At 37.6% G+C, this 144179-nt stretch overlaps 5 protein-coding genes across 10 annotated transcripts; 4 read left to right on the top strand and 1 right to left on the bottom strand.

Annotated features, from left to right (window-relative positions):
• Positions 1-11592: 11592 nt before the first annotated feature.
• Positions 11593-57103, top strand: LOC145778019 (receptor-type tyrosine-protein phosphatase F-like). 2 transcript variants are annotated; one of them, XM_082589405.1, is made up of 39 exons: positions 11593-11807; positions 14347-14471; positions 14945-15113; positions 29102-29284; positions 36048-36158; positions 39326-39451; positions 39675-39850; positions 40084-40250; positions 40390-40505; positions 40602-40748; positions 40888-41040; positions 41527-41675; positions 41917-42067; positions 42649-42948; positions 43240-43451; positions 43752-43808; positions 45031-45148; positions 45437-45551; positions 45628-45773; positions 46064-46355; positions 46547-46756; positions 46888-47006; positions 47087-47234; positions 47790-47910; positions 48030-48191; positions 49052-49260; positions 49728-49858; positions 50250-50347; positions 50634-50806; positions 51012-51138; positions 51256-51375; positions 51481-51635; positions 51802-51925; positions 52038-52199; positions 52408-52586; positions 53139-53265; positions 53370-53480; positions 53619-53876; positions 54384-57103. In XM_082589405.1, the coding sequence occupies exons 1-39, from the start codon at positions 11717-11719 to the stop codon at positions 54501-54503; spliced, it is 5958 nt and encodes a 1985-aa protein (XP_082445531.1). In that variant the 5' UTR covers positions 11593-11716; the 3' UTR covers positions 54504-57103. The 2 variants fall into 2 exon arrangements, with proteins under 2 accessions (XP_082445531.1, XP_082445532.1); XM_082589406.1 differs by lacking the exon at positions 43752-43808.
• A 912-nt stretch (positions 57104-58015) lies between these two features.
• On the bottom strand, positions 58016-77710 carry LOC145778682 (protein unc-93 homolog A-like). Of its 4 annotated transcripts, none has more exons than XM_082590230.1 (11): positions 77536-77710; positions 76834-76983; positions 64497-64678; positions 64078-64211; positions 63441-63571; positions 62770-62912; positions 62174-62384; positions 61949-62027; positions 61451-61605; positions 60679-60846; positions 58016-58262 (listed from the first exon to the last, which is right to left on the bottom strand). In XM_082590230.1, the coding sequence occupies exons 1-11, from the start codon at positions 77678-77680 to the stop codon at positions 58183-58185; spliced, it is 1578 nt and encodes a 525-aa protein (XP_082446356.1). In that variant the 5' UTR covers positions 77681-77710; the 3' UTR covers positions 58016-58182. The 4 variants fall into 4 exon arrangements, with proteins under 4 accessions (XP_082446356.1, XP_082446355.1, XP_082446354.1 ...); XM_082590229.1 differs by having other exon boundaries at positions 61949-62031; positions 62178-62384; positions 63387-63571; XM_082590228.1 differs by having other exon boundaries at positions 63387-63571.
• On the top strand, positions 67646-75222 carry LOC145778607 (uncharacterized). 2 transcript variants are annotated; one of them, XM_082590133.1, is made up of 3 exons: positions 67646-68014; positions 72452-72586; positions 72971-75222. In XM_082590133.1, exons 1-3 carry the CDS (start codon positions 67963-67965, stop codon positions 74008-74010), a joined length of 1227 nt encoding a protein of 408 aa, XP_082446259.1. In that variant the 5' UTR covers positions 67646-67962; the 3' UTR covers positions 74011-75222. The 2 variants fall into 2 exon arrangements, with proteins under 2 accessions (XP_082446259.1, XP_082446258.1); XM_082590132.1 differs by lacking the exon at positions 67646-68014 and adding an exon at positions 71505-71894.
• A 5886-nt stretch (positions 77711-83596) lies between the features above and the next one.
• On the top strand, positions 83597-92455 carry LOC145778990 (protein unc-93 homolog A-like). Its single transcript, XM_082590571.1, has 11 exons — positions 83597-83735; positions 84337-84486; positions 85214-85395; positions 87854-87987; positions 88105-88283; positions 88624-88787; positions 89007-89228; positions 90614-90696; positions 91232-91386; positions 91486-91653; positions 92181-92455. Exons 1-11 carry the CDS (start codon positions 83597-83599, stop codon positions 92258-92260), a joined length of 1656 nt encoding a protein of 551 aa, XP_082446697.1. The 3' UTR covers positions 92261-92455.
• Positions 92456-113186: 20731 nt separating this feature from the next.
• LOC145778219 (protein unc-93 homolog A-like) lies at positions 113187-127691 on the top strand. Its single transcript, XM_082589676.1, has 11 exons — positions 113187-113309; positions 114608-114757; positions 117022-117203; positions 117380-117498; positions 119733-119911; positions 120844-121022; positions 121616-121834; positions 122364-122446; positions 123015-123169; positions 124476-124643; positions 125384-127691. The coding sequence occupies exons 1-11, from the start codon at positions 113216-113218 to the stop codon at positions 125458-125460; spliced, it is 1605 nt and encodes a 534-aa protein (XP_082445802.1). The 5' UTR covers positions 113187-113215; the 3' UTR covers positions 125461-127691.
• Positions 127692-144179: the final 16488 nt, after the last annotated feature.

A 144179-nucleotide genomic window follows, 5' to 3' on the forward strand; every position in this document is an offset into this window, starting at 1 on the left:
TCATAATCACGCAACATTAGTCACAAATGCCAAGATTTAAACAACATGATGCGTTGTAGCCTCGCTGGTGCAAATGAAGCTAAACTATTACAAGATGTATAAAGTGATGGTTTAGCTTAATTTGCACCAGTGAGACTACAACGCATCATGTTATTTGACTAAATGCCCAGTGAACAGCCTCTATCAAATGCAGAGATTATTACAAAAACGTAATTTGTCTTAGATAAATCAACTGAGGTCTTTTGTAACCCCTGCATTTTTGATACATCCAGAGGTGGGCTCCCGCTACTTTTAAAGTAGCGCGCTACTGGCTACTGCTACTTGGACCAAAAAAGCACGTGCTACCGTGACCAATCGACGAAAGTAGCGCGCGCAACCGCTACGTTTGTCTGAAGTAACATTAGGAAGCACCTTTCAAGTAGTCTACTTTGAAACGCCAAAAATACCTTGGCATCATTCTTTTACAGCGCTATTTTAACGTTGTTCATGACCATACTAGTAGAGATGACCGGCTATGTCACATTTTGAAGCCTTAAAATACCGGGCCGACAGTTTCGTAACAGTTCAGCAGACAAAACACATTACTTTTGCCTTAAGAGTATGTAGACATAAATCGCAGGTTTGTAGACGTTGACTCAATGTAAGGAGTTGTAAATTGTGAGCTGAAATATTGCGCAGCTGGACACTTTGCTTGGTGGGAGTGAACCATGAAGTGAACTCATGCGCAGATAGTCACAGCATAGGCAAATCTAACAGCTAGAGTGAAAAGGAAAACAATATACAATATGTGCAGTTAGTTTTCATGTCGTGGGAAAATCTAGAAGACACCTTGAGCCAGGACATGCAAACCATCTCAGCTTATCTCCAGAACTGGCGACTGAAACTCAGCGAAACCAAAACTGTGGCGACAGCTTTCCACCTACACAATCGGGAAGCTGATCGTGAGCTACATGTCCACAACAACGGAAAACCTCTGTCCTTCTGCCCCGAGCCAAGGTATCTTAGGGTGACACTAGACAGATCACTCACATACCGCCACTATTTGGTGTCACTGCGCAAGAAACTGACATCCCGCGCTGCACTACTGGAGCGCCTGGCAGGCTCTAGCTGGGGGACGAGGGCTGACACTTTGCGAATTGCAGCCTTAGCCCTTGTCTACTCTTCTGCAGAGTACTGTGCACCTGTCTGGTGCCGCGGTGCTCACTGCCACAACATCGACACTGCCATAAACAGCGCCCTGCACACAATGACCGGATGCCTGCGTCCCACACCATTGGACAATCTCCCCATTCTCGCTGGCATCCAACCTGCTGAGCTTCGTCGCGAAGAAGCCACTCTGTCTCTCGGTCGACGGGCACTGGAGCCTAACCATCTTCTCCACCACAAGATCTCTGCCTTCCCAAACGGGCACCCCCGCCGACTGAAATTAAGACACCCATTCGTGCCAGCCGCTCGGCTTCCGATCAACGAAGCTGATGTACAAGACATCTCTGCGGCTACTTGGGCGGACCATAAATGGAATTCTGAATGGAGGTCAAGCACCACCAGACTCCATTCATTCATCCCCGACGCCGACACACGCCCCATCGGCCTGACACTACAGAGACCGGCATGGGTGCGCCTCAACAGTCTCCGTACGGGCGTCGGGCTTTTCCGCTCAACCATGCACCAATGGGGAATGGCTTCTTCCTCCTCCTGTGAATGTGGTGCCGAGGAACAGACCGCAGACCACATCATGAATGACTGTACCATCTTCAAGCCACCTAGCGGAGTGGAAGGTCTGCGCGTCATGGATGATGAAACAAAAGACTGGCTGCTCTCTAGCAGCCTTCCAGTGTAGTTTGGGAACATCGTGAATCTGGGGTGGTAAAAGGATAGACCCTCGGCCCCAGAAGCTCAGACGACGACGAGTTTTCATGTGATATTCTCAACCAACATAGCACAGAAAAGCAATGCATGGTACCGAAATTATGTAGGCCAGCTGATTGCTGAGCAAATCAAGCTTCTGATATGCAATGATTACAGGCCTAGTTGTATCTTCACTTCAGCATACTTCTTAATTGCTACTGTAGCCTACTTTAACTTTGTAGTCAGTTGACGAAAGGAAAGCAGGTTAACTTCATGCAAAACTAAACCAGATGAACCAATCGTTTTCTGTCAGTAAAATATTGTAACTCTTTGACCAATGTGTGAATCGTAATGCAAGTCTTGGCATGTAGGATAGTCTATACATGACCGCGAATCGGTCATGATCATTCTGTACTCTGTAGTTCACCTGTTCAAGTAGATGATGGACTTGTTGTTTCATTGCATTTTATAGGAATTAAGTGACAGAATGCCTAATAAATGCGTTGCGTTTGGTTGCAAATCAGGCTACCTTACTTCTGCTGGCAATATTTCTAAGTTTGCTTTTCCTTTGGATATATTGTAGTCAGTGTTGGGCGCGATAACTCATTTTTCAGTTAAGCGATAACGATAATCGATAAACGAAAAATGCCTAAAGCGATAACGATAAACGATAAATCAAAAAAAAGTTAAGCGATAACGATAAACGATAAATTATCGCCGATAATGTCCGATAACGATAATTTTTTTTTCTCGCTTAGCGCTGCCCCATCCCATGCAGCACGAACTGTTTTCATCAACATGACGAAAAATCGAACATAATATACTGTAAAGGGACAAAAATTTTTGTAAGTTATGCATGAATAGAATCGCAACAGCAGCAGTAGGTAGCCTATCAATCTTCGGTGTCCGACGTTTTCTTCGTAAACAGTTCTTCGTAAAGCAATTCTTCGTAAGCAATTTTTCGTAAAACAATTCTTCGTAAACTTAATTCTTTGTAAAACAATTCTTCCCAAAGCATTTATTCGTGCATGCAATGGAGATTTGATGTATACGAAGAAATGCTTTACGAAAAATTCTTTTACGGATTTCATTTCACCAACAACTGTTTACGAACAATTGTTTTACGAAGAATTGCTTACGAAGAATTGCTTTACGAAGAATTGTTTACGAAGAATTCGCCTATAACCCAATCTTCAACCTCTTGATCCAGAATCAAACCACTGAGGTAACCGCCGTGCTTATAATTATACCTTCAGGCTTCAGATACCAGTTGGATGCTTTTATCAATTGGGTTACACTGCCGCTTACATGCAGTAGGCAAAATAATTAAATCAAATGAAACTACCATAAAAAATTTCAAACTTTGTATTTTGCTTTCTGCTTAAAGGGCTGTTTATAGCAAAGTCAGCAATAATTGAAAAAATTTCAAAAAACGCAAAATGCTTGAAAATTTATCAGTAATCTTAAGCGTTATTGGTAGTAAAAATGTGCATACTGTGAAATCCATCAAGCTTGTCAAATTAGTCGTGTTTGTTCAAGAACAATAACATAATTTACTGATAATTTCAGATAAATTTTTCTGTTTTCTTTGTGAACACCATCAAGCAATGGCAGAACGCTGAGTTGTTGAAATAAGAATTACAATATAGGCACTGTATTATTAGTGGGAATAAAAATATTTGATTGAGCGTTGGCTATGTCGCATAGGTAAATCATCGTCGTATTCAGGCTTACGCCCGGTGGTTGAAGATTTAGATTAAGTGGACGGGAAGGCAAGGAAGCCAATCTTCATGTCCACCTTCAGGCATGCCTTTAAGTGTCCTGCCCTTTCGATTGCCGTTCCAGCGCTCTCACCACACGGCTATGCAGCATAAGTAAATGAGAAAGGTTATACTGTATTTAGCATAATTTTACCACGCAACTCGATACGCAACTGTATGCTCATGAGCGGTATCGAACCGGCGCCCTTTCGATTGCCGTTCCAGCGCTGTCACCACTCGTCTATGCAGCATAGGTAAATGAGAAAGGTTATACTGTATTTAGCATAATTTTACCACGCAACTCGATGCGCCTATTGTCATGCAAAAACTACTACAAGATGCAAAAAGTGTGATGTCGGTCTGCATGTCAAATGCTTCAAGCAATATCATATTCTGCAATGACTTGTTTCAGTGATGGTGGCGCGAAAGACCATGTTTCCGATGTAAAAGCGGCCTCGTATTGCGACACTTTCATAAACCACTTGCCAATTTTTTTCGCTTCGCTTCAAAGGAATCTGTACCGCCTGTGCGCTTACATCTTAATTGTAAAATTCACTCGCGATTGCCGATTGCAGCAAAACAACAAGAGACTTGTTGCATGCATTTCATTGCATTGCAATTTGCAACTCTAAAAATTATTGTGTTGTCAGGGCCGTCGCTGCAGGGGGCGTGCCCTTCCCATGACAATGACCTGTGCACACACACTTCAGGCACTGAAGAAGAACTGGTTTTAATTTTAGTTTCATTAACTAGGTGGCTAGTAAAAATATTACTTTTCATTGTCTTTCCACTTGTGTGTTGATCCGAAATAAAATTTATCGGCGATTAATTATCGGCGATAATCAAATATTGCCTTTGGCGATAACGATAAACGATAACTGAAAAAATAATTAAGCGATAACGATAAACGATAAAAATTTATCGCCGATAATTATCGCCGTAATGAGTGTAGTGTTGGTAATGAGTGTAGATAATGCCCATCACTGAGTGTAGTGTTGCTGCCGCAATGAATAAAATTTGTGAACCGATCTAACTGGGAGCCTACAAAAAAGTATGTTTTGTGTATGAAACATTTTAAAGAGAAGTTTATAAGTTATGGTAAAAGAAATAACCTCAAGTGCCATCTAAATCCAATCCGACAGTTCACTCAATTGAAGCATCAAAACTCCCATCAGGCTCAGCATTACCAACTCCAGCAGCACCTTCACGAAAAGCATCCAAAATTCGTATAACACAACCTGATGAACTGGTAGACTTTTCGCAGAAAGACAGAATATCAGATTTTAGTTACATAGGTAACTGAGGCACACTGCCCAGATGGTTTCTAGTACTGTCGGGAAGAAAACTTTTTGATTTTTTACAACATTATTTCTGACAAGTTGTCTGGCTTTCCCAAGGTTGCTGAAGCTGTTTAAGTGGATGGAAATTTGCATGTGCAAAAAGATTTGTTGAAAAGGGATATTCATTTTGGAAAGAGGATCTAGCTGCAAGTGATCCATGCATTTCATGCTTTGAAAAGTTTCAGGAAGATGTGGATGAAGTTGCCATTGAAATGTTTGACGCAACATTATCTTCTAATAGTGCAGAAGTTGGCTTTACAATAGCAGGTTATACATTGCAAAAAAACTTGTTAAACGCTCCAAATGTGCAATGTGCAAAAGTTTACTTACAGTTGATTCTGCAGCTAAAGCTTCTTTGTACTTTCAGCTTTTGTCAAGGGGTGGCTTCAATGTGCCTTCTCAGCGACTTGCTGATTTTGTTTGTAGTGCTTTTGCTGTTTTAGGTGTTGTTGAAGAAAAGGTACGCAAATGTGGATTGCCTTGGCGAAAGGCTATGCAGTAGCCTATGTTTAAAAAAAGTATCTTTTCTCCGGTGTAAAGTTTACATGTGACACACCTGTGGACTGGGGCAACCACTTTGCATCGAAAATTATTGTAAATATTTATTATAATAAATACCAAAAGATTATAAATGAGTCAAAAAGAAAGGATGACATTGTAGCATTTAAGCAAAGGCAAAAGTAGTTTAAGACTCTACTGTAGTTATGGGATGTCTTTTTTCCCTCACCTTGATCAGTTGATCACTATCGTCTTTCTAGTCCCCCCACTTCATTGAATGACACATTAAGTTATATCATTATTTTCGCACGTCCTTACACTATTTCTGTTGTAAAAAAAAATTCTGTGCTGTTTGTTATTGTTTATTATGAGGTGTTTGTTCACTTAAAAATTATTAATTTGCACCATTCATTATGTAGTTTGGTAATAGGCCTACAATATGTTTAAATGTAAGGTCAGGCACCTGTTAAATGCATTAAAAACGCCTAACAAGTCTGAAAAATATCTGCTTTGTTGTAGCCTACCCCATGCCAGTAAGAGCAGTTTCTTTGTTAGCTAATTAAGTATTTTTCTATCGGCCCGTTGTAAAAAGGCCTTTAGCCTATATGTGACATAGCCGGCCATATTCTATTAGGTGGCCATGCGTTGTTACAGCAAACACGTTCTAACTAAGTGAAACTTATATTTATGCATCTCGTCTTAAAACACGAGCATTTAGAAATGCGAGTCGCTGAGTCTTTCCGCTTAAGACTTCAGCACGTAAGCAGAGAAAGGTCTCTATACACCGCAGCACTGGAAGGAATGGGGAGTTGCATTTAAGGAAGAGACGTTCTAAATCGGCACTAGAAAGGCTCAGGAGCTTGCTTCTGTCTGAAAAAGGCTTCCACAATTGACTTGTCTTTCGTACTGACGTTTGATGCGACAATACCTACACCAAAAATTCATCGTCGTAGTCGTGACTGGTGTTAGATTAGAAATGGGCTATTTAGAATAGTGGGTTTGAATCCTAAACTATTTGAATAATTCGAATCCAAAAATCGAATTCAGCAGACAGTAGCCTATCTCATTTATTGTTATTCACGTCACATTTGCGTTATTTAGCCTATCACTGCTGGAGTGAACTAGTTCAGTGGCCGAATGGTTTCGCCTTCGGCTCTGATACTGGAAGATCTGATTCCAGTTCAGTTCGGGATTAACCATTTCGGGTCAAACCGGAGACTTTAAAAACGGTACCGATTGTGTTCTTTTTTGCATGACGCAGTGATAAACGGTCGGGTATTTATGTGATGACATCGTAAACCTGATAAAGAATTAAAAGTGAGACCTGTCGCTAAAAGACCTTAAATGTTGTAAAGTGACAATATCTACGTAACGTCAAAATCAGATAGAAAACATTACAGCCGACCCGATACGACGATATGTTTGTATGTCCGCCCCGATAGCTCAGTGGTTACGCGCCGGGCTCAAGATCACACGGCGCTGGTTCGACTCTCGGGGTGTGCGTTTGAGCAACGCATTTCAGGACTGCTCTCCATTCAGCGGCACCTAGTGAATGGAATAATTTCTCGGCAACAAGACTTCAACAATCGGAAACTTCACTCTGCCAATCTCGGTAACCGGCCCTGCGTCAAGTGCCTCTACAAGTATGCAAACAAGTACCAGGAATAACCTATCAAGGCTTTGTCAGTCCGAGGATAAAGATTCAAAACCAAACCAACCAACCAAAACCAAACCAAACAATCTTAGCGAAACAACTTTTGCAACTGAGAAAAATTACAAGCTTTTGTTATTAGAAAAAGTTTGCGTGGCAACACCAGTTCTCAAACACAAGTCAATCGGAACGATATTTTAAGTCAAATCACTCAAGCGTATACTGTTTTATTTATTGGGATTCTAGCTGAACTGAAGATAGGCAAGTTGCATTGCATTAACAATTTTTGCTCAAGTTCAGGCTCTCAAGCCAATGTTTTTGCAGCAGACATTGTAAAAGACAGACAGTTTACCTGAGATCTTTATTAAATAATTAAATATGGTAATAAGAAAACAAGTGGTATGTCTGATAATAAAAATTATTTAGAAAATATCTTCCTTTCTTGCTGTGACGGTACCGTGCCGTTTTGCAACTGCTCAAAATCTTACAGTATTAATATAATAATATCGTGTTTTTATTTGCACCCATTGCTATAACATACAGTACACTGCGATCACAGATGCGATACAACAGACGACAGGAAGCAGCGAAGTGACATATAGTCTTTGGGTCAGCTGCTCCCCTTATTTTGACTTCCCATTAAGTGTCTTTGCCGAGACACAGCCGCGTTCTCTGGAGCAGTGTCGAACCCACATCCTTTCGAACGTCGTGCGGATGTTTTCACCACTCGGCTACAGAGCCGACATTATTACAAAATGAGCTATTTATTAGCTATTATTGCAAAGCTACATTTTAAATTAGTCTAGATTTGATATCCATTTTTCATTTTAATTGTGAGCTGTTTATCACTGTTGAGTAATTTTAAACATTGAATGCCTTTTTTCAAATGGCTAGTTAAAATCACTGTTGTTTTGTTTTAGAAAACCTGCCAAATGTTAAAATTAGAACAGTTAGCTAAATGCATTTATGCATCATCTTAAAAGTTGTTTTCTATTTTGCTACATATATACTATTGTGGTATTACGCTGTGCTGCAGCTGAATATATCAGTATCGTAAATTGTTTATGGTTTAGGCTTGAGAGTAATAGAAAGAAGGTCAGAGTTATGCTAGCTAGCATATGTGCCATTTGATGTCTACTCCAAAAATGTCACATTTATCCTACTTTAGGCTTGAAGAAATTTTCAGATTCCTAAAATTTAGGCCTATACATGCTTACAACTTTAGTATGTACGTTTAGCTTTGACTATTTACAGTTTCAAGTATTCTTTTTTGTCCAATTGTAGCATTGCAGTTAAGATTAATTTAAATACATTCATGCTTACCCTATCCAAAGTAGTGTATACACCACACTGAATAATAAACCACACATAATTGTATACATATTTGAAAAATGTCTCAAAACTAGTGTGAAGGACAACTAAAGTGTTCAGAAGGATAGTTTCTGGAATAGGTAGCATTTTAGACATTAAAACAAGCAGTTATAAAGGATTTAAAAAGTTTCAACTTTCAAGCACATAAAGCTATTTGCATTCAATCCCCTGGAGCTGATTGCATGTGTAGTTATACTGTAGATCATATGTTGTCATGAGGGATACTCATAAATTGTCTTTGAGACTAATATAATTATTCTTTATGTTGTATCTAATGTAGGCAGTACTAAACAGTTTTATATTTTCTACTGTCCCAGGTTAGGCTAAAATCACACTTGTCACCTTATTATGAAAACATGACTATGACATAAGCTACATGGTGTAGGTCCTCAATTTTATGTTGCTCCTGTTTCTTGCAAAGAAATTAGGCTTGGGTAAACAGCACAGTGAAAGGGGTCGAGAAAAATCTGGGGTGGTGAAAGAAGAGATAAACTAAGGGTCATAGAAACTCAAATAAACATCTTCGAAATGAAAAACTACATAAGTTGTTTCCATAGTTGTTGCAATGTATATTGCCATTTGCAGATTAGACTCACCATTCACTTCAAGCTGTGTTTCCACATGTCTGAGCTTGATTGTGTGTTCTGTTGAAAAGCCCGATCAGCATTAATTCACAAAATAAATCTACACTCTTACAGCAGCAGACGTAAATCATTTTTCTCAAATTGTAAACTTGCATAGCTTTGTACGTTGTTCCCAATGACATAAATGTAGTATGTACTATTGATGCAAGCGCTTACCAGGTATATGCTATGAATTCCATAACATATGGCAGTACTTACATCATTACAAGCTGGTTGTGCACTTAAATGTTTTACTTCAAAGTTTTTTAGCAAATTGTGTGCATGTAAAAATATGAAGTTTTTTTCTGCTATGAAAATTCATTGTGTATATAATGTTTTTTTTTTCGATATCAAGAGTTCATATATTTTCTTATTTGCTTTTTTTATTTGGATAGTTTTTTTGATAGACTAACCTGACAATCTGAAGTTTTATTTTACAAATTCAAACTTTACGGATTAATGAAAAAACTTTTTTGTTTTTGTTCACTTCATGTATTATATAGCCTATTGCATTTTTATATTCATTTGTGATTACTTAAAGCAATATTTTTCCTTAAAATGTTCTTACAGGTGTTTTGTGAGAACTAGAGCAAGGATAACTTGGCCTGAATGACAAAAAATGACTTTCAAGTTTGAAAAAAATGGTCGTATTGTCCGTAATTAAATTTTCCTGAACCTTTTTTTTGAGTTTTTGGTGTAACTTAAGATGAACAAAATGTAAAAATACGAATTATAGGCAAATGATAAGTGATCAAACTAGCAATAAAAATGGTTACCGATATCTAACAATAGTGAAGGTTTGCGCATTCTTGTTACAACGGGATTTTTGTTTAAGAATTATTTATGTCCTGTATGTCCAAATATGTTGTAGTATTTCCACAGAAAATGCATTGTTTTTTTTTCGTTTTGAATGGACAACAATTTTTTTTTGTCGGCTAGTTAATTTGGAAAGAAGGCTGATGAGTGTTCAGAACAAACTACTGCATTTTGAAGTATTTTGTCTTGTTTTAACACAAGATAGGTTGTTTTGATCTCATTTCATTTCGCATTAGTTTTTTGTAAATATATTGTCTTTGACTGAAAAAGGTCATTTACAATGCCTTAAATCTCAACTATTTGATAGCAATCATGTGTAGGTCTGTCTGATGTTCTCACTTTAACTTTGGATATTTATTGCACCATGGTCTTTAATGGTGGAATTTCGTAGCAATTTTCATTTAAAAATGTAAATTAAAAAAGAAAAGCTGTAAAATAAAGTTTTTCCCATCAGTACAAAAGAAACATGTTGACCAACAGTGTTATTGTCAATTAAAAAAAAACTTCCATTGTTTGCCTTAAAATGAAAGAATGGTTTCATGGTGATAAATAGACTTTTTATTGACCCTAAAATTAAGAATTTGAAACCTACTTGTTACGTTTAAAGCTTCTACTCTACCTATGCTCCTACCAAACACTACGGATAGCTTGCTCAGAAAAACTTACCTGCACTGATGACAGTGCTTCCACAACTTAATGTTTAATTTCCTCACAAGCAAGTAAAATTGGCTAAAAATTTCCTTACAATTTCCTTGCACAGAAATTAAATTTCCTTACAAATTTCCATACAAAATATAGTCGTATAAGCACTAGTACAGTAGCCTACTGTTTGCCAGTATGTGCTGAAAGTCATACTTGGACTTAATTGTCCATGCAGTGCATGTGCTCTCCATTCTGCATCAACGTTTTCCAATTTAGCCACTTCACTTAAAAATGGCAACTTTTCATAAACAGCAGACAATGAAGCTACTTCCAGATTAAATGCAACAGTTGAAGATAAGCATGAAAGAAAACGAAACTCGTTTACACTAGCAAATCTTGTTAAAATTTGCTTCACTGCTATAATTTTGTACCTACATACTGTACGTACACTTTGTCTAATAAAACGAAAGTTTGTGCATTTGTGACATATACGAGCAATGGATCACTGCTTCGCACGTATGCCAATTTCAGAAAATCTCCACACAAATCCCTGATGAATGATTTTACTTCGTCTTCTAGGTTATGTACTATTATAGCAAACTATTATTGAATGTATGGTATACTTCTCTTCTATAAAATAAATCAAAATAGGCTTTGAGTTATATTAAACATTCAAAATGCAAGATTTCCTTACAAATTTCCTTACTTTTCGCATTTCCTCACAAATTTCCTTACAGAACACAACACCCTCCAAATTTCCTCGAAATAAGCAAATTTCCTCACTTGTGGAAACACTGACTGATGATGAAGGTTAACTTCGTGGCGAACCATTTTCATCACTATTTTTGTTTTGTTGAACTCTGAACAAAAAAAGGAGACAGGAGAGTGACGCCTTTTTTCTAACATTGTCTCAAACCTGGGCAAGAGCTCGCGGGCATCAATGTCAGCTCAGAGCAGTGTTTTTATCGTCGGCGGTTATAAAGCAAGGATAACAAGAAAGGACGGATAAAATAACATCTTGTTTTACAGGTTGTTAACACAATACTATTGCTAATTGCGTTTTTAGTTACATTGTATTCATGAGTGCAGTTAGTTCGTACTGAGTTAAACAGTCAGTCGAATTTGCTTCAAAACAAACGAATAAGTTGACAGCAACTTACAAAAATAATGCGGCTGTGGTTACTTGTCGCTGTTTTTCTGACAACCGCTGCAGTTGCAAATGCTCGAAGACATCGAAGTATGAGGCAATCCAGAGAAGGTTAGTTTGTTTTTCAACCATGTTTGCAGTGTTTTAAGCTTACAATAAATGAACTTGTCGTTTGATGCTTCGTTATCGTGACGGATGTCTTGAGTGAATTTGCATCACCATACTTTTTAAAATATGAAGTTGAAGCTCAACACCGACATCATAACAACAACTTTTTGTGCTCGTTTCAACGTTTATGTTTTCCTCGTACCTTTAATGAATTTACAGAACAGTGTGAAGAGTGTTGTTGCTAACAATTGCTTGTCTCTGCATTGATGCAGGATGACACCGTAGATTGGCGTAGTACTTACTCTCGAACAGCGTGTGAAGATTGAAATAATTGTAACTAAACCATTGTTCGAAAATGCTACTGATTGGTGACCTTGTATAATGATCCTAAAGATGTTATTTGTTGGAAAGGAACGCTTTAACTAAGCGAACATCAATGCATCAATTTACTTGTCGAAGCTGCTTAGGCCACGCTTTTACTTAGCCATCAAATCAACCTCTTTTACAGTGATCCAATATCTGTAGACGCTGAATCAAAGTAAAAAATGGCTGAATTGTTAGCTGGGTAAATGTAATGGCTAAAAGTAGCAAAGTCTGCTAATGAGCAACTGAACCCACCGAGTAAGTTCAATGATAGCTAATTTGTTTTTAGCACCACTTTTGCAAAGGTTTGAGCCGTCAAACGCAGAGAGGGCTGATTGTGAGTTATATTCGTATGAGCAAGAGGCTGCTACTATCATACAATGTTGTTTCCCAAAGGCATGTTTGTCAGATCTATTTTCTACGTTGCACTAGCATTGACTGCGTACAGGAATGGTTCATGTGATATTATTTTAATCGTTGATTTACGGTTTTACAATGGTTGCATATTTTACATTCCTGCGATATTGTTTTCACACAAGCTTTCCGAATGCATAACGTTTGCACGACTGTGTTGACTGCATTTTCATATGTTATATTTTTATTTTTGTTTTCTATTAAATATTTCTATTAAAACTATTTTGTTTTCATTAAATATTTTCTACTTATCTTTCTAAAAACTTTATAGCTTTGTTTTTTTGTCTCATTCAAAACAAATCAGAGTCTTCTAAAAATCAAATCACAATTTGTCCAAATTTGAATTAAAAATCATGAAGCCCCCTGCTAAGAGATTTTAATGTTGACCGGTTTTACTCATTGCTGATCAGTTAAACTAAGCGTCCCATTAATTTATTTGGAGCTTAACGTCATAACGTTTTGTTTCACTTTCCAGTGTGTTTGGAATTTGTTGAAACAATGGAGTGGCGTGATTTGGTGATTTAACCGCCAGATTCGTGCATTGTTTCGAACGCTTTGGAAATGAGTAATGCGATTTGTCAAAGCGGATTTCTGGTTGAATGGCTTAAAATTGTGATAGAACTGGAATACGCAATGACCAGAACAAAACTATGTGGGTTTCATAGAAGGCAGTAAACACAGTGTCAAGTCAAAGCAAATTTCACAAAAATAATTTCTATAAAAAAGCTAATTTTAGGTCATTTTTTGACGACAATAACTTTGATAACGAGGTGTGCGCTGTATCGGTATGCGTCTGCTTCTTCCCCAAACAGCAAATCAAATCAGTGTAAAAACGGCTGATTTGCTGTCTGGGTCTGATTCTGTTTTGCGATTTTTTAAAGTATGATTAAAACGGAGTTTTTGTTTGACATTTCGATCGATGTATCTCGCACCATCGATTAAAAGTTTCTCAAGTGCTTGATGCCACCTGAGTTACGCCTCAGTTTCCAAATCTTTGCATTATTGATGTGTGATGCTGGCATCGTTCTTCCAGTAAAAGCTTCAAGTTGGCTGCAAAAGCGGCACAAGTGTGCGTTTTTTATTTCCTCTTGTTTACGCATTTTAAGAAGAAGTGGAACAAGCAATTTGACCGGTTTGCCATCATTGGTTATGCTGCATCTTTTGTACCAATTGCACGTTCTGCTTATGCACATACTTTCCCAATCGATGTTATCACGGGAAAACGACGTTATTTTATCGTTGCATCTTTGTGTACTCTAATGATTTCAGTTTACTTCAAGAAAGTCAATAATTAAAGCATGCTCGTGCTAAATGTATTTTGGATAGCTTTTCTCATCGAACCGTTCAACATAAATTCTTTAGATTTGCGTTACTTTTACACTCTTTTCTAAATACGGTGTTATGTAAGAAGCCTTCGCTTAACAGTTTTCGACCTTTTTTGCAGCACGACCAGCGCAAAGACTTCATGTGGCGTGAATGTTTTTTGTTCAAAATTTCTATTTAACCACATTTTAAAACTTCATTACAAATTTTATCCGTTCAAGTAAAACGACATCTAGGTTAAAAATCATTCTCAGCATTGCAAACCAGTATATCCAAAAAGTTACGCTGACAGATGTCGTTTGGGAGTTATTGTTGCCTGTGATTCAATTACGACTGAAACTTTCTTCAGTGATTGATAGATGCGCTCATCCGGGTGTGTATTGATTTTTGAAGCTACGAGATTGACTGCGGTTCGAATCAAATTCTTTTTTGTTCCACGCAGTTGCTCCTGTGATAGTAAACGGGCCAAAATCACAAACTGGATTAGTCAGGGGCACTATCGCTTTGGTCTGCAACGCAACTGGCAATCCGAGACCTCGCATAGAATGGAAGCGAGGAGAAGACAGGGTAACATTTTATCAACCTTTTTAAACTTCCTGTTACTTTACGCTTGGTTGAATGTGAAACTTACATGTAATGCTTTTGGTTATCCAATAATAGCATAGCTGTGTAATATTTGCATTCTATTCTTGTTTTTATACAGTGCTCGTTGATTTTGAACTCTCATACTGTTGCAATTGCATTAAATATCAGACCACCCGTCAGTTAACTACTGCCTGGTGAATTTAATAGAGACACAAGGCCTTCCATGTCTGGGATAACTTATAAAGGGGGGCAGGCCTTAATAAGTAACCTGTCGTCTACGCTTTTCCGCACTCACAGGCTGCCGCTCCACTCTCCGTCGAACCCCTACCTAAAGAAAGTTTCGATTTTGTTAAGTTATATTTTATAGCGAAGTAACGAAAGCTTGTCTTGGAGACAACGTTCAACTTGTCTTCATACACTTGAACTGTTTTCAAAATGTTAACTTTTTGCTTCAGATTTCTCGTCATCGCTTCGGAGTGAACACCCTTGAGTACAACGGTGGTATTGTGTCGGTGCTGTGGATATCGAGCGCTCGCAAGAAAAAAGACGCCACTCTGTTCACTTGCGAAGCATCCAACCAAGCTGGGAATGTCCAAGCCTCCGCTAAAGTCTCGTTGACTGATGGTATGTTGTGAAGGCAACTTTTTTCATCGTTGTTTTATTGAAAAGGGCTCAAGTGCACTCACTTTTCGACTGTTAATTTGCATCAATATTTTGCTACACGATACTGCTTAAAAATGATGCGAAGGCAAAAAAATAACCACCCCAGCTTCAATTGCATTCTATAGCGATTTTGTTCATTGATGTTCGTCACAATCTTGAAAAAAAAGTTAAGTTCGATTTCAGAGAGTTCTTTCTTAATGATGTCTGTCGATTTGAGCAGGAAAATTTTCGTGATAGTTCATACCCAGCTGACAAAATTTGTCCTTTTTGTACAGTAAAATAAATTACGTTGAATCAATGTAAAAAGAGCTAATTTTGCCAGGTGAGCAACTGAGCATTGAACTTGCTTTCTGTTGTTCGAAACGAATCGTGCTTGTTGGGATTAATCAATCACTCGTTGTGGCGCTTCAATACGCCAAGACAGACACCGTGAAATTTATCAGTTTTTAGACCGCATCCCAGGTCTGGGAATTGCTCAAATCTTTGTTCTGTCTCATCGTTTCGAGCTAAGGAGTATCTTGGTTGATAATTTGTGAGTTTTATAATTTGACATGAGGAAGACAAGAGATTGTTCGAGTCTGCTTGTTTGATTGTCACTTTTTGTTGTTGATTTGTTGGTCTTGAGTGTTATTTTAACATCACTGAAGACCATATTTTTACCTTGTTGTGAACACCCACTATGAAAACTTGTCTACATTTTGCTCCTCTTTGACGTTGAATAGACACAAATGAAAAATGATTGGAAAGTTTGAGCAGTTGCTACAACCCATACAGCAAACCAGTCGCTTTTTTACATTGATTCAATCAATTTAAAACCAACTGATTTGCTGTCTGGGAAGTTTAATTTAATTGTTTCTTGAGACCACAGATTCGAAAGACTCCTGGGATGAAGGACTGTTAACAACCAGCAAAAATCAGTACCTTTTGCATTGCTTCAACATCTGCATGCGTTGAATCAATCTCAACGTAACTAATTTTGTTTGCTGGGATAACTCACTCCCAGGGAGGGCGTGTCGCCAATCAATCTTAATTAACAGTTATTCCACGCCATATTTGCGTCTTTATTATCATTGATAGCTGCTGATTATCGCTTTTCGCAATGGAACGGGATTGCAGTTGCGGCGTTAAAATGACCAAATGCTGCCAGCGCGATAACTTCCAGCACGGCTGCAACAGCCAAATGACACAAGATTACATGGCGGACGACTACTAAGTATAGTCTTGAAATCAATCCGCCGAGTTACTTGCCTGCATGTGACGTAGGTGACATGTCCCAGCAACATGCCCGGCCATTTATCGTTTTTAAAGTACATATGCTGAAGATGAAGAAGTGTGATAAATTGCACGGATACGAACTTGTGAGTCTTACGAGGTTTAAAGATAATTACCTCATTTGGGATTGCGTTGCGGTAGCCAATGCCAGATCGCTGTTTTGTTTAACCGATCATTGGCTGTCTTTCCGTTCAGAAAAGAAATGTTTTGTATGATGCAACTCGTTTTCGCGTTTTTGAAAGCTTTGTTATGACCAAATATCTCAACAAGTTTGAAAATTTTGTACTTTTTTACAAAATCAATGTAACATATGACAACGGAAAAGTTACGTAAGATTGACCAGAACTTTGTGGGTTGTTCCAACGTTTCTTCTATTTTTGATTTGGTTGTTTTGAGGTGAATTTAGCTTTTGTAACGGGTCAAGTATGCTTTAGAGATAATTCCTTTAACCCACTGGAATACAAGTGTTCGCTTCCGTTTAAATGACAAACAATTGACAAGATCGACATGAAGATGGTTGTGTCATGCTCACTGCTCTTTTCCATTCAAATTTCATCAAATCTGCTAAATAGCTTGTTTTGATCAGTGACGTATTCGTCGTTAAGTAATCTTTTTGTGTTTCATGGCGTAAGTCATTCAAGTCACACTCCCTGAGCGTTGCTTATGACAGCATCACATGCTGTATTTTATCATAATAGTTCTTTTAGAAATGTCAATTGTTTAAGAAAATATGGAAATTAGCGGCTTATCAGACCACATGGAACCTAATTTAAAAGTTAGATCATCATTTCTTCGCCGCTGCGCAGTGAACTACTTGATTGCCTGATGTTATCTCTTGTTTAAACTTGAGGCGAGACTTTTCGGACTTGACAAAGACAGCAGCACATAGATCTCGTTTTTTTTGCAAAATATTTCTGTTCGTAAAATCAAGCATCGTCTTTTACCTTTGATTTTGTTGTTTTATAGAATGCAAAGTTTTATTTGCTGACAAAGCGGTTTTTAGAGATATTTTTTACCTTATTTTGTGTATTTGCTTGTCACAAAAGATGACTTTTACCTGGTAATCTTTTAAAATTTTTATAAGCCAAACGCCTGTGACTAATCGCTATCCGTGATGTTTTGAGTGAGGCTATTTTCCCCTAAACTTTTGTAAAAAAAATTGTTGCGAAACTTGACCGTATCAATAATTTATTTCCAATGCCCTGCGACGTGCCTCAGAAACTCGTTTCATGCAAATTTGTAAATGCTTTAATTGCACTTTTAGGTCATGTGCCACATACTTTGCGGTTGAATCGCACTTTGTAGTGCAGAGACTTTGCAGACACGACCAAAGGGTCTTGAGAAGCATCATATCGTGTAAATACAATATATGTTGCGTCTATTTCATGTCTGACAATGCTAGAATCATAGAAAAATGAACAACTTCAGTGAAGTAACCCGAGGTTCGATCGGTTAATGGCAATTTGCTGTTACAGCCGATATACTTGCTTCAAAGCGACATCCACCTTGCTATTATCAGATTAAGGTTGCGCCTTCACTGACTTTAGTGATAGTCATTCATAATGCATGTCTTTTGGATAAGTTTTTCTACCTTTTTCCCTATTTATTACTTTAACTGTTGCACTTTAGTTACTAAACGTGATATCACAGTCATCTGTAGTTTACTAGCAAGTTAGTAACAACATGATTTATTCAGCATGTCGCACACCTTTGGTAACGCTTTATTTCTTACTCTGAAATGACGTTAAATCGACGTAAGTCGGCAATATCCTTTTTACACAATACAGTTATAACGGTTGAAGGATGGCAGTTTTACGATACGTGAAATTACATTGCATTAAACAACTCCGGAATATCGTTTACCATACTTCTTTTTTATGGTTGAACGGCTTGTCGCATTAGCGTGGAAAAGGTGATGCTGTTCAGTATCTGGAACCATCCGTTGTTCAACTGTGTTTGTTTTAGTTTCATAGCCATTTTTTTCACCATCAAAAACTAATTGAAATTTTTAACATTCCATAGCGTCGCTACTTATCCAACCATAAGAAACTTGCTTTCCGTGAGAAGGTATGAAAGAAATGTGAATTTACTAGATGTTTTCATTATTTTATTCTTTTGTACGCGCGCTCGTTATTTGGAAGAATTCCTCAAACTTTTGTGAACCTATGTCATCGAAAATGGGGACAAAGTTATGTCCTGGTGACCTCAACACCAACGTAAGCTTCTAGGCTTGAATTAATTTATTGAACCTTGTTGTTTTTTTTAATTTTTTTCTATGTCAACTTTACTTAGGAGTTAGCCGACTTATTTTATGGTGTTTTTTGTAGTCCGAAAGAGAGAGCCTTGTCTAATTTGTCATTGCAACTATCCTCTTTCAACGGTTTAACTGTTCGATGTATTGTCAGTGACGGTTTTAGACGAGTGGTGACTGAGAATGATTCATTTATCTCAAAGTTTGTTTTCTACCTCCGGAGCGTGGGCCGTACCTGGCTTAACAGCTTTAATTAAACGAATTTAAGCTTGTTGGCGAAAGTGTCACGCTGGCCAATTGCTTCATCTTTTTAACGTTAAAACGATGCAAAAGGGTAAGCAAGTCGGGATTTGGAAGCGATCTGTCACGACCGAGTGACAAAACTTGTCAGATATATGTGTATTTTTGCAATTCGGTTGTTGTGAAACGAATGCTGTGTTTTACTATTGGATTAGTTCTAAACTTTTTGCAAACATCAAGTTGTAAAGCAATTGCAAGAGAATGTCCTGTTCACAAAAGCTGTATTTAAGTCCGGTTTACAGTCTGCTCAGTCTGTAATTTCTTTGTGCAGTCAGGTTATAAAATCGGTAAAGTTGTTCTGCAGTGATGCAATGTTGACAAGTATTGTAAAAATACATTTGACGAAAAGTTCCATTCTTGACGAACATGCCAAAGAATTCAATTCATCATATTAATAATGGGACCATCGAATTGATCAGTTGAATAAGAATCATCGTGAGCTGTAGTTGGATCAACTATTGTTTAACTATTTTGCTACCATATTTTGACAAAAAAAGACATGCTTAATCGTGTTGCAAAATATTATGTAAAACTTGTATTTGGCGTCTGTGCGATATAACTTTGATGTTTTCTTGATGAAGATAATCAGTAAGCAATCACTTACTCACTTCTGTTGGCCGCTTCTTTGCAGAAATGCTGCATTGAGGTTAAGCAGAGAGTGCCTGTAAGCACCTTAAATGCAGGCGCCATGTCATGTAATCAAGGACTGTCGTCTGTGCAAGCCACCCTAGGAAAAGGCCTGGTTTCCATTGACGAAGACATCGGGCAATGGCTAATAGAGGGATGCCCTATTATTTAACGATAACACGAGAGAAGAACTTAAATGTAGCTGTTATTTTAACTTTTATGCTGTTTCAACTTTTCATCAACGAAACAACGAAAGTTGTGACAGCTTAGCTGTCGTAACCAAATGATGAATAGAATTAATTGTTTTTGTATAAACTGCGATGTATGAAAATTAGACTCAATATCGTTCATTACCTGATGAATTAATAGTGACCGAATTCGCTTGTGCATTTCTTGTTATGATTATTGTGAATTTAGATCACCATTGGTTGTAGTTTTCTCCGCATGTTCAATTTCAAAATCTGTAGCGATGCCATGAAGACTCGTACCAAGTTTGTGATGTCTTTTTGGGCGGACTAAATCTTGTCTTGGATTTGAAGGCTGCAAATTGCTGTTTAATTGTGAGAATGTGATCCACTTGTGTGTATGTGTTGTTTGATCATTGCGCGGTTGTTCAAATGTTTAATACCACACCTCGTTTATACAGGGCACCCACTTAAACCTTCTGTTATCTCTGCTACAAGCGCTTTGTACATTTAAGCCTATTGGCGCCATTCCTAGATTAGTATAGTTTAAGAGCTTCTTGATTGTACTTGGAATATGTTGACCCTCATAGATTAACCCACCCCTGGAACTTTTGCATGTATTTAAACTGTAGTTGAGTTGCAGCATTGTCCAGCCACAGATTCCACTGAAAACGCCGTTTTTATTACAAATCAGACATTCTTGGAGTCTGCTTGACCCGCAAAGGTGGAACGCCAGTTTTTTGATCACATTAAGCCAGCGATATGCATTATGCAACTAGTGGGCAGAGTTGCGAGTTACAAGGTAGACATGAGTCACATGTATTCGTGGAAGGAATTCATTATCATACGCACGCTTAAGTCGCTGTAAGTGTTTTAAAATTTCTTACAGGTTTTGTGGTTTCCGAAATTATTATTAAAGTGATAGATTTGTTCTTTTTTTGGGCGTTTGTCCTGCTTAGGTGATCCCAATCTTGAATTTCAATTGACATATTGTATAGCACGATGGTTAGTATTATGATCATAATATTAGTTTAGGTATAATGCCACTGTCCTTGATCATGGTGAAGGTGTTCAACCAAAGATGCTTTGCTTGTCCTGTTGGTTGCTTACCGCCCAACTCTGATGATCTTTTTGGCCAGGGTGGTATCATTGTCTGCTCCGTCGCAAACGATTCACGCACTTTCAGGAGAATTGCGTCTGATCGCGTACTGCCGTCAAAGATCTTTATTGTTGATTTGACCATGTACGGTGTGGCCAAACCAGGGTAGCTTAACTCTAAACCTCCGAACATAACCCGGTGTATCGCATCCTTCTTCTCTCAAGCCATTGTTTACTGTATCATACCAATCCTATCATCTTCGGTCTTCTTGATTTCTATCCTCCAACATCCAACATCATGCTATTCTCAAAATCACAAGCGCCGTTTTTGACAGGTATTGGCTTTGCACGTAGTTAATGGCAGTATTCAGAGTTCAGACTGCTTGTCTCTGGAGACAAAGTTAATTGAAATCTGTTCAATATGCCCATTGTTGTGTCTGATTCTGAATGAGCCATTTTTGTTTTTGTCTTTCTTTCTTAGAGGTGTTGTTGTTTTGTCGTACATGCAGGTCACTGCCAGTTGCACTTAATTTTTTTTATTGTTGTGAAATTCATTCCCTTTAAGCAGAAATATCAAACTTGTTGAAGTTACACTAATAGCAGGTCCTTCATTTCGCACTTTAGTTGCTGAAAATGGCGTCGTTTTTTACTCTTTTTAATGCGATTCCAAATTTTTAATTTGATTGCCATGTTTAACCCTATGACGTCTGGCAACTTATCTCGATCAATAGTTGGACACTAAATGAATCGATCTCTCGAGACATTTAAAGACTGCAAAATATATTTTGCTGCACATTTGGGTATGCATGCGATTGACCTTCATAGTTATTCATTCGGTTTTTTGTTTTCATTATGTAAACGAGCCGCCCCATCTCTGCAATGTAGAATCATAATATGTCTTTGTGGATAGTGTTTATTGCTTCATGTAAACCACAGATACGAACCGTTTGCGGTCATTTTAACGCAACAGCGAAGTTCAAACGAGCTGGCGAATTGTCAGGAGAAATAAACTGGACTCCTATACTACTTTCACTAGCTCACTTCGTTACTTCATATGGCACGGCACCGCACTAATGATCAGATCACCCAGAATTTTCTCAACGTTTCACTCATTTTGTAAAAAGCAGTAAAAGTTCCTTTGGGAGTTGGTAATATATTAATGTAAGCGTTTTCCAAACCTGCCAAACTCTGAACTTGCAGCGCACTGAATCTTTTATTGTTTGTCTTACCACAATCCTATTGGGAACCTTGTTTGCTTCTACATTGTAAATATGAAACCGATTTGAAGATCGCAGTCGTGTACTTTCGTGTACTTTCCTTCCAATCATTTCCCGCTGGGAAGATGAATAGTTTTCTATCTGCAAGAAACTTCCACTCATTCAATTTCCGTTGTTGTTCATTTCAACGTGGTGGGACGTACAGACGACGTAAAGCTGAATCGTTTACTGAGTGGTACTTAGGATGCTGTGCTAATTCAGTTTTTAACAAAAGCTTCTCTACTTGTTTTGAATGGTGGGTTAAACTTGGCGTAATGCTACTCTGGGAAAGGTTGCGACCGCCGAAGTTTTCACTGCATAGAATATGCAGCAGAGAATACACAATTACACAAGCTGCGCTGACAAAAGCTGCTGAGCAAGCTTTCTTTTTTTTTTAATAATGGTAATGCATACCATGAATTGACTTGTTTCCAGCTATAGATCAAGTTCAAACAATGTTGATAACCTATTTTGCTCTTGGTATGCACGATTATTGTAGTAGTAAATATTTTTCTATCTAAGAAAAGCCATTTAACAAGATTAAACTTTTGATTAGATGACTTATCCGAAACTTAATATGACCGATTCGGTAGCATTGTGTAAGAACAGCGTGAATCACAACCATTTTGCTCCATTTTCAAGCAAAAAAAGAGACAACGTCCCAGCGATTGTTGTTTTTTCTCCTTAGTCGAAATGCCCGTTGATATGTCAATGCTACATAAATATCTATTTGATGTGGCAACACTTCAAAGCGGTCCACGACTAAGTATTAGGTTACAGTTTAGCAGCTAACAATTTCTGGACCGATTTATTCTGACGCTCTCTCAAACTCGTCTGCGTTGGACAGACGCGCAGCTTGTTGGGTTGTTCTTGGTATTGCTCTATCGGGGAACAATCACTTCCTCTATTTCAATCGTGTTTTAAACGTGTTCCTGTATTGTGACTACACTGTTACTTCTGTCGGTCGGTCATCCGTCGCTTTCCCCATCTTTCAATATCTTAATTATATTGAAGGTTGAATGTTTGTTGTTAAAAAAATTAGAAGAATTGGTTTATATTTTTGTTTTTAATAGCATAGCTTAAAATTCCAGATTCCAAATTTGTAGCGTTTTACCGTGGCAAGTCAGTATGGCGAATCAGCGTTCACATATATATAAGCAAAGCATGGCATCGTGTGACCATGTTCAAATGCAGTTGGTCGAGTTTGTGTAATTGTTTCTTTTGTGTAATTGTTCCATTCATACGTTTTTATTGAAGAAGCGTTTTATGAGCTGCATTATGTTTTTTTCGGCTGGTTGTCTATGCTTCTTATAAAATAAATGTGCTTATTTTTTTAAAAATTATTGTCTTTGTTTAATTAATTGACTATAGTATAGGCTGTAGTGGGCGTTGTGCATTTTTATCATATCACAAATTTGCTCATTAATATTGGAATGTTAAATCGACTTAGAATCAGCGAAACCTGCAAGTGGTCAATATATGTCGATCCAGTAGCCAATTTTGTAATGCATTGTCTCCACTCGTTGACTCATACACTTATTCCCAGATAGCAAAATCTGTAAATTTTACATTAATTCAACGTTTGTAGACGTTTGCATCGTCTGCAGAGGTTGAATCCATGTAAAAAATGACAGATTTTGCTGTTGGGGTTATATATTGTCCATCTTGTCCAACTTTTTCTGTTTGATTGATCGCTGTGTCAAGTCGTTTGTCTTTTATTGCTACTCCGCGATCAGAGTTTCCCAGATGATTGACAACATTGCTTAGCAATTCCAATAAGTCAAATATCGCAAGAAACATTTCTTGGTTTTTTAACTTTTTTTTAAATGTGTTTAAAGCGAATACGAAACGTATTTGAAATGTAAATAGTGTATTGAAGAATGGTCTAAGCAGGTGTACCCATGAAAGGTGTTCCAGTTTACATTAGGGTAGTTTTGTTTTTGTTTTAATGTTTAATGAGGTTGAATCAATACAAGAAGTGGCTTTTGCGAAACGAAAAAGGTGTTTCCACACCTGTGTTTGCCGTAAACATTTCAGATTGATTTATGCTTGCACTAGACTTGTAATAAGCGCCGAGGATATCTGGCTCGTTTGGCAAACACGTCATTGAAACTTTTACTTTGTGTTCGTATTCCTGATCTCCGATCGGTTGTGGGACTGAGCACTGAGCAGGCGGTAGTGCGGTACACTGTTGTTGCATCTGTCCAGAGTAATGCTTAAATACGTACTTTAGCAAGACACTTCTCATGACATGCGCAAAAGTTGACACGACTCACTGTAATCTAAATCTTCACCACCTTGTACAAAAGTGGACTCAATTACGAAACTAATAAAGAATTCAATATTAATACATGCATATTTCATACGTAATGATCCATAGCTGTTGATTGAATGTTAAAAATAACTCATGAGAGATTGTGTATGCATCGCCATCTTCATCACTACAGTTACGTTACGTAGATATTGTAGCGACGCTGGCCAAGTGGTACATAAAATAAACTCATGTCAACTGCAACAGTTTGTTTTCAAGCAAGTAGCCATCGCATTCCATAGCATTGCTCTTTCAGTCTGATGTCGTTTTGTCTCTTGTCTAGCACTCTCAGTTAAGTTGAAGTGCAGTGTTTTCTATCCTAAGTCTTGTTGAGATTCCAATCAACATACGAAGCAAAACCTCTTGATATCACTGCGTCACGGAACAATACATATTTCAGAACTTGGCCATACTATTTACTGATGGAAATTTTAAATAAAATCGCCGTATGAAATTGTACAACATGAACAGGATTTTTTTTAAATGTGTTAGGATCTTACGTTTTCTGTTTGTTTGGGATTGATTTGAAATACACTAAACGACAGAATGTGCTATCTCGAATGATCGTTTTATTGTGTTGCTACTGTAGAGCCCAGACAGTAAATCAACCGCTTTTTACATTGATTCAACGTCTACAATATAAAAATGATTGATTTGCTATCTGGGAAGTCCTCCTACCACTGCAGAACTCAAGCCTCGGAACTCGGGAAGCACTTCTCTCATACTCCGTGACGTCGCGACTAAATTTAACTTATCAACTACTACTTCATTTTTATGATAACTTTGTTTGTACAGCAGTGATGACGTCACACCGCGAAGTGTTTGCGTCTGATTTCATGCCTGCTGGCTGCGCAACCCCTTGTACTGTAGTTTGCGATAACTCTACCGGTAAACTGTAGGTTCAGTGTGCTTTTTTCCACTGTTAGGGCAAGCTTTTTTTTTGCGAAATTAGTTGCTGTTAGCATTAGCCTCTGCATGGATTTGAAAGATCTGCTCTATTCCGGAGATTTGTCAGAAATGGCATTTTGTTTGGCGAAGCATACACAAATGCTACTTTAATCTCCGTAATCCGTTACCATAAACACCAATGCAGGTCGCCCTCGCCCATCTACTGCGGTTTCCACACTTGAAACGACTGATGTTCTCTTCACGCTGTAACTTTCTTTGTTTTTTTCGTCTTATTTTAGTTTCGATCTTCTCTCAAATTTCTATTTACTGCGATAAATCAAGCCTCGGGAGCAAGAAAGTTTTAGCTTTTTGAGCGGCTAATGTGATCAGCGTGTTTAACATTGCTGCTGGAACATTAGCGTCAAAACCAACTTCGCCACTCAAAATTGTTTTTCTTGATTAACGTTGCTTTGCAGTGAATCAATGGAAAATTAATCTTTTCTTCACGTAGGCTCAGCTCTGTATTTGAACGACACCAGCACGGAGTTATGTAAATTTTCGTGAGATAGTTACACCCAAGCATTTTGCCCTGATGAGTCAGGCATTAACTCTAATCTGTTTCACGTTTTTGCCTTTTTGCTGTCTAAACTAAAATGATCTGCAGTCAAATCCTACGCTCTCCAGTCGAAGGTGAACACTATGTCAAATTGTTATTTTATGGTTGGCAATAGTGGAAAAGCCATTGCCGTTATATTACTGGTATTTCGAATTCCTGCAGTCGTGCCTAACCCTCTTCTTTTGTCGATATCTTTTCAAATTTGTTGGTAATAATCAAATTCAGACTCTTACAATCTTTAGCAACTCAGTTATAATGACATATGTTAGGTAGGCTACGTTTTTCAGTTGCATGTCATCACAAATTTAATGTGATTGGTACGGCGTGAAGTCTTTTTAGCGCTTTGAAACAACAGAATAGGTTACGCAACGCAAAAAGATGTTTTTCTTATTCGAGATTGTAGTGGGGGTAGACGCTTGCAAAGTTGACTTTTTAACGTTCATTCTGGCCTTTCCACTTTTCTCTAGTCTATCCCCTGATGTTTCTGATTAAGCATGTCATTGTTTGTTGCAACAATCGTTTGTTGCAACATGGTCGCATATATTTCTGTAGTCCAGGTCAACAGGTGTACATTTGTACAATTGTTGTAGTGTGCGTTTTTTTTGTTTTTCTGAATTGCGGAATTATTTTTATAAATGTCGTAACTGTCTGTCAATGTGTACTATAGATTTATCAGTTCACATCTATCGTTGAAAACTATTAGAACGTTACCACGGCTTTTCCCAATCCGCTTTCTAACAGTTTTGTAAAAAACTCAAAAGCGAAGAAAACATGATAAGTTTTGTCATGGTGATTGTTGTCAGAGGATAATAATATTATTCGATGATGTTGCTGGTTGCTTCATCTCAATGGATATTTCATGTCGTTTCCACCGCAAAGACGAAAATTTCTTGACGCTATCAGTTTGAACGTTGATAAAATTGTTTGTTTTTCATTGTCCCACTTACGAGCTAATTTGTTTACGCTGATCGGTTGGGTTATCTCGTTGCTGTAGCGTTTGCGCATTTTCGCGGAGTTCACTCATTATTTGCAGCCGAGAGTCTAGTGAGGCTAAAGTGTGTTTGCTCTGTTCCTGTTAATACTTATAAATACATTAATTCCTGGTTGTATTATCCCCTTTTTTATCAGCATACCATGCTTTGTGTAGTGTGCTGATGTAGCTGGTATCTCTAGGCTTTGAACAAGTTTCAGTGCCTTTGTTTATGGCCATCATCACTATGACATTTTTTGTTTGGTCATGCTTCAGAATTATTTAGTGTTTTTTGAATGAGATTTTTCGAATATCTGGTGATTTATATGCTTCTACATTCTTTTCAAATTATTCCCAATAGAGATTATATTTGATCCTCTTGTTCCGTGTGCGCATAATGCGACCGGTCAAGTGGGCGTGAAATGATTGAAATGTAGACTAGAATGCCGCTATCTTGCCTTAGCATTTCCTCATATAATAAAATCATTTTGTGTCATTTTCTCAATGCGTTGGCGCAGGTGATAGCTCATTTAAAATGCCATAAAAAGGTAGTCGGGTCGGATTGATATTTTGTCACAGTACATCTTCATTGTATTAAGTTGGATTAAGATTTTCAGAAGTTTCATTCGGAGTGTTATACTTCACGCTTAAAATCACGCTCATGCGTGTGCTTTACAAGTGATCGTCATGATTTCCAGATGTTCGATTTGTGTACATTTTTGTCGCTTACATGCTGGCTGCTTCGAGTTAATTAGTCTTCATCAGACGGAGTCTGGAGCGATAGAAAATCGAAGTTGTTTTGTAGTACTTGGTCTTTGACTCGGCTGGAACGGTGTGCATGTAATGCAGTGTCTAGAACTCGAGATACTTATGAGTTTGTCGCACACGTCTTCATCTCATCTCTTCGCTGCTGTTATTAGGGGACTATTTTAGGATGTCATAGACCTTAATTCTATGGCATCGATCAAAATATTCACACGAGTGTGAGAATGTTTTTTTAGTTTTTAAAGCTGCTCTTTTTCATTGCTTCAGCGTCAGCATAAGTCGAATGAGCGCAAGGCATCTCAATTCGTTTAGATTTGTTACAATCAGCTTTTGAGGTCGGAGTCAGCTGAAGCAATGTTAATGGTAATTGAAACCTCATTTTACTTTCTTGGCAACAAGGCACGCGAGCCGCAAGATTTTGTTATCAAATGCTTTTCAAACTTCCAGTCACGATACCTCATCATGTATTACCTGCTGCTATTTTCTTGACATCTCACATGACCTTTTTCGATCAACCGAGAAGCGGTTATCAACAGCTTTCTCTGCATAGACCACCATGGAGAATGTGGTGTATTTTTAGGCAGAATAATACGCCAAATTCATGCCAAGTTTGTACTGTGTTAGTGATACGTGTCCCAATCAGTTTCATTCTCCCATGACCATCGTTCGCGTGATAACAACAAAGAAGATTGAAAAGCGTGTAATTATTTCTATTCAACCGTCCAAAGTATTGTCTTTTGTTTTATTTCATAAACTATACGTTTTGTAAACTTTATTGTGTCGAGCTTCGTTAATCTTCCTGGTTGTATTCCCTTAATGAGGAATAATCTCACGCTTCACACACTTCTGCACTCTGCAGTCTACAAATTTGTTATTCGTGCTCAAATCCACGTTATAGGACGTTTGACTAGCGCAATTTGTGGTAAACGGCCTCTGCACGCTTAATTGGGCTGCATCACTGGCATGCATTGCAATGGGAAGAAGGTGCGGGTGATGCCACTGAATTTTGCTAGCGCAGCCGAAGTCGTTCTGATGTTTTTGCGACATTTTTGCTTAACACGCTATGAGCTAGTTATTCAATTGCATTCAACACGGAATTTCAGTGAAGACGCTATCCCAATCTCGTTCAATGTTTTCATGGTAGACGTTAGTAAAACAGGCAGATTCATTTTTTCACTGGATAGGCTTGCATTATTGCATAAACATACTTGCGTAAAAAAAAAAAAATCGAATGAGTGCAGTTGAGACTTGAGTATTGCGTTTTTTGAGCCTGGATTAACCATATTTTGCTGTTAAGTTTACATTTGTCCAAGTCCTATTGTTCTTTTTGCACTACCCAATGTGTCAAACATCATTTTTTCGTCAAGATACATTTTCTTTATCAAGATATTACAAGGTATCCTTTTTCAGAAAACGAAAAACCGTCCGGCTATCCCCACATTGACATCCATCCCACTGTGAAGACGGTGGAACGGACGCGGCCAGTTTCCATGGAATGTGTCGTCAGTGGAACTCCCAAACCAAGAGTTCGGTGGTACAAGGACTTTCTTCCTCTTAATGTAAATGGGTCCAGAATCACTATGGAATCAACAGGTTCGTTTCTCGCCATCATACGTTTTTTACGTATGTTTTTTTACGTTTTAGTATAAGTTATTAGAAGAAGACGTTCTCCGGCAAAACGTGGCCAACTAACTTTCTTGCTTTTTTACGTTGATTTTAATTGACAACTTTTGCTGGCTCGGAAACAAATTCAGTGAGTGAGAATCCTAAGCGTCACACCAAACGTTTAAATGATTTAACAACGGTAACTTTGCTGGTTAGGACTTTGTTGCAAGGCATAGACTTACTTGTGCTTCAAGGTACAGCAATGACATCGTAATTATGAAAACATTTCAATTTAAAAATGACCTTCGCACCTTACAAAGCCAGTACACGTGCAGGATCTCATGAGTCGGTTTTGCATTTCTATTTTATTAATGTTTAATTTTTGCTTTTTTTTATGTCGTCATATTAACCGCGGCCGAACCTATGTGTTTTGTTTATCTCATGCCCAGTTACTGCCACACAGCAGATGCTTGGCAACTGCTGCTAAAATCTACATTTCACTTACCAGAAGCGCACGATTTCTGTTGCTTACCTAGCAGTTTATTACTCAGACCCAGCCAGAAAAAATTGTCCTTTTAGCACTGATTCAACGTGTGCAGACGTTATTTGTGCAATATCCTTTTCCATGGCCTGCAGACGTTAAATCGATGCAAAAACAACCAATTTTGGTAGCAGAGAATGCAGTGTTTTGCACTTTTTTCCTGTGTCTAGTCGATGTAAACCAACGTTGTAGTTGTGTGCTGCTACGAACTCGATGGGTTAATGCGCCGATGTCTCATCACATTGCAAGATTTCCAAATGTGGTCTTGCGAGTTCATATTGAGGTTGTGTTTGTTCACGCTATCTTCTTCGTTTTGCATTTTTGCAGTTCGTTGCCTCATTTTCGCTTACGTCTTATGATTTAATTTTGATTCTGCCAAAACACCTGGCATCATCTATTGCTCAATTTAAGTTTGCAATCGAAGATCTGCGTATCAGCTCGGTCAAGTGGGGTCGCTGCTACGGTCTGCTGAGTAAATTTTTCCTGATAAAAATTTTTTAAATTAAATTTACTGAACCTTGTGTTTGTGGAGTGTGTGGATTTCGCTTTATAGCAACAAAACGAGGAAGCATTTGTAAGCTATCGTACATTCTCGAAAGCTCGAAAAATAACTCTTTTTCCTATAATTTTATTTTTTTCAACAAAAACTTTACGTGGCGTATCTTTTCTTCAAGCATATCCAGGAATGTTAACTAAGGTAACCTGTCCTGACGCATCTATATCTTACACGACTTAAATATCGCATTTCAGACAAAAGTCGTGTTTCTGTCTGAAAATTTAAGAGCCGCCATGTTAATAAACTTCTTGTCAAAGACATGCTTTTAACACATCCAATATATCATTGATCATTCGTGTTTGAACATGTCATATCATTGTTTGTTATCAAAGTGGCGCGATGACAGCGAAACACGTTTTTCAGTGGAATAAAAAAATTGAAGAAATCTGAAGAAAAAATCAACAATATTTGACAGTTTTGTGATTTGATTTTGGAATTTCTTCTAAATTAAGAAATAAAAGTATTGATTTTTTTATTGTTATTCTAATTGCACTACCTTGTGTTAATTTAAGCAATGTCTAAAAATAGACCATATGCGTTTTACTTAAACATTGACTTGTGCAAATGACATACCGTACGGCAACAGTATCAAACTGCACTAAACTTTGTGCAGTAGTTTAACTTGTGAATGTTTATTTCTCTCGTTTGAACTGTTCACAATCGTGACGAGACTTCGCTGATCTGTTATCATGGTTGTGACAGCAGCAATTTTGAACGCTTGTCAATCTTCCACGAGAGAACAGTATGCGTCGTTATTCCTCAGTTGTTGGTTAATATTTTCCTGACTAAGTCCGTAAACAAGGGAGCCAATGCCAGTTGCCAATGCTTTCTCATTGTGTTTCAGCAAATGCACATTTATGATATCAAATCGACGTTAAGTCACATAAAAAGGAGATTAATAGTTGTGCAAATAATGCGCTAATTTTACTCAGTCAGAGAAACTTTCTGCAGCAACAAACGAACTCAATGAAAGAATACACAAGGGCCCGTTAACCGAATTTTGAGATTCAACCCAGCTGTCGTTTCTCCACGGTCTGCTTTCCAACTTGTATAAATCAGCGTGGATTTAATCTAATTTCACTGTTGCGTTTTTCAGATTTCCAGCTATTAATCGGTCGAAAACGCCACGATCGATATATATTTTTTTTACCTGCTATTGATTTCTTTGATATCTTTTTTTCTCTGAAACAATTTATCTTGGGATGATTGAACGCTGACTAATTTGATCGATTGCGCGCAATCTGTGACTGTGCTTGTCAGAAGTGCTCACTCACAAACTCTCACCACGAATGCCTTGAATACTTTTTTCAAAAATTAACTCACCTGTGTATAATTCTTGCAAAGTCGTTTTTTTGGTGGCATCTCAACTTGCCACTTTCAGTCGCTTGAATTTTGCCAATCATCTTGATGTGTTAATTTCACATGGGTATTACCATTTAAACGTTGAAACAATAAGAAATACGATTTTTTCAATGTTTGCATGAGTGACAACGTCTAACATGCTTTTCTCAGTGTCTTCGTGAATCTATTTTGCCAGATTTTCAGCCGTGATCAGCAACTATGTGATTATAAAAAATCACAGTCAGTTTTGTGAACGTGACAACTTACCATTTTTGCATCTACGCTGAAGAAAGTTTAGAATTTAGGTGACTGAATCCAAGCTTATATTTTTTAGTGAAATAACCCCAATCAGTATACCAAATAATTTAGAATCCAGTCTGAAATGAAGGTTTGAAAGTGAAACTAAGTCCATTTACAGGCAAACAAGTAATTGATGCAGTCTACAGTCGATAAGAGGATTGTTTACATACAGATCTTTTTGTCCAGTCGCCTTCTTTGCTTGGGAAACCGTCGGCTATCCATTCCAGCAAGCACGGGCAGCCATTCTTGTGTTTATTCAATGTTGTGGCTGATTGACTCATGTTTACATCTGTGACGGTTGTCGGTTTTAACTAGGTGAAATAACGCGGACAATACAGTTTGTGTTTCCATGGAAATTTTACCACTTTTCAGTTGAAACAAAACTGTGGTGACAGATCTTTGTTTTTACCCCAACGACTCACCCGCTTTGAACACTTGTAGTTGGGTCATCTCCTGTTGCGGTGTGACTGCGTTTAAGTTTATTTTCAATACACCTTAAGTGCCTAAAAAAGCCAGCATTTTCTCTTTAAAACCTTGCTGCTTACTGGTCCTTTTGTCTGCCACCAATATCTAGCAACACAGAAAGACTGCGAGACAAGCTGTGGCTTCAGTTTTACTCGTCTGTTTCCTCGATATATTCTCATCACCATCATGTTGCCTCAACTTGCTTGCAAATCAGTCCTTTTTTGCATTGACTCAACGTTTGCTACCGTTAAATTAAAGTTAAAATAGACTGATTTTTTTGTCTGGGTACCTGAATGCCTGAACTCTACGAGTGATGTGATGACACTGTTTTTCAACTGAAGCTCTGCTCAGAGTTGAGGAATCCAAGAAGTTGCTGATCCGTCAAGCAGTCAAAGAAATATCGCAGTAAATGATTCCTCTTCGTTAGTATTACACTCCCGACTAAGGAGTGGTGTTGGTAGAAACTGCCACAGATTGGTCATTAGTTTTGAAGATGATGAGATCATTTTTTATCTTTCTGGCCTACCTTTTACACACTTTGGCCAGTTATAACGTCGTAAAATGATTTTAAACTTTGTGGCGTTTCAGAAAATATTTACAAATCTCACAGCACGAGAATCTTTTTAATACTTTCTATTAATTTCTATGTTGTTGTTCACAAGAACTCATCTCTTAAATGGTCTTGCTTTTTGCGCTATTCTGAAACTTGGTTATTATTTTGATGTATCAGCTGTGGCCATCGCAAAAAGAACCACTACATCTTCATTTCGTTTTAATAGACTTGACAAAAATAATTTGCTAGTGATGCCCGATTTGTCACTGGACTGTACCAGAAAACACCGTGAAATATGGCCTGTAAATTTCTGTTATTCAATTAGGCGTTTAAACTGCTTAGGACGTGTCTTTGTTCATGAGTCCGTCAGACAAGCTCTTAGTTTTAGATCCTTTTTCTCGTTCTTTTCGTCGTTGCTTGTCGACAGAAAAATAGACCGAATTTCCTGATGTTCAAGACACGCCTTATATGGTAATATGAGTTATCGCCTGAAACGCGAGCTTTGCCGCATTATTATTGTATTTAGGTTTCCCGAAATTCTTTAGATTACAGTTTTAAAAGTGAAATTTCTTGAAAGATTCTTTAAGTTCATCGATGAAGTGAAATTTTATCAACTATTAGAAACTATCTCCATAATATCTCCGCCCTCTGTTTTTATTTTGTGAACTGTTGTTTTCACTTCAATAATAATTCACAGTTTCATCTGTAAAAGTGTGTAGTAAGATTCACTTTGCCCTTGGAATTGTTTGTTTTAATTATCAAAACTTAGGTTTCCCTGTGAGGTTAAACATGATGAAATCCTACTCCCTCATCTCTAAGAAAAACTTTACCAGTAAAAAAAAACTACTTTTTTATTTAGTTTCATTTTCAGTTACAACATGTCTTGTTATTTTTGGATGTAAAAGTTTAGAGCTAATGCAGTTTAATGTGATCCTTGTGCACGGTAATTGAATTTCAAGGTCTGGCACACGAATAAGTGGTGGGAGCCAACACACCCGTTTTGCTGTGAAATATAGAAACACTTGCTGCTTGCAAGATGTTTTAATTACTTGTAATTTGTTTTTCCCACGCTATTTGTTTCAAGCAGTGTTTGCCAAGAACAGAAGACAAACTTGATTTTATTCAATGTTTTATGACAAATAGTTTGTAGCCAAGTGTTCTGACATCTACTCCTGAACGATTACTTTTTGAAACTTTTACATTTTGAATTGTTTATCAGAAACTTAGAGGTTGTGACTTGAGAACCAGAATAAGAAGTCCACTCGAGAGAAAGTAATTGTTACGAGTGGCTATCAGCCAGTTTAATACTCAAGCGTTTCCTTTTTATGGCTTTGCAGCCATAAATCGCGTTTTTAAAAGCAATGTAATGAATTTAAATTGCTGGATTGATGAGTGCTTTCGAATGGCTTGCCTGGTTTTGGCTTGCCATGTCTGCCTCATGACTGTGGGGAGTCTCTCACTTCAATTGTGAACTCAGTCGCCTCACGTCAAAGCGATGTGAAAAAGCGCAACCTTTATAAACCGAAAAGTTTTGAAAGCGTTTTTCTCAGTTTCCAAATAAATCGATAGTAAATCACGTCAGTTTCACTCAAATTGAACTCGCAACAAGTAAAATCGAATGATTTGTCTGTTTCCAGTCAGCAAATCTTTGTTTTGGCGTTGATTCAACGCCTGCAGACTTTGAACCTATGTTGAAAAACATTAATTTGCTGGTTTGTTCAGTGTCACTCATAGAGCAATTAACAATTGTTTGCTTTCTGGAGGTTACGTCATTGTAAATGACTCATTTGGTGGCTTGTGATTGGTTGACAAAGGAGAGCTTATGGCATTTACTTTTTACGATTGAGTTATTACTTTGTATCTCTATTATTATCAGCCTTGTGCTGAGGCTAAACAAGCTTCAATTATTTGACTCAGCAGTTGTGTAAGCAATGTCGTAATTCGGATCGTAGCCAGCCTCAATATTTGATTACGTCAAGGAACTAACTGAAAAGAAATAGGCGTTTCTATGACAACGCAATAAATTAGCGAACTCTGTTCAGTAGTATCATCACATCATGGGAGTTGACGCCAGTGGGATAATATCGTCGGTTAAAGTAATGAAAAGATTTGTAGGATTCGTTTGTCATTCGTAAAACCTCCAATGACTTCAGACTCGTTGTCATTGTGGCTTGTCAGGAGTGATCAAATTATCTTTTTGAAAGCAGGGCCACGTGTTGGCGGATTGTGTCAGGGGTCTCGTAAACAGATTGCACCTTTTGTAACGCAAAATGATTCAAGTCAGTCCACGGAAGATGTTTTGTGCTCTTTCTCACGCTCATCGACTTCCAGAGCGCCAACATTGAGCAGGCAAACCAACATTTTAGATCACTCATGTTTTTCCAAACGAAAGCATACAGATGTTTTGACAATGTACACAAAATTGACCTTGCTAAATGCTAACACCCTTGTCAGACGAACAACCTGCGTGCCGCGTACTGTACATGTTTATTGTTAACCATTTTGTCAAATTTGCTGCTGTTAATAACTACAGTGCCTTTGCATGGGAATACTTTTTTTTGTTGTTGCAAAATCGGAACATTCAGTAACCAGACCTAATAAAATCGAAGCAGCTTTGTTATAGCAATTTATCTCTTACAGTTCATGTGAAAACAAAGTGTTTGAAGTCATTCAGCTTTTTAATTTTTAGCATTTACACCTTAGAGTCTTCGCCTGATAGCACAGCTTACTATTGATTGGAATAATTTATAAATCTATGATACAATGTATCGACAGGATATGTCAAATCGGCTGGACTGTCCTCAATGCCTCTGAAATACCGACAGGACGTTTTAATATTGTAATAAGAAATGACATCGGCGTCATTCTCAATTTAACCTTCCAAGCCCTTATCATTGATATGATCGAGTGTTATTATATTTTTATTTTTTTCGGCTCCTTGAACGGCTCTTCACGCCAAAACAGGTTTTGATTTTTGGAAATTTGTTTTCGACAGGGTCTCTTAACATTCTTAAAAGCAATGATTCTGACCAAGGCAAGTACCATTGTGCCGCTGAAAACCATTATGGAGTGATATTTTCCGAGGGAGTGCACATCTATGTCCGAGGTGAGTTTGATCTCTCGCCCACTTGACTTTCTTATACAATCTTTTGAAGCTGCCGCGAGTGTTTGCATTTAGACTTCTACCCAGCCAGATAGAAACTTGTCGTTTTACATCGTTTCAACGTCTAACGACGTTGAAGCGACGCAGCAAGCAACTTGTTCTGATTTGGCACTTTCTCGATCTCATTTTGAACTTGCTTTTGAGTTCCATGGTGTATCTGGATGCAACTAGCGGGATCGACGCATATTTTATCGGCTCAATATCATTAAGACATCAATGGGAAAAAGTACAAACATCTGACCGGGAGATTCAAACACCTACGCATCACGAACGTGGCCTCCGATTCTGCTTTCTTTGGATTAATTGTGATGGTTATCAAACTTCAATGTTTGTAAGACCGCATTGGCTGACCTGCAGTATAAGCAAGCAATGACACATGCTAAGCTATTTTAGGTTTCCAATCGTGAAGATTATTTCAGCCAATGTTTTAAGAATTGAATGCACCAATAATGGATGATTCACCGATTAAGCAAATCTGTTGATTTAGGCTAGTAATTTATATTGTGGACTACTTTTTTTCTTATGTACCAGCTGTAAGCCGCTGGTTAAAATCGCTGATTACTGACCACAAACGAACTTTGCGCAAACTGATTCTCCATTATTGGGATGGTTTGCTTTATCGGCCGCTTAAACAACCAGCTATTAGTGGATCCAACGCTAAAAAGTGGTTGCTTATTGTAATGTTGCAAAACCTTTGCTGCCTGGGTAGCTGAGTGCGAGAGTATTGGATTGTGAGTAGATATAGTTATATGACTAATTCTGTCCTTCTCTTGCTTGTAAGCAGTCAGGCCTCCACCAGAAGGTATGCTCCAAAGAGAATTTGAAGCCAATCGGCAGACAACGTTAATTTACGTAGAATCAACTTTGTTTAGATTTACGCATGTGCGTTATTTGCCGATTGGTGACAAACTCTGACGTTGTTCGTCGAAAAGCAAAGCAGCCAGTCTATTTGCTTTTTTATTTTTCTGTCTAAGATTGTATTGAAATTCCAACTTACTGTCACCATTGTGTATATCGGTGCGGAATTGATGCTGAGTTTAATGTTCAATTTTTATTTAATTTTTTATAAAACACAGAATGAAAGTTTTTCAATTGTCTGCGCCATTTCCTCGCTTCAATGAGTGTGCCATCATGCGAATAAATTAGTAATTTATTCAGGCAATGCTTGGTTAATTTTCTGACATACGTTGTTTGTGCATGATAATTCAAACACAAACGGCCTATTGCAGAGATTTGACTTGCTTCCGTTTTAAGGTTGAACTTGACGTTTCACACCTTTTGATGGATCATGGTCCTATGTTAGCTTAATGTTTATTCATATATATATACAGATATATATGACGACGAAAAGATTTAGTTGTTGTTCTGTACTTACTTTTTTTAGAATTTGAAAATGATTTAACAAAACCATCTTTTTTGTAACTAAGTGTACGGTTCCTGACCAGTTGCGCTGCAGACGAGCCCAAGGTCCTAGTCCAAACTTTTAGCATTATTCTGAATCATGCCTGTCTGAATATATAACTTGTATAGAATACGTAAGGTTGCTTGCCCATGTCTGCTACCCTACCCTAAAACTACCCTAAACTACTTTCCTAGTTTTTATATTCATCAGTTTTGATTTCATTCAGGGAGAAACTTTACCGTACTTAAAAATTCTCTCTCAATTATGACCATTTCAATATTTTTAGTTGCATTCAAATTCAATTTAAATTATTTGATCTTAAATATCATTTACTAACCTTTTTCCTAAAACATACGCTCATTTTCATGCAGTTAATTGTTTTTACCGGTTTGTTTAACATTACGAGCAAGTCTGAACTTTCTCCAAAAAAAAAAGATGTTTTAATTTTTCGGCTTATTGTGTCACATCGCCTCGTTAAATAGCCTAATGTGTTCTACAAGAATGTGTTTACTGCGCACTTTTTGCTTTTGGTGCTTTCTGCTTTTAAAGCCATGTTTTGTTATTCTCTCGGACGACAGATTAAAATTTTAATTGCGTTTAAGAACGAACAGCAGTGCACGACTGGAGCTATGTTTAATTATCATCATAGTCACTTCTAAGTTGCCTTTCTGTTTATTGTTTAACTTAGGTCAATTATTATATTTATTTTTGGCTTAATCCGAAGTTTATTGTAGGAGCATTCTAATCTACTTTAAATAGCTTCGATATTTTCAAATCAAACTTGAACCACCCAGTTGCCTGTGAGTTTTGTGTTCACCCAACAACGCGCTATCTTGATAATGTAGAAGGGCAGCACTTGTTAGTTTAGTTTGAACACAGTCTCTTTTGCTCATGTGGTTTGCCGATGTTTGTCGTCAGTAAAAATATTTCCAGATTTGAAACCTTCAACATCTGATTAAAATTCTACAGCCATTTCATAAAGTGTTTTTATTTTTCGAAAAAAGGTAATCGTTTTCCATCGAATCGACGTATCCTAACATCTAAACACATTTTTTGCGTGCAAGAATGTGTTGAAAGTTAAAAGGTCTCTTAATCTCCGTGATTAACTATACTAAACACGGCAAAAATAAAAGAAGTATACTACATGTATTTAGATCCTAAAAGCATAGGTTAAATTCGCAATTTTTCTGCCAACGATATTTCACCAAATTTGTTTGATGAAAATAAATTTATTTAATTTCCTAATTCTTAAATGTTAACTTTTTTGTTACGAGGTAGTGCTAAGGGTTAGCCTATCTAGGTACCGTAAATCTTTTCAAGGGGTTACACGCAACTTATCCGAATAAGAGCTTCTAGAAATGCGTTTTTATCAAAATGAAAAATTGGCATACAACTGCTTAGTTTTCATCGAACGTTCTTAAAAACTTACTGTATATTTTCAGTGGCACGTCGTGTTTTACATGATTTTTTATCATTTTTGATCTTGGCTGAAATTAACCGTGCGAAGTATTTAGTAGGGCTTTCGAAGCGATTTCTTTGTAGTTGCAAGGAATTTTTCGACTTGTTTCAAACAGCCCTTGCATGTGTGCCCGTTTTTAGGAATCAAACTACAGTTCAAAAAGGAAAATGAACTATGATGTGATGTCGTCAAGATTGTTGTTCAAAAATCGTGTACGGATTTTAAATCGATATCTCTTTATCTTTACAGTGCGTAGAGTGCGGGCGCGGTTTTCGATAGCCCCACATAAGAAATATGACGTTCAACAAAATGGGAATCTAAACATCACCTGCGTCGCTGTTGGCTCCCCTATGCCAGCCGTCAAGTGGCAAAAAGGTGAATTGTGTTTCATATTTGATGACATAACTTTGGTAAAGGATAGATCTCGTCGCAATTCTCAGACTATCAATTGTAGATATTTTCTGACAAGAATTCGAATCATAAAGCTAAAATCTGCTGGTGTGAAATTTGGTTTTAATAAATCACTACTGTATTTGAAGTTAAAGATAATTGTATTCAGTAATTGTGGGTGCTTACTGGCAACACTGCTCCTTTTCAGTGACGCCTGATGGTCCGGTGGACTTCTACCCCAAAGACTCGTCGAAGCGCGTGGTTGGTAGGCTGGTCTTGCCTCTGCGTGACGTGAAAGCGTCAGCGTCTTACGTCTGCGTGGCAAGTTCCATCTTGAACACGGTCACATTTACCACCGAAGTCCGAGTGAAAGCGTTGCCTAAGGTGAGCAATTTTCTAACTGTACACTGACAGTCTACTGTAGAAAGCAGGATATCAGACATGTGTCTCTTTTGTGAGGCTTTTATGCCACTCGTTGCAACTGATAACTTGGTCCCTTGAGAAAACTTTACATTCTACCGCCATAGTCAAGGCCTATTATACCAGAATGATCCTCCATAAAATGTTCTGACCAGCTGTCAACATTTCCACTTCTCATGGAACGTGTTCACTTTCAGCCTCCAATCAATTTGCGTCCGTCTGGTGCTGGGCATTCTTCAAGTTCCGTTGGGATGACATGGGAATCTGGCGATTCGGAACCGGTGAACAGCTACACAGTTTACTACAAGAGGAGAGATGACACCACGGCAGCTTATCGATCACTTGCTGATATTTCGTCTACCAGGTCAGTTTGACTGAATGTGCGAACCACATCAAATTTTCACATTTTTTTATGATTGCTCGCGAATATGAAATTGTGTGTTGAGTGAGCAGGCAACACGAATTGTACGTTTTAATGTTGTTTTGACGTCTTGCGTATGCAGCTTTACAGTCCCCGGATTAGAACCTTACGCTGAGTATGAATTGAAAGTATCTGCTGTCAACTCACAAGGTGAAGGAGTGAAGAGTGATCCTCTGTTTCTAGCGACTCAAGAAGCAGGTATGTGGCGTGTTGTTTCGTGTTATATACAATCAAGCAGGGACTACAAGGAAAAGTACGCACTTAATCACTTGTACCTGTTTTGTATGTTTCTAGTTCCTGGCAGTTCACCGATTGATATCATCGCTCATTTGTACGGCACCAACACCATCATGGTGATGTGGCGAGAACCTGAACTGCCTAACGGCGTCATTTCTCAATTTAAGTTGTACTATACCAGCGATCCAATCTTGCCCGTAACAGGTAAACTGTCACCAACATGTTTTCTCTTCTTTTAAAAATTGCACTTAACTGTGTTGAAATTGCTAGCATTGTGGCAGGTTGCGTAGCTGTAACGCTGTTACGACGCAGTTCCATTCTTGAAATTCAAATATAATTGCAGAGTGGAGAGTGCAACCGGTGGAGGGAACAAATTATCTTGTCTCGCTCACAAGTCTCACTCCATTCGTCACCTACAGCATCCGCATATCTGCCGTCAACTCAGCTGGCGAAGGACCGTTGTCAGAACCGGTGATGGTCAAAACGGAGCAAGGAGGTGACAACGGGTTTATCTCTTCCCAGACAACAAATCAACCGTTTTTGCATTGATTTCAACGTCAGCAGACGTTGAATCAATGTACAAAACGGTTGATTTGCTGTTTGGGTTATCATTTTTTTGTTAAAATATCTTTGTAAGCTTCCTTTGTTATTAGCTGCAGTGAGCACATGACATGAACATCTCAGACAGCAAAATACGGACGTTGGATCAATGTAAAAATGACGGACTTTGTTGTTTGTGGGATGCTCGTCAAGGACAACGCTCGAGCTTCGTTGACATTAACAATTATTTTCATATCAAAAATATTTTGAAAATAATTTAATTGCACGACCAATGGAGCTAATGGTACACGAGGGAGAAAGTCTGTGACAGGGATGACAAATAAAGAGGAGCGCACGACAAAAGATGTCCTCTTAACGTGCACCACTGTTCATAACTCAGGAAAGCGATTTTGTGATTGATGCAAACTATATTTCCTTTCAGTTCCTGCTCAGCCAAGGAACTTCCGTGGTGTCGCAAAATCGAGTAGTAGCATTCGGTTGTCATGGGAGCGACCGTATTGGGGTGAATCAAGCGATTACGAGATTTCAAGCTACATCATCAGCTACAACTGCAGCGTTGCAGTTTGCGGGGTGAGAATCCTTGAGCCTTTTGTTATTTTTTGTACCAAAGACAGGCAAGACACAACAATACCACAGGGTTGAGCATTGCAACAATATATTTTACATATTTACAAATAGTTTAACAGTCAAACGTTTTCGGCTTAACTTAAGCCCTCATCTGTTGTTATTTCCACAGAACAAAGACATTCTTTTTTTTATGAGAATGGTTTCATATCATGCTCATTTTACGATAATCAAACTTTTGCTGCAGAAGCCGACTCAGATCACCTTCTCGCCTGCTCAAGAATTCACTCTGAGCAATTTACACCCGAACATTGTCTATTACATCAAACTGGCCGGTCAGACAGTCTATGGCAAAGGAGTTTACACCCCAACAATTTCCGTCTCAACTCTCGGTGACGGTAAGTTTTCTAAAAGTAAAGTTATACTTTCACTTCTACCGAAACAATTGACTGAAAAAGGCATGGATTTTATAACAGAGTAAATTTTTGCGTTACAATTTCTTGAATGATTTATTTTGTGGTGGCTTTCTTGAATATATAATCACCGTATAATGCAACTAGTGTTAAGTATTGCGCGATCGATACGAGAAGGACTAGTTTGAAATTAAAATAGCTGTGAAAGCCGTTGGTAAAGTATAATTGCAATCTTTCCTGTTTGCTTTAAATATGATGTTGTTTTTGCATTATCCAACATGTATGCTTGCTCCATGTTCATGTTTATTTTTTTGTTTGCATCTTTCTATGTTCCATGTTATACCATTGTACCCTTCATCCTATCCCAAACCTGTCGGCACGTTTGTTTAATGTGTCTTCGCCTCAATGCATGGCTCGTTATGTACTTACCGTAATTTATGATTTCCTTTCCCGTTAATTAAAAACCCGCGCGGTCGATAAATGCATCGATCGTTTGTCCGAATTCACTCCATTTACTCGGCACCTAATGCCGCTGACTTCGCCCGACGCCTGTTCACCCCGAGCAGCCCCTTCCGCTCCCCCACAAGTCAAGTCAGCGATTGCCGCCGACGAGAGCTCCATCGTCGTTCGATGGAGTCCACCGCCCAAGGAAAACCAGAACGGAGCTTTGACCGGATTTACAACGCACTACAAGCCGAGCAATACCGACGAGCAACCTTCAGCCCACCTATCTTCTCCTGATGTAAACGTCACGACGATTCGAGGCTTGAAAGCGTTCACAGCATATGATGTTTGGGTGAGCGCTTCCACCCAAGTTGGAGAGGGACCGAGCAGCCCAGTTATTGTTGTTACCACTTCCGAATCAAGTAGGTATTGTGCGGATATGTTATTAACTATGCTGTTTGAATGATGACACGTTATACTTACATGGTAAAGTTATGCCCCAAAGGAAGTGTTTGCGGATAAGCGAAGCTTATTTGCTACTCTGGACGCATTGAAACAAATGCCTACATGCACGCTGTAAGCTTTGCATGCATATTATTACGATTACGTTCATGCAGCACGCCGTTGAATTTAAACGACCAACGACATATAAACCGCACGATGTTAAATTGCGTTATATATACGTTGCATCAACATGGAATCTTCCATCTTAGTTCCTGGAGGAGCCCCAAGACATGTGTCTTTGGTGCCAATAAACTCCACCGCCATCCAAGTCCGCTGGATGCCACTCCAAGATCATCTTCGCAACGGCAACATCCGGGGATATCAAATTGTCTACGCAATATCCGGTGTAACAACTGGCCGGACGAAGATTGCGAATGCGTTTGAAGGAGAGTTGGGAGAAATTCGTAATGACCAGTTGCTGGTGAGCTTTATGATAAAAAAGTTCTTTTTTGAGGAGATTTGTACTAAGTTAGATTCGATTTTGATCTAATATTCTTCCATAGAGTCTTCTAAAGTTAGTTGATACACCACAGATCGACACATTCTTGTGCGACGGAGTTGTACTGTACATTGAAGGGTCCCATCTTCTATTGATATTAGTTCATCTATATGGCCTACCAACACTCCGAAAATGTAGATAACATAGGAAAACAACTTTGCTTATTATCGAAACGTGTAACTGTAAGCAACTTTGAAATATGTTACTTGTCTGTACGTGTAGTGTCGTCGTAAGCCAAGGTTGACCAGAAAACGTGGAAAATGTGTGAAGAAGCTTGTGGTAAGACGCATCATGAGCGCTTTGTGACAAAACAGCTTGTTTTCAACTCATGTGTGTAAACATAATCAAACGATACTACCATCACGATGAACCCAGTTAAAAGCCCTGCTACTTTTCACAATAATGCAGCGTTTTGCAGCCTTCATCAGATTTGCACGCGCGATGTTTTTCAACTGAGAGGCGTTTGCTTACCACCAATGTCCACTTCAATCCTTACATTTTTTATGAAACGATTGAGAAAACATTTACAGATCGTGTGAAACGGCGAATCTTTCACTGCATTCGTGTGTATTTTGACCGGCTGCCTGTTTTAACAACTTTATCAGCTTAATTTTCAATTTTATTAAGTTGCTTCAACGACTTAATACGTCGATGCGACGTGAATTGTACAATTTTCATTTTTTTGGGTGTAACAGCATGTTGAGGTTCAATTTGACACAACAGGAAACCACATAACTTTTACATTGATTCAACGTTTCTGACTGGTCAACAGCAGATAATACGTCAGGAAGTTGACGCTTTGTTTTGTGCACGAGAAATGACCATCATCGAGCGACACTAGTTCGAGTCTCGACTTGCACGAGCATCTCTTTAACGAACCTAGTCAATGAACTGCACTGGCAGCAACACCATCCATGAGGAAAAACTTGATCAACCTCAAGGCTTTAACGTCTTTTTAACGCAACGTCACGCTATGCAAAACATCACCTTTCCAAGTTATTTTGTTAGTTTGAAGATAAACGATGCTTGCATCAATTCAACATAGTTAAAAGTTAATTTCCTGTTCGGGAACGTTGAATCAATGCATGAGATGGCCAGGATTTTCAGACTTGCCGTGAATTAACAATTAAATAACATTTATGATTAATTTCTTTGCAAGGTTTATGGACTGACGAAATATATTCCCAGACAGCAAAGTCCGTCATTTCTAAATTTTTACATACAGACGTTGAATGAATGTAAAAGTGACGGATTTTGCTGTCTGCTTTGAACGAGACACTCGGTATTAACATTTTTCTTTGCACTTTTGCATCTACATATATTTTTTAAATATTTGCTTACTAGTTGAACCACATCAAATCATTTCATTAATCGTATTATCGTGTTCTTTTGTTTTGATTGAGGTATTTTTGAAGACGTTATTCCTTAATTTCCGTTTTCTTATGCTGGTGCAGAATATTGTTATCGATTTGTGATTTTTAAATTTGACGTCATGTTTCAGTCATACTCGATCGGCGAATTGCGACCAAACACGCGGTATTCCGTGTCCGTGGCTGCTTTTACAGTCAAAGGAGCCGGAGATATGAGTTCTGTCCAGTACGTCACCACAAGAGGGGAAGGTACTACTCAACTGCAGTGTGTTTATGATTAAATTGTTTTTCTTAAAACATAGCATTGTCATGTTAATTAGTTTTCTTTTAAAAGCTTGATGAGGGGTACAGGTACAGCGGAAGACGTTTGCTATTTTGTTTTTGTTTTCATTGTGTTAAATGTTGTGTTGTTGCTCAGTCAGTTATGTCTGTTTATTCTCATGTTAAATCAACGTAAAACTAACTTTTGGCTTGATAAAAGTACAGTTTTTTATCGCTATCTAACAAAACACGTGTTAACATAAACTACCATTGCAGTGCCGAGTCGCCCAACCTTGTTAACAACGAAAACAAGCAGCGGACAACCTTTGATTACATGGAGTCCGCCTCAAAAAACAAATGGAGATCTTGTTGGATACAAGCTTAAGTATCGGTAAGTAATGTCATTTTAACGTGACTTTGCGTTGAAAACAAAACATCATTCATTGCCATTTTTGTTCCAATTCCAGATGCGACAACTGTCCAGATATGACGTCATCAACATGGCGAACGCGCCGTTTTGATCAGAACATTGTGCGCTTTGCACCAACTGTTGCCGACCATATCGTACCCGGCTGGTCGTACACGATGAAGTTATCAGCTTCTAACAGCGAAGGTGATGAGGTCTTTAATTTTGGGTCAGATGTATTCGCTTTGTTTTTCCTTATAAGCTTTAAACCCAGCCCGCAAATCAGTCCTTTTTTACCGACTGTAAATCAATGTGAAAAGAACAGTTTTTTTTTAACTGAACAGTCTAACTAGCCGGACTCCATTGGTGTAACAACGGTTATCAATTTGTTTTTCACTATTTTGCGAGAATATAAAAGCTGCCATTTAAGTATAATTTTTTCCCCGTGAAAGAGGTTTGGTGTAGACAACTTATTTTACATTTGCATTTCTTCACAGGGCCGAGCCCCGAATCATCAGTTCGCCTCTCCCTGCCCCCTTCCCCTCCTTCCGACGCCCCGATGGGCTTAAGCGGTCACAGCATCATGTCAGATCCGTCTCCTTCATCAGTCACAGGGGCTGACAAGGCTATCCAGTTAAGGTGGTCTCCTCTCCCCTGGTCTGCCAGCAATGGTCTCGTCACCGGCTACACACTTTATTACCGAGACTCGACTTTGGCTGATATCGAGTACGAGAACATATCAACCACTGTGCCTTCGTACTACTTCGCAAATGTCATGCTCGGAGAAAAGTAAGTTGGAAATGTGGCACGTTGTGGAAATCTTCTTTGATATTGATGTAACAAGCAGCGCTGTAATATTTTGTAACAAGTTGTAACGTGCTCAAGGCTCAGGCTATGCCTTCACTGGAAGATGTCAACTGAACGTTTAAAATCTTTCGCTTAACTTCTCTAGTTTCATATTTTTTTGATGTTTTGCTTAGGTACGAATTCCAAGTTGCGGCCCTTAACGCTGCCGGGGAGGGCCCGAGAAGCCCCGCTTTTATCATAACTGTCAGCGAAAGCAGCCAGCCAATCAACTCCAATATAACGGTCACCGATTTTAACGTTTTGGAATCTTCCTCCGACACAGTGTGGTTGGCGTGGATTCCTCCTAAAGATATTACCAATGCTCGCTATGGCATAAGCTACCAGTGAGTTTTCTGTTGTGAATGCGGTCTTTTGTAAAATTTCTGTTCCCTGAAAGTAAAGCAACATTTTTGGTATCTGTTATCTGAATTGTGAGTGAAATTTTGATGGATGAACGACAAATTTACTTGTTCAGATCGTCCAGCACGGATCAACCGCAGCAAGTTGAAGCGGAATATTCCTACATCGCGATCTCTGACTTAGGACCGGGTTTAACTTACAACTTCACCATCACAATCTATGCCACTTATGGAGGTATGACAACGCTTTCACTATTATTTCTCGTTATTATCAACAATTGTCGCTATTCTTTCATCCATTGTTCCATCCGACAGGTGCGACGATGCAATTGGGCTCCTCATGGATACTCGGTCATACAGCGCCAAATCTATTTTCCATCGGTCCGTTGGTGCAAAATGTGTCGGCCGACGGAACGGTGACAATGTTACTAACTCAAGCGGATGTTGTCAATAACGTGGAAAAGTAAGTTGATATTAAATATAGAAGTTGCATTAGTTACTTTTTGCTGTAAAAACAAGTGTAGCGTAGCGCTGCAAGAAACAGTTTTTTACCTTTGTGTCTAATGCGTATGAAAGATTGTGCCCAGCTGAGGTGGTAAGAGAGTCGAACTGATTCTCCAGAGGTGAGTTCGACGCCCACCCGTTGGCCGTTATATGTCATTATGGATCAGGTGTAACTCTCATAAGTTTATAAGTGGACACAAAGATCGTTTTTTTGTCTTCCCGTTCACTGAATCTAAAATCTCATCCGAACCATCTTCTAGAAACAACGTGACCTTACGACCAGAGAAATACTCTCGTCAAAACGAAACGTGTTATTATTGTGGAAACAACATTCTTGAATTCTTCCCTTTCACCTCTGTGTCTAATTTTGAACGTTACTCTTTATTTTTCTAACAAATTACAAATGCATTATGTTTTGACATATAATACTCATTTCATCTTGGTACATTTCTTGATACGTAACAATCTCATTGCCTCGTTTGAACCTCTTTCTGACACCAAAGTTTTCTTGCAGATATTCGCTGGTAGTTGTGCCTTGGAGCGAGGAAAATGCCAATCTTGATCCCGACAGCTACAGCCACCAAGCAGTCATAAGAAATTCCGAAACATTTCGTCGCAGAAGAAAGCGCAGACAGGTTACTGATGCATTTTAACGTCTTTTTTCTCTTTCTTTCTGAAAGAAACATGTTGCTATTCTGTGGTCTAGCACCGCTGTTTGATTTCCAGATTTATAATGTCAATATTTTATTCATAGGCATCTGCTCCTAAACCGTATATATCAGCGGAGTTCGAGTCGATATCCATGCACGAATGGTTCGAATTGGGCGACGGCCTCAACCATGGTGGTTTCATCAACCGATTGCTGGAACGTGGCCTCACGTACCGGGTCTTTTTACGAGCTATTCGAAAAACCCAGGTAGGAAGTTTCAAATTTAAATTTTTTTGACTTTCGAAAAACTACTAAAGAATTCATGCTGCATAAAAAGATACAAAATCTTAACCCGCATCCACGTTGCAAAATCAGTTTTTTTACATTGATTCCCCGTCAACATGCGTTGAATCGATGTAAAAAGGGTTGGGTTTGTGAACTGCGTATATTGATTACAGGCTTACGTCATCCTGACGTAACACACTCTTCGCTATTAAGTTTTTATTGATCGGAACTTTCCTTTTTTTAGATTGTGACGTTTTGTATAGCGTTGATGATCAGTAGCTCAACTTGGCAGAGTAGGAAAATTCCAGGATGCGCTTTGTCCTTTATTGTTTACAACCTTTATTCATGTTGTCAAAACATTATTAGCCACGAGTTTTCCGTGTAGCGCAGTAAAGTCGTTTTGAAACAGTCTTCTAAAATTTTGGTTTGGTAGCTCGAAGGGTGGTAGTGATGATGGAGGCTGAGCCCCATTTTCTATAATTTATCAAACATCTGAATGGGAAAATATTTTTCCTTGAAAGTAAAAGCGACTTGTAAAGAACTAACCATCCTAGCACTATTCATCGTTGGCCTATTTAACTCCGAATAGGTGTTCTTAAAAGTCTGAATTAGATTTGCGACATACATTCCGGTTATCATATTTTGTCTAGGTAGTGGAGAAAATTTTCTTTGTGCCAGCGAAACAAAGCCGTGAAACATTTTGATCTAAAGTAAAGAAACAAAAGCCTTGTGCGGTTAAAATCACTGTAATCGTTAGAACCTCACTATTTAAATGGCCTTAAAGATCCCATCTCATTGCTTGGCAGTAATCGCTTGTCGTTTAGTCTTTTTCTTTCTTGCAGGACCTCTCTTTCTCGTCTTCATCATTTTCCGAAGTCTTCCACATCCCAAAGATTGCAACTCCTCCATCTGTTATTCCGACTTCCCCATCTCCTGTTGAAACCCCTGACCAAGGAGAAGCTCTCGCTTCTGGGCAACTTTGGATCATCGGCCCCGTTGTCGGCTTCATCGTTATTGTCGTTATTGTGCTCGTCATTGTCTGTGCTAGAAGGTCAGTATTACTCTGTATAATATTTATAACAATCTCTTGTTGTACGTACTTTACTTACTTTAATTGTTTTGCTTTCTGCTGGACTCTTGATTGCAGTCCCAAAAAACGGTGAGTTTCACAGATTTGATTTAGTATTTTGACATTAAAATGATTTGATGAATTGCTGGTGTTCTTACAAAGTGCCGTAGGCTATCAGCCAGTACTTTAAACAGCTTGTGGTAAGAGAAGTTACTTGCACTGACTTTCATTTGTAAAACCCTGAGATTTTGTGAGATTTTCCGACAAGTGCTTTTACATCTTTTCCTCATAATGCATCAAAGTTTTGATTGTGTGCTTAACTCTCTATTCTCTGTGTTAAAGACTTTTATATACTGATAGAAGGCATCCTTCACTTCCACTTGATTCGACGTAAAATTGTGTTTTGAGTCACTTGATGATCACGAAATGATGACTTTTACATTTCACAGAAAACGAGTCAGTAAACCTGGTCTTGAAATCAAGTACAGCGCTCCAACCATTGTCAAGCACATGACCAACAAACAGCAAACTATAGAACACGATCCTGTGGAACTGCGAAGGCAAAACTGCAAGACACCAGGTACAAATCATTTCAGAATATGTTGCGTTTCAACCATAATTTTAACATTTAATTGTATATGTATACTGTATAGGCTTAATCTACGTTTTAAAGAAGTTAGTCGTATCTGATTGACGAAACGACTGACTAAGTACAGAGTATAACTTACAACATCTGGTAACAGTTTTTCTTATTTTGTACCGAAAACGTGAAATAATTTTATAATATTCAAAATAGTTTGATATTGTACAACGTTTGTGTTTGTATCAACTGTAATTTTTACACTAGTTATCGTACCTTTAATCAATATCATATTGCCGTTGTTTTGGTGAGTGAGTGAGTGACAACCATGCTTACTTAATACTTATGTTATGCTGCATTTTATTCTAATTGAGGTTGTGCTTACTTCAAGGAATGCTGAGTCATCCTCCCATCCCAGTCACTGAGATGGCAGCTCACTGCGAGAGACTGCGAGCAAACGACAACCTTCTGTTTTCTCAGGAGTATGACGTAAGTGTGTGCTCGGTCGAAGTTATTTGTAGTTGTGGCTTATTTTTTTTTCATCCGTTTGTTTGTGATGTGAAATGTTGCAAAATTGCGAAGAATGTTTTCAAGAAACTTCGTTACAATGTAAATTTTTTTTGAATTTGTTCTTGTTGACGATTTTAATCAGCTTAACACTAATAGTACTGGAGCCCGCTCCCTTGAAGTGCCTCAGCGATTCTGGCCTGAAAGGATTGTTTTAATTACAAACAAGTCTTTTTCTGGCATCGGTAATATTATCACCTTTTTCCAGTCCATCGACCCTGGGCAGCAGTTCATGTGGGTCCATTCAAGCGCTGAAGTCAACAAGCCAAAGAATCGTTACGCGAACGTGATCGCATACGACCATTCCAGACTGACACTTTCTCCTATAGAAGGCGTGCCGGGCTCGGATTACATCAATGCTAATTACATTAGTGGCTATAGGTAAGCTGGCTGAGAACTTGCATCTGGTACAAGAAATTTCTTATGTTGTCTTGTTTCTCTGTTGCTCTATGTTTAGTTGCTGTGCAATTGACATTACCTCTCAAAGCGAAGGAACAATCGTCCAAAGATCAAATGCATGTTCTACGATTTCCAAGTTGTATTGTGTTGACTGACATTCAAACGTTGAGAATTTTTTTTTTCTCAGGCGTCAGAACGCATACATAGCCACGCAGGGTCCAACCAGGGATACGACTCCGGACTTCTGGAGGATGGTTTGGGAACAAAGATCGTCTATCATCGTCATGATGACCAAGTGCGAGGAGCGATGCAAAGTAATGGAGTTGTTGCGTTTCTTTTTTGGCATCATAGCTGATAAATAGATGAAAAAAGATAACTTTTAAGAAGACTATTCCTGCATGACAGCTCAGTAACGTGGTGTTGTTTATCAGGTAAAATGCGACCAGTATTGGCCTACACAAGGAAGCGAGACTTACGGACTCGTCAAAGTGACTTTAGTCGACGAAATGGAGCTGGCGACTTACTGCGTTCGCACATTTGCACTTTATAAGGTGAGAATTTGTTCGGCACCTGAGATACATCTTCGTCTTCAGATCCTGTAAGGTTTCAGTTTCGTCTATCATCGCACACAAATGGATCTTGCTTACTTCCCGCAGAATGGAACCAGCGACCGTCGCGACATCAAGCACTTCCAATACACTGCCTGGCCCGACCATGGCGTTCCTGAACATCCCACACCGGTTTTGAACTTCATGAAGCGGGTCAAGTCATTCCATCAGCCCGATACAGGACCTACCGTGGTGCACTGCAGGTACGGTGCCACGTTTGTTTTCCTAGACCGTTTTAAGCGTTCGTGCGTAGTTGCAAATCTTGTTTTTGCCGGCATGTTGAAACCGATCAGAAACTCTTCGTTTTCTTCAGGAAGTTTAGCTTAATTCTTATACCTCTTTTTTCACAAACATGTCGTTTCAACGTAGTGCCGGTGTCGGTCGGGCTGGCTGCTTCATCTGCATCGACGCCATGTTAGAGAAAATCAAACACGAAGACACGGTTGATATTTATGGCCAAGTCACCTGCATGCGAGCCGAGAGGAACTATATGGTGAGCCGAACTTTAATATTGCCAAAGTTTTACATCTAATTTGATGACATTCTTTACTTTCATGCGCAAAAACGAAAAAAGGTAGACTTTCATGTTAATTGTTTTCATTCAGGTACAAACCGAAGACCAGTATGTATTCATCCACGAAGCCTTGTTGGAAGCAATCAACTGCGGAAATACAGAGTTGCCCGCTCGTGATTTGTACAATCATCTCCACAAACTGACTTCTCCCGAGAATGGAAATCATGTCACAGGAATGGAATTAGAATTCAAAGTCAGTTAAACTTGAAAGCTTTTTGTTACCTGGTATCCCAAAGCATTTAAAAATAAATAATAAATAAATCAACAAATTTAGAAACTTTCTACGTTGTTGTGATGACAAAAAACAGTCTTTTGATGCATTATTTTCAAAAAGATGTAAAAGGTCAGAGCAGAAGTATTTATTAAAGCTTCCAACTAATTTTGTTTAATTTCTCTTCCAGCGTCTCGCCGGCAGCAAAGCCGCATCTTCCCGGTTCGTGAGCGCCAACCTTCCATGCAATAAGTTCAAGAACCGTCTCGTTAACATCCTTCCCTACGAAGGTACACGAGTTTGTTTGAACCCAATCCGTGGTGTCGAAGGTTCCGATTACATCAACGCCAGCTTCATTGACGGTTACAGGTAAGCTAATGAATACCGGTTCCTTGTAACTTTAGTGTAGGTCAATACTATCCATGTTTTTTTCTGAGTAATTTTCCAACAGTTGCGTGATGGTTGTGGAAATGTTTGTTGTCTGACTAAATGAATAAATTTCTTCAAAGTTTTGCATGCTTTTGTAAAAGGCTTTTAACCACGGAGGTTAGCGTTTCGTTTTGAGGTTGCTACTGCTTGAGAACTGTCCTGATGTGCGCTGATAAACTGCACAGGTCGAAATTCGAGTCACCGTTGCTTGATCTTATCATTGATTTGTGCATTGAGCCGAGTGTTAACAATTGTGAGCCACACTAGCACATTTCAAGGTCTTGTCTTTAAAGCCTGAAAACGTCAAAACCTATGGGACTTTGTTTTAAACATATCTCAAGGTAAATTGATGATAGAATGTTGTACATCCCCTGACAGCAAAATCCGTCATTCTTACATCGATTCTCCGTCTACAGACGTTGAATTAATGTAAAAATGACGGATTTTGCCGTCAGAATCATTCAACTCATTCAATGGTAATATTTTGTTCAGGCAAAAAGAAGCATACATCGCAACGCAAGGTCCTCTTCCCGAAACTACTGATGACTTTTGGAGGATGCTGTGGGAGCACAATTCTACCATCGTGGTGATGTTGACAAAACTAAGAGAAAATGGAAGAGTGAGTCTGAATCCATTATCTTTATTGAAACCAAACCCGTACGAACAATAGAAATGTGTTCTGTGCTAACTTTGATTTTAACAAATGAGAAAACTATTTTACAGGACAAGTGCCACCAATACTGGCCGGCAGAGCGATCTGCCCGGTACCAATACTTTGTAGTCGACCCCATGTCGGAGTACAGCATGCAACAATATATTTTAAGAGAATTCAAGGTAGGTTTCACTTTCTCATCAAAGCCAGCGTGTTTGACCAAACTTGATTTCTTTTTTAAAGTTGATTAAACGTAAAACATGTTGGATAGACATAAAGCTGCTACGCGTTCAAGCCATGAGTTTGATGGTTACTTACAGGTTACCGATGCTCGCGACGGAAAATCGCGCACGGTTCGTCAATTCCAGTTCACCGATTGGCCGGAGCAGGCAGTTCCGAAGTCTGGTGAAGGTTTCATCGACTTCATCGGGCAAGTTCACAAAACAAAGGAACAGTTTGGTCAGGATGGGCCAATCACCATCCACTGCAGTGCTGGGGTCGGACGCTCCGGTGTGTTTGTGACACTGAGCATAGCTTTGGAGCGGATGCGATTTGAAAACCTCGTCGATATGTTTCAGGTGAAAAAAAGAGCCAGACAGCAAAACCCGTCAGTTTTGCACTGATGCAACGTTTTCAGACCTTGGTCAATGTAAAAATCACGTATTTTTCTGCCTGGGGCGCTGTATATTTAAACTTGCTTTGAGAGTTGTTTTTTGTTGCATTTTTCGTTACTATGTGGCGAAACTGGCTTCGGTAACTTCTATGGTTTCGCACATTTACTATTTTGGTAGAGAGGTTACTTTATTGAAGCTTAGATGGTGAGCTAGCTGTATAGCCAAAAACGTTTGCATGGTTTTTTTGCACAACGATACACGTCGTATTGTTGCTTGGTTTCGTTTGCTTATTAGTTATCATAGAATTAGTGTATGAGTATTGTTTTCTGCTATTTACTGGGATACCGTTCAACCTTTTTAGTTGAGCCTCCAGCGTGTAGCTTGTGCAATGTGCACTACCTAATTTTGCTCAATACATGTTACAATATGGCTTCATCGTAATATTGTGTGATATATTCAATACGTTTACAGACTGTGAAGACACTGCGAACGCAACGCCCAGCGATGGTACAAACAGAGGATCAATACCAGTTTTGTTACCGAGCCGCTCTCGAGTACCTCGGCTCATTTGATCATTACGCCACCGCATGAAGACGATCGGATTGCCGCCAAAATTGGACTTTACGCTCGAACGTCTCGAAACCACAGCAAAGCTGGTGATTTTCTTCAGCCCGTGCGAGGCTCGTTGATGAAGAAACTGCACTTAGTGCGGTTACTTTTGAAACAATTTCACGAAGTTGTTGTCTTTCCAACACTGTTTCTTGATCAAATTTGCCAACACCGAATAGCAGAGTTGTTCCGTTTCTGGTTTGAGCATTGAGTGGTAGCGCTGCTGTTTCATTGACATTGATTCAACATTGTATACATTGACATCGTTTTTGTTTACATTTAGGCGTTGAGTCAATGTAAAGTAATTAGATTTCTTTGTCTGGGAAAAAGTTTGCGTAAATTTTTTTCCAATTTTTATCGCAGTGGTGCATATAATGGATTTCAGCCGCATTATGTAACTTAGATACTTATTTTATCTAAACTTTTTTTTGGGTGGCATAATTATTAATTATGCTTTTTTTTACGCGATACGACTGTTTAAATTTGTTTTTCGTTTCATGGCAAAATCTCCTGTTACCTATTGCTTTCCTTCTGTGCTGTGTTGTCAAAATGTTGTGTTTTGATGGGTGAACTTTTTAAACATATTGCTAGCGTTTTTTTAATACTGTAGTTCTACTTTCATACCATCAACTTGTTTCAACACGTATAAACGCAACTTTCACGAATCACATCACATACAGCAAATCAACCGTTTTTTACATTGATTCAATGTCTAAGACTTTGAATCAATGTAAAAAGCGGTTGATTTCCTGTCTGGGCGTATTCATTGCGCCCACCAACCTTTTTGAAGTTAATTTATCTTGCTAGGTCAAATCTTTGCCAAATGAAGTATCCATTGCAGCCAACAGTTGTCGTTTTTCACATCTCTTTTACGTCGTCATACGTTGAAATGATGTAAAAAAGGCAACTCTTGCTGGCTGCTGAAAAGCATCACCCGCTGTGTTTGGGGTGAGCCAATCTTCTCGCCAATTTGTCAAAATTTGTTGCTTTGTGTTTTTTTTTTACAAATAAGATGAAATGGTTGCAGTGGTCATGTTTCATTGCTGCAAATCTGTTCGTCGTTTTTATTAGCATTGTTTTGCTAAACTGTGCCATCCTTTTTCAATCGTCATGATTTTATCATTTTTTTTATACTTTTTATTCGTTGTTGTGCTGGTGATAATTACGCATAGTTTTACATGAACCGAACGTTGTCAAACGGTAAAACAATGTAACAGCAAGTTTGCGTATCTTGACCATGTAGCCTGCAAGTCTAACTAAGCAACATCAGCTGTGCATTTTACCCACAATGCACTTCCATCTACAACGTCATCATCATATAGGAAGACTTATCATTGATTCACGACCGTCGTCAATTCATGATCTAAAACCAATATGAAATTTGGCGACTTGTGTGCTAGGGTTGCCCTTTTATTGGCAGCATAGTTTGTAATAGCGCTTTTACATCCAATCTCATGATCAACAAACAAGAAAACTTAATTGTGTTTTTCTTGCGCAAGTTTTCAATTCTTTTTTTGTTTGTTTTGTAGCTGCGTAATTGTCTCAGTGTTAAAACTAATCATCTCGTGTTAATTAACCGTCATTACCGAAATTACTGTATCTACGCGATGATTGTATCACCAACATCATTTTAACTTCATGATGATCATGAACAGAGCATCACGTGAAACTGCATTTCATTAGCTGCTTAATACGTTAGTGCTCCCATGCTCCTCACCAACGACTACGGAAAGTATCTGAAAGTTCCTTCTATTAAGCTTAAGCTACTCTGCATATTATATTTACCATTTTTCGATTTTCAGAATGCCTGGGGTCTGATATTGATGGGGTTTGGGTAAAAATTTATCACCCAATTTTTAGCTCATTGTTCCAGTCCGCGATAAAAGCCTGTGCTGCCTTTGGAAATTTAACTAAAAGGTATGGCTTGAATATAAGTAGAATAAACTAGTATCTTGTATAGCAGCAAACCAACTCTTGTGCATCGTGCCTGATCAAACTAATCGTATTTTAAGCACACCGGTCTCTTTGGCTAAATGAGATAAAAAAAAACTAGTGTCGTTGGTTGACGAACTTCAAAGAAAGATGCTTTAACGGTGGGTGGCTAATCGGTGGATTTATTTTTTAAATCATACAATTAGAGTGAACATAAAACAATAAACTACGAACATTTTCGGCCATACTCAAGTAGCCCTACTCAAGCAAAGAAAATAAATGATTTTACAAAAACATCTACATTGAAAATACATTTAAATTCACTCTAATTGTATGATGTTAAATGCCGTGTGGTTGCTTGGTTTTATCTGTCTATGGTTAAAGAAAGTCACCTCTCTACCAAAATTGTATTATTTTTGAAAGTCTTCCAAAAGTTTGTTGCTGTACTATTGCATCCTTCACCAGTCGTTTGGCGGATTTCGTGAAGAATTTGATTTATTGCTCAAGTTACGTTTACCAATCGTGTTTTAAATGTCGTAATAAAATGCTTGAAAGATTCCAATGCCAACTGATGAGAAGTAATCAGGCAGACAAAGTCGGACTATAGGAAGAGGTGCCACGGACAGGATGAGATGGAGAATAGGGTTAATAAGAGATTCGCTGCAAGGAAAGAATCGGCCACCCCCACTAGTGGGAATAAAACCGAATTTGGATGATGATTTGAAGCCACTTACATAGCTTAACACTCGACTTTGCAGAATATGGAACAAGTCAGAATGCGTACACGCAACAAGACCTCATTTCTGAATAAGCTTAATGATACCAGAGTGCCCACAGTTCAAACTGACAAACTAATAGAAAACATTTTCATTGCCAATTGAGCCTCAAGATCTTTACACTGAACAAAATAATTCGTGACAATATGCGGGAAATTTTTTGCAGGGCTGTGGAGTCGGAGAGATTTTGGTGTGTCCGGAGTCGGAGTCAATAAAAAAAAGGCCGACTCTGGCTTGATACCAAACGATGAACAATAAAGTTTTTGTTTACAAATACTTTTTCAAAATATTATTTCTTCTGCGTATCGCGCTCTTATTTTTTTCCAAAAAATGGAAGTTTTTAAGTAGAAGCGACAAAACGTTCGCGTTTTGTCGCTTCTACCTTTTTCTCGACCTTTGCTATGTTGACGTGTATTGTTTTTGATATGATGGTCAGAAATAAAAACAACTGAACTGAACTTGTCAGATTTTTTGAAAGTCGCTGTTTCAATTTCGATCCCAAGTTCAGTGAAATTAAATTTTTAAAACTGAAAGAGCAAAAATTTTTAAAAAATCTGGCAACACTGAAGCCGGAGCCGACCAGTTATAAAACGAGGAGTCGAAATCGTAGGCTACATTTTTCCCAACTCCACACCCCTGATTTTTAGGATGACAAAACTGCTCGGCAAACTGCAGCGCACGTCGCAAGCGAATTCAAAATAACTGTTTCAATTTCAGAACTTTAGCGCAAAAATTTAAACCTGAGGTCTACGTGCTCTCTAAATTACAGACATTGAACAATTTTCACCGCTTGAATTTTATTATAACTCATATGATGTACTCTGTGAATTGGCTATTGTCCAGCCAGCAAAAGTTTTCGTGTCGCGACTTTGACACTATGTAAAAGCAAAAACTTGTGCAGGGTGGAAAATTTTGTATCACCAATAGAAGCTGTGAGATGTCTTCGCAATTGCTCAAGTAGTTTCAGCTCTGTATTTTCTGTGTTCTCTTTTCGTGAGCGCGTTCTTCTTTTCGTGAGCGCGTTCCGCAATTCCTGAAAATAAATATGCAGTGGAACTTTGTACTGTACTGTAAACCGTGGTTATTTTGAACGCACGGGTAACTTTGAACACTTTTCAATTATTGATCACGTGGTATACTTTTTGTTTTTTGCATTTGTTTTGGAAAAAAATTCCAAAAAATGCTGGCAATTGATAGTTCCCCATAATTTTATACTAAAAAAGTCCAAACTTTCGTTCTAGACTACATTGCTTGCACGCTTCAGTGCTCAGGGAGGGAAACACTTCGTTTGGAGAAAAAGTACAAAAATGAAGGAAGGTGTGCACACACTGCACAGTTTGATGTAAGCTTAGTTAGATTTGTAGACTTTCGGAGTGTTTCGCCATAGTTTTTGTGTTCAGTTGTCAGAAATAGCACAAGCATCTGTAGGCTAATTGAATTTTCCTTAATTCACTATTTTCGAGGCTAGTTGCCTCTTTAGCAAAAGTCGGGATTACTTTGAACAGTGTTCAAAGTATTCCCGGCTCAATTTGTAGCCTACCTAGCTCTTCCACATTAGTATATTCATGAGACATGTTTTAGTCAGCAAAACATCGTTTAGTTATTACACAACTTGCGAAAATGTTATTTTGTTTTAATTGTTAATAGTTCCAGTTCCGTTGACCGGTATTTTCAACCAATTTTAGCTTAGGCTACTTGTGTTTTTAACTAAACTGGTTTCCTAGCCTTAACTGGCATCTTTCTAATTTGTGACAATGCCAAGAAACTATAAAAGAAAGCTCACAGAGTGTAATTGACGTCTTGAAGAGCATGAGAGAAGTGGATCAAGATCATTCAAGTAAAAAAAAAGAAAGGTCAATGTTGATCCCGGAAAGAGCATCAAAAGCAACGATCTGGTTATACGCGCAGTCAGGATAATTCTAATAGCCTAATCAGAAAAAAAGGTTGTGGTGAGCAGCAAGACCATGATGGCAAATAGTAAAACAACGATTGTCTGGAGCAAGTTAATGAAGGCGAGGACCAAGACGAAGGTGAAGAGCAAGTTGATGTTGGAGAAGAGAAAGACAAAGGTGAAAAACAAGTTGAAGTAGGAGAGGAGCAAGACAAAGATAAAGAAAAAGATGATGTAGGAGAGGAGCAAGACAAAGGTGAAGAGCAAGTTGATGTTAGAGAAGAGAAAAACAAAGGTGAAGAGCAAGTTGAAGTAAGAGAAGAGCAAGACAAAGGTGAAGAGCAAGTTGATGTAAGAGAAGAGCACGACAATGGTGAAGAGCAAATTGAAGTAGGAAAGGAGCAAGATGTTGGTAACTTTAATGAACCAGGCGTGGTAACAAGCAACAAAGCAATAGACCTACTGATTATGTTCGACAAGATGGCCTGGCGAGCACGCTTATGTAAAGGAGAGTGTTGTAGTTGACCAATTTGTTATTGCTGAGTATGAAGGGGAAAAATTTCTTGGTAAAATCTCCTCTTTGGACAATGACGGTGCCCTTGTCTCAACTCCTAGAACATGCAAAAATGTTGGCTGAAAATGACCTAGTTTTAAAGACGAAATTTACTACGAATAGGCAAATGTGTTTAACTGCAACATTAAAGCGACTCCCATAAACGATCGTGGCTGTTTCGGTTCTCTGACTTAGAGGAGGAATGGGGAGAGTAAACCACCAGGTGGTGTCAAACAGTTGTAATGTGTTTTTGCTACATTTTGAATAAACTTGTTTTAAGAAATAAAAGTTTTGTTCATATTACCAATACCACCTTAGGCGGACGAAAACTGATCGCAATATAAAATGTTCAAAGTAGCCTCAAAAGTTCGGGGTTACTTTGAACAACAAAATAATAAAAAAGGATTTATTTAATGACACTACTGTTTTTATTTCGCTTATTTTGAAAGGTCTATATTACGCCCAAATTGTATCACAAACTTGGTGTGATTGAATCAGAATTCGAAAACTTATAAAGATAAAATTAGTTCAAAAACTGTTCAAAGTAACCACGGTTCATGGTAAATTAAAACACCCAAGAAACTCACATAGCTTATTCTGCTTTGATCCGATGTAAACGTGTCGTATGTGAATCTATGCTGAAATAAACCTAAATGACTAAACAAAATTAAGGCTACTGTAGTTTTTCCAGTAATTAAGGGGATGTGAGGGTTTGTAAAGTCACGAAGACCCTGATGGAACGAAAATGGAAGACGCCACGCTCGAGTTTCACCCTTGTTTGAGATCATCAGTGCTTCAGTGGTACATATCCATGTGTTTTGAGCGGAAATCGAACTTCAAGTCGGAGACGACTCCAATTCCCATCAAGTTGGAAGTTCGATTCCCGCTCAAGACACATGGGTATGCACCACTGATGATCTCAAACAAGGATGACATTCGAGTATGGCGTCTTCCATTTTTATTCAATCAGGGTCCTCATGATCTTCCTGTAAAAAGCAATTTTACCATAATTTATAACTCCAAGCACGAGAGTACAAAACATAAAATAGATCTTGTATTGAACGCAGAGGCTTGTGCTCCACGCAAATTGTATCAACATTCCCGCACTTGTCCAAACTATCCAGCAAGTGTAGGCTCTGTTTCTGTTGCTTGGAAAATGGGCCAACGTCGTTTCTGAAAACAAACAATTTAACGTTATTAGCAGAGCAATGTGATAACTACATTGTGCACACTCATCATAAAATATAACTTAAAATTACATCGTACGATGCAAACTAGTATCAGAAAGAGTAGCCTACAAATAGGCTATGTCGCCAACAAGTAAAGGCACAATATACCTACCTATGTTAATGACTTTCAACTAAGGTAAGTCAAAATGATTTAGCTTTCTAAGAATCAGCAAATGCATCAAATAGGCTACAGTTACTACTGTGTTTACTGAAACCTAAACAAGCTGTATCACTTTTATTGGGATCATGGAAAGGTTCTTATGGGAGATCACAGCTGATAAACATGGTCAATCTGTTGAAGAAGATGAAGGTTCTTATTCAAATAGAATCAAGCAGATATATGTATATCATGTAGTTTCTTGTGTTTTTTTTGCTTTATTGTTACGTTTGGTATTTTTATAATTTTCAATGTTTTTCAAGCACCACGTTTAAGCGTTAACAAATGGAAATGCTGAAAAAAAATCTTCCCGAAATGTATTTTGATTTTGACGCTTAGCTGTCCTATGTGTTACAGTTGCTCTCTTTGCATGTTATGTAATTTTTCCGACCTGAACTAATGGTAAGCATGATTGAGTCCACTATTCCACACAAAATGAACATGGCCAATACAATCCAAACACTCGAGTCGTCGTTGGGGATCCAAAACAAGCAAAATATGTACAACGAAGTGTTTGCTGAAAATCCAGCAGCCATGGCGTATTTTCTGAAATAAAAAATTTGCGTCTAACAACAACCAGAAACTTCACTCTGTCAAACTCGGTGACCAGGCCTGTGTCGAAGCCTCTTCAAGTATGCGAAACTGGCAGAATTAAGCTCTCAATGAAGCTTCTTCAGTCCAAGGATAAAGATTTTCTCAATCAAAATATATAGCCTATTACTATTTTCAGCAATGATTTGTCAAACTGAAACAAGTTTTTGAACCCATTTTTATTTGGCTACGTTGGCAGTGTCACTGGAAATTGATGTGGTAGCTTATCTTTCGATTGCTGAACAAATAAAAACTGTCATTTGATTTTACAATCACTTAGAGCGACACGTGGGCTTACCTTCCAAATTTTCCTGATAATTTTCCAGTTAAAAATGAGCAAATCAAAGAACTGGCTCCGTATATAGACATCGCAATTCCTACCTGAAGTAAACATTAGAAATGTCCTGATTCCTTTACTTATAGTGTTATTTAGCTTGCAATGCTTCAAAGTCACAAACAACAACCTTTTACGTTTGGTGAAGACCTCGATTTAAATATTGTAAAGGTGTGCAAAGTGGCCTACCTACCAGTGAAACACCGTAGGCGCAAGACACGAATGCTCGGGTTATTTCTCCCGACACAAAGGCGACACTCAAACCAGTGTGTAGTTGTAAGATCATCAGTAGCAATTGGTGGGAGCAGAAAAGCTGCATCACTGTTGCTTTAAGTTCATCGAAAGTTTTGGTGAACTTGCTATTCGGAGTTGCCAAATGACCTGACATTGAACCAGTCTCCTAAAAATACAATCATAAACATGCTTTTAATTGAGTAAAGCAATCGACGATGCTTTCATTATTTAATTTCAGGTTTGGTGTACTAATGTTAGGGAACAGCATTAAACCAAAGACGAGTCCATGAAAAATACACTGATGAGAATTTAAGGTCGAAACAATACCTCTGTCTGTAGTTGAAATTATAAGATAGCACCAATAACAATATATTTGTAAGAATAAATACAATAACAATTGTAAGATAACTGAAAGCAATTCATTTCACGTGATACTTTTTGCAATTGTATTAATCCAGAATACATAAAATCTTTATTCTTGTAAAAAAACTTCTAATTTCAGCAAAAACAAAGCGTTATTATTTTCAAAATATTTTAAGTTTCCGCTTCACCTTGTTTGTGGTGTTTGCTTCAAGTGAATTATTTTGTGAAGCTGATGTGGAACTCTTGATACTTAACAAGTCATCTTTGCATTTTTCTTCAGCATCACTGTTGCCCTTGAAATCATCACACTCATAAGTCTGACTTTTATTGGCTGCATGAAATGTTTGATGAATGATTTGATGTATGTGTTCCACAGTCATACATGCAACATATAATAGGAATATTTGGTCTAATTATTAATCCGAGGCAGTCGATGCCTGGTTCAGGAAGGCAATTGAAGAAGAAGTTCCACAGTCAAAGTTTTTTTTTACTTAGGTTTACAATAGCTTTAAACATGCAGAAAAAGAAACGACTAGATTAGACCGTACCAGATAGGCTAATACTTTATTAGGCACCGCTTCTATTCATGAAGCTTGAATACCAAATACTTATTTCTTAAAAGCGAGAAACAATTTTCATCATCTTGAAAATCATGCATAGCTAAACAATGGCATCGATGGTTATAATATTTAGTTGGCTGTTGCTGTTGTGACGAATTTCTTAACTTAAACGTCGCCAAAGAGCATCACTTTTATAAAAATACAAACTGTGAGTCCAACTGAAAAGGTGCATCACCCACGCCTACCCTTAATTATTGGTATAGGAACAAAACCAGCATGAAATAGAAATGCAACGAAACTCGTTGTGGCCACAACACCAATTGCAATTTTATATATTTCATCGCTTGGTGCTTGATAATTGGAAAAGTTTTGATTTGTTATGTCCGAGTCCTGGCAGTCATTGGCTCCGCATATCTCACCGATTGATTTCCTGTTATAATTATTATAACATAAGATGACGTGATAATAAACTCTAGACTCGTTGAGACTCGTCTATAGTTTTTGTAATTGAAATAAAGCTACAGTGGCCAACAATTCATCAGGTGTGACTTCTTGTTTATCAGAGTAGCAGGTGAAAGCTGCGGCACAGTCAGTACTGAACCATGGTTTGGTAAATCACTGAATGCGACACATTCTGTAATTTTTAAAAATTTGTTTGCATTAATGTTCTTTATCTTCTTGCTTCTCTATTGTCGTGTGAGCAGAGCATCACAACTAAGACCCCATATGATATATGATGAAAAAAAAACTAGCTCACAATTGGCTAGTGCAGTTAAACTCTATTAAAACTTGGTTCATAGTTTTACAAACAGAATCAATGAAGTTTTTTGTCAATTCAGTTCAGTTTTTTTTTTTTTTAGTTTTACTATCAACCAACAACACATGAGGTAGAAATGGTTTTGTTACGTCATACAACTTGCTACGTATAAATTACACCTTTGTTTAAACGTTGACAAAGAAGTCATAGATGATGATGTCACTGTTGGTACGGTGGAGTTAATGCCGATAACTTCCGACTGAAGTGAGAGTCCAATTTGAAAAATTGTGAATGGAATTAAGTTTCCAAAGATCTAAAACACGTAAAAGACTCATTTATTGTTATCAGAAGCTACATGACATGAAAGTGTCGTGAAACTAGCCAACAGTTTTCTAAGCTGAAAAAATTCTTCGTAATCGTCATGAAATGATCAGTTTAAAAACCCCTATAAAGATTGACATTACTATAAATCCTTAATTACATATTGTACAAATTTAAATATCTTGATGGTTGATTTAAGAATTATATGAAAGCGCTTTTATATCAGTAAAATACGTAATATAAATGCAAAAATACGCATTTTTCAATTTAGGCCTACCTGGGCAGATTGGTAAGAGCAAAAATGCATAGCATTGACCATACTAAAATATTCATTAAACGTTTTCTTCCCGTATGAATCGTATTTTTTGGCGTAATAAACTATGAACGATCCTGAGCAAATCCAAAAGCTTGATCTGGTAAATCCTAAAGCAATTGCTCCTGGTATTAACGTGTAAAAATCTGAAAATAACACAATAGTTGATTAGTATCACAATTTCGAATGTTAAAGACAAAAAGAAAGGAGATTGCGACTTCGAGGTCAGCCAACGCTAATTTTCGGTAAATCAGTTGTTACTGCTACATGAAGTCGGATTTCTTGTGTTTTTTTACTGGCTGAACACACGCCAAAATCTCGCCGAGTTGGGCTGCACAACTTCGACACTGATACAGGGATACCAAAACAGTACGGGATGCGCAACTACGCCCCTAGTGATCATTTTTGACGCCAACTGACGGTACACTCACACATGGCAGTGATGAGTGATCAGTGATGGCTAGGGCCATTTAAAGTCATTAAAGTCATATTTTTTTCCATGCATCAGTAAGTCGTGAAATCAATTTTAACGCAAAAACTGCATCCCTATGAGGTATATTAAGAAAGTTATGAAGTCATATAAAGTCATATTTTCCTGGTTAGGTCATAAATCAGCTTTTTAAGTTATAAAGTCATACCGTTGTATACTTAAAAAAAAAATACCAATTTAAGCGGTGAAGCAAAGCACTAAGAAAGTAAGGCAATTTCTGATTGAACAAAGGCAAACTGTAGGATTAGCCTACATAACACTTACAGTCACAGACCTATATTTTATGAGGTCACGCATTGAGGTCAACTTAATACTCAAAATGAAAAGTTGTACGTACACCATCAAAGAGGCCCATGCTGATCTAAATGCCCTTGATTTCGGAAAAGATCCGCTTGAGCTCAAAAATTACATTAACAAGCGATTGGACAAAAACGATGTGAAACAAATTATGGAGCTACAAAGACAAGACATTTCACCAGCGCTTTATGCAAAACTGCAGAAGTGTCAACCCACATCAGCGTCTGTGGAGCGCTCATTTTCCTTACTAAAGTCATTTTTACGTCCAAATCGTAACTTCAAAGACTCTAACATTCCACACTACATGAAACTGTACTACAACAGTGATTTAAAATAAAAATGGATGTGTATTACTGTTGTGTTGCGTATGTTTTACTCTTTAGTTCCGTGAGTGACGTTGTTCGTATGTAAAAATAAACGATTTTCACATAAAGTCATATAAAGTCATATTTTCCAAAAAATAAAGTCATATTATTGATTTTTTAAGGTCATATAAAAATGGCCCTAGTGATGGCACATTTGCACAGTACTCAGCACTCACTCAGCACTAGCAGTCAGTGACCACAGGAAATCAATAGTCTACGGTTATCGGTGATTAACCTGATCTGTGGGCTACTGTATATTTTAGTTAAATTGTAAGGCCAATTTACAGAGACATTGCAGCCCGTGAGTAGAAATATATTTTAATGTTACAATTGGTTTATAACTAAGGGTGTTCACTGTGTGGTTAGTGTTAAAATCAGTATTATTCAAGAAGGAGTAGATTACCTGACTCTAACTGACTATTTTATGCATGAAGCCTAACCCTTTCTAAAAGTTACTGATAAGTGGCACATGAAAACAGATGTGTAGTGGTGTCAGGCCTAACTGTCCAATTTTGCAAAGAGACATTGAGGTTAATCTGGTATTAAAAAATGATTGCCTACTGTATTTTAATCATTATGTAATACTGTAGGCCTATATACTATAGCCTAACTAACCAAATATAGAGCTTTGCAAAAGGGTGCAACCTATTTCGTCCCTTGAACACTTCGTACCCCGATTTCAGAGGACGAAATCAGAGTACGAATTGTTCAGGGACGAAATAGGTTGCATTCTTTGCAAAACACATTTATGTTATGTGCTGTAGAATAGAAATTATTAATGCTATTTATTAACCAAAACATACAATTTTGCAACATTACAATTTTGCTTACCCTATTGTACGGTACGGTAACTCCCTAAAACAGTAATTCTGTTTATTTATAGCTTTTCTACTTGTACAATATTACAGTTCAAGGTGAAATTCTGCTCCAGTATTATAAGATTTTTTATGCAATATGGGATACTATTGTTGTGCTCCAGGGTGCAAAGTTGGTAATCGTGCGTTTAAAAGAACTGGGGAAAAAGTTTCAATGTTTCGATTTCCAGCAGATCCTGAATTGCGTAAGGCTTGGATTAGAGCTATATCCAGGGAAAATTTAACTGTGACACCACACACAAGAATTTGTGGTAAGCATTTCTACGGAGATGATTTTGAAACAACATCAATCGATAGCCACTTAGATCGCCAACAACGCAGAGAGTCTGCGAAACTTAATCAGCCACGGTTGAAGCCATCAGCTGTGCCTCGCATTTTTGCTGGCCTGCCTCACTATCTGACAAAACCGGCTCCAGTAAAGCGCTCAACTTCTGCTGCAACTGCCACAGAAAGACTGAAAAAAGACAAAGCTAAACTTCAAGATCAAAATGAAGAATTTCTGTTGCAAGACTCTTGTTGTGATTTGGGTTCTTTAAAAGATAAACTCAATGAAGTGGTTATTCCTTCTGGATATATCAAATTGTTAAAAGAATCTTCTTTGGAATTCCACTTTATAACATATAACAATGGCAGCCACATTTCTCCTCAGTTAATGGCATCTTTGGTGGTAGGGGAAACTTTAGATGTGCATGCATTTGTATGTTCTATTTCTGTGCCACAAGAAACATTTCAGCATCTGATGAGCTCCGATTCATTAAGCAAAGTATCAGAGCTTTGCAATATTCTGGCATTCTGCAAAAACCTTATAGAATCACCAAGTGGTAACAATAGTAAGACTTTTGCCAAGTCGGCTGTTGCAGCCCTTGAGCAATGCAAAGCAAACCTGGAAGAAAACGAAAGCCAAGATGAAGGTTTACCCCTAATTCAATTTGTGTCCGAGCAACTTCAGTTGTTGTACATAGATAAAAATGGCCGACGGTATTCACCCAGGTTACTAACCATGTCGTTTCTGTGGCAGCTCACTAGCAACTCACTATACAAAAAGCTTAGTGAGTTTTTTACACTGCCATCAGTCAGAAGACTTCAGCAAGTTTCGAGTGATTGTAATGTAGAGACTAAATCTATAGATTTGCAATACCTGAAGCAACGAACTGTCGACTTATCTGAAGGAGAAAAAATGGTAACCTTGCTTATTGATGAGGTATACACTGCACAAAGGGTTGAATATTGCAATGGCGCTTTCATTGGATTAACAGAGGAAGGCCAACGAGCGAAAACCGTGTTGACATTTATGGTGCAATCAGTATGTAAAAAATATAAAGATGTTGTGTGCCTGGTGCCAATTGAAAAGATAAGTACACAGCTGCTTCGAACCTTCTTTAACAAAGTGATGCAATCTCTAGATGAAATTTTCTTTGTTGTTGCTATATCTGTTGACAATCATGTGTGCAATAGGTAAGCTTATAATATGCTTGATGACAACTATCTATAGCAAATTTAATAGGATTACAGGGTGTTTCAAAAATTTAACACCATTAACCTTTAATATGTATTAAAATCAAGGTTGTGAAAAATCCTATGTTTATGGGTTTTTTTACAACAATGATTTCAATACATTTCAAAGGTAAATGGTGTCAGATTTTTTTAAACACCCTGTCACGTATTATATTTTAATCCTATTTCAATATTGTTTTTCACAACCCGTCCATAAAACAGAATTTTTAAAAATGTGAAAATAGAAGAAATGCTGTTCAGAATTGTTGTTAAACCTTGATTATCATTTTATAATAACATCAGGGTTCCCACGCAGTCGGGAAAGTAGGGAAAAAGTAGGGAATTTAAAAACCCGTTTTCCAGACCGGGAAAAGGTTGGGAATTTCGTGAAACCTCCCTCGTGGTATTGAAAAAGTATGGAAAACCTTGATGACTAAATTGTAGATAAAAAATCCGATATATCGGTATTGGTGATATCGGCCATTTTTTGAGTATCTGTATCGGCAAAATTTAGCCGATGCTAAACATGTAAAAAAGGCGCTTGCTGCGGATTTTCTACAGAAGCAAAGATATAGATTTTTTAAAGTAGTAACTAACGTCAGATTGATGTAGAAAAATAACAACCTGTTAAATTTTTGATACGTCACACTCCCATGACTTGCGCGCACGTTTTAACATTGGTTGCATGCAGTGATTCTATCACTCAAACAAAACATTTTGTTTCAGCAGTTTTGCGTTGTTCGATTCTTAAGTTGTGTAAGGAGACTCAATTTCTACAATATTTATCATTTATGTTTCTTTTTTAATCTCAGCAGAGTATAAAACTTGTAAAAGTTTTTCATCCATACGACGTCATGAATGAAATTATATATCAAATTGGCGTAATGACGTGACATCATCTAAACATTTTATCAAATAATGAATTAACAAATTCGATCGTCACAAGTGGTTTGGTGATGGTAAACAAATACGTTTTGACTTTGAAGTTCAGTGGAACAAAATATCCATTAATCAATATGTAATATAATGTAGTCAAATTCCATATAAAGAATAAGTCCATATTTTTTTAGGTTCATGTAAGCTCCAGAGATCAGTAGGCACAACAAGACCATGGACTTCTAAATAGTAGCATCTGGACTGGAAACTCAGTGGGCAACAGTAGGCCAAACAGTTGGTACAACAGTTGGCCAACAGTGGGCCAACAGCCAAGTAACTAACCCTGTTGGCCAACTGTTGTACCAACTGTTTGGTCTACTGTTGCCCACTGAGTTTCCGGTCCAGATGCTACTATTTAGAAGTCCATGACAAGACCTTTTACTGATTAGTTCAGTGAGGATTCGTGGTCCCGTGGCTCTCATTTTTAGTGTATAGACTCGTTTTCAATTCGTTCTTACTTAAGACATTAAGTAATGAAAAAATATGTGATAAGGTTGGAAGACAATACGTCATGTATTTTCAATACAAACTGAAGTTTAAAATTTATTTTTTTTGTTTATAGTCGTAATCCACCTTCAAGGCGGTATTACAAAGAGCAATTTTCGATAAGGGAGGGCATCAAGAATAAGTCCACATGACTTTTAAGGTTTACCTCAGCTCCGGAGATCAGTAAAATATAAGGTTGTCATCTTAGGTGCAACAAGACCATTGATTGATTGGTTTAGTGAGGATTCGTAGTCCCATTGCTTTCATTTTGAGTGATCATACTGATTTTCAATTTATTCCTACATGACATTACGTAATGAAAAAATATATGATAACTAAGGATGGAAGACGTTACGTGATGATGATGAAGAACAATGTTGTGGCGCAACATGCAGTTTTTCAATGAAGTTTGGGAACTGTTTTTTTTCTTGTTCATCTGCGCTTTAAATACCGGTCATTCTCCGTTGTTCATCCACTAAGCAGTTTAGGTGAACTGTGGTTAGCCTACTTGTGGTTTGCTGCGGCAAAATTATTGCCGACCTAGATTACTGAGTGTAAAACAGCGTCGGCTGAAGTAAAAGTTTTGAATACGTTCATTTGCCGTGATTCAAACTTCAGTTTCAAATTTAATGATTTCTTGTCAATTCTAAACTTTATACACTTGTTGAACAATACACATGCCAGCACTCTCCATCCCTCCTGGAGCAGACCTCTCAAGAAAGGCATGGGTCACATTGAACAGGATCAGATGTGACGTTGGCTGTACTGGAGCTAATCTGTTTAGGTGGGGGTTGCATAATTCGCCGATATGTGTCTGCGGAGCGGTAGAACAAACAATGCAACACATACTCCACGAATGTTCCATCTTACGACCCCCAAGTGGAATCACTGGTATTCGACAACTGGACCCAACTACCGTATCTTGGCTGCACGAGGAGGCATTGCCAATCTAAGCTGCTACAAGTCAAACGAGAGAAGAAGAAGAACAATACACAAAGCGAGACAAAAGAGCTGATTTAAGCAATCGATTTTTTTTTATTTTGCGTGTTTCATCGTTCTTATTACGTAACACTCCATGATCGTTGAAGTCGATTAGCGGCCGCATAAAACAATGATGTTAGGTTGGCTAGGTGATAATAGCGGTAAGAGACGTCGTTGATGCAGGCAATATCTGCGACCAAGACCACAATACCTCAGTCCTCAATCACGATGGCCTTTCATTACTAAAATCTACTATTATGACACAACAACAAAGACAATATTATTCATAAATCTTATTTACTGTACAATGTCTTTGTGATTCAGTGTTCAGAATCACAAAGACAGTGTTCTTGTCACTTGTATAATAAACTTCATTTTGTCAGTGGTGTGATTTTTAATTGTTTTGGTTTGGCTTTTGACAGGTTGCCATGTCCGATGGAATGAGGCTTTGAATTGCAATTTTAGTATAAATGTGACAGTTTATCCAAACTGATTGCAGTTCGGGTTTTTTCTTCAAACAGGAATCTTCTATTGTACATCTACTCTACTGTACTTCTACTATTGTTTTTCATACTGATTCGAATGTAATAGAGTCCGGATATACAATTTTTAACCTGCTGTGCATGATCGTGTTTGGAAATAATACAGCACAGAAACTTTCATTGATTAAGCACTGTTAATTCGCATCTAAATCAGGTTGGGAATTTTTTGAATTTAGTATTGAAAAAGTAGGGAATTTGTTTATAAAAAATGTGTGGGAACCCTGTAACATGCTAAAGCATTAGGCTATTGTTTTCACATTCAATCAAAGTCCAACCGGTTTTATGATATCTGAAAATTTTTTGCAAAAAAATTGGACTGCAAATGGTTAAAATGTAATAGTTTTTATACAAACAATTTCTGCACTAAAGTCCCAATATGGAGAAAAGTTACAAGTTTATTGCAAACTGTTTTTCGCCAGTTTTTTTTTTTGGCTGACAAAACTGAAACAACCTCGATTGAAAGAAGTGGTGTCACGTTTTTTGAAACATCTTGTCTATTGAATGAAACTGGTTTAATATTACATGCTAAAATTTATGTGTGATTTATAATGGGTTATGCATTTTCAGGAAGTTGTTTATGGATTTATGTGGAAGCAATAAGCTCTCAAACAGCATTGCACACCCTTCAAGGAATGGAGAGCGTTTATTTCTCTTGTTTGACTTCACCCACAACTTTAAAAACATTTTTAACAATTTTGTGAATAAGAAGCGATTCCACATTCCTCATATTTCTGGTGCTGAACATATTTTGGGAGAGCAATGCACAGCTGAATTTGCACATATAAAGCGCTTGTACACTCTTGAAGAGCATAAACCTCTGAAAGTAGCATTTGCACTGAAGAAGGCATCACTTAACCCAAGCAATATTGCCCGCACCTCACCTCTACACGCTTTAAGTAAGTACAGTAGCTTTTGTAAGCAGGGCTCAAATGAAGATCCTCCCCGGTCCTTTGGAGTGATGATGATCGCCCCTACAAAGGTTGACTCAAACTTAACTTCCCTCTCCCCCAGGAAATGGTCACGGGATCTTCAGTTGATCCTTCAACCCTATGCAGGCTACATTTTCACATTATTTAGTCATCTAACTTGTTTTAGTTTGTATAAGAAAATTACATTATATATTTATTGTATCATAAAACAATGAAAACTATTAATACTACAAAAAGTGCTCAATGCCAAGCAAAAAGGCAAAGCAGAGCGAATTAAATCAAATATAGTTATTATTATTTGAAGCCTTTACAAATTGTTTCACCTATCGGATCATCAGAAGGTCTTATTCAAATAGATTCTATTTGAATAAGACCTTCTGATGATCCGATAGGTGAAACAATTTGTAAAGGCTTCAAATAATAATAACTATATTTGATTTATTGTATCATATATATATAATCCAGAAATTGATTGCAGCAGTTGCAATTCATATATATATATAATTTTGGTTTTTCACTTGCAGGTGTGTTTAGTGAATCCACCGTAAATGGACTTCTTATGTATGCTGACACCAATCCGGGCTTTAAGGAAACTGCCAAATTTCTCCAATTCATCTGCAATGTTTGGAAGGTGATGTCTGTCAAAACACCATTCAAAGGTATATTTTCCAAGTGTGATTAATATTTTTAAATATAGCCAGTCGTTACGGCACGTCGGCACAGGTTACTAGTTTTCTCTGGGCATATTTTCTGTACAGTTTATGCACAACTTTTTAGAAAGCTGCACAAAGATTTTTTGCAATTGAAGTAAAACATTTGGATTTTTTCCTAGAATTTTATTACTTTTTTGTACAAATGACCTAGTTGTTACTTACAGAGTAAGTTTAGAAGCTCATTGAAAAATCAATCTGATTATGTTTTGAATTTTGAGACTAAAAGATGCAAAAATGCACACGGCCTTGCACTTGGTATACAGGGAACCTTTACTTTAGAACTCTAACCAGCCTTCACTATTTTTAACAACTTTTATATATATATTTCAGGCATGGCAAAAAATGATGAGATGTGCATGCCAATGAAGTTCACTTCAACGGAAGAAGAAAAACCTGCAAATTTACGCTTTCTTAAGTCAGCAAAGGATATTTTAGTGAAATGGCAGCAATCCGGCACTTCTGGGCTTACAGACCAAACATTCCTAGCATGCATTCAAACCATGTCTGCAATGCCTGAACTTGCTCAATACTTGCACGACAAGATTGGATTGAAGTATGTGTTACCGGGAAAATTTACCTCTGATCCAATCGAAGGCCGTTTCGGGTGGTACCGCCAGGTTAGTGGAGGAAACTTTTTTATGTCCATAAAGCAACTGCTTGAGGCAGAAAAGAAAATACGCAAGTTGAGTTTGCTTCAACAACATGGCATACTGGCTGCATCCAAATTATGTTCGCTTGACTCTATTTCTCTGGGAAGCGGAAAGCTTATTAATGCAGACAGCTCCATTGTTTCTTGGCTCGAAAGGTTTTTCTCAGAGGTAACACTTGATGATTTGTCGGAGACAGATGCAAATGTGGCATATTTTGTGAGTGGCTACATTGCAAGAAGTATATCCCGAAGACGACGGTGTTCGCCCTGTAAAGTTCTGTTGGTAAAAAGTGATGACTGCCCAGCCCCAACATGTGAATCTGAAGAGCATGTGAAATTGTTTGAAATTGCCAATCGAGGTGGTCTGTCTGTCCCAACAGAATTTTGTTTTTCTGCAACAACATTGGCTGTTCACTATTACAGTGCAGTGATATCTGATTATAATGCAAAAGAGAAGTTGTGGACTGCACCAAACCAGCGCTCCGTGTTTATACGAGCCCTGAAAAAGATAGTGGAGGCGTCGAACGTTTACAGAGGTGCATTCAAACAGATGTGTTCTGCAGGCCACTCAAATTTCGAACTTATTCTTCAAACAGCATTTAATTGTTTTGCTAAAAATGAGTTGAAACGTTTTAATGCACCTGGACGTGAGGAACCAGAGAAAACGGCCCGGAAAGTACGAAAACTTACCAGTGGCAGTGGTACAAAAACTGCATCATGACTTACATTAATTAGAAATTTAGGAAAGCCACGGACCCTTTAGCCCCCCTGCTACGTCTATGGTTATTTTACCGGTACTAGTTGTAATGTATTGGAACCGCACCGTTGCACTCTTAATTTTGTGTGGGAATTCGCCCTTGCCAGTGTCCCGCGTTTTGCTTTACGCGCTTTTCATGAGAGCAAGTCTTTTAGGCGCAGACAGTTAGGCGCCAGTCAAATAGGCGCGCACACTGTGGTCTGTGGCGTCTGGATATTTAGGTGCGGAGCACTGTGGCGCCCGTTCATTTAGGTGCTATTCCTAGTAAAGTCTGCAGATTGTATCAGCTTGGCATGTAGGGCAATGCTTTTCACACAAAATGTTGTATTGAACAGAAAAACATAATGTTTTTTAATGCGCGTGTTCGGCACTTATTTGTTGTTAGTCCAGGTTTGCGGCGGCGAAAGCTTTATCAATAAATTATTCAAGTTTGCGAACATAACTGAGTTCACTTTTAGTGAGTCAAATAATAACTACCGGTACACTAAACATCAGTAAAAAATATACCGTAGTCTATATTCAAGCGGGTGGTAGGCTTGAGTGAAGAGTAGCCTAACTTAGTTTTCCATCAAAACCCCGACTAGGTTTAATAACGAGCAAAGTCGCACCATTATGCTTGCAACTTGTAGGCAGGGTTCATAATGCTCTATGGAAATGTATTATTATTCATGTTGTAAAGCGTTGTCTCATACGTAGCCTACTCGCAATACGACCAGTCGACCAATCCATCCCGAGTAAAAGTAATTGCGAAAGATAACAGATTAAGTAAAGTTCCATCTGGCTGCAACCTGTGTTCAGGATGCATTGCAAATGTCCTGTGGAGATGTGCTAACACCAAGAGTAGTAGAGCGTTGTCTGGCACCTCATCTCCACACGCGCATTAACAAAACAACATATGTTTCTAACCAATGTAACATTATATGTGAAAAGCATTGCCCTACATGCCAAGCTGATACAATCTGCAAACTTTACTAGGAATAGCACCTAAATGAACGGGCGCCACAGTGCTCCGCACCTAAATATCCAGACGCCTAACTGTCTGCGCCTAAAAGACGTGGACCCCTTTTCATGACGTCATAATTGGTCGCCTTTAGGCTTTCTTGACAGTGTTGTGCTATTTCTTCTTACATTCTGACATTTATTACATTATTACAATTATAAGTTCAATCGACTTAGTGTCGGAGTCATGTTGTAGTTGTCGAAGTCTGTGCAACATTACATGGTGTCAGAGATGGATTCGATGCAAGCAACAAAGTCAGAGATGAATTTCCAACAAGGAAATGTTGCAGATAATTTTAAAAAGTGGAGGCAGATGGTCGAGTTAACGTTCAAATTTGCGAATTTTTGTGATAGTAGGAAAACTAATCACCGAACGTCTAGGCCATTATACCCGCAGTCAAATCTAGAAGAATGCAGCTACTTGTTGCTGCTGATGAAAACGCTATTGCTGATGAAAGCGTTGCTGCTGATAAAAATGTTATTGCTGATAAAAGCGTTGCTGCTGATGAAAACGTTATTGCTGAATGCTGATGAAAACGTTGCTGTAGATGATTTTAACGACGAGCCCAATGTGCCATGTAAAAATAATATGCCAGCACCGTGTACTACCCGTTCTGGCCGGATAGTGAAGCCGCCTGATAGATATGGTGTTTGTGTAACTTGAATCGTTTTGTATGTATAGTGATACGTGGAGATTTCGTGTTGTGCATCATGCATACAATGTAGACTTGTGCTGTTATCGGAGTTTGCACAACGAGAGTATACGAACTATAAGTTTAATGCTTGCTGTTCACTTTGAGTCACTGGAAAATTGTGTAGTAAACGTGACATCGTTATTGCATCTGCAGTTAATAGTGTACTCCACTCCATAATTTTAATCTGTTTGTGTATCGATAGATAGTTCCTTTCTTTCTTCAGACAAAGGGGAATGTAATGTATTGGAACCGCACCGTTGCACTCATAATTGTGTGTGGGAATTCGCCCTTACCAGTGTCTCGCATTTTACTTTGCGCGCTTTTCATGACGTCATAATTGGTCGCCTTTAGGCTTCCTTGACAGTGTTGCACCATTCTTTTTACATTCTGACATTTATTACGTTATTATAATTATAAGTTCAATCGACTTAGTGTCGGAGTCATGTTGTAGTTGTCGAAGTCTGTGTAACATTACACCAGCAAGCTCCTACTTATTCCTTGTTGTTTGCAATTAATTTTGACAAAGTACTTGAAAAGATAGAAATCGTTTGAATTTGCATAACGTTAGAAATAACTAATTTATTTGGTCGATATGCGTTGTATTTAATGTGCTGGCGTTATTTTATCATAGAACTTTACATATTTCTTGATTTTACAATTGTTTTTTAACAACGTAACTGAAGATGCAAGTCGTTTACACATGCGAAACGTTGGAAATAAAACAGAGAAGATGTCAGTCACTTGTATATTGCAAAACGTTAATCATCATTGTGCTTATATGGTAACTGCAGGCTTTGCAAATAGCTTAGAAAAGCAATGGCTTTTATTGCGACAACGTCGTACCTTCAGTTGGCGCCTCGTATTTGTAGTTTCGCATCCCTGAATGTTTAGGTATCCCTGCACTGATACCATGCTGATACCTAGCCTGCTGAAGATTTGAAATATTAGTTACTAAAAAGAGATAGGCTACTGACCTTTTTATTCTTGAAAAAGCATTATTTTCAACTTTTTAGAGGGGCGTAGGGTAAGGACGCCCCTTATAAGTCCCACAAGAAACTCGTATGACCTTAGATAGAGTTTAAATCGTCCTCACCTGGACACATGTTCAAAAGAATGAAAGTGAGGCCTGTGATGTCAGCAAGTATTAATCCAGTTTTGTTGTTGATGTATTGGAGAAGAATTGGAGTTACAAATAAAGCACAGCTTATTCCAGTTCCAGCATATATAAGCAGTGTAGTTGCACCTTGAAAATAAATTTTAGGGTTTCAGAGAATACCTAATCGGTAACGCGGTATTGCCGAAAAAGTAAAAAATGAAAATTAAAAACTTATTTTTGTAGCGTTATTTTAAAATATTTATCATTAGATTATATCTTAAACGATTCTTTGTGTTGTTAGATTGAAATGAGTATGTCTGCTAGAGCTATAGCTGGCTGTAGTACGCAATGGTACGGTATTAATTTTTTACATGCTCATTGCTGAAAAGTGCAAAAATATTGTAGGCCTATTGCAGGCTAAAACTTTTTTTAATACCACGCAACACATTTTTAGGGCATAGACAAAAGCAATTTGCTAGAAAGAATTTGGTCCAGTCAAAAAAGTTAGAATAATTTTACCTCACAGGTTACACTTTCTCTATTTAAAAATTTAAGAGTACAATTTTACCTTCCAACAAGTTTTTCATAACAACAGTTACAGTTCGAAAAAATGTAGGCTACTACGTAATAGAAAACTAGAATTAAATTACTTGAACCGTTGACCTGACGAGTCTGCTGTAAACCAATCGATATCCTCACCTAACCCTTCTTTCACATGCAGACTTGTTTGCAGATTGAATACTGATGCAATTGAACCTTTAAATAGCATTGTTCCAGCCAAGAAAAATCCGAAGGAAACATTCAGCTGGTTTTTACTTGTTATTTTATTTGAACATAGCCACATGCTTTTAAGCTACTTTTTCCGCCGATACTAGGCTACTTGTAGTTTACAAAAATGGTTTCAATTTTTAAGATTTTAACAAATATTTTGTAAAGGACTAACTAGTGTACTCTACATTGGTAGCCTATGAAAACTTTAAATAAAAAAATAAGAAGTCTAAACAATCTTTTTGCTTTCTCACCTAGCCTACAATTCGATGGAAGTTGATAAAACTGCAAACCTCACACTGCAAAGTGTATAAAACTCAAGGCAACATCAAAAATCTATCACAAGTCTTTTTCACATCTGGTTTCAAGTTACCGTAGCCTAAGCCTATTTTAAAGATTGGTGAGGATCTAAAATGATCAAAAGAATTTCTATATGTAGCTTCAGCTACACCCTTACACGTCGCTTAAAGCAACAGTCTTATGAGAGTTGAAAATGATTTCATGTCCTATCATAGCCCACTGATTGCCACTAATAGTGGGGTTTTAGGCTATGCGTTCGGCAATCGATAGGCTACACTTTTCTTACAGCTCTACGGCAGTCTCAAAAAATGCACAGATTTTGCAACAAGGACTTTTCAAAACTTCCGTTGTATGGTACTTCCTTTCTTTCAGTGTAGGGTTGGAAAGAATGTTTGCTTACTTGCCACACCAGCCATAGGCTATGCTGAACTTGATGTGTACGCTTGCTGCTTGGCACACAATAATTTGATTGTCTTGCACATTTACTCAGGCGCCTACTTTACTGCGACGTCAAAAACGGCAAGTTTAACCTGTCTACGCAGTCCCACAAAGCACTCAATAACATTTTATCACAGTCGTTTCTTGTGGCATCTTATTTGTAGTTTTTTCTTAGCACTAAAATGCCCGATTCTTATAGTGACCTAATTAATTAAAGCTAATTAAACAATGCATATTATTGATACTACAAAAAAGTGCTCAATGCCAAGCAAAAAGCCAAGCAGAGCAAATTACATAAAATACTGTAGGCTATAGTTATTACTCTCTAACACGCAGGGCCTGATTAAGGCTCACGGGGGCCCGAGGCACAGCTACGTGTAGGGGCCCCTATTGGCAATCGTTTTCGATGCAGAGCAGCAGTGCTCAACTTTTGCCTAGCATAGCCAGTAACTTCGCCAAAGCGTGACGATTCGGAATCGTTATTCTATTTAGCAATCGTTACACAATTTGAAATCGTTTCTCAAAAATAACAACTGTGCACACACTGGCACAACAACTTTCACTACCTACGCCGACAGTACTAATGTAAAAAAATTGGGGGCCCCCAAAACCAGGGGGCCTGAGGCCTGTGCCTCGTGTGCCTCATGGTTAATCGGGCCCTGCTAACACGGTAACACCTCTACAGCCTGTTTCACCCCAAAAGGAGGATCATCAGAAGGTCCTTATTCAAATAGAGTTCACGTGCAAGATCACGTTAAAGTATGAGTTTTGGCGCGCTCTGAATTCAGAGACTTTGTAAACCTGCTGTACTTTTCGTTTCGAAGTCTTAACAAAACTCAACTAGGCTACTCGTATTTCGAAGCGAAACAATTTTTTACTGGAAAATCAAAGCGAAACCAAGGAAAGGAATCTTCCGGTTATTTCACTTGTGTTGGCGAGGAGTGTTGAGGCGTTTTCAGGACACTCGAAAAATAGTATTTGGCATGCCGATTGCCGACACATAGTGGCGGCGAGAGGTGATTTGACTTCCCTCCAGCTGGCATATTGGGACCAAAAATCATCTAGTGCGCCCAGTTAACAGACAACAAGATATTTAATATTTATATACCAACAGAAACGTCGACTTTTTTAAAAACAACTACTTCTGCTGCAACATTTAACCGTTCCTAAAGATATAAGTTAGTAAAAATAAAAATTTCATTAAACACCTGTATACACAAGGCTTTTTGAATACGGTACTCCAAAGTTGTCAGTGAGTGATTAACCTAATAGAACTTACCTGAGCGTATTTATAATTTGCAGCACGCTGCAGAAACCACATGATACTCCGATGTATCTATCACCAAGTGTGACCAGCAAACATTCAGAAATAATAAGTGCTTCATGACAGTTTCCATTATTTCGTTTTTGATTTCAAATCGTTATTACTTTATGTTTTCATTCGGGAATAGGTGAAACTATAACTTGGTAAGCCTGCGTTTAATATTACTTACATTTGTGTTGTTTTCTGATGGTAAAGAAGCAGTTGAAGGGCACCCTTTTCTATATCGGTGCAATGAAAATACACAATGTAGCCTAATTATCATACGTTTGGTTGCCGATAAGGCGCTCAAAATTATACTGGACCCAGGGGCCACAGAGAGCTTATCACAGCACTGGGGAGGGGGTTATTTGGCCAAAACCTTTAAATTCAAGTTTAACTCTGACTTTCGGATACAACAAAAAACTCTATGACTTCTGGCAAAGTGTTTTTGAAAATTCCATCCAAGCCTCTTCTCCTACCGTGAAAATTACTTTTCAGAAGGATTATAATATATTTACGTCGCCGTGAACATAAGCTTTGCATCTTAGACAAGGCTACAAAAACGCATGTAACTATATTCACCAAAAAACACCAATAAAATTAAATTTTGAAGTTGCGAGAAGGAAGTTATCGTAGCCTATTCTAGTTTAACTGTTTAGTTCTTGCTTCACTGTAAGCTTACCCAATAAACTTGAATAAAGGATCCGCTTCTGTCATAGATATATCAAATGTTGGTTTTGGTGTTTGAGGATAGACATAATTTTAAATATTGGCTAGGTGGCCCATCGATTTTAAACGAGTAGAAAAAATCTTGTTTTAAAACGTTCGGATGGCCCCACTGCTAGGTGAAATAAACGGTTAAGGTTTCTTGATGATAGTAATTTTATTTCTTCGTTACTTATTGTAGTTATTTACTTAGTTAAGTTTTTCTTTGCTTTGGTACCTTTGGAATCAACTTGACAATTGCTTGCTCTTTTTTATTTCTTTGTGTGGATTTTGTTAGGTTCTTGAACAGTTTGGGCTTCATCAATGCAAGCGCGTTTCAACAGGCCGATTGACAGGTCCTTTTGCGCCTCCCAACACTCATATTATATTATATTGCACCCGTTTCCATTTTTTCTGACACTGTGAAGAAATCGTTTCATGTAATATGAAATGAGTGTGATCGATGGAAGTCTTTATGTACAAAAACAAACTGCTTTGCGCCGGTTCGTTAGTCATTTCGACTTAAAACAATGAGTTATTGTGACAGAAACCAACCCCCTACAATCATACTGTAGCAGTGGAGTAAAATGACAATAAATCAAGTGTGTACCAATGATTTGAAAACCAGCCACATTTGATCACATATGATCACAAAGCTGAGAGAACATGAAATGCAACATAATGAAATATCGTTTTGGGATCGGAGTGTTTTGTTGCAAAATTACAAATTAGCCCATAGTTTTGAAATGGTGAGGCGTCGTCGTCGTTTTGTTGCAAAATGATCTTGTATTTCTACAATACGATTTTGTGTTTGGTATGTGCAGTGCAGTTTGTAACAAGAAAGCATATTCAATATTCATCTTAGTTGTTAAAGCTGCAACGAAATTGCTGATAGATATGCAAATTTTGCTACTGCAATTGCCATGAACTTCCAGCATTGATCAGTAAAGTACATCTTTTTCTGAACGCAAAATTGCAAGCGATAAAAACCATCCAATCAGAATTTGGAAAACTAACAGGGACAGTTCGAGTTGGCATAGAAAATAACACACTTGCAAACGCTTTGTGAACTCAAATAAACATTGAGTTTGCATCCTTAATAGTGTCAATCATCTTTAGTAGCCTAGTTGGTGCGGTATCTATTCATTCAACAGAAATGACTGCCATTTGGATGTGTTTGGTTTCTGTGAGTTTCGATAGGCTGCATCGTGCATATACTGTGTTTCGGCATTTGATTGGTGCTAATTTGAGAGTTGGCAGCTTTTTGATTCATGGTAGCCTACAATACTAAACGCAAAGCAATTCTTTTTTTCGGTTAACATTCCCCAATGCAAATACTGACAAATTTGCTGCAGACATTGCATGGGAAGCTTTCACATGATGATTAACTCGCTTAACTGCATGTAGCGAATTGCGTCTGATTGGCTGCTTCGATCCATTAGATGGGTGTGTGATAGGAGAGAAACAAAAATGTTGAAAGTCGGAAAAATCCGGTTCAATCTGGTTGAATGTTTTTCCTTAATGGCAATTATTTTCTTTGCAAAATTTTAAAGAACAGAACAACTGTGGTAGGTTCAGCAATACGAAGACGTGTGCAAGGGATGTGGTCGCGAATTTGTTGAATCACACCTGCTGAGTAGCAAGTGGTTCATGACGGCTTGTTGTCCTTGATGCCGCATTATCTTTTATCACTTTTACCAGAAGTTACAATTACTCAAAACCGTGCTTAAACTTCGTAGGTATTAGACATAAAAACTATGCAAAATTGAAAAGGGATAGTAGTGACATTGTTATTTTCGTTTGAAATGACTGAACTGCCTGAACAAGCAATAAAGATGATTTTACAATAGACCTACAGTATTTTATTTGTCAAATTTGTAGATGAAACATGTAAATAGATTCAATTTAAGAGTTAGCTCAGCCAAGTAGAAGTAAGTTTAAATGAGTAGAGGTGAGGCATTTTTTCTTAAAATGAAATATACTGGTTTCATAGAAAAATCGACTAAAATTTTAAAGTTTTGTGTACACATACGACTAAATAAAATTATGTCAGTTGGTCTTTTGTTTGTTTCTCTGTAGTCAAGTGAAGCAAGTATTGACACTCTTGACAGCAATAGACACGTGTTTCACTTGCAAAGCTGTCCTATTTTTTTTCTTCTTTTTTGTTGCACAAGTGGTCTATCAATATCGCACCACTAATTTATGCCACAGAGCTCTCGACCGCTGTTTGCCAGTCGATGGATGGAAAGAAAACAACCAACCAGATGTCACCGAGGATGTAGGTCGTAGGATATATTGTGCACTGTTTAGCAGTGGCGTAGCCAGAAAAAAAAATTGGGGAGAGGGGGCAAATATTTGATGAATTGAAGAGAACGACAAAGTGTTTGATTTAAGACATCGCCACCTAATGTGCAGTGACGTATCCTGGTGGGTTAAGCAAGGGAAGCAATAAAGCTAGTGGGAGGTTAGAGCGTGCCCAAGGCACGCGTATTCTAGGGGGGTCCGGGGGAGCATATGCTCCCCCGGAAATTTTTTGCAAAATTACACTCAAATAATGGATTATAGCGCTTTCTGGAAACACTTTTAGGGTAATATTTGTAGGAAATTTATTAGCAGATAAATTAATAATATTAATTTATTAAAGGTAGCTGTTACACACGAACGGGCAAAAACTGCGGCTAAAATTAGAGAACACAAAAAACTCAGCTACACAAGAACTACACAAAAACCCAACAGAGTAAGCGATTCTGAAATTGCTTCCACAGATTAATTAAAAGAAGCGTAAATCGCGTAAACTTTGTACGATTTACGATTTTCAAAATTTATTGGTGTCTTTCTGTGTGTCTAAAACAAGTCCTTGGGGGTGTTAATAGCCAGATGTCTTGGAAAACGATATAAATTTATACAAATTACATTATATTTTCAACAAAAGGTTCAACTTCGGAATCCAAACTTTGAAAAATTGGGGGGGCATGGCCCCTTTCGCCTCCCCCTGGTTACGCCTATGCTGTTTAGGAAGTTTTTTCCTGACGTTTGCACAAAGCTGACTACTCATAATAGAACAGCAAACATAAGAGGCCACACCGGTTTGGTTAGCGAAACGCAATGTTCATTGTTCAACCTTGTGCTGACGCCAGGATGATCGCTTTCTAACAGTTCCGGTGTTTATGTTACAAAACCTGTTCCACTTTTCAGCACAAACTGTGTATAGATATTTGTTGACAAAAGCTTTTAATGTTTTCCAAAATGAAAGAAAGAGATTTTCAAAGTCTCCGAGAAGTAAAGAAGTCGATTGCGATATACTACATCGGGGTTTCATTACTTTCCTCATCACTGTACGCAGTTACAAATCTTCAATCAAGCTTGAACATAAAGTCTGGATTGGGTAATGCGTTAATTCTTAAAAGAACGATTGATTCCATTCTGTAGTCATCGCATCTTTGAACTGCTGTTGCTTTTTATGGGGTAGCTGCACCGGTGTGCTCCAACTATGATGAGGTTTTATTAACTATTTCTGTTGTAGAAAAAATGGTTGCCTTTTTACTTTTTGAGTAGCCTAGTAGAAAAAAGTTTCGTTGCAGGGCGTTTGACTACAAAATGTACTTATTATATTCTGCAGTAAGTACTGCAAACTATAAGCTTATTGCAAAGCAAGATGAAGCATGGGATACTGAAGCAAACATACAGTAACATAAATTGTAGCCTACTTTTTACTGTTCTGAATGATCGACTACAAAAGCTGGTATTCGTTTATACTTGCTATCACATTGTTCTTTTGGCAGTTATTTAGCAAAAATTGTATAGAAACAATATCATCATTTTCCTGTTATTTATGTTGGAAGAAAGTTAAATGTTGAATGGTTAAATGTTTTTTTATGAGCTTGTGTTTCGTTTTAAGAAAACCTACTAGGCTACACTTTATTGCTTGCTGGCCTATGTAGGCCTATGGGGGAAGTTACGTACCTTCGTTTTCCGTATTTTTCCAGGTGTGACTTCGTTGGCTATATTTGGTATCGGTGTTACAATCACAAGTTTATTCTGTTCAAAAGTTCTATTGAGATTCATGAGCGCTCGAACGATTTTAGTGCTGTCAGACATTGGAAGCTTGACATACGTCATAGCAAACTTCTATCCGGGTAGGTGATGATACTAATGTTCGAAGTTCAATGAAACAATGATAAGATACGATTGCTCAATATTTTAAAAAAGCGCAACCGGTGCAGTAGGCTACGTTCGTCACTTAACATGTGACACTACTCTCCATTAAGAAACGATTTACTGTACTTAAATGCAATTACAAACTTCTTCGTAGTCCATAGTGATTTCAAAAATTAAAATTTCCTCTCTATCCAATCGTTTGTCTAACTATACAAATATTTTTTGAAAAAAGATGGTGTCTTCGCACTGGTAGACCCTGAAAGGCTAAACTGCATATAGCTAGAAGCTAAATCATCTTCAGTTAAGCTTATTCAAATAGAATGTGTTCTTGCTTCTAGATGATCTAGCTAAGATTTTCTAGCTTCTAGCTGATCGAAATCGACATTTAGCTATATTCGATTGAACTGACTCGTGTGAGAATAAATTTCTTTGCATTAGTAACAATATATGTCTGCAGTTACTTATAAATGATGTTCCTCTTAATTTTCTACTTTGAAGGCATGTGTCATCCCCATTTTAACAGCACATCAATAAAAGTTTGCACACAACCTTTATATTCATAACATTGTCGATGAAGGGGCCCCGAAAATAAATTGGTACCGGGCCAGAGAAATCCTGTCAACGGCCCTGGTCCTTCAAATAGACTCATATGAGAACTTCACTTTTTAAAAGCTGTTTTTAACAACTTTCGCTATCACGTTTTAGTTTCCTATACTTTGCTTCCTTCATCCGCTATTTTTGGATGTTCAAGAGCCTTGTTTTGGATCAGTTCATCTCTTTTTAATGTCTTCTTCGCCACAAAATATGCAGACATGACGAAAGGAAAGTTCACGAAATATTTTAGCTACATTAATGGTTGCTTTTTTGGAGCATTTGTTTCAGGAGAGGTACGTCCGCTATGAAGTATTGCGTCTATTCCATTGTATTTTTGTGGATTATTTTAAACACCGTCGCATTTTCAGATATGTCTTTGCAACTATGATTACCGGAATTACATATCAATGGTACTGACTGCACCCAAACCATAACGAATCGTACCCAAGCTAACGCCTGGTGATTGAGGATTTGGGTTAAGTGGACAAGAAGACAAGGAACAGCCAATCTTTGTATCTACCTTTAAGTTGGTCATGCCTTTAGGTGTCCTGCTAAAGACACAGCCATTTGCTCTTAAGCGGTGTCGAACCGGCGACCTTTCGAGTGCCGTACTGACGTTCCCACTACTCGGCTATTTCACCATAAAAAGTAGCCTAAATAAGCCAATATTGTTTTGACTTGACTTGCGTTTCAATCATATGCAACGCTAACACCAACCAAGGCCGCAGTACACAGATTACTTTAATAGATCAATCTTTAGCAGCAACTTGTATTTTACTGTATTCTGGTATTGAAGTAGCATTGAAATCTTTTTTGTTTTTATAATGTTGTTCAGTATTATTCGAACCAAATCTTATTTCCTTAGCACGCCCACAGTCCTCTTTTGGACATATCGGCAGAAACAAATGACATGCTCATAGATTTATTAGATTTAGGCTACTTGTGCAGCAGCTACACTATGCTACACAGATACAAACACTTTGTAGTTTGTTGCTGTTCTCAGGCTTATAAGTTACCTGGTGGTTAAAAATAAACTTTAAATAAACTGGAAGATAATAAACCCAAGTTCAATACGTGAAGTAGGTATTGGTAACTTAATGAAATCCAATGCTGCAACTGTTAGCATACATTTGCTGTTAGTGTTATGCGGCATATTGGACTCGCTGATTCAAATCATAAGGCTACTGCAAGTGGATACAATTGCTGCATCAAAGTCATGCCACTTTTGACCATTTGATACAATCCCGGATTTTCAAATTTTCCAAGTTTTTGAAATAGAAAATTAACCATAAATCTGCATCTGTTAACATTGCTTTTAAATCACGTGCACAAAATTACAACATAGCTTTTACCAATCGGAGATAATAAAGCAGAACAAAAAAACACAGCAAATTTTTTCCGTTTCGTCATTGATTGGAAAAAAAGGCAAGGATACCTAATTTCGAGTTTTACTTTAAGAATCCCTTCTATTCATATGTCGTCTCAACTCTCAAAACACTACAGTGACAGTTTGAAACTTGAATAGGACCGCTTAAGTATTATTCAAGCTGTCTTGTTAAAAAACTAAATAAAAATATCGGTACCGGTAGTTCTAACCTTGCTAAAGAACCGCTTGTCATTTTTCTTCTTCATGTAAATCTTTCTTTCTTTGACAATTTTAAAGTTAAAGGGTTCTACCCAGGGATACTCCTGATTCTACCTTGTACCAGACCTGAAACAATGGCGGTAATCCGGACTGGATTTCATTAGTGGGATTTCACAAGATCGCGATATCGAAAAGCTTTTAATTTGTTGATTACTATTGGCCTAACACTGTGCCACACACATTCAAACGGCAGGTAAAAAGAAAAGACGAAACAGAGCTCATAACACCAATTAAGAAAAAATAAACAGTGTTTTGAAAATGGAAAACCATTTTGCAAAACAACAAGAATAAAGTCTGGTAGCCTAACAACGAGGCGTGCTGCAAGGCTTTACCAGCTTAAAACGCTAGAACACACAATAATTTGTCAAGGCAGCCAAATAAGGAACAAATACCAGTGGCGGATGTAGAAAACAATCTTTTTTAGGAAGCAGGCTACCAAAGAAAGAGTGGACAGTGCAAATGTTACACAGCAATCTCAGCAGGGGTATGGAAGACCTTGTAGCCTACGGTAGCCTACCCTAGAAAATTTTGTTAAATTTTACCTTTTTTTTATCTCTTTTTGCTCATTTTCTTGACTCCAATAAGCTAATGCTTTTTGTTTTCAAAGCACACTTTGCATCTTAAGTCTATTTTTTTATGACGACAGAAGGATTTACATCAATTCATTTTTTGATAAAGTTTTCAGTAGTCTTTACGTCGTTGAGGGGAAGGTTAGTAGGAAACAATTTGAACGAAGAGATATTTCAAACAAGCTCTATTTTTTTATGTTCATGTTTGCTAGTGTCTCGTGATCGTAAACGTGGCCTTGCCTAGAAGTCATAATAAAATCTTTCTTCAACAAGAAAAGTCACTTGAAATTAAACATTTAATTGTGTTGGCCTAAATCTATTTTTGGGGAGACTTTGCAAGAATGACGTAGCTTGCACGTAGGTTTCTGAATGCAAAATTTGTCGAGAAAGCTACAGAAACCCCTGGCACTGTAGTGAACCCACACTGAGTGTCTTGCCGGAGCACGGTACAAGCAGAAGCAGAGCTGTATGAGATATGGCACACAGTAGGCTACACCTATGCTGTTGGTAAAATAATGCAAATTAACCTTGTTTCAGATATTCGGAAATTTGATTCCATTTGCGATATTCAATATATCATCTTCATACGAAGACGACTTTATAACTTCAACAATATCAACCTCAACACAGCCCATCTCCAATACGAGTTTCTCGCAAACAACGTTCAACAGGTATTTGAAACAGCAGGGGCGAACATTTTTTGCATTTTCGAAACATCAGTCAGCGTTGGAATGACGTTTCAAGATGCACACACTATTAAAATATTTTTATCGTTGCTTCAAAACCAGGTCTGCTATCAAAGACAATTGTGGCGTACACGACTGTCAAGATCCTAATGTTGTCGCAAACAATATATCCAGCTATCAGCCACCCAGAAAAAGAACGTTGTATCTTGTACTTGGAATACTCACCGGGCTTCACTGCTTAGCAATTGCATTACATGCAATATTTCTACCTTTTTTCAAAGGTATTGTATCAACGAGATAAAACTATCTGCAGGCTTACAACACGACAGGGGTCGGCAACGTATTTTGCACCGCGGGCCTGCTCGTAGGAGACGTTACTGTCAAAGATCCGTCACCGAAGTGTTGCAACACAACGAAAACATGAAATATAGATTGCGGGTTGATTGTAGCCTAAATTGAATGGAACTATGGTGAAAATTTTCTTCAGTGTGCAGTTTATTTTTCCTGTGTTTTCATACAAATGCATTGCAGTATATTATCGAGATGTGTCCCGATAGTTGCCGACCCCTGGACAGATATATTGTTGTCAATCAATTTGAACGCTCCAAATTTTTTTTACAGACACTGCACCACATTCAAGCAAGTGTCATCAGTGTCAAGAAGGAATTTCAAACAACTCTTTCGTGTTGGAAAACTTTGAAGGCGATAAGAATAACAACGAAAAGAATTTTACTAACTTACGAGATACCAAGAAATCGATGACTGAAAGTGGCTTTAATCAAACAGTTAGTAGATTAATGGGATTTATGAACTCATTAAGAGTGTATTAAAATCGAAGTGTTCTTTATTGTCAACCGGGATATTGCTAGTTCTCAATTAAATTACCCTAGCTGGGACCAATTTTCCGAAAGCACTCGAGTGATGCCTTTTGACAAATTTCAATTAATTTATGCATTGCAAAAAGCGTGTGGTCTCATTTCTGTAGCTTTGCAATTCTTTTACAGACCGCTGATAGCTTTCCAAAGAAACGAATAGTTGATTCAAACTTAAAGCAACAAAACCCAAGCGTGGAGTTTTTGACTGAGCTTAAGAAGACGTTCGTATTTTTCTTGGAACCAAAACTTTTGCTTCTTACCCCCTTATTCATTCAAGTTGGATTCAACCAAGGCTTCATAATTAGTGAAATCACGCGGGCGTACATTTCATGCGTGTATGGAGTAGAGAAGGTATGAGTTTCAATGTCTTGTTTAGCACAGGGCTGTGAGTCGGTCGAAAAATATACGACTCCAACTTCTCGGTTGATAACTGGCCGACTTCGATTCCGGATACACTAAAATCTCTCCGACTCCGCAGCCCTGGCTCAGGCGCGGATCTAGGAGTTTTTTTTGGGGGGGGCCAGAAAATTTGAAAATGAATTAAAAAGTAAGAAAAAGATAAAACAGATACGAACAATCAGTGGCGTAGCCAGGAATTTGGGGGGTTTTGAGGGCCGTCGGGCTTCGCCCGACGGCGTGTTCGCCAAAGGCGACATCCAGCGGCGGGGGGTCTGGGGGGCCTCCCCCAGAAAATTTTGAAAATTTACTTTGAATTTGGTGCATTCTGAAAGCATTTTCAACAAAAATATGGGTATAAATATTCCAGTAAAATGGTGCTGTCCGGTGGCATAGCAAATGGATAAGATCATGTTTTCTTCGGCATTTTTTCGGTAATAAAGCTAAGTCTCCATGTTTTCTTGTTGCTAATTCCTGGCTGAGATGTTTGAATGTTTGGTATTGGCAAAACTCGCTCTTTTAATGCAATTTCGCTTAAAATTAGGCAAAATTTGTTTTAGAGACATAGAGACTGAAAGCATCATTCTCAATATCGTGACGTCACACGCGTGCCAAAGGGGGGTTGTAACCCCCAACCCCCCCTTGGCTACGCCACTGTGAACAATGATACTACGACATATTATACGATATGCTATAAAATAATCATCAATAAAAATTGCTAAGCATGCAAAGTAAACCTGAAATCTGGTTTAAAACCCTGTATGCAGTGTCCATGACCAATTGGATATTTGTATGTTTGCAGACATATAGCCTACGGTAATTGATTGAAATTATGATGAAGACTAAAAAATATAAAATGATTCAGGTTTCAGATTGTTTCAACTCACGTCATTTGGCTCAGCGTTGGTTTCAGCTGAGCCAGCTCCAACAAATGTTGCTATTAAAATGTATAGGCTAATCGATGGATAATTTCAACCTTAATAATAACAAAAAATAGTTCCCCCCCCCCCCCCGGGATGAGTTAAGTCCGCTGTGAGACTAATATCAGTTGTTTAGAAGCATATCAAACCATTCAACAATTTCTCACAAAATTTCGGGGGGGCCCGGGCCCCTTGGGCCTCCCCCATAGATCCGCGCCTGCCCTGGCTGGCATTCTGTTAGTCTAGCAAGTCGTTCACTTAATTATAGCAGCGGAATGCTGTATGAAACATTGTCCTCATAAACGCGTGACCAATGAAAAAACGTCTTTTTGGATAACGAACAAACATTATTTGACGTAAACGTGTGTTGCCTGGCAATATTGTAGTCCTTGTAGTCTTTCATTTTCTATTATCTTGAAGATCGGAATCGCAATGTCGATTTACGGAACAAGCTTTTTATTATCATCGATTGGGGCGGGAAAAATTTCAGCAAGTGTTGGCAGGTGTGTTGATACAGAATCTTGATAAGCGTTAAATGAGATTATTATTTGTGTAGTGAAGGAACACTATTTCAATGCAATTGCATATTGTTCTTCCGATGAGTTAAAGTTTAGATATAACGCAGCAATTAGACTAACCATGAACGGAACAAGGGTGTCATGATTACAGGTTTCTCAAAATGAGAGGAAATGCATTTTTGCGACATTACTAAGCAAAATTGCAAAAATTTCCTATAATTTGCACCCCAGAATTGTTAAGATAAACTTTAACTCTGAAAGGTTGCTTTTTTGCCTTCTAGTTTCTTTGGAATGCTTTTGTTCAACCAAGCTATGATTTCCCCCTATGGGTGTCCCTTTTTTCTGGATATGTTAGCCTACTGGTTTGAAGATAGTCATATATGTGAACTTTGTTAGCTTGCATTTCTTATCAAAGAAAATTACTCGGCTTGCCTGCTGAAACAGTAGCCTAAACATTTAACAACTCCAACAAAATTATTTTAATATGTCATAGTATTTTTAAGCTCATTATGTATTTCAGAAAAGAGGCTGTAATTATTGGATGTCTGGTCAACAGTGCTGTTTATCTATTTTGCCTGTTTTGGATTCCAGATGAGAATGCAAACGTTGGACTTATTTACACGCTTTTGCTGTCATGTGGCGTATGTGATGCGATGATTCAAACGATTACTGCAGGTGATCACCATGGCAACAATGTTAGTGTTGAAGTTAGTCATTTAGGGTTAGTCAATTTTTAAAATCGCATAGATTTATGTTCATTTTTGCTCTTTACAGAAGCTGCAGTTATTCATTTCCCCAACAGCTCTAAAGCAGCGTACGCGTGCTGGGTGTTTTGGGCAAGCTTTGGCTTTGTTCTTCAGTACTCCTGGAGCACAAGTGTTTGCGTCAGACACAAACTTTACGTCATGTTCTTCACGTTACTCGTTGGTGCCGCGACCTTCAGTGAGTGATTTTGAATCAACCTTAAACTATGAACGCTTTGATTGATTGATTTCAACATTATCTTTAGCCTTGGAAAGCTTCTTTTTTGAAAGCTTAATCCTGGCAGTTTCGCATGCTTGTAGAGACTTTGAACTACTGACGCAGGCCTGGTCACCGAAATTGACAGAGTGAACTTTCCAATTGTTGAAGTGTTGTTGCTGGGGAATTATTCCATCCATGAGATACTGCTGGATGGAGAGCAGTCCTTAAAGTGCGTTGCTCACGCGCACACCCCGATTTCATTATTCAGATTCTAGACAATTCATAAAAAGGTTGCCGAATGTTATTAGCATTTAAATATATTTATTAAAGGCATATATTTTGTGGAGACTACGGTGTGAAGAAATCACTGACAGCAAGTTACAGCAATAGCAACTAGGTGTAAGCAAATAGCCTAATTTTTACGGCATCCTAATTGGTTAAAGATTTTGCGTTTTCGATCTAGTGATACTGAAATTGAAATAAAAAGAAAATATTGAATTTTGCAGGCATTGCAGAATACAAATCGTTGCACCAGCAACGGCTGGCAGATATCACAAAAAGAAAAAACATCAAAACGATTACATAAATTCGTATGAAAGGAAATGCACTAACATTTGTTATGCAACTAGTACAGATCTCCATCTTACAGTAATCTGCAAAATGCAAGTTTTAAAAAAGAAAGTAACCAGACAAAAATATTTTTCACAGGATTGTAAAAAGTTTTGTGTATGTTGTGAAGGTGTTGTAAGAAATGAGCATACTCTCATCAACTTGTTTTCTGCACGGAATAAAAAAATGCATTCGAAAAGTAGCTTATTAGCCTATCATTTTTATCCTTGGACTGAGAAACGCGTTGTTCAAGCGCACACTCAGAGAATCGAACCAGAGCGCTTTATCAAGTTTCATCGTTCGTGAAATCAAGCGCTTAACCAACTGAGCTATCGCCTTGCTGTAGGCCATTAGCTAGAGAAGCCAAGGAAGTCCAAGAATTCCTAGTTGTTTTTTAGGTCCTAGGCCTATACTAGTATACAACAACACGCGATCGATGGGATTGGCAAAAAAGGGAGGCCGTGGCTCAGCAGTAGACTACTACAGGCTGAAAATGATGAAGCACTTGCGCAGACGGCCACCTTTTCTAGAGACAGTATCACAAATAATGAAGAGTTTCAAGAGAAAAAAGTGTCGTTCTGTCAAATAGATGTAGGCTACAAAACTGATTTTTGTACATTTGTCTAAGCAATAACTGTATTGTATTGCTACCTATCTGTTTGCATGTGCCTAAAGTAAAACTGATGGCTTAGTTCTTATAATGTATTGAACTTGTATCACCCCGGATACGTGGGCTAGATAAGCATCGATCTGATATATTGGGTGATTTTATGGGCTATTTACAATATTTTCTTGTCCAACTGGATACCTAATTGTTTCGAGCAATCGCGATGCCCGTACTAACTTCTGAATCCACTGATACACCTCGCCTCGCAAAATGAGAAACTTCTGAAATGGATGGGGCTGAAAGAAGCCCAGCCGCTTTTGCGTGATTTTTAGAATACCGTATATGTAGTTGTTGGTTTTGATCATAACTGAACTGAATAATCCCAACATACGATTTTGAAACTCATTCACGAGTAATACCGGGATCACTGTTTGCAAATCACACGTAGGCTACGATTGGTTGCACATCCCATAAATAAAAATGCATTGTAAATACATTGGAATGCTTTGATAACTGTAGGCTACTGCTGTAATCTTTGGTAGCTGTACTTACCTTCAAGAACTATTATTAGCAAGTATTTTGCTTTTTACTCTATTCTATATGACAATTCTGACAGTGATACCACTCGAAGACGTCATATATTTAAACAATAATATCTGAAAGGAGAGGAAGACGGTCTTGGGAAGAGAACAAGTGTCACATTCTTGTGCAACGAAATGCAGTTGCTCTTTAGGCTAAGCTGGCAAAGTTGCTCTTTAGGCTAAGCTTGAATAGCTATAGAATCCCACAAACGTAAAGGAATTGGAACGAAGGAATGAAGCCGTCGTAAAGTTGCTATCCAATCTTTATAAGACTGACCCACTTGTAATTTACAGTTGTAAAAACTGTGGCGTGGTGCTGGAACAATTGAACAAGGAAGATGTCTGTGAAATGCGAGGTTACAACTCCCCCCCCCCTTTGGCACGCGTGTGACGTCACGATATTGAGAATGATGCTTTCAGTCTCTTTATGCTTCAGAATGATGCTTTCAGTAAAAAAAAAATTGCCTAATTTTAAACAAAACAAAATTGCATTAAAAGAGCGAGTTTTGCCAATTTCAAACATCTCAGCCAGGAATTAGCAACAAGAAAACATAGAGACTTAGCTTTATTTCTGAAAAATGCCGAAGAAAACATGATCTAATCCTTTTGCTATGCCACCGGACAGCACCATTTTACAGGAATATTCATACCCACATTTTTGTTGAAAATGCTTTCAGAATGCATCAAATTCAAAGTAATTTTTCAAAATTTTCTGGGGGAGGCCCCCCAGACCACCCGCCGCTGGGTCCTCAAAATCCCCCCTTTCAAAATTCTTGGCTACGCTACTGCCCTCAAACATAAAGGAATTGAAAAAGAGGTCTTAACGCGAGTAGAGCTGTGTTCAAGTGACAAATCACTGTGTGGTTACTAAGTCCTGCTGTAATAATTATAAACTACTCACAGCCACAGAGAGGCACGGCGTGATCAAGCTCATGTAACTCAGTGCAATGCACTAACAATAAGATAATACCGTACCAATAACGTAAAACTAACGTTAGTGAACTGTATCACAAGAATCAGAGATGTTAAAACTCGGAGGTTGTTCTGTAGCGGTGTAGCCTATATGCAGAGATGTACGTATACACCGCAAATTCTACGCCGTATACTTGCGGCGTAGACTTTTTGTTTACGCTAACGCTTGCGGCCACATTCTTTTTGGATTGTTGTCGCTTGAGGCTACGCCGTAAAGTTTTTGCGGTTTTTTAGCGCATAGCGTCAACGCATACTTTTTAATGTCTTAGCTGTTGTTTGCGTTTTTTTTTATCAAACTTTTCAAATTTTGGATAAGTTAAAAGAATGTTTTCAATGGGAAAAGACATATTGAAACCAAAACGCTGCAAAATGTCAGATGAACACTTTCAGATGCTTGTGTTTCTTCGTGGAAATTCAAAATAAAACTTGTTTGTTTCGAGTGGTTTATACCTTGTGAATGTTTGGCACCTAGCAAACAAAATGTGTTTACGCTAGTGTATGCGCTGACGCCGTCAACTTTTTTTACAAGTTACGTTGACGCATACAGCATATGGTTTTTCGAACGTTTGCGTTTACGCTGACGGCGTCAATATTTTTTGTAAGCGCGTACATCACTGGCTATATGCTACATTAGATGTGCCATGAAGTTATTTAGGTGACTACGAGTACCGGTATAGAACAATAGAAAGCTAATAAATTTAAATGTTGATTACAACCAAACAAATAAAGAGTACAAGCTTACAAAATGTATCTTCACGATACAAGTGTTCCTTTTGCTATATGTGTTGGTCTATCCCACAAGGAATATAAAAACAGTTGCTCTGTTAAAAAAGGAATGCACAATTACCACAAAAATCCGACCGGTAGCCTACTCTGTTCAACATCTCTATTGTTTGCGGACCGATATATTGTGAGATTGCGAAATGCACGTAAGGTACTCTGCCCAAATAAGGCCCACCCTTTCATATCTGAAAAACCAAAGCAAGCAAGGGACAGCTGTTGTAATCTTATTGGCTACGATAATCATGTGAACGAACAGAAAAGTAATTTGGTTTCCTAGAAGAAACCACATGCCAGCAGAGTTAGTTGTAAATTTCTGAAAGCTATCTTACAGGAGTAAAATTTTGTTCAGTACTTAATCTACTGGCGTGTTTTCGTAAGTGGTGTTTGTTTTCTACCTTTGTTAGAGTTTTAGGATATGCTAAAGGGTCTAAAGTTTCAACATGTATTGACCTTTCTTGGATAGTATATGTAGGTAGTTTACGTTAAACTGATTGTGAAGAGTTGCCCTAACAAGGCCCACCAAAATCAGTCATGGGCCTTATTAGGGAAAGTACGCTAGGCATTCAATTGTGGGCTTGTAAGGGCTGTTAGGAGAAAGCCAGTGCAGTTGATACTCCCTTACCGGCAGCTAACAAGCACAACCTCAGATCAAAACACCACCACCATGTGGTTAGGGCACAAAATAACTTACCTGTTTCCAGTTTTGCAAAAATTGGGTTTTGCTTTTATTAGGATTTGGAATTTTTCCATTTGACAAGGCTACTGCTGACCATGTCTTTGCTCCAAGTGATGTCTACAACATTGACCATACAGTCGGTGACCAATCTCAGCTGCCATCACCGAGTCATGACATGTTTTCACAGCCACCAACAAGTTGTAGGATGTCTCCACAGTCCACAACCGTCAACAAGTCATGAGATGTCTCCACACGTATCAACAAGTTATGGGATGTCTCCACAATCGTTAACAAGTCATGAGATGTCTCCACAAATATCAACAAGTCATGGGATCTCTCCTCAACCATCAACAAGTCATGGGATCTCAACACAGCTTCCCATATCAACACCATGTCATTGTCATAGCATTATGGCTACACTGTCAGCAAATACCCTGAGCAAGAAGCGGGGGCAAAGAAAAAAAAGCATTAATTATCGAGCAACAACTGTATCGAAGTCTCTGTTTGACACGTATGGAAAAGGGAGAGAAAATACAAAACGAAAGGGGAAAACAGTAAATATGCAAAGACGTCCAAGTGTAGGAAATTGGTGTTGCCCATAGTAGGCCTATGTTTAGACATGATGCAACGTAAAAGTTGCAAAATATGGTAGGCAACCATGAAGACTGTATTGGTTTAACAAAAGATGATGACGAATTTGTATGCCCTGATTGGGATATGTAAATGTTTTAATGTTGAAAAAGAATTTCTTTGAAGAAATTTATTTGAACTTGTGATTAAAAACAAAACCTTGTTTGCACGAACTTACGATTGATTGGAAAAGAACTTAGGCTACTTGAACTCACTACGTAAAGTCTAACATTTCTTTTTGTAATAAAATATGTAACTAAATTGTTTTGGGGATTTTTCACTGTTTTGATGTTGTGTAGCCTATTGTTTTTATCTCCGCAATTTATGGTTCAAAAAATTGAGTTTAGAAGGCTGGCCTTATTTAGGCAATGGTGCCCTTTTAAGGCCCACTCAGAAGTAGGCCTATCAGCAAATCAAATATAATTTTAAAACTGTGGTCAATAAGTTATTAAAATTATTCTAAAGAAGTGCTTTGAAAATGCTAAAACACAATAAAACACACATTGGTACCGTACCCGCTTTTTTCATTTCATGATCAAATTGCAACAAAATCAAAAAGGCGGGCCTTATTAGGGAAGGGTACCTTATTGCTTTCTCTGATGGAGTTTCAGTCTGTAGTTTCTATTTGTTTTTGGTCTGAATTTTAATCCTTTAACTGAGAAAGCCCCTGATAAGTTATTCCTGGCAGTTTCGCATATTTGCAGAGGCTTTGAACCACTGACGCAGAGTCGGTTGCCGTGATTGGCAGAGTAAAGCTTCCAATTGTTGTCTGTAAAGTATTCCATCTATTAGGTGCCACCATGGCCACCTAAAGATACGGTCTGATTTGTTACATTTTGCAGAAATTTCCCGGTTTTTCTAACTTTGGGCGAACGTTTAAATAAATTTTTCTAAAAATTAGATTTTTATGCTTTCTTTTCTCTTTTCCCCAGATGACACAATAGGTTTTAACATCCTCACATGTTGAAAAACAAAGAAAATTGATTTCGAAGATTTTAGTCAGACTGTTAATTTTTCAATAACAGTCTGATTTAGCGTTTTTCAACTTACTTTTTTTCATTTGCTGCTGCTTCCCCAAGGCAACAAAAAAGTTTTTTGTCATTAGGAAACCGCAAAAAGTAAAAACATCTCAAAAAATGTCAGTCAAGCGCTAGCAGTAGCCGTAATCAAAATGTGACAAATCAGGCCGGAACTCCAGGTGACCATGGTGCCACTAAATGGGAAGCAGCTTTTGAAGCGCGTTGCTCAAGCGCATATCCCGAGAGACGAAACAGCACTGCTTGATTTTGAGATTTCTTCTAGAAGAAAGTACGACAAGGTGCTTTACCAACTGAGCTATCAAGTTACATTTTAATTGCTAAGACAAGTTATGGCGGAGTACAAAACCATTGACCCTACTGATACATAAAATAGTTTTGAATTTGACAGTCTATCCATGTTGGACCATAGGGTAGTGCAAGGGATTTTTAGAAGTACGGGATGCGAAATTACCTTCTCAGAGTAGGGTGCATTAAATAATAATGTTGCCAGATTTTGTTTTAGCCAAAAAGCTATTCTTGATTTTCTCAAAAGTTAATTAATGTTTGTTTAATAAATCAATTCTAAATTTGTAAACACAAGATTCCAAAAATAATTAATTTAAACTTTAATTTATCAACTCATCATTTTAGTAGCTTTGAATGTTTTAAGATGTTCAAAACAAGCTACATCCTGAAAAATTATAAATTTATAAAATAAGCTACTGTTGTGCAACATCATCAGCTTATCTGAAGATAGCATCACTGGATGAGTCAAGTAATAAGTGCAATATTTATTAAATTTATAACTTTTTTGGTTTGTTATTTCTACGGAATAATTGGTTTAAATATATCAAATTTAAGTTATCAATTTTTAGTTAGTTTTTTTTTTGTATCTTGGCTTACATCTGATTAATAAGTTGACAATATATCACTTTAGAAATTGAAATAATTCGTACAGTTGTTGCTAATTTTAGTCCAGGCTTGATTAGAAAATTTTAGTCTGAAAATGTGCACAAAATCTGGCAACACTTTTGTATAACACCCTGCTCCAAGAACCAAGATGGCGCCAGTTACACTTCCCGATACGTTCTTGATATTGCTGAAGACTAAAAGCGAAAGTTGTTGATATGATGTGAAATTGAAAAGCGCACAGATGCTAAAATCCTATAGGTTACAACAAAAGCCAATATCAATACTAAGCTATCATTGCCACTTGCCAGTATCGAAAGCATAATTTATCTTAATGAAAGTTAAATCTCGTAAATCCAAAAAACTTCCACGTTTGCCAACTTAAACAGTAGCTTAATTAATGTGTATATATGACACTATGACAGTGTTGTAAAAATCTCTTTTTCGGTCGTCAAATGGAAAATCGTTGAAACTGAAGATACCGTATCTACAATCGGTAGCGTTCACAGGAGGCGCGCTGCTCAAGCGCTTGGCAGGCTCCAGCTGGGGAGCGAGGGCTGACACTTTATGTATGGCAGCTCTCGCCTTTGTCTACTCTTCAGCAGAGTAGGCTACTGGGCACCTGTTTGGTGCCGCAGTGCTCACTGGATCACTGCCACAACATCAACACTGTCAACAGCACTCTGCGCACAATGACTGGGTGCCTGCGTCCCACACCATCGGACATCTTCCCATTCTTGCAGGCATCCAACCAGCTGAGCTTCGTCCCGAAGAAGCCATTATGTCTCTAGGTCGACGGGCTCTGTCTGGAACCCAACCACCCTGTCCATTCCAAGTTTTCTGCTCTCCCAAGAGAGCACCCCCGTCGACTAGTGGCAGATTCAAAACGTAATTTATGGGTGGGCCTTAGAAATATCTTGGTGGGCCTTCACCTTCACCAATAATGCCACGGCGGGCCAGCATACAAAAACTTAGTGTTACCGGAGCTTCCACACAAGGCGGAGTCTCCCAGGTTTCGAGTTTAAAAAGTTGATTATGTAATCATAATCAACTTTTAATGAGTTGTCTTTCAAAATACAAAAGTGTCAAGTTGTTAAGGCGTCCAGTCAGCATGGATGATCTCAAGCGCGTTTGGATCCTATTTGTTGCGGAGAAAAGTCTCTCAACGCTGCAGGTGCAGGACGTGGAAGGCAGTGCTATGATGGTCCTTAAAACACTGTTCATGTTCGGGAAAATGTCAGCAGGGCAGCTGTGCAGTACTTCCATTAATGTAGGAAAGTTTTCCCGGTCCATTTTTGTCTGATGTGTTGATTGAATGAATACAGCATGCTCGGCATCTGTAATCTCAATGCCATACAGTGCACACGGACCGTTTAGAATGTTTTTTTTTTGCCAAAAGTGGCAGATCCAGATGCGAAAGAGGCCGCTGCTCTCATTAATCCATACTCGTCGTCCATAAAGCAGCAGTTTAACTCCGTTATCTGCCTGTCAAGAATACAGTTCCACAGCGCCATTAAATCCTCATTGCTCTTGACAGCCGACGTTTTTCCTAGCGTTGTGGTGATGTAGGCAACAGACTTGTGAAACTTCGAAGGCAGCTTGCGTTCACGAGAAGCAACCACGTCCCAGTTAGTTATCTCATGTTTTAGCTTACCATGTTGGTTGTTCTAGTGTTAAACATTAATATGTTTTTTTTAATAAATCTGATTTTGGGTGGGCCCACTGTCAATCTGGATGGGCCCACTGTCAATCTGGATGGGCCTGTACCAATCAGGCCCACCCGGTAGATCCGTCCTGCCGTCGACTGAAATCAATACACTCATTCGTGCCAGCCGCTTAATGAAGCTAATAGACAAAACATCTCTGCGACTACTTGAACGGACCATAAATGGAACTATCAATGGAAGTCAAACACCGCCAGACTCCATTCGTTCATCCCCGATGCCGACACTCGCCCACCGGCCTGACACTACAAAGACAGGCGTAGGTGCGCATCAACCGTCTTTGTACGGGCGCCGGGCTTTTCCGCTCAACCATGCACCAACGGGGATTGATTTGAGGCTGAGAATCTCATTGGTACCGGCCTAAATTATCTTTTTAACAGCCTTGCTTAGAAGTATACGGGAAATACCGAATTTAGTACCGGTAATGTAAACCTTTTATTTCTTACTTCTAATTCGATAGGACAAGATGAATTTTATTATTAAGCAAAAGCACATTTTTTCTGAAACAAAGTTTTTCTGGATTCGCTATAGGCCTACTGGGCTAGCATAACTACTTTTGCTATGTTGATGAAAAAGATATATGACGATCAACACTTTTATATTTTTTAGTCAGTAGCTTGAAACCAAAATTTCAATGAACCATAACCGTTTGGTGATTGTCTTATCAATTGATCAATAAACGCAAAAAAAAACATTTTTACATGCAAAAAAGTCAAAGATGTTGTTTCCCGGTTTGTGCAATGAACTTTTAAAAAACTTAGTTTTTACTTAAAAGTCGTAAGTAGCCTACAGGTAGATCGAATTACAGTAAACAGTATCGTCAAGACGTCTTCAAATTTTAAACAATGCAATTGTCACTAACTATTAAACATATTAATTAATGTTATTTCAAGAGTTATAATGTTGTTTTGTAAATGCGAAGTCCAGTTGGTTTACAAAATTGGTCAGCCGAGCTTGTTTACAAAATTGTTCCTGGGTTTGCAATCACCAAGTGACCTAGCCTAAGGATTTACTTTGAAATGTCGTATTTCAAAAACTATTTTGCAACGTTCAAAGATAAAAAATGTACATTCGCAATATTGGCAGGAGTTTATTGTTTGCAAACTATGCAAAACGTGAAACATTGGAAGCATCTGGTTGCTTCACGAAGCTGTTGCCATAGCTATAAATCATAATGAACCATTTCTGTTACTGTTATTTATGTGGCGAGATTGTTCTGATTGATCGGTTTAAGTTGGTAGGAGTTTTTTGCAAATGCAACAACAACTTGTTGCACTGGAAAAATCCGGTTTTGTTTGCTTTACGGTTGAGCCAGCAGTAATCATAAAATCATTTTATTTCCATTTTGGTTGCCTATCTGTTTTTGCTCACTTAGGCCTACCAAAATAGCACTCATCTTTATAACTTTATAGTTTTTCACCAAAAGGTATTATTTAAAATTTTTCTCCTAAAATTTGTAAATGACAGCAGATGTTTTGTGAACAGTAGGCTAATGGTCGGCGAAATCCAGTAATAATTTGGCATGTGGAAGAACACTGCGTTGTTTAATAAATGTTCTACCAGCCAGTTATCGGGATTCTGCAAGGAGTTGTAATGGCCATAAAAAAGCAGGCTTGAAGCTTGCCAAATGGCATGAGTTTTACAGTAGTTGTTCGTTACCGATCAAGTTCATGTTTTGAGTAGTCTTTAGCAGGGTTGTCAGATTAGTTGTAGCCTTCCCTTCCAGATTGCATGTCAATTTGATTCTAAATTATTCTAAATTTATTCTAGACATTTCATTTTAAGTCTAAAACAAAATACCATTAAATACGCAGTGTATGTTGTAAATATGATATAACTTACAATAAGTAGTGGTGAGAATCTTCATGTTGAAATAAAAATATCCCTACGGGGCCTACGATAAGATGATGCCAGCAGATTTTTTATCAAGTTTTGTAGCCTTTGTTCACCCCAATTTTATATCTGTGCCTGCGTGCTTGTTGAAAAAGTTTGTCAAATGGTCGGCAGTGTAAACGATGTATGCTAACAAATGAACACAGCAAGTGAAAGAGCAACTGTTTTTTTCTTTATATCATTAGAATTCTTGAAAAATGTACGTAGTCGTAGGGTTGCCTCCTGCTGAGAAGCCTTGCCCAGTTTTTGCCTGTTTGTGTAAGAGCTACCTTTGATAAGTTAATCGCTGTACATCTGCTAAAAAATATCATACCGTAGGCCAGGGATGGCGAACCTTTTTTAGTGCATGGGTCACAAAAGAGACCTTAATCCTTGAAAAAGCAAAAGTGGGTCATACATTTAATTACATGTTAATGTGAAACTTGCTGCTGCATCTTCTCTGCAAGTCTTATTATCCTTGGTTGGTAATCCGTAGTTTTTAGCTTCACACATGCAGCACTCATATCTGAGCTGAGACGATTCCGTGTGCTTGATTGTATAAACTTCATGTGCGAAAATAAAGATTTGCAAGAATATAAAGAACCAAACAACGTTTAGACCGAGAGCCTACGACAGAAGATTTCACCCCATAAGGTACTAAAGGTTTGACCCCTTGAAGTTACTGGGGTCAACCATGTCACTCACAAAAAGTATGGAAGATTGACCGCACCGGGTGGATCTGGTCCCTAGAGCCCCCTAAAAAGCCCAAAAAGGGGGTTAATTTCACCCCATAAGGTACATGGACCAAACTTGGTGAATACGAAGTTTTATGTCAGGACATCACAAAAATATCAAATCTAACAATATTTTCGAGTGGAAAGGTGATGTAAGACCCCCCCGAAAGTGACCCCCCAGGAGGTTAATTTCACCCCACAAAGTACATGGACCAAAGTTGGTCAAAACAAAGTCTTATGTCAGGACATCACAAAAATATCAAATCTAACAATATTTTCGGGTGGAAAGGTGATGTAAGATGCCTTCAAAGTGACTTCCCTTAATGTGACCCCCTCGGAAGGTTTATTTCTCCCCATAAAGTACATGGACCAAACTTGGTCAAAACGAAGTCTTATGTCAGGACATCACAAAAATATCAAATCTAACAATATTTTCGGGTGGAAAGGTGATGTAAGATGACTTCAAAGTGACTTCCCATAATGTGACCCCCTCGGAAGGTGTATTTCACCCCATAAAGTACATGGACCAAACTTGGTCAAAACGAAGTCTTATGTCAGGACATCACAAAAATATCAAATCTAACAATAGTTTTGGGAGGAAAGATGATGTAAGACTCCCCTAAAGTGACCCCCCGGGGGGTTAATTGCACACCATAAAGTAGGCTACATGGACTAAAGTAGGTTAAATCGAAGTCTTATTTCACGGCATAACAAAAATATCAAATCTAACAATATTTTCGGGTGGAAAGGTGATGTAAGATGTCATCAAAGTAACCCCCAGAGGGTTTATTTCATCATAGAGTACATGGACCAAACGTGGTCAAAACGAAGTCTTATAGGACACCACAAAATATCAAATCTAACAATACTCTCAGTTGGGAAGATGATAAAAGACCTACCCAAAAGTGAATCTCTTCCTATAGTTTAATTTACTTCATTCCTTACTCGAACCAACCTTGGTGTAACGGAAGTGCTATGCCAGGACAGTACCAATGGATTAAATCTAAAAATATTTTTATATAGGTTTTGGTGAAATACATTCACAAGCTGTCCCATGATGCATGAAATGGAACTATAGCCTACTTTACAAAATGTTTTTGTATAAATCATATTCAGTCAATCGAAAAAAGGCAACAGGACATGACAATACATGGCTTTGTCACACCAAAAACAGAAAGTAGCCTATATGAGAAGCATATAGGCTACAGTCATGGGCGCCGATCGCTCTCTAAGATTGGTGGGGACATTTACTAGGAAAGAAAGGGCAGACGAGCGAAGCGAGCTGAAAGATTGGGGTCTGTTCAACAAACAAACAAACAAATAGGCCTACAGTAGATAGGCTACAAGTCTAATGCGGTGTATTTTAATTGTCAGTGTCAGCATTGGACAGCAGAAGTCCAAACACTGCAACTCGGCAACGAGTCTCCGGCGAATTAAAAACGAAGTCCTTGGTTGATCCTTGGCTTGTAATGAAGGTTGATCGCATTCAAAACTTTATTGTGCACATAGCAGACCATTGCATGATTTGGCCGTTTCTGTGTCATGGTAGATCGTAACAAAGTTTTGATACGTCGCAAAGTTGAAAATGAGCGTTCAGCTGAACAAGAGCGGGCTGGTGATATGAGCAAAAGTTCCACTTGCGGAAACATTTGCCGAACAGCGGATGGTATCTTCTTGAATATCATTCGAAAATCTTGTGCAAGGGACTCTGTGTCAAAGAACTGAAGATAATCGTCTACCAAATGTGATTGTAGCTTTCCACTAAAGAGTGATTCTTGTAGAATTTTGTAGTGCTCAAGATCGGTCGACTTGAAATAGTCAGTAAGATTTTGCTGCGAGCTGTCAATGACTGCAAAATACTCTGACCGATCGATCTTGAAGCTTAGGAGGTTGACCATGGCCATGTCCATACTGAAGACGATTTGGAACGTGACAAGTCTTTTAAAAATTGGGTAGGGTAAGAGTTTTTTCAATTGAAAAAAAGCTGCCTGCCAGCCTTCCAACTGCTGATTTTCCTATATATAATTTTTTGCCAAACCGGTAAAGACATTTCAGCAGCTCTTAACCTCAACGTAATAATAACTGAAAAATAGCTTTTTTCTTATACAAAAGTAACACAAGCTACACTTACTGCACTACATGCTTGTAGCCTACGACTCTTTCAAAGTAATTCTAAAACTCTGCACTGTGTGGCCCTGGCGTAACCAAATTAAATACAATTTGCGAGTTACACCAGGGTTTCTCTGCCTAATAAAACATTTTTACTACGGTTGGGGCTTCCTCGCATAAAACAAAAATGTTGTCCCCTCCTTTCAATATATTTTAAACGTTTGACTGGTAAAATTGTGACATTCGGGTAATATTTTCCCTTTTACGTTACAAAAATAATGTAAAAAGATGATGGGGACATGTAAAAAGATGGTGGGGACATGTAAAAAGATGGTGGGGACATGTCCCCACTGTCCTATAGGGATCGGCGCCCGTGGCTCCAGTAGCCAGAAAATTGATCCAAGATCTTGATACGACCACTAAATGTTGACTTAATTAAACAACTGACCATCCAAATAAGACGAAGAATAAGACGAAGAAAGTGAAAGCAACAGCAGTGACAATGAAGAATAAAGAAACGACCGTTTACATTTACACAAACAATCTCTGTTTATGAATGAACAGTTACAATAACTGATTAGAGACATGAAGCAAATGGCATTAAACAAAAATTTACTACATTGGGTTTATTGGGTTATTTATTGTAGCAGCTGGAAAATGTTCATTACTGCCTGAATTAACGTTCCAAATGGTTCACTTCGAAACGTTTTGATTTGGATAGTCAGTTGTTCGATTAATTCAACATTTAGTGGTCGTATCAAGATCTTCAATCAATTTTCTGGCTACTGTAGCCTATATGCTTCTCATATAGGCTACTTTCTGTTTTTGGTGTTTCAAAGCCATGTATTGTCATGTCCTGTTGCCTTTTTTCGATTGACTGAACATGATTTATACAAAAACTTTTTGTAAAGTAGGCTATAGTTCTATTTCATGCATCATGGGACAGCTTGTGAATGTATTTCACCAAAACCTATAACTTATAAAAATATTTTTAGATTTAATCCATTGGTACTGTCCTGGCATAGCACTTCCGTTACACCAAGGTTGGTTCGAGTAAGGGATGAAGTAAATTAAATTATAGGAGGAGATTCACTTTTGGGTAGGTCTTTTATCATCTTCCCAACTGAGAGTATTGTTAGATTTGATATTTTGTGGTGTCCTATAAGACTTCGTTTTGACCACGTTTGGTCCATATAGCCTACTCTATGGTGAAATAAACCCTCTTAGGGTTACTTTGATGACATCTTACATCACCTTTCCACCCGAAAATATTGTTAGATTTGATATTTTTGTTATGCCGTGAAATAAGACTTCGATTTAACCTACTTTAGTCCATGTAGCCTACTTTATGGGGTGCAAATAATCCACTGGGGGGTCACTTTAGGGGAGTCTTACATCATCTTTCCTCCCAAAACTATTGTTAGATTTGATATTTTTGTGATGTCCTGTCATAAGACTTCGTTTTGACCAAGTTTGGTCCATGTACTTTATGGGGTGAAATACACCTTCCGAGGGGGTCACATATTAAGGGAAGTCACTTTGAAGTCATCTTACATCACCTTTCCACCCGAAAATATTGTTAGATTTGATATTTTTGTGATGTCCTGACATAAGACTTCATTTTGACCAAGTTTGGTCCATGTACTTTATGGGGTGAAATAAACCTTCCGAGGGGGTCACATTAAGGGAAGTCACTTTGAAGGCATCTTACATCACCTTTCCACCCGAAAATATTGTTAGATTTGATATTTTTGTGATGTCCTGATATAAGACTTCGTTTTGACCAAGTTTGGTCCATGTACTTTATGGGGTGAAATAAACCTTCCGAGGGGGTCACATTAAGGGAAGTCACTTTGAAGGCATCTTACATCACCTTTCCACCCGAAAATATTGTTAGATTTGATATTTTTGTGATGTCCTGACATAAGACTTCGTTTTGACTAAGTTTGGTCCATGTACTTTATGGGGTGAAATTAACCCCCCGGGGGGTCACTTTCGGGGGGGTCTTACATCACCTTTCCACTCGAAAATATTGTTAGATTTGATATTTTTGTGATGTCCTGACATAGAACTTCGTTTTCACCAAGTTTGGTCCATGTACCTTATGGGGTGAAATTAACCCCCTTTTTGGGCTTTTTAGGGGGCTCTAGGGACCAGATCCACCCGGCGCGGTCAATCTTCCATACTTTTTGTGAGTGACATGGTTGACCCCAGTAACTTCAAGGGGTCAAACCTTTTGTACCTTATGGAGGTCCGTGATTACCTTGATGAATTTTGGAAAAAAAAAAAAAAAAACGAAAAGCGATCTTTTTACTTTCAATTTTCTGTTTAAATGCAAATGTGTCAAGTACACCGTACCTTTAGAGCGCTCTGTCAAAAAGTAGGGTCAGATTATGAAGTACTTTTGTAGCATTTTGAGGTACGTTGGTTATCTAGAGGAGAAGTTTTAAAATGACTGCAGCAGCTAAAAAATGAGGTATCAACTCTTTTGAAAACAAAAGGAAGTCTCTTCTCAAAATTGTTTGAGAGTAAAAGTGTTCTATACGGCATGGCCTACTTAGCCGTTATTTTCGGTCATATTAATAATGTTAATCGTGGTATTCAAGGACCAGGTGTGACAATAATTGATGCAGCTGAAAAACTGAAAGCGTTTTTAGCCAAGTTGCAGGTTTGAAAACACAGATTGGAAGCAGGTAATTACGCTAACTTTCCAATGTTAGAAGATGTCATCTTGATGGATGAAACTTAAGAGAATGAACTCTTTTGATCCCTATGAGAGAAAAATTTTGTGCACACTTGGAAACCCTGCAAATCTCATTTCAAAAATATTTTAATTTAGATTACCTGCCGAACGAAGTTGAAACATGGATTCGAAATCCTTTTTTTTTTGACTTGAACAACATTAGCGATGACGATCTCAGTAAAGATGACCTAATTGATTTGAGATCAAAAAAGTTATTACTTATTACGCATTGAATTTCATTCAAAAACTGTGGAAGAATTTTGGTGCTCACAACTGCAAACCTACCCATTCCTGGCAAAGCAAGCGATTATTGTTTTGTTACCATTAATAACCACTTATCTTTGCGAGGCAGGATTCTCAGCTCTTGTTACAATAAAAACTAAACATCGAAATCGCCTGGACGTTGTAGATGACATGCGTGTTGCATTGTCAAAAACTCAACCACAGTTCAGTCGTTTAGTTCTGGAAAGGCAACAACAGCCCTCTCATTAAATTTGCTTACGTTGACAACAAAAAGGTTGGAAACCACTGCACTAAAAGGTACAAAAATGTAACATGATTTGCTAACAATCAAGAACACAATAGCTTTATTACCGTACGTCATAAGCACCCAGTAACTTGCCGTGATACTGATAACGCACTGCTACGGCTTTAGTCGTGTCAGACTGCTATATGGCAATTCGGTACGGTACTAGATTAAAATAGGGTGGGGCCTTATTACAAATATTTAGTGAAACATTTATTCTTTGCTGAAATAATTGTTGAAATTTCATTATTTTAAAAAAGACAAGTGGGTCACTGAAAATCTGTGATGGGTCACTTCGTGACCCGCGGGTCAGTGGTTCGCCATCCCTGCCGTAGGCCTACATACAAATATTAGCCTACCCTAAAAGTGTTTCCAGAAAGCACTATAATCCATTATTTGAGTGTAATTTTGCAAAAATTTTCCAGGGGGCATGCCCTCGGACCCCCTAGAATACGCGTGTCTTCGAAACGTTCTTACCCCCCATGAGTTTTATTGCTTCCCTTCAATCCCTTGCTCAACCCACCAGGATACGCCACTGCGTAGAGCCATATTCTTCCTACAATAAACTTCACATACGCTTGGATTTTTGAACTTCTTATCTAACTTCTTCGATGCAACAAAATATGAAAATCAATAGCCTAAATACCGTACCGGTACTTAACAATAACTACGGTACTGTATTCTGTGACAACCTAAAAACATAACAGATTAAAAGTAAACTTAACATACATGGAAATATAACACAGTGTTAAGTGTGCGGAAAGTCCTGTCAGCTAACTAGGTTGCGTCACACTTCTCACAGACAGGCTTTCGCGCCAGATAGCGTGCAATTCAGCAACAAAGTTTCAAAGAAAAAGACGGAACTAGGGCAGAAAGTTATGCGCACGCGTTGCAGCTACTAAATGCAATGAAAAAAGACAATTACCGAAACAATCTAGACTTGTCTAAATAATCCCAATTTGCTTCTAAAAATTATTCCAGATTCCAGACATTTTTTTTCTCTACTAGACAGTTCGTTTTGATTCCAGATCTGGAATCAATTATTCCAATCTGACAACCCTGGTCTTTAGTATTGGAAAGACCAAATGTACCACTGGTCAGGATCAGGGCCTCTTTTAAAGGGAAAGTGGGGGGCAGTGACCCCCAACGAAAGGTTTTGGCCCCTCACTGAACTTTTCCCCCCACTTTTCGGATTTTTTTTTCACTTTAAGTAATATCAATAACAGTCTTTGCAATTTTTACAAAAAGATAAGTAGCCTGCTTTATCTTTTAAAATTTTTATAATCTCCTCTCAGAATTCAGCGTTACTGTAGTTCAGCATTATTCCTTTTCGGTTAAAACTCTTTTTACATGATTGACGTGATTATCGAAACAATAAAAACTATCGTGTTAAATCACAATCATGTCAGTTTGTGTTGTTTGCACTTATTTGCTGCCACCAATTTGACTTCCAAGGTCTTCTGCACAGTCAGTCAGTATTCATTTGCTTATCAGAGAGGCAGGCAGTTTATTTATTAACGAATTGAAACAAACCCAGGACAGATAATTTTGTTTGAAAGCGAAAGGACATAAAATATTTCGAAACTATGAAACAAAAGTTTGTAAAATGAAACAAAAAAGTAGCAATATCAGCTAAAAACGATTTTGCAAAGAAAAAGCGTGATGATTCAGAAATTTCATCTTTTCGTGAAGATCCAAGTCGAAAAAGTACAGAATTCTCTCCTAGCAATGCCGGATCAATAGTTTGAAAACAAGAGGAAAGTGCCGAGACACCACAAAAAATATAATCTAGAAATCTGGTAATGTAAAAAATGAAATATACAGCATCACTGAAAAATCTGATGGTGTATTGGCACTAGCCAGGGGCGTAGTCGTGGAGGGGGGAGAATTTCCTCCCATCAAAATATTTAAAATAACCATTTTACTTTCTGTTACAGCATCATTTGATGGAGTTTTATTGTTGATCCATGTTGAACGTACTCTCAGAACGCACAATTTGTAGATTTTTTTTCACATTTTTCTGGGAGAGATCCTCCATGACCTCTCTGGGTGTTCCACTTTCGTCAACTAGTTGCCGGAGGTGTCAGACATGTGCAACTCATCAACTAGTTGCCGGACTTTACAGACATGTGCAAATAATGCTTATTTGCCCACCTTCCTCCGAATTTTTGTGCTAGCTACCACCCTTGGTATCAGCACATTAAAACAATGACAATGTAAGCCTATTTCATGGGCCTGTAAGCGAACCTCAAATCATATTTTCATCGGGGATTTCAAATGAACGTTGATGCTATTGCTATTATAGGAAAAATTAAACAAAATGAAATGACACCTTTTGCTATGTGAATTATTCATCAGAGAAGTCAGCAACGAGTTGGGGGTCTGGGAGGTGAAGCCTCCCAGCAGCCACGGCAATCACTGATAATATTGCCCCTCCGCTGAAAATCTGTTAAAAGAGGCTCTGCTGGTCAGGATTATGTTGATATAGTAGTCGACAAATTACTGTCAAATTCATCTATTTTATAATGGAAGACCTGGAGTTGGGGAAGTCCAAAACATGGTAAAGTTCTTTCAACGCTGTTAAAGCTTTTATTTCTATGCAAACACCAGCGGGTGTTATAGTGAAATTGAGCCGTTTTTTAAATTAAATTTTGAGTGGGGAAGTCATTGACAATCAAACAACATAATTTTTTGGAATAACTCAATTTCCACAAAATGTTACTTAAGCAGTTTTACATCTTAGGTCTTCAATTAAAAAAATAAGGTAAGGACGGTCGTCAACAAAGTAACCATAATATAGTTACTTATGCTTTAAATACTAAGTTTTGTGCACAGTTTATCTAATAAATTGAAAAAGTACCATATCCAGTGGCATACGCAGAGAGGGGGCATTGGGTCAGTTTATCCAATAAATTGAAAAAGTACCATATCCAGTGGCATACGCGGAGAGGGGGCTTTGGGTCATGCCCTCCCTTCAAAGAATGTTGATTTTATTTAGAGTTGTTGTGGTTGTGTACTGCAAACATGTTATTGTTCAAAAGTGGTCTGGGGAGGCGGGGCTGTATTGACCGCTCCTTGTGGCTCCTAGGGGGCACGGATGTTTAGGAGCTACTCTTTTTTTTTTGCTATTTGAAAAGACAAAATGTTGTAAACATTACTACAGAAGCTCGATGCTCAATGGCTTAAATCACGCAACGCCCTATTTACCGCTTCCAAAACACAGGTTAGTGGGCCCCATGGGCCCACATTTCTGTTTAGGGGCCCCGCCCATATTCATATTTAGTTTGTGCAGCGTTTTTCGCCAATTTTATATAAACATTGTGACAAAAACTCTACATTTTATAACTGAAGCTGAATCCATCGGGTTTGTATTGTTGAGTTGAGGAGCGATCTTCTTGGCGTCATCACTACCTGACTATTCATTCACAATTACATGTTTTAAAGACGGCCTTTTTCATTACCAAATTATCCTCTGAAAACGGCTCTGTAAAATCTTTTAGTTATTTTAATTAAACTCCATAGCCTTTGCATTGTCATGTAGTCAAGGATGGAATCCCAACAGATCATGGAGTGAGTCTGATGTTTTTGATCCGAATTCACAACCTATGGTCTTAAAAACAGTTTAGCCACCTCTACGAAAAAGTAGAGGTCCACTAGTAAATTTCGGAAAGAAGGAGAGGCGAGGTGGTAGTCACACGGCCCTTGTAGGGTAGGCCTTCTGTTTTGTTATATATGTTCACTTGTTCAGGGTGAGATAATTTTTGTTTTGAGTATCGTAATAAATTTCGTTCGATATTTCAACTTTTACAGAGAGCTTCGATTTATGCTTTAATTTAAAAACATTTCCTGTTACCGTAATCGAACTATTAGGCTACAGTTTTTACTTATCCGTTTAAGCCTAGCGTACTATCATGCTTTTCAGTTTTCATATTCACATACCTAATAATTTAATCCAAAAGCACAGTGAAAGACGAATATCGAATTCTCCCCTCTCCCTGTAACAAAATCCTGCGTAGGCCACTGAACGCACCCTCAACACCCGTGGTTCATTGTGTTGAGTAAGCTATCTACAACTACGCCGTTTGTGGAAAACATTACACGCGACGTCAAGAGTGTTATATCACATGTATTGCTTTCAATACAAAATACAATAAACTTACAAGTGTGCAACATCATAGGGTACGAGCTAGAGTTAGGAGGTTGTACCTTCTCTTGAAATCCACATAATTTTGGATAAAAAATTGCAATTAGTTGGACAAAGGTTACTAAACAAAAAGCTTTGAATTTACAACAATTATTGACAATAAATTATACAACAACAAATTATGAAGCATTAGATTACCCTAATGAAAGTACAGTTGACCGATTGTACAAACATAATTGCAGACAAGTTGTTTATAATAGCTAGCAGTAGGCTACTGAGTACTGTTGCTGTAATAGTGTAATATTGGTGGCAACTCGTTTTTGTAGCCTGAGTATTACTTTCAAACCACTGCGGTGATAATGACGTGTTGTGAATGCTGCAATAAAAGTGACGTAGCTACATGTCACAATCATCGAGCGTTTTTGGAGCAACACATCCGCATGAAAATAATATTTTTGGCAATGTAGCTGTACCAGCATAGTTTGGTACTGTGAATACCATATTCAAGTCAACGTGGGGGAATAACCTTCTGTATGACGTTCCTGCGACGTTATAAACTCAACATTGCAAAGCCATAACGTGGTTTTAATGCGGCGTGTTTGCTGAGTAGGCGATTAATTGTTTCGTGGTTAAATAACTATAATTTCAAATAAACAAAGCAATATACAGTATGTGTTTCTTAGTGCACATTTTCATAGCTTATAGCTATTATAATGTCTGTAGTTACTTTATGTTGCCCAATGAAAATTTTAACAAGACTGTTCTGTGATTAGAGGTAAGAAAAATAAGTTTAATTTCCAATATAGCGTTTTTCGATGTGAAACCTGTACTTTGCAAGCAACCATGTACTGCAGAAAAAATAGACTCACCACTTTTCGCAATCGTCAAAACGTTTTGAAATCGATGGCCATTTTTTACTTTGGAATCGCTATGGTTTCCTCGTCTTTCTTTGCTGTGATGAATTTGCAATCGAGTATTAACATAGAAGGTGGTTTAGGTATGTATTCGTACGGTTCCTCTCTTTTTCATAAAAAAAAAAAAAAAAAATTAACTACCTCGTAGCAATAGTCACAAAACCTTCTCGGCAGCTATATCATTTTAACAACAAAAAGTTTATATTGTTAGATTGCAATGTGAATTAAGTTAAAGACAAAGAACCCCTTTTAGCAGAATGTTGTAAATGTAAACATGCTGGAGTAATCATAATGAATCGGTTATTGCAACTGATTGCGCTTTTTTCCGGTAATCGTAATAACGTAGCATACTGCTTTGAAAATAAACATAATAGTAATTATGTTCATTAGTAATTATATTAAATAAAAAATAAGTATATTCATGGCCACCTGGAGATGCGACCTGATTTGTCACATTTTGCAGATTTTGGTTAGAGCTACTGCTAGTGCTTGACTGAATTTTTTTGAGATGCTTTTACTATTTGCGGTTTCCCAATGACATAAAACTTTTTCTTGCCTTGGGGAAGCAGTAGCAAATGAAAAAAACTAAGTTGAAAAACGCAAAATCAGACTGTTATTGAAAATTAACAGTCTGACTAAAATCTTCGAAATCAAATTCTCTTTGTTTTTCTACATGTGAAGATGTTAAAACCTATTGTGTCATCTGGGGAAAAGAATAAAGAAAGCGTAAAAATCTAATTTTTAGAAAAAAATTATTTAAACGTTTGCCCAAAGTTAGAAAAACCTGGAAATTTCTGCAAAATGTGACAAATCAGGCCGTATCTTTAGGTGGCCATGGTATATTTATAGAATGGACTGCAATCGCAATATTATTTTAATCTGATCCTTGTAAAGGCTATAGGCAGAAATAATGGTTTAGATTCAATGGAGTGAAATGCCAGGAAACTCTTTGTGTATTCCTACACACCTTAAGTGTCTACCCAAAACATAGCTGTCTACTTTCTATCTGTCTTTGAATGTCTTCATTCTTGTGAAAAATGCCAAAGCTGTTGGTGAGGCTCAATAACCTGAACCAACTGTCTTCCGCTTCGCTTCTATTATTATCGGCATTCTGATGTCAATATATATATTGTCAGTGATGTACGCGCATACAAAAATAATATTGTAGTATGATAAGCGTACATAATGCTCTATTACACTCAACCCTTTGACTGTAGTATGTATTGTAGATCGGTCATATGCTATGCCCTATTAGCCTGTGTACAAAGTGAAGCATGTTCCATGAAACAACTACAGTTTTAATGTATAGGTTAATAATAAAGACTAAGAATGTTTTAGCTCCTAAACTGTATCTTTTTATATTGAAAGTATTTTTTTGCAGGTGTTTCTTCTTTAGCTTTATTTTCTACCAGCATGCTGACCAGTGGAATCCTCCTTTCGCCAATTTCAGCAAAATTTGTTAGTGCTCGGACATTATTTATTCTGTGTGATGTTATGCAATTATGCTTAGCTGTGGCTAACATATATCCAAGTAAGAGATGTCACAAAATGATAATATATAAAATATTGTGGGAAAAATAGGGCTACCATATGTTCTGTTTTAAGAGAATTTATTCTCTTTTTTTTTTCAAGAAAAATGAATGGTCCTCCGAGAACACTTAAAATGCTCAAATATGCTCTTTTTTGGTATTTTGAAATTTCTGCTTATATTTTCAACAGCATTTTTTTGTTGTGTGACTTTTCAGCAACGGCTTGTGTTTGATTTTTAAAAATTTGCTGTAGGCCCACGAATGTTGGTCTCACATGTTGATTCATACATTTTACAAGAAATGGCCTAGGTTACCTTATTGAACTATTGTTGTAAGCAATCTTAGACGTGCCTTGATTAAATGCCATTGTTTTGTGGTTATCGTAGGCTGATGGCAGTCAGCGGTGAGTGCGAGCAGACCTGTCAGTTCACGTGTGAGGAAATTTCCTCATTTGAGGAAATCTGATCAACAACTTAGGAGCAAAATGATTGGAACGCCTGGTTAATCTAATCAAAAAATAAAAAGCCTAAAATATAGAAATTAAACTCATGTTTAGCAAACAAACATAATTATATATTCATTACATGTTCAAGTTTATGTTATATGTTCATTACATCAATTATTATATCACAATCACATGTTCATAAAACAAATTACATTTATAACACTGAAGATAAAGACAGTATAGTTTTCGAAACGTTTGCTTGCTGAACATTAGTTTAGTATTTACATTTTCGGTTCTTTATGTTTTGATTTGATAACAAATTCGTGAAAAAGGAAGCGTGTAGCGAAATCAAAATTGAGCAAATCAAAAAATGAGGAAATAAGACATTAAAACATATAACTTCAACCCAAAAAATCGCAAAAATTTTGTCGTGTTAATACTTTACGGTCGTATTACGGTTAAATCTATTTTATATTGATTCAACGCTTGCAGACGTTGCTGATTACCACCTTAAAAGTTTGGCTCGTTTGTTATGTGAAACGAATTGAAAACGTTTGCTATGTAGCGAAAGTGCGATGTGCATAACACCTACCATAAGCCTATTGCAAAATAAATCGTGGCATAGATACTTAGGTTATAGCTTATCTAAAGAAATCGCATTTTACCCATGATGCAACCACAATGGCGCAAAGAAACAAACAGCCTTTTAGTTAAGTCCGTTTTTGGCATCTTAAATGTTGTGTACTATTTCAATCCTTGCAAGTAATTTTATACTTAGCCTACTTTGAAGCTGACCATGCCTTACTCCAAAGAGGTTACTGTATGGCTACCTGGAGATGCTGCCTGATTTGTCACATTTTGTAAATTTTGACGATCGTTGCTGTCTGACTGAACATTTTCTTAAAATCTTTTTTTTTTCATTTATCGGGGACGCTTTATTATAAAAGCTTTTTGTTACCTTAAGAAAGCAGGAAAAAGAGAGAAAAAGTAGCCCACCTGGAGTACCCTAAGTTAAAAACATCCAGTCAGGCTATTAGCAAGTGATTAACAGTGTGACTAACGCCTTCCCAATTCTTATGATGTTGAAACTCATTGTGTCACCTGGGGAAGGGAGCAAAACTAACGTTAAACTATGATTTTTGAAAGACTCAATCACACAGTTACCAAAAGTTGGAAAATCTGGAAAAGTGTTGCAGAATGTAACAAGTCCTCCTTAGACTACCTCTAGGTGGCTATCGTTAAGAGAACCGCAAAATGTTTAAGGGCGAAATCTGACAAATATCACATGACTTTGTAGTGAATATCCTTCTCACCGTGTTGTCGAAATCATATTTTTGAAAGTATGTTATGAAACGTTTTAAGGTTAATTTTTTATTAAAAAAAAAGCGTTTAGAAAGCAGTGGCGGGTCCAGGGGAAGGGGGCCAGGGGTGAGATTGCCCCACCCCTAAAACACAAAAAATTAACATTATTCATAGTGTATTTGCAAGGTCAGATTAATGTAGACCTACACATCATTTTGTTTTGTTGAAACCACCCCTCCTCAAGGCCACTTACTGGATATGCTCCTGCAAGCTGCTTTTTTAAAGTTAAGCAATTTTATAAACGCTGACTTCGGTTTGGTCCCTTTTCATTAAATTATTTATTTTATATGAGTAATAACAGTGTCTTAACAATTTTTGCAGTGTTTATACTATTTTATACAGAAAAAAACTGTTTACTCGCTTGGTGCGTGAGCTAGCCTTATTCAATCGTAAAAATAAGTAAATTGTGTTAGTTTTGCTTAATTGTGCAACTCACTGTGTTATTTGTTTGTTGCGCAGGTTTTTTTACCATGCTTCCTGCGTCGGTATTAGCAGGGCTAGGAAGAGGTTTATTTTGGGCACAATCGTCAGTTTTCTCGGTGTACTACGCCAAGATGCTGGTAAAGGCCGGTGCGGGAAAATTTGCAAGTTGTTACAGCAAAACCAATGGTTGTTTCTTTGCTGTATTTGCCTCCGGCCAGGTGAAAGTTTCAAGATAATGCACATTAATTAGATCTTTGAAAATGTAATGAAATCAAATCTATTCTTTGACTTTTAAAGTCATGACGCTCGCACATACAGTACTGTAAAATATTTGCACTGTACTAATACTGTGCTGTACTAATACTGTACGGTACTTTGCAAATTTATGTTTTAGGTTTGTGGAAACATAATTCCATTCTTTGTGCTGGGAATGAATGATCTCAATCATGAAAACAACTTATCCACGAATCACCTTTCAAACTTATCGGATAGTAACCAATCCTCCACACACGTGTAAGCATTGGCATAGGAACCAGAGGTGCAGGGGTGCAATCGTACTCCCAAACTTTTCAATTAGTCAAAAAATTGGGCAAATTTGATAAAAATTTGGGCAAGGACTTTCAGCAAGTTTTCAAAATTTCTATAAGATTGAACTTATTTTTAATTTTTTGCTCAAACAATAGTTATAAAAATGTCAAATAAAGTGCCACCGCACCCCTAAAGTATTTATTTAGTCAAAAATTGGCAGAATTTGATAAAATTTTGAGCAAAAACTGTTAGCATGTTAGCTATTGCATGTTAGCTATTGCATGTTAGCTATTAGCATGTTATGTGCTATTAGCATGTTAGCTATTTCATTAGAATTGAACTTATTTTTGATTTTTTACTCAAACAACGATTATGCAAATGTCAATTAAAGTGCAACCACACCTCTTAACTATTGAATTTGCGGCAAAATTGAATAAAAATTTGGGCAAGAACTTTCAACATGTTTCAAAAATTTCATTAAGACTGGACTTATTTTTGATTTTTACTCAAATAATCAAAATTATATTTTTATGTTGAGTTTAATGCATGAAAAATTAAAAAAAAATCCACTGAAATTGAATATGATTTAATTTTAAGGTGTGAAAGTTAAAAAATAAATGTGTAATTTATTGAGAGTTTGAAAAATTTGAGCAGAAAATATCCAGGTGTTTACAAATTTTATGAAAAATATATCCCAAGCCAATGTGCTCCAATATTGAAAGTAATGCTTCAAACGTATACCTGACAATGTCGTCAACATGCTCAGCGGAAATTGTAGCCTGCAAGTTTAGTTTACAAGATTTGAAATAACGTTTCAACTTATTTTGAACATCTGAAAATACCCAGATCCTTGCAATATTTATGAAAAATATAGCCTAACCTAATCAAGATGTAGCCTACCAATATTAACTTTGAAAGTGATGCTTTACACACATAACTTACAATATCAAAATGCTCAGCTAAAAATGTAGTCTACAAGTTTAGCTTATGAAATTATAGAAACAACATTTAACTTGTTAAGATTTTAGATCATTATAACAATGTGTATTGTGCAGTACAAGTAGGCTTATTATTATCTTATTGATGTGAATTTTTTCTGTAGCCTATTGAGTTATTAGTATTATTATGGTACTTTTGCATTATTTGGGCGATACTAATTTAGTAGTTGACAAGTTACATTTACAGTATGTACCAGACAATTGGGTGCAGGGTAGAATTTTTAATTATTTAGAATTTTCATTTGCTGGAGACGCGTCCATTCTCTTCAACATTTACCAGACGTATCACGTACCCCGTGGTGCATATTCTTTTGTTACATAGTTGTCTTTTCCTAATGTAATTTGTTTTCTGTCTGTCTGTCTGTCTGTCTGTCTGTCTGTCTGTCTGTCTGTCTGTCTGTCTGTCTGTCTGTCTGTCTGTCTGTCTGTCTGTCTGTCTGTCTGTCTGTCTGTCTGTCTGTCTGTCTGTCTGTCTGTCTGTCTGTCTGTCTGTCTGTCTTGTTTTCCACACTATTGCTTTTAATCGCTGCCTGTTTCTTGATGCTTTACAGTCAGTTAGTTAGTTACTTTCAAGAAGTTGAAATTTATTGCATTTTTATAAATATTTTCAGATTCCTGATGAGGGCTTAAGTTAAGACGAAAACGTTTGACTGTTCAACTATTTGTAAATATGTAAAATGTATTATTATACTGTAATGATCAACCCTGTTGTATTGTTGTGTCTTGCCTGTCTTTGGTACAAGAAAGAAAACTCTCTTTGGAAACTAAACTAAATTTTTAATTAAGTAGTTTATGCTTTGTCGCAGTAAATATTTGGGCGTATTTAATTATATTTGGTCAAGAACTTTTTCGCACCCCCAAAAACTAATTTTTCCTTACGCCTATGCGTGTAAGCTACGTCAATGCTTTTTCAAGCAAGCAAATAAAATCGCTACAGTTCAAAAAAGCCTGTTTCATACCAAAGTAAGATCATCAGACTTTTGCTGATTTTCCATTAGAGTGAAAAGTTTGCAATATTTTTGGATAGTGGTGATGCTATATGCTTAAACTTGCTCTGCTTTGCTTCGTGCTTAGATTTGAGCCCTTTTTCTAGTGTTTCCATATTGTTATTATTTTGTTATTCGCTTTCAATACCGTTTTAAGTTAAAAAAAAAGCAATTTTGGCAACTTAAACAATATTTATAATTACGAATTAAACCTAATTAGAAAAGTTTATAATAGATACTCCACTGAAGAAATTTGTGGTGCAAACGACTGCCAAGATCCATTAGTAATTCAGGACGCTTCAGTTAGATTCCGTCGTCCAAATGAAAGCGTTTTGTATATGCTTTGGGGAATATTGATTGGAATTCATGTTCTAGGAACCATAGTCCACATTTTATTTGCACCACTATTTGCAGGTATTTTTCCTTGAAGAATGCACATCTCCATAGCAACTTCAATGCGTGTGAGAAATTGATTCGGCTCAAAACCCTGATAAACTATGAAAGAAATGTTTGTTTTGTTTCTTGTTTGGATCTTTTTGTGTGTAGGCTGCTTTGTTATTATTGACATGCTTTAAATGAAAAGCGTGTAGGAGCAGGAACGTGAGGCTCCAAATGAGCGAACAATTTTCTACTTCAGTGTAAACTAGAGCAAAATGCAACCCAATCTGAAGTGTCAAAGATGTCAACATAAGCGCCCGTCAGAGTGGACCAAAACGTCAAAACTACTCCAGATCACAGATCAGAAAGTGAGCTGTTATATGTATTCTTTTAAACAGCTGGATCAGGGCCCAACTAGTTTCTTAGCGCCAATAGATGACACTGCCTGCCTCATTCAGGTTGTAGAAAACGCCGAGTCTTTTACAAGTCAGCAGTTGTGAACTAAGCAAGTGACAACTGAGCTGGCAACATTTCAGCAAGTGGCTGAAGTTGATAAATGATAAAGCTAAGTAAGTAACAACCATGTAACAAACATGTTACATGTAACAACCATTTTACAAACATGTTACATGTAACAACCATGTAACAAACATGTTACATGTAACAACCGAGCAAGCCATAACTTGGCATGTCACAAGTCAGCGAATTCAATTTGACAAGCGATGACCATCGGCATCAAGCAAGTCTGGCGTGAGCACATAAATCTTTTTTGCTGACTTGTCAGTAGCTGAAATGTAATTGCTGAGTTAAAGCACTTGCCGAGCTGTCGCCTGCTGACTGATGAGTGGCCCGACGACCAAAACGCCCATACCTTGTTTTGTGTTCAGTTGTAATTTAATACTTGTGACTTGAAGCAATTAGCTCAGAAATTAAATACTAATCGTTAAAATATTTTGCCTTTCTTGCAGATATTGATATTGATAATGATGTCACATGTCACCAGTGCCAAAAACAAGGTGCCGTTAACAAAACCTATATCAAAGACGGTTCAAAAAGTGAAGATCGTGTGAATGAAAATATAAACATGAGTAACATTTCGCATAAAAACAACAACAAAAAAAACATCGACGGTAATGTTGTTGTTTTGGTAAGTCAATGGGTGTGTGTCTACACAATTGTAACTATTTTTTAAAAATGTAGTTCCTGTTGCAGTTTATTACTATGGCTTACTAACACGTTAGTAAAGTGACCCCAGTACATTTAACAAACCTGACCACTGAAATACACTTAGCTTGCCAGTGATGTCAATATAAAATGAAGACCCCTCTCAAACAAAAAACAAAAACCTTTCTATTGCAATCGTGCAAATTGACGCACCAACAAAGTGGATAATTTAGAATCACTTACAAATGTTTTGTAGAATTGATTGGTGACACAAAAGTTGAAAATTGCCAGTAGAAGGTCGCACATAGCTCGAAGCTGCAGGTTTTTGTTTGACTCTCTTCAAGAGCTACCGTCAGAATAAAATAAACGTGAATATGGTAAAGTAAATATTTGTAATTTGTCGGCTCGTTTTATAAATCCTCGTCTAACAAGGTCTCCAAAGGCTAGCTCTCTTTAAAAAATAGAAAATTCTTTTTTAGATTCTGATTCAACTTTCTGAAACAGAATTGCGCCTTCAAAGCTAAAATAATGCTCAAAAATATAATGTTTGCATTGTAATTGCTTTTTAACTTTCAGAAAAATAACAATTTCGACGAAAGTACAAAAAAAGCTTTCCAGCAATCATCGAATAGAATTTCTTTATGTATTGAACAACTCAAAGCTACTGTTAGATGTTTTTTCAAACCAAGTCAACTCTTATTAGCCGGAATAGAGTTTCATGAAGGATCAAGTTTAGCATTTGTTAGTACCGAAGTCACTAGAGCTTTTATTTCTTGTGTCTACGGAGTTGGACAGGTAAGCATGTTTTTGTGTATTGTGTGTCAATCCGTTTGCATAGCAATTTTGAATTATTTTCATAAACGTTTCTGCCACCTTGAAGAAAGTACAGCAAAGGTTTGGAAACAGAAGATTAACAGGATGCTTAAAAGCCTCAGCTGAAAAATAAAATCATGTAACTGAACGAGTGACAGTCTCTTTACAGTGCAACTTTCCATAGCAGTACATCATTCGTTAATCTTCTGCAGTCTACATGCGTATGATGCGTATTGCCTGTTGGTTGTCAAAATTTGTGTGCTTTGCCACGTAGAGTAGTATACTTTCCATGCTGCCCATTGTAGCTAACAGTGAACTAATTAATGTTTGAGCCGTAGAGTATTCAGCTTACTTAATGGTGGTTACTATAGGCTAAGTAGTGAAAACTATAATCAAAATCATTTACTTTGAGCAGGTGAATGCAACAGAGTTGCCAGACCAAAATTAATGAAAATTCAATAAATTATCAAACATTCCCAATATAAATGACACTATTTTAACTTTTGGTAAGGTTGGAATATCCATGGCAATTTATGGAGCAAGTGTCATGATATTTGCATTTGTGATTGGAAAAGTCTCGGCTAAATATGGAAGGTAAGCTAAGTGGATATTAATACAAAATAATTATTTTTTAAAAAGGATGATTTAATACCTTGAAGCCATAAGAAACCATCCATATATAAAAATAGTATTTCATGCTATTAAGTAACGAACAAAACTTTTTTTTTAAATATTACAATAATTATTCCCAACGAAGCTCAATCGTGACTTTTTATTACTACCTAGCTTGCACCCGAAACATATGAAAGTGCTCGAAACTTAAAAACCTTTACCTCAAATTCTACAGGGTGAGCAGTAAGCACACCTGTCCTAGAGATCATAGATGTCACAGATGTCACTAGATCCTAGATGTCACATATAATCATGTGACACAAACGAGTTGGTCACTGCTTTTTAAAGATTAGGATAGGGTAACAAACTCTCACTTTTTCTGATTTATCCACTCTGATAACTCTTGGGATAAACCTTGAGTTGTCCTGCATTACAATAAATACCCTGTCGCTATTAAAAATTACATTGTGGCGTATCATTGTTTTAAACAACCACAGAAAAATTAAAGCTATAAGTTAATAATTCGTTGTTACTAATCTTGGGTTTGCAGAAAAGTATGCATTGGTTTTGGAAGCATTGTGAACATTGCAATTTATTTTGTCTTTCTGTATTGGATTCCTGATGAGAATACGAGCATTGGCGTCATATACTTTTTATTATTTCTTTATGGAATATGTGACGCGGTGTTTCCAACCATTACTACAGGTAAACTTACAAAACAAAACAAGTTATAACGTGTAGAAGTAGAGCTGTATCAGTTTTTAAATGATAATGCTTTAGCTACGAAAGAAGTCAGTAATGAATCTAGAAATATGTTTTTGGGAGGGTTGGTTGTTTAAGTGAGCAGTGTGTTTTATTTCAGAATATTGCATAGTTTTCTCAGTTTTGAGAGGCAGAAAAATTTCACATCTCGTTTTACTTCTTTTGAAAATACGCGATTCCTGTGTCACTGGTTAATTCAATAAAATGTGACTGAGAGAGCAAAACGAGCGAGAAATTTTTCTAGAAACGGAGAAAAATTATATATTTTTCTCCGTATCTTGTAGTCTACTAAATAACTATTTTAGTCAAGAAGGCATACGATTTGCACTTTGCATATAAAGTTGGTGATTAAGACACAATACCTGTACCCCACACGTATGCTGAAATTCCTTTGTTAAAAATCGTATCTGGAAAAGAACAATATATACTATTTGTGGAAAAAATAATAATTCAGGAAAAAAGGCTACAAATTTTTTTAGTAAAATGTGCAAAAAACACTTCTTCAATAATTAATCAAGAGCTATCGAAACGACATCCTCTACCTGACTTTATGTCCATTGTTATTATTTTGTGTTTTTCTTGCGTCTGTATCTGTATTTTTTTTTCTGTTCTTTCTTCCTTCTTCTTTTTTGTGTCAATTTGCTACAGTATTTAAAAACGCAATACTTTCTTTCGTATAACTATTTGAATGAGAGAGCGCAGACTCGACGACCTCCTACGCCTTCAGGGCTACGGTCTTTCGCACTCTCTCATTGGATGCACACTGTACGTTTTTGTTTTATGTACGTTTCGGCGTATCGCATCCAAACAAAAATAAAATGACCATCCATCTATCAGTCTTTTGCTGTACCCATGGTTTAGAGAGATCTCACTAACCATATTAGAAATTGCTGCTATTGCGTGACCTTATTGATTTGCAAAAGTTTTTTAAAAAAAACAGTAAAGTTTAAGTATTTTATCAAGTTTTTTTTCCGTTCATGGAGAATGACTTTCTGTCTCTGAAGCTTCTCATGAATTTACACTTGATGATGAAGAAAGTGTAATTTCTCAGAGTGAAAATGCCATACACACCAATGTTTACTTCTGACAAATTACATTTTCACAAATTTTATCTTCAAATTGCAAGTACGATAATCTGTACCAGTTGTGTATATACTGTACTTCAATCAGTACATAGCCTATAGCAATTAAGAAATGCTGGTCCAAATGGCAAGCTATTAAAAATGCAAACAAATTATTTCTAAATCAGAAACAGCGATCATCCATCACACTACAAACACACAAGCGGCTTACTCTTGTTGGTTGACTTGGACAAGCATTGGATTTATTGTTCAATTTTCGTGGAGCACAAGTGTTTGTGTGAGGCAGAAACTCTACGTCATGATTATTATACTTCTGTTTGGAGTCGCAACGTATGGTAAGGTTCAAGATAGACTCATAATTACATTCTATCTAAATGTAAAGTATTATTTGCCCTTCATTTCAGGCCTTGCTGTTAAATCATTGATTAAAAACTACTGGCTAATTGAGGTATCTACAGTGTGTTCTGATTTGTAAAAGATATGAACATTTAAAACATATGTAAAAGTTTTAAAACATTTGTTCGCCCCGTTAGCTCAAAGGTTACGCACCAGGCTCAAGATCACGCGGCGCAAGTTCGACTCTCGGGGTGTGCGCTTGAGCAACGCATTTTCAGGACTGCTCTCCATTCAGCGGTACTTAGTGAAAGGAATTATTCCACGGCAACAACATTTCAACAATCGGAAAACTTCACTCTACCAATTTCGGTAACCGGCCCTGCGTCAAGAGCCTCTACAAGTATGCAAAGCTGCCAGGAATAACTAATCAAGGCTTTGTCAGTCCGAGGATATAGATTCAAAACCAACCAATATTTTTTTCTGTAAGTCTTATACGCTATGCAACGCAATTATTATTTGGAAGATTTAAAAAACTTTACTTTTGCTTAATCATTTAAATTATTATTTACTATGCAATTATAATGCATCAGGTTTTCACAAAACCTCATCACATTCTGCAAGTGCCGTATGCACATTATATGAAGTATCATGGATTGCAAATACTCTACTAATGGCTACAGCACCACAAGGTCTACTAAATAAAAAAGAAAGTAAATAATATCCACCGGTATTGTTTCAGGTATTGCTGAATACAAGCACGCGCAGAAAATACAACTCAAGCAGCAGAAGAAAACTGTAATTAATGCAGTTGCCTAAACCTTTAAGTTTTTTTTCTTACGTTAGCAACGCAAAGTGATCCATATTTTTGTTTACTTTTAAATCTGACAGATGGTTTCATGTCATGAAAATATGTTACATTGTACAATTTTGAACTTTAAACTTAGATGTGGAGTTATCCACCAATTTGTTAAGATTTGGCGCATGTCGTAACGGAAGGCTGGGTACTAAAAGTACTTCAAAAGTTGCTTGCGGTATTGAGAATGCAAACTAATCTAGTAGATATTTGCTATAACATTTATAAAAAAACATATACCCTGTTTTGAAAACCAATTGTTACAACAACAAAATTATTGGCATTATTGATCTTTAGTGTTTTTCTATTCGCAGGGGTTCTCAACCTGGGAGCCATGGCCACCTAGTGGGCCATGAGTCTTTTTCAAGGGGGCCATGGAAAAATTTGAAACATGATAATTTTTTTAATTTATCATCTCTAAGTCCACTCCAATACTATATAGCAAAAGAAATAAATTAAAATTTAATAAAAATACTGCAAAGATAAGCTTAACCATCACATTAACTGCATTATGTAATAACTAATTAATGTACCATCATGTTTATTGTGTGTTGTATTTATATCATTTCATCAGGGCCCACGGTGTAAAAAAGGTTGGGAACCCCTGTAATCTATTGAAACCTGGATGCGATGACACGCAATAAATCCAGTTTCCGGCAACACAAATTTTATCTGAAAAGATAAAAAATCAACACACATATAGGCTATAACATTTTTATAATATGAAACCAACTGTTTCAAATTTAAGCTTTTTAAAATATTGACCACTATAGTAAGTATGTTTAACCCGACATTTTGATTGTATTCCAACTAAACGAAAAGTTGAACTAGGTTGCTGGTTTCTATTATGTTTTTAAGTTTGTGGTGGTAACAGCAAGTCAGTTACAGTACCGGTATTTACATTTCTTCTATTCGATCAAAGAAGGAAAGATTTACAAATATAAACGGTTATTTTCGTTTCGAACGCTGGTTGCACTGTTTATCTGATGAAAGTACAGTAAAAGCAAACAAAAAAGTTGATTTATCGCTTCACTGACGTTTCGTGCGCCATGACAATGGGCATTCTCAGAGCGAATGACATACAAAATAAAATTTAATTGTAACTTCGTTAACTTTGCAATTGATTGAGTTTCGCTTTTAGCAGCATGATCGTAGCTTACTTCACAAGGTAGATTTAAACGATCTGTCTTTGCCTGATGCTGCGAGTTTGCTGTGGCAATAGTAAGTTGCGCAAGCTTTCGGAACACAGTTCCCTAGTCACGTGCTATGATGATTTCTACTATTTCTGCTATGCCATGACTTCGTTAACTTTGTTTCTCACATGCATAGCAGTATTTTCAACAAAGTAGTTCACCACGTTCACGATTTATGAACTATATAGTCTGCTGCCTCTTTTTATGCCAAGCTTATAAAGCCAAGTGCTAAGTTTTTGATGTCCAGTGCTTAGCTTTCTGCTGCAGCCTCTTAGTCTATGCGAGTGCTAAGGTTGTAAAAATGTGTCGAAACTTGCTGTTCCATGTCAGTTCAAGGCAATGACAGTTTACTTGTTCTTGAAGCTCTCTATGCCATAAAGAATAGCTAATAAATTGACTTGATGTTTTATGGACATTTGATGTACAGTATAACGTTATTCTTGCTCTGCTTTATTACCAATCGACTGTATACGCTGTAATTTGATAGTTTTGGAAAGTGGAAGAAGATGATGTTGTTTTTGCTTGTTTGTTTTATTTGTTTTTGTCATTGTTTCGTGTCACCAAGTTGTAACTATTTTGTGAGTCGTGCAAGGCCTGGTGCGTTGCGCTTGAAATGGCTTTACCCGTGGTAGGATTTCTTTGTGGGGTTTTCTTTGCCTGCCTTGCTCTTCTTTGCTATTAGCTAAACGCATCAAGATGTGTTCCACTCACGACCATCAGCACTCTTGATAACGCACCATGGCCGATCTTCATAGCAAATGTTTATTTATACAATTCTTGAAAATATCAGCTAAAGCTATACAATTATTGGCTGTTGTTTTTATTTTTGTTTGTAACATTTTATTTTATTTTCCTTTCTATCCTAAATTTTTTTGTAGGTGTTGCGATCGTGCCAAATTTCCTTTCAACTTAGGCCTGATAACTTACTTCCGTCACAAGCACGTTTTAACGTTCGCGTTTTGTCGCTTCTATCTTTTTCTCGACCTTTGCTATGTTGAAGTGTTAGCCTGTTGCTTTTTGCTGTGATGGTCAGAAATAAAAACAACTGAACTGAACCAATTGCAAATGATTGACCCATCGCTACATTTAAGTTTTTTTTTTAATTTATGTAAAGTTATAGGGCAGTTACAGCACCGATGGTGTTTTTCTGTTGTAGTCCGTAAGGATCGCGCTATTGCGAAACCCTAATGCTTGTTGGTCATCACTAGGGCCATTTAAAGTCATTAAAGTCATATTTTTTTCTATGCATCAGTAAGTCGTGAAATCAATTTTAATGCAAAAACCGCATCCCTATGAGGTATATTAAGAAAGTTATGAAGTCATATAAAGTCATATTGTCCTGGTTAGGTCATAAATCAGCTTTTTAAGTTATATAGTCATATTTTTGAGATATAAAGTCATACCGTTGTATACTTTAAATAAAAAATACCAATTTAAGCGGTGAAGCAATTAAGCACTAAGAAAGTAAGGCAATTTCTGATTGAACGAAGGCAAACTGTAGGATTAGCCTACATAACACTTATAGTCACAGACCTATATTTTATGAGGTCACACATTGAGGTCAACTTAATACTCAAAATGGAAAGTTGTACGTACACCATCAAAGAAGCCCATGCTGATCTAAATGCCCTTGATTTCGGAAAAGATCCGCTTGAGCTCAAAAATTACATTAAAGAAGCGATTGGACAAAAACGATGTGAAACAAATTATGGAGCTACAAAGACAAGACATTTCACCAGCGCTTTATGCAAAACTGCAGAAGTGTCAACCCACATCAGCGTCTGTGGAGCGCTCATTTTCCTTACTAAAGTCATTTTTACGTCCAAATCGTAACTTCAAAGACTCCAACATTCCACACTACTTGAAACTGTACTACAACAGTGGTTTAAAATAAAAATGGATGTGTATTACTGTTATGTTGCGTATGTTTTACTCTTTAGTTCCGTGAGTGACGTTGTTCGCATGTAAAAATAAAGATTTTCACATAAAGTCATATAAAGTCATATTTTCCAAAAAATAAAGTCATATTATTGATTTTTTAAGGTCATATAAAAATGGCCCTAGTCATCACTTTTTTAAAAACATACAAATCATATTACCTCAACTTATAAAGCATGTGAAACAAAAATAATTTCAAATCTTATTTTTAGCGCTATTTGAAAGCTTCAGTGATCCTATTAAAACTGCATATTTTACTGCGATGATACATCGTAACAAAAACTTCTTGGATCTACGTTCCATGCCGAATTTCCACGATTGTCGCCTGCGCGATATCAAGAAGACGACAAACTAATATTAGCCTTATATATAGTAGGCTTGTGCAGAAAATGCTTTCCATTCTGTCGTATTTCGATTTATTGTAATGTAGCAGGACATAGACAGTTTTACATAGGCTACGTTTTACTTGCTGATGCTTTGAACAAGTGTCATTACCCTGGTTACCGAGATCGATAGAGTGCAGTTTCCGCTTGTCAAAATATTCTTGTTTGTGAATTATTTAAAAATATAAGGAAGAGCACAAACATGAATAATATCTTTCCAATGAAGATATTTGTAGTCACAAATAAGCTACTAAAAAATAAGGCATAGCTGGCCAACAATTTGTCAAAAAGCTCAACATCAAAATTTTTCTACAATATTGTTCTTCCCTCCATGAGCCTATGGAGAATGTCATTATATACTTCGCCACGAAGCAAGATTGGTATCATATTACCCAGAACTGTATGAATGTTGTTTGTAGCGTGACGAAAAAATAAACGCAGTTTGAATAAAGGTAGGCCTACAGATATCTTGTTTTTTCAATTTGAAAGCCGTGCCACGTTTTGCTTGTTGTATGCAAAATATGTTCAAGCAACTCTGGACAAACCATATTTGTAAATCCAGTTTAAAACAATAAAAAAATCGAGTATTAACCTGTGAAAGAGCTTGCTTCACTTAGTTCTGCATTTTAGTTAAAAACAAATCAGATAACTGTTTAAAAAACTTACATTTTTTATCTTGAAGTAAGTTGATTGGCTGCCGATTTTTTTGTAAAAATCCACTACTAGTATGCCATAATATCAATAGACAGCGGGAACCATAAAACTTGAATAAAAATGCCTTTACCATATTGCAGACATGCCTAGTCAAGGTGCTGTAGAGTGTAGAAATTGTTCTTTCATATCAAACTACTTGTGAAACACTTGAAAAATGTAGCCTACATTAAATTTGTTTGTCAAGAAAAAATTAAACCTACAGTGGTTATTCTACTAAATGCATCACACAAAAAAAAACGCAGCTCAGGCTGCTCAGCTTGCAGAACCTAAGAGTTGAGATAGTAATTAACTCATCATGCAGGGAATCACCCGAAAAAACTTTTAATATTTAAAGTCTACTAAAGAAGATGATGGTTGGCTTATGAAAGAATCATCTTTTATTGTGGTCCTTCCATGTGATGTTTCAAAGCAAATGTAGATGCATTCACAGCTGTTGGTAAGGTCTGTAGTTTACATACACGCTAACTGGTTATCATGTAAAACAAATCAGAGCTGGTTAGCAGAATACTACCGTAGGCTTATAGTTTTTGTTTAACGCTCTTTTACGTTAACTTCAGAATAGCTGTGCTGGTAGTTTCACATGTTATGACAATTGTCGTAAATTGGTACAAAGATGAAAAGCAGATCAGAGTTGCGCTGATCAGTAAAACTAACACATGACTTAATAATCCTATTGGTTTCCTTTGGTACGAATTTATGCATTATTATCTTGTCTAGCCTACGTAGGCTACCTAGTTTCAACAGCTGTACCAGCCCATGAAACGGAGTGGAAGGTCCTCCTGTCGTGAATGATGAAATCAAAGGTTAGCTGCTCTCCAGTAGCATTTCGTCATTGTCTTGCAGAAGAGTTGGTAAAAGCTTTTTTTTTTTTAAGATAAAACATTGGCCGCAAAGGCTCAAACAAAAACGATCGCAATCTCAGCGTGTTTATTGTCGTGACTAACTGTAGGATGTGTGGTAGCGCGTAAAGGGTTTCGAATGTAGCCTACTTATTTGCACAGTTTCTGTGTGAAGACATTGAACATTTTGAACCATTCCAAAGAATTTAAACACTTCTAAGATTGTGGATCGGGTTGCTATTTTGTTAAAGTTACAACGATAAGTTGAAATAACAAAGCGGTTACGTCGTATCCTTAAATAATTTAAAGAAAGAAAAACAGTAGGCAGTAAACTGACATCACAACTGGGTGTTCAGCACAATTTATTTTAGCTTATAGATGTAGTTCGATTTACATCTTGCAATGAAAACAACACAGTCACTTTTTCGAATTCGTAGCCTACATGCAAATATTGCGTTTAAGATTTATAGTATATGAAGTAGGCCTAGCTGAAACTTAATTTCGTTTTACACATTTTGATCAAGTTTTATATTTGTGGGATTTTCAATTTTCATACTACTGTAAATATAATGTCTTCTCCAGGTCCCGGACCATCTTGAAAAAAAGATTTCCATTTAACAAATAAATGTACCTTATAACTGTGAGATTTGGTTATTTGTCGTAGGATAAGACGATCAGTTTTGATGGAAAGTGAACCTGACAGTCTTATCTTTCAAACGTCAAATAACCAAATTTTACAGTTGTTAATTACATTTGATTTAATAATATGAATTCTCTGTTCAATATTGTAAGGCGCATGTAGGGAAAATGATCTTTAATATTAGGGTGACGTTGTAGTGGTGCTATTATTACTATTTTTCTTAATGTTAAAGGTTTGAAAAAAGAAAGAAATACGGCTTCAAAATGTTATGTGTTGCTAAATGTAAATAAACAACTTTAAAACGATTTTTGCAGGTGTCACATCTTTGGCGTTGTTTTCTGCAAGTATGTTGATCAGTGGAGTCATCATTTCACCAACCTAGTCGAAGTCTGTGAGTGCACGGATTTCTTTTATCTTGAGTGACATTTTGCAGCTACGTTTTGCTTTTGGCTAACTCATATCCAAGTAAGAAATAGTCTACACTACAGTAGCCTCTAATTGCCTACAGTAGCCTATTGTCACAAAATCAATAGACAATATTTCTTTTAGACAAACGCTGTTAGTAATTGTTGTACAAAAACTAAAGCACAGTAGTCGAGTGGATAAAGCGCTTATTTTCAGGTCACATATCCTGACTCGATACCTAACCAAGCTGATTGTGAAAAATATCATTCACCCTTGCTCACTACTCAGAGTGTTACAAAGTCAAGTGCATTCCATGTTGGTGATAGCGTCTACACAGGCCCAGATTTAGGGGGGGAGAAGAGGGTGCAGGTGCCCCGGGCCCTTCGAGTTTTGAAGGGCCCCCTACGTGGAAAAAATGTGATTTTATGTTATTTTTTTCCTTTCAGCCTTTAAAGTTTCTGCAAAATGCTGTGCAGTACTGGATTAATGCTACTGCAGGCGTAGAGGCGGTTTTTCGCGACTGGGGAGGCGCAAATATTTTTTTTGCACGGGAGCCCCATGATCTAAAAGTGCCCCGGGCCCCCCATCAGCTAAATCCGGCCCTGCGTCTACGACATCAATAAAATAAGATAAAATTTACGTCTTTACATTCTACTTTTTGCAGCTAAAAACGTGCTGAATGCTGAAATATGCCATACACACCAATTTTTCTGGGTCACTGCAAAGCTCGTTACTCAAATGATCTCTACTTGTCTTCTTGCTCGCAGGTTACTATTCAGTGCAGTTACTAAATGTTGCATATACGTAGGCTACAATGGGGAGGCAGTCGTTACGCTTTGGTACATTGCCTTTTGTGCAACAATTTTTTGCAGCGTCATTTCATCAATAGAAACGCTGTTGGACAAGGTTGTGTCAGTTTGTTTATTCGGTATACGATTTGAAAAATCTATTTTTGTCTGTCTATTTAATTGCAAGCCAGTGCCTTTTCAGAATTGCTAAAGTTCTGTTTTTTTTACTTTTTTTAATCGTTTCTTACATAATGTAGGCTAGTTAATCAGTCAAAGTGGGACAATCAAATAAGATACTTTTCCAATATATAGGTACACAAACGAATACAGTCAGTTTGTTTCGTGAGCATAATCAAGCTCTACAAGCAAACAAATAGGCAAGGAAGAAATTAAAGCCTCATCTTATGCTGTTGACCAACGCAAATGAAAGATGAATATCTGCATCCAACGAAGCAGATCATTCAAACTTTTACCTATCATTTCTGTTATCTGTGCTTCGCAGCAATGTGTTTTTAAAAGTCTTCTTAAATTTTTTCTAAGTTTTGAATAAATAGTTTTCAAGCAGTTAGTCAGATACTTATAACTTTTACTGCTGGGCAACATGCAATAAAAGCGAAATAAAACATAAAAATAATAGTATTTATGATATCAAGCAGCCAGGCATTAGGGTGCACTGGTGTACTGATGTTGAAAGGTCAATACAAATGCATAAGCCTCATACATTTTCAGGCCAACTGAATCATGAGATAACTTGTGATACAAAAACAAAAAATTTACATTTTTAAAAGCTTTATTTTAACACTTTTAAAATTTTGCGAGATATCACTAAAGATTTTCCAAAATAATTGTCTGTATTCGATTTGTAGCTGGGTAAGTGAAGTTCTTATTTATCGCTTTATAACCTCCTTGTGACAATAAGCGCAACCGAACGGTTTATAGTACGCTCATAGCAAAATGAATTGTAAGCTGCTGACAATTTTGAATAGTTAACAATTTTTGTATAAATATAAAAATTACACTTGGCAATGAGAGTTTACTATTAAACTATTTTTAAAATTTGCATTAAAAAAAGGTTGCACTCAAATTACAATCGTTGTTCAACTGGACTTAATTTTGCTTTTAAAGTTCATGCAATGTTTCCCAGACAACAAAAATCTGTCATTTTTACATTGATTTTACGTCTGCAGACGCAAAAGTGACGGGTTTTGTAGTTTGATGGGCTATAATTGCGTTCCATTCATAGACTAATATGTTTTATTTCCTTGCTTCTAACCAGTTTATTTTGAGTCCATTGTGACAATATACAATGCAATGTAACTGGGAGTGCAATGTAATTATAGGAATCCAACATGAAAGCTGAAAGCAGCAAACGTCTACTTTAGATAGTAATCGAGTCAGCTGCTCCCATTGGGACATTGCATTAAGTGTCTTGCTAAGACACCAAGGTGTAAAACCAACGTCCTTTCGACAGTTGTTATGAAAGACCGAACGTCGACAAATAAAACAGAAAAACTTTGGTAAAGATTCCTCCCGTATTCATTACGTCAAGTTCAAAAGTTCAAATAAAGTATATACAGTATACCTAGCTTGTTTAAAAATGAAAGCCTAAGTTTAATGTTATAAAACTGCGATCTTGTGCATACATTAGCTTTCTTCTTTGTCATGACAGGTTTGAAAGTCATCAATTTCTTCAACATGTGCCACAGTGAAGCAAGGATTACAACTTTTCGCAATCGTCGAGATGTATTGAAATCAATGATCATCTTTTATTTTGGAATCGCTATGGTTTCCTCGTCCTTTTTTGCTGTATCAAATTTGCAGTCAACTCTCAATATCGAAAGTGGTTTAGGCAAGCATTGTATAGGCTTACTATTTGTATAATGTTTATTAATATAACCTTCGGCACTCTACTGTAATTAGCCTTTGTATCATAATATCTTATGTATAGTGGTGCATTAGAAGGTTGTGTCACTGTCAGGATTTACCTGGAATGAGCCCACTGATTATTATAAGTTTGACATCAATTCCTTTTTTTGGTGCCGAAAGTAAGTAAAAAGGACCCTAGTTTTTATATGTTAGTCTCAATAGGGTTGTTTTTTTACACTTCTACACATTACAGTGCTTATATAGCGTTCGTCATGTGCTGTTGTAATCAGACAGGTGTTTTCTAGATGCATTGGTGTACAAAATTGTAGAATAAAAACATGAGTTATAGAAAAAGTAAAATTTCTTTAAACATTAATACCGTAGATAGTTGTTGGTTTGAAACTTCAGATTTTTGTGACTGCAATAGAGCAAACCATTCAAACATTGGATATCAAATGAATCATTTTTTTGGATAAATTATATTTATTGTTATGAAGAATATCTGAACCTCTCTTTTATTGCCACTATTTTCTTTCAGGTGCCACTTCTTTAGCCTTGTATGCGACAGCCGTAATAATCAGTGCGATTATTCTTTTACCAATTTTAACGAAATTTTTTAGTGCGCGGACTGTATTTATCATGGGCGACATATTGCAGCTAAGTTTGTCCGTGGCTAACATTTACCCAAGTAAGATATATTACAAAATAAATAAGAAATGGAAACTGTTTATGTATTTTGACAGATCAAAGGCTAGTGAGTATGTAAACTGTAATGCTTAGACAATTTTCCTTGTTTTCTACTGGAACGGTCTGTAGATTTTGCAGCCAATCAACTAACAGGGATACTGTGTGTGAACAAATCTCAGCGATATATGACTTCTTAGTAAATTAGTATTTGTTAGATTGCACGTTTAACCTATCTGTAATTTAACCAGTTTTCGGAGTAGAATCTTTGTTTGACGTTACGGTTGTATTCAGAGCAGTGTTAAAGGGGTATTAAAGGAAAAACCTGACTTGGCGATTTTCCACGTTCTTTGTGTTTAACATGCTACCATAAAACGATTTTCAATAAAATTTTGCCCCATTGCGGTCTGACCACCATTGTGCGCGTGCTTTTGTCAGAGCTTTCAAAACGAGATTGGCCTGAGCAACGAAGCGTGCGACTGTAAAGAACGTCATAAAGTCTACGTCATAAAGTCTAGCAATCAACCGATCACGCAATAATTGTTACTGCGGGCGATTTGACTGTAGGCTATGTATGTATTTACATCAAAACAGCACATTTTAACATCAAAACAGCAGACAGTTTGCTCAAAACATCAGATTGGTAACGTGGCTTTTGTTATTGCTGGACTTTATGACGTATTCTTGAGCTGTGTTTGCACGTTTTGGTCATTTTGAAAAAAACGAAAATAAATGAAACACTGGACTTTGGGCCTTGCCAGCGCCATTGAAAACAAATTTTTTTGGGTAATTGTTTTTGAAATGTATTCTTGAATGTTCAGTTTACTCATTTTAATGCTTAATTCCGGTTTGAAATTTTCCTTTAGTATGCCTTTAACCGCCTAGCTGAAGGGCACGACTGACTACGGCCCACTTGTTTTAGCTTGTCTAATGTTTTTTAACTGTTTAAAAAAAACATACTAAAGAAGCTCGATAATTAATAACTAATTTAATCATGCAAAGTCATATTTACTGCTTTCCGAACCCCGACTGGGGGCCTACCTCTAACCAGGGGCCCACTCATATTTAGTTCGTGCAGCATTTATCGGCTTGCGATTTTACAAGTTTTTTCTATTTTTGCAAACAATTTTCGCTCACTATGCTCGCTCAACCACATTTCGTTCATTTCGGCGATATTGCACAAGCAAAGTTGGGGAAAAAAGGGAGTGAACAGATTTTTGTGTCTGAAAAAACTAACAAAACGATGCACTAAGTTATTTCAAAGTAAACCTGCTAACTCAAATAGCCTAGTTAATTAACAACAATTGAAATTGATAAATTTCAATGTGAATCAAAATAGGTTATGAAGTGAAAATATTATCTGTGAAGGTGGGAACACTTCAGGCTAACTTCAGGTAAAGTTTTTTTTCGAAGTTCTAGCTTGGTGAAAGGACACAGCACATTAGGCTATACAAACTTTCAAGAAATAAATTATTGAAATCTTTCTGTGATTGTGAAAAAAAAAACTTGAAATTGAAGGCTAGCTTAAATTTTAAACAAACATTCTAACCCAATGCAATTTTAATTTGATGAGTTTGGTTACATACATCAAAGTGTGCGTGTTGATAAAATTGTTGCTCCTAAAAATACCTAAAAAGTGTCAAAAACAAGATTATATTTGTCAAAATTTTTTGGGGAGCAAGCCCCCCCACACTCCTTTCCGGTGCATTCAATTGGACCTTAAGTTTAGTATTGCATTGTTCATTTGTCTTATAAATTTTACTTTGTTCAAACTCTGGTCCTTTCCCAACTTTTTTCTAGATCCCCTTCTGCATTGTCGGCATAGCCTATTGACTATTTTTTTCTTTAAAATCTTAAAAGTTGTTTACATTTTGCTAAAATTAGGCCAGAGATGGTGCTCACACAGCCCTAGTTGTATTTTAAGCTTTACAGAAACGTTGTGTAACATCAAATTTTTAACATATTTTACATTTGTTTAGCAACATCAGAAAACGTTGTGATTTTTTAAAAGTTAAGAAGCGATTTGATAAGGTAGAAGAGAAAAGGATGAAATTAGTCTTATAGTTGAAAGGAAATTTCTGCTCATCACTTTTTAAATTTTTCGTTTGTTTGCTTGATTCACATGAACAAAAACTAGGTGAGAGTTTCTGTTTTTGTTGTCAAACAGATTTTTTTACCTTGCTTCCTGCATCGATATTAACTGGTCTGGGAAGAGGTATGTTTTGGACACAATCGTCAGTATTCTCAGTGTACTACGCCAAGATGCTGGCAAAAACTGGAACAGGAAGCTTTGCAAGTTATTACAGCAAAACCAATGGTTGTTTCTTTGCTGTATATTCCTCCGGCCAGGTGAAAGTTTCATGAAAATTTGGAAAACAAGCTTTCTTAATTTCAGAATTCTTATCTTAATTTTTTTAAAATTTTATCAGTCTTCAATTTGCTTTATTCTAAAATACTCAAGTTACAAAACATGTGGCGTAGCTAGGGAATGTGCCGCCCGGGGCAGATTCAGATTTTTCCGCCCCTTCAAGAAAAAGCATGTGAAAATGAAATGCGTTTTTTTATCAGATTATAATCAAAATCAAAAATCGTAGTCTGAAAGTGCCGCCCCCAGACGTGCCGCCCGGGGTGGTCCGCCCCCTAGCTACGCCACTGTAAAAAACACTTAATGTTTCAACTCATAAAACACCAAGATCAAAGTAGCTACAATAGTTTCTTTCGAGTTTGCATTTGAGTAACCCACTTCCAGGACTTAATGCTACATTGTAGTAGGCTATAGGTTGGATGACATAACTTAGGCTACTGCACATATAATAACAAGTTGTAATGGCATGTCATATTTACACGGCTCATTCCGTAATTCGTTGACCGACAGAACTCAGTAGTAGACTACAATATACAAAGTATTTACATGTACCGGTAGCCTATGCAGAGATGGGCGTGATCTTGAAGATCACAAGTGACCTTGATCTTCAAGATCACTTTTATTTTGGTGATCTTGATCTAAGATCACTTTTTTTGTGTGATCTTGATAGTCAATCATCAATCATTCAATCAATCATTTTATTTTTTGTCATTAACGCGTCCGGGACGAAAAAGATACTAACTACAAAAATCGATATAAACCTACCAGCACGTTAACGAACGGGAAAAGATGGCAAAACCTTGAAAGGTTTAAAACGTGCCTGAATGAAAAATTATTTAGTAGGCTATATATCAGTAGTTAGCACGGCCACAAAACCCAAGTCAATAAGATCAAGATCACTTTGGAATTTAAGTTGACTTACTATATATTATAGAGACATTTTTTAACTGGTACTGTACAACGCAGCCTAATTAGTGGTAAGTATAGCTTACGGTACTACCATTTAGCCACTGTTCATATGACTTATGGGTCTATGGTCTAATAAAAGTCGATTTGAAGTCTCAATCGAGTTTAGTTGGTGTTGCCAGTTCAAAATTGAAAAAGCTTTCTGTGGTAACCTAGCCTACCGACTGTATTTCAACGCTTGACAAAAAATGACTAAAATTTGTTTACATTTCAATTTTGTGAATTCTAAAATTTTTTTGCTTTTGTTGATCCAATCTGAGATGTTTGAAAAGTTTAGGTTAGCGATGCTAAAAAAATGAACTCTAGTCGACTTTGGTCATGTGAAGTGGCTTATTGTAGACTGCAGTGAACCAACTATACTGAAAATTGTTTAGGATATAGGATAAAAATAAAAAGATAGTACATAAAATGTTCGTTTGAAACGGTTTATCTGACCTCAAATCTCTGAGTTTTTTTGTTAGCAGACAGCCAGACACAGCAGTACCAATGTTGCCAGATGTGTAACTAGTAGCGATTATTTGTTGATACTGTATAATCCAATTAAAATTTGCGACAACTACTTTGCAATACGAATAAAAGCTTTGAATATTAACCAGACAATAGTTTGATGGTGTAGTTCAAAAATGCTCTTCCGATTATTCCCCTTTGAGTATTTCATCTTTGAAAGCTTGATCCTGGCAGTTTCGCATACTTATTGAGGCTTTGAGTCACTGATGCAGGCCCGGTTACCGAGATGGGCTGAGTAAAGTTTCTGATTGTTGTTGTTGGCTGTTAATCATTCCATTCACTAGGTGCCGCTGATGAGAGAGTTGTCTTTGAAATATCTAGTTAAGCACATACTCCGAGAGTCGAACCAGCGCCGTTCGATCTTGAGATTTCTTTGTCAAGTGATCTATTGGGGAACTATTCCATTAGATGCAATTCAAGACAACCATTTTCGCCTACCTTTATCAGAGCTGGATGGTCTGAAAGTCCTTGATGAATATATAACTGTATAGCAGCTCAAATCATGCCCAGGCATTCAGCAGACTAATTTGTTTCTTGGCAACCACATAGGGGAAGGTCTAGTTAGTTGAGCCAGAAATCGATTTTTCTGCAATAAAAATTTAACGACAAACTTTACCAAAAATCCGAATCCATCATGATAAATTTCAGTCTTATGCGGTTCTTGTGAACAAGTTTGTGTTTGCGACTGACCCCGATTTATATCATTTATCGGCATTTGGTCACAGCGGTAAACCATAATCTCTTCGTGGGAAAATTGTAACATAAGATTCCCAAATCCGTTCGTCTGTATATAATGACCGAAGAAACACACACTTGAATTTCTTTTCAAACAGTGTATTTCTGTAAAATTAGCCCGAGGCTATCGAAAACGAGGGGGGTGCAACGCCGTACACCACTGAAAAACTGTCACTACAGAAGCAGATTACTTGGATAAAAGACGGAACCTTTGTCCAGCTAGCAAGCACTAAGCCAACAGTTAAATGTGCGGCCAACTTTCAAACAATCATTTTACGAATGACCAGAATAGATAGCAATATCTCAAACTCACATATGCAGTACTGTGACGCAATAATGAAAGACAATTATGAAGTCATTCCAACAGGTGTTTAAAGCTGATGTAATATTTCCTGTTTAAACAGGCCCAAACAGGTTTGACACAAGTTTTATGAACGATGGTGCAATTTTGGCACATTTTCTAGCAACTTGCATGACGTAATATTCAGTAGACTTGAACGTTTTTATATGACGTTTGAATAGGTGAACCATTGTCTGGAACATAGCGGCCCCTAGTTATGACAGTCTGACATGGCATAACTAAAAAAGAATTGACGACAATTGTGAGCCAATGAATAAAAACACATGATACACTAATTGTTTGAACCACTCACGTTTAAGTTAATACGCAAATACAAAGGGCATGCAAAGAATGAACAGCAATAAGAATAAACACGACGATACATGAAATTGGTACCATAGGTACACGCTAAAATGACGCTATATACAATAGTTGCGATAATAACCGACTGTTCCGGGCTCAGACAAGGGTCGGCCACCGCAGACAAAACCAGGCTCAAACCCTAACACTTAGGTGTTCTTTACGGGGGCGAGGCACGAAATATCCTTCAACACGTAGTCCACTTTCACTTTCCCCGTACTCTCATCATAGTTGCAGACGGCAACTTTGGCTCTACGAACCACAGGCTTCCAGGGGCGCCGGAACGATTTTTGACTGGGGGGGCAAGATTACGAAAAAAGGGCACTTTTGTTTACTAAAAGGCCAATTTTTTTTTTAAGTTTTAAGATAAGATATAGCGATAATGCTAATCCTTCAGCTCACTATGTAGGCTATTGAGTAATGATAGCCTACAAGTGTCCGGTATACAAAGAAGGGCACCATGCCATGTTATAATGATGTAACCTACTGTCAAGCCTTAAAGCAGCCTGCGGCCATGGCCGCTAAGTAGTGTTTGAATGACCACCGGTGCTACCTCCTCAATCGGCCAAGTTTGGCCGCCGGTCTCTTTTAGCCAATTATTTATTTCGCAATAGAATGATCGTGAATTAGCTGTCGAAAATATGTAGTATCAAAGAGTGACGCAAAGTTAGGTCAGCGCGTCATAATCGCCACTGTTACATTGTGCGGGAATATTTGTTATTGATGGAATATATCCATCTGCGATCACCAGCGTTGTAAGTCTTGTTTGTAGGCCTAATTCTCGACGTTTATTTTAACAAAGTCGTAATCCGAAGTGCTAATTACGTCGGCTGACAATATTGTCGTTTTTATGTCGATTCGATGTTGTCGGACATTGAATCGTTGTTAAAAAGGAGAACTAAATTAGTTGACATCCGAGGGGAAAACATTTTTTGATCATATTTTGCAAAAATTATGCTTCTTTTAGTAATGTCCTTCACATCATTGAAATACTTATTTTATTACCTTGCCGTCATCGTCAACACATGTCGAACGTTGTTTTTCGTTGCTAAAAAGAATTCTAGGGGAGTGGCGTACTTCTTTAAAATCAGCCACATTGGAGACAATCGTGCGAGTGTCGTTAGAATGGTCCCGCAGTTCTGGATTACAATCCCGATGAAGCAGTTATTGCGTGGTGCAACGAATCTACTGTAGGACGTTGCCCAGGCCCAGACTTCAACAACGCTAAGTGATCATTTTAGCATTGTTGCAAGTTTAATTCTATTTACTTGTGCTATCGTTATTTTATATTTTGGCCTCCAAGCACGCAGATTTGGCCGCCGAGAAGGAGCTCCCGGTAGGCCACGACGGCTGCCAAAAAAAAAAACGAAGTTTTAAGGCTTGTACTGTGTTGCAAAATTTTGTGCCGTAATATTATTTTGAGGCAAAAATGAAAGATTATAATTAGGCTAAAAGCGAATAGCAGAAATTGTTATATTGCAAAATGTGCATTAGCTTACATGACCTTAAAAGGGCACCATTGCCCCCCCTGCCCCTCCATCTGCAGAAAAATTGAGGGCAGGGGGGCATCCGCCCCCCTGCCCCCCCGCTTCCGGCGCCCCTGCAGGCTTCCCTTTCCTAATTTGTGGAACTACCTCATGCACCCTCCCAAGTTGATACTTCCCACGTTTACCAATGTCTTGGAGAGAACCTACCACTACAAGTTGACCAGGCTCCAAATTCTCGGCCATTTTTAGCCATTTTTTCCGGCCCTGAAGACCTGGCAAGTAAAAATCGATCCATTTACTCCAAAACTGCTGAGAAAGTGACAAATTGAACCGATAATCCCTTCTTAATTGGTCACGATCATGTGGTTGCCCAACAGCACAGTATGGGTCTAAGTATGGGGTCAAAAGTGAGGCAGGGGTGATGACAGTAAAATCCCTAGGGTCGTCACTCAAAGGTACCAAAGGGCGTTCGTTCACGATCCGAACGGCACTGCCTGTGTACGTAAGCAGTTCAATAAAATTGGGTTTACGAATTGAAGAGTCCAAAATGTGAAAAAAGTATTTAATCACATCGGCCATGAAACCAAGTCTACTTAGCCGAAATCTAGCCAAGACATCTACCAGAGGGTTTAACAAGTCAGGACCCGAAAACATTACATCATTAACACAAGTTCCTCGAAATTCAGACTTGCCATCGTAAACAATGCGCTTTTTTAATTGTGACGTCACAAAGTATGGTAAATACCATTCAAATCCCTTGACATTTCCTGCTTCACCAGCACGCTCAATATAGCCATTAGATTTAAGATCTTTCATGGTGTCAGTAAGGAAATCACGAAGTTCAGGTTGTTTTAAAGCTTTCTTTCTTAAAGCAGCAGCTCTATCTGACGCCAACACAAAATTGTTAGGTAGATCAATATCTTCCTTCAACGGAACAGGTATCTCAAATCGACCATCTTTCAACTCAATATTCGGTTCGACAAGTTCTCTAGCCAAAATATCATTGCGAGACAATTCACAGGTTTCATTTTGCAAAGTCAAATCCTGAATGACTTTATTCAGGTCTGCTATTTCCATATCACGAGACTCAATTTTACGCTGAAAGCCAGAGATGACATCCGACTCTGAAGACGTCTGCACTCTGCACACTTTAGCAACGCTTTCAACTAAGGGTGACTTACCACCACAAGCCAACCAACCGAGAGGAGTGAGTAAAGCATGCGGTTCACTACGATTTTCACCAACACGTTCTTCTTTTGTCCACATCAAATAAGCGTTGTCGTTTCCAATCAGTACATCTACAGTACTACAATCATTCAAATGAAACATATTCACGTCATGAAAATGACGGAAACTACTTAAATCCTGCTTATGTGGTAAAGTCTTAACATCGTCAGCCCAAGCTGGGTTAACCACCGAAGTTATATCACAAAACAGTTCATTCGTCTCTAACGACTGAATGTTGAGTTTAACAAGTTCAGCACAAGTAGGTTTCTGACCAGCCAGAGTATCCATTTTAAACGACGCTTTATCATACGGTTTAAGACCAAGTTCGCACACCAAATCACTCGAAACAAACGTCAACTGCGAACCAGGATCATGCTGACAATACACCAACTTCGATTTGCCAGTCATTGGATTCAAAACACGAGCAGCAGTAACGCGGTTAAAGGCTGCTTTAACATTTCCAATCTTAACATTACGCACAGGAACTCTGGCACCAGCCTCATCTTTACCGACCAAATCCAGAGAATCACGTGACGTCACATAAAAATCATGCAGAAGAAAATAGTGTTTCCTATCGTTGGTAGGTCCACACTTACAACAGTTATTTGCATGATTACAGTCTCTAACCATATGCTGGCGCAAACAATTCAAGCATTTGCCAGCTTTCACAATGACATCTCTCCGATCTTTAGGTGTCAAGCGCAAAAATTCTTTACAATTAGACAAAAAATGATATTCAACTTGACCACGTGACGAACAACAAATACATGCCGGTATGTCACTACGTCTGGCCACACCGCCGCGCGGTGCGCCAACAGCAGTCGAGTACTGCGAACTCCCTGAAATCACATTATCATGGGGTTTTACCGACGTCTGCCTAACCGGACATGAAGGCAATTTTCCTTTGCCAAACTTTTTAAAATGCTGCGACTCACCAGAATCGCCCATTAGCATAATGCTAAAATCAGTCGACTTGCGCGTTTCCTCCCGTACTACAAAATCAAACAAACTCTGAAAAGTAGGTTCCTCAGTGCTACCATACTGATCACCTAAAAAGTCAAGATAACGCTGCTTAGCGTCAAACGGGAGTCGCTTAGCCAAATCCAAAACAAAACGTCCTTCTAATTTATCACGCTGACCATAAGCTTTCGCGTAAAGCAAACACTGCGACAATTCATCTTTAAACTCTTTCAAATCACTGGAAGAGATAGAAGTCAATTTGCTACCATAGCGATACTTTCTAAT

The sequence above is a fragment of the Aplidium turbinatum genome, chromosome 10, assembly GCF_918807975.1.
Source record: "Aplidium turbinatum chromosome 10, kaAplTurb1.1, whole genome shotgun sequence".
Taxonomy (NCBI): domain Eukaryota; kingdom Metazoa; phylum Chordata; class Ascidiacea; order Aplousobranchia; family Polyclinidae; genus Aplidium; species Aplidium turbinatum.

Excerpts from the sequence above, each read along its gene's own strand:
- LOC145778019 (XM_082589405.1), top strand. The coding sequence starts at position 11,717 with ATGCGGCTGTGGTTACTTGTCGCTGTTTTTCTGACAACCGCTGCAGTT. Across the intron at positions 29,285-36,047 it reads AATCACTATGGAATCAACAG|GGTCTCTTAACATTCTTAAA; the intron begins GTTCGTTTCTCG and ends TGTTTTCGACAG. Across the intron at positions 45,149-45,436 it reads CGTCACCACAAGAGGGGAAG|TGCCGAGTCGCCCAACCTTG; the intron begins GTACTACTCAAC and ends CTACCATTGCAG.
- LOC145778607 (XM_082590132.1), top strand. The coding sequence starts at position 71,576 with ATGGATTTATGTGGAAGCAATAAGCTCTCAAACAGCATTGCACACCCT. Across the intron at positions 71,895-72,451 it reads CTCACCTCTACACGCTTTAA|GTGTGTTTAGTGAATCCACC; the intron begins GTAAGTACAGTA and ends TTTCACTTGCAG. Across the intron at positions 72,587-72,970 it reads TGTCAAAACACCATTCAAAG|GCATGGCAAAAAATGATGAG; the intron begins GTATATTTTCCA and ends TATATATTTCAG.
- LOC145778682 (XM_082590229.1), bottom strand. The coding sequence starts at position 77,680 with ATGTGGCTATGTTCAAATAAAATAACAAGTAAAAACCAGCTGAATGTT. Across the intron at positions 63,572-64,077 it reads TTGTCAACGTTTAAACAAAG|GAAATCAATCGGTGAGATAT; the intron begins GTGTAATTTATA and ends TAATTATAACAG. Across the intron at positions 62,385-62,769 it reads AAGCAAACACCACAAACAAG|GAGACTGGTTCAATGTCAGG; the intron begins GTGAAGCGGAAA and ends TTGTATTTTTAG.
- LOC145778990 (XM_082590571.1), top strand. The coding sequence starts at position 83,597 with ATGAAAGAAAGAGATTTTCAAAGTCTCCGAGAAGTAAAGAAGTCGATT. Across the intron at positions 83,736-84,336 it reads GAACATAAAGTCTGGATTGG|GTGTGACTTCGTTGGCTATA; the intron begins GTAATGCGTTAA and ends GTATTTTTCCAG. Across the intron at positions 89,229-90,613 it reads GCGTGTATGGAGTAGAGAAG|ATCGGAATCGCAATGTCGAT; the intron begins GTATGAGTTTCA and ends ATTATCTTGAAG.
- LOC145778219 (XM_082589676.1), top strand. The coding sequence starts at position 113,216 with ATGGCCATTTTTTACTTTGGAATCGCTATGGTTTCCTCGTCTTTCTTT. Across the intron at positions 113,310-114,607 it reads TAACATAGAAGGTGGTTTAG|GTGTTTCTTCTTTAGCTTTA; the intron begins GTATGTATTCGT and ends ATTTTTTTGCAG. Across the intron at positions 122,447-123,014 it reads GTCTCGGCTAAATATGGAAG|AAAAGTATGCATTGGTTTTG; the intron begins GTAAGCTAAGTG and ends TTGGGTTTGCAG.